This window comes from Anabrus simplex, chromosome 2 (genome assembly GCF_040414725.1).
Source record: "Anabrus simplex isolate iqAnaSimp1 chromosome 2, ASM4041472v1, whole genome shotgun sequence".
Taxonomy (NCBI): Eukaryota; Metazoa; Arthropoda; class Insecta; order Orthoptera; family Tettigoniidae; genus Anabrus; species Anabrus simplex.
The window spans coordinates 363,864,095-364,008,273 of NC_090266.1; the positions used below are offsets into that span (position 1 = coordinate 363,864,095).

Consider the following 144,179-nt stretch of genomic DNA (forward strand, 5'->3'; position numbering starts at 1 on the left):
CCCATCCCAGAGTCTGTTTACATTTTTATTTCTGAATCCATTTGATAAATTGAGATCACCCACTACAATCATGTTCCTTTCCTTATCGTTTCCCACATAGCTGATTATCTTATCAAACTGACTGGCCTGTAATTTTCAGCTTTATATCTATCACCCTTTCCTTCATACACAGGGGCTACTATAGCAACTCTCCATTTATTTGGTATAGTTCCTGCATGCAAACAATAATCAAATAAGTACTTCAGATATGGTACTATATTCAAACCCATTGTCTTTAGTATATCCCCCAAAACCTTATCAATTCCAGCTGTTTTTCTAGTTTTCAACTTTTGTATCTTACTGTAAATGGCATTGATGTCATAGGTAAATTTTAATACTTCTTTAGTATTAGTCACCTCCTTTATCTGGACATTATCCTTGTAACCAACAATCTTTACATACTGCTGACTGAATACTTCTGCTTTTTTGCAGATCCTCGCATACACACTCCCCTTGTTCATTAATGATTCCTGGAATATCCTTCTTGGAACCTGTTTCTGCCTTAAAGTACCTATACATACTCTTTCATTTTTCACTAAAATTTGTACGACCGCCAATTATGCTTGCCATCATGTTATCGTTAGCTGACTTCTTTGCTAGATTCAATTTCCTAGTAAATTCCTTCAATTTCTCCTTACTTCCACAGCCATTTCTATCTCTATTTCTTTCCAACCTGCACCAACTTCTTAGTCTCTTTAATTCTTTGTTATATTATAGTGGATCTTTACCATTCCTTACCACCTTTAATGGTAAAAACCTATTTTCACATTCTTCAACAATTCCTTTAAACCCATACAGAGTCTATTTACATTTTTATTTACCGTTTTCCACCGATCATAGTTACTTATTAAAAACTCCCTCATGCCTGTTTTATCAGCCATATGGTACTGCCTAATACTCCTGATTTTAATATCTTCCTTTCTTTCACATTTATTTTTTACTACCACAAAAACAGCTTCGAGATCACTAATACCATCCATTACTTCGGTTCCTCTATAGAGCTTATCTGGTTTTACCAGCACCACATCCAGAATATTCTTACCTCTAGCTGGTTCCATCACTTTCTGAATCAGATGCCCTTCCGATATTAACTTATTTGCCATTTGTTGGTCGTCATGCTTCCTATCGTTCGCATTACCTTCCCAATTGACATTTGGTAAATTGAGATCACCCGCTACAATCATGTTCCTTTCCTTATCGTTTCCCACATAGCTGATTACCTTATCAAATAATTCTGAATCAGCATCTGCGCTACCCTTTCCTGGTCTGTACACTCCAAAGACATCAAGTTGCCTATTATCTTTAGAGATGAGCCTTACCTCTAGAATTTCCTATTTGTCATCTTTAACATTTTCGTAGCTTACAAATTCTTCTTTCACCAGAATGAATACTCCCCCTCCTACAATGCCTATCCTATCTCTACGATAGACCCTCCAGTTCCGCGAAAAAATGTCTGTATCCATTATATCATTTCTCATCCATGATTCAACTCCTATTACAATATCTGGTAAGTATATATCTATTAAATTACTTAATTATACTCCTTTCTTTACAATTCTTCTACAGTTGAGCAGTAACATTTCTATGTCATTCGTCCTTGATTTCCAGTTCCCTGTTCCCTTAACACCGCTCCCTAAGCCACCCCGTTTACCTGAATGTACCTACCTATAACCCTTCTAAACAAATTTCCTTACTTATATGTACTGAACCCTTGACTTACCATTCCATCGTTGGTCGGCCACAGCTGCTGCAGTAGAGCAATATCGAACTCTTAAATCTTGGGGTCGTAGCGGGAATAATTCGGTCACGATCTTAACCGAACGATGGGGTTCAGAAGAGAGCCTAACTACTTGAAATGAGGATCAAATATTACATTTACATAAAATCCTTGATTAAGAAAAAAAATTAGTTATTTAATGTTTCAAACGCAGTCATAATGCATGGCGTTAGTTTTATTATTTTCAGTTTCGAAGAATTTTCTTCGGAGAGAGTAGAAATATCACAGATTAGTGGACGCGAAAAGTAGAAAAATGAAAAGCAAACCTGAAAATCGGGCACCTATTGATCCAAACGATAACTGAGAATTAATCCACATGATCCGTGGAAAATCTGACCTTCAACAAATAGAGTTCCAGATTTACTCTTAATTAAGGTTATCCAGCAGTCAAATACCCTGTCGGATATGGGAACACCTGCCGAATGGACCCTTAATCGAACCAAATTGACTATCAGTTGCTTTGGATAGGTTGCGAAATACTACTGGAAAGCATGGTGTTCGCTACAAGTTAACAGCAACATTCATAATTGAAAATAAAATTCCACCATGTATTGTCATCTCGTGACACGTATGTTATAGAATAATCCCGATGCTGAAACGTGCATCACCCAAACAGCTGTTCAGAAGGAACCAACAACAACACGATCCGAGAGGATCTTACGTTACGTCGTTCTGAAGGAACAAAACTGCGAAATACAGGAAACACTTATTCATCACGCATTTAGAAGAAATGCCAAACACTGAAGTTAAATAAAAAGTGGTAAATCACTTGAAAAATATTCTTACAAAACCAACTTTCAGCATATAAACGGTTACATTACGCTTAATAAAATTACAAGTCCATATGGTAAAATGAAATCAAAAATTTAGGAATTCCTTCCTTTACAACAACGACTACCATCACAGATCCATCTACTTATTGTCTGTCCCAACAAACTAAGTACAAAGTTATTGATCGACCACAATCAACTACGTATAAATGAAATGACGAAACATTGAAAAATAAAATATATTCCCGACTGAAGAATCGAACCCGCATTCGTAATTCAAGTCTCAGATAAATAAGCTAAGTGACAACACGCGCAGTGGCAAAGCAGTCGGACGTCAGAACGACAAAACAATTAAGTCCGTAAATAAAATAAAATACTGAAGTTCAATGAACGCAAACACGCGTGGCCCACTGCAAGAAATATTCAATCACCGTTAGCTCAGTACCCAATATTGGACAACCCTCACGTTCATGCCACTAGTGGTTCCATAATCTTAGGTAAACACCTTCCAGCTAGTAAGGGCTGTGCCAAGACATGGCCTCAATATTACTTAGCTAACACTCTTCGCATTGCATACACTACTGCAGACACTTCCACCGCTCAAGTCACTTCGCAAAAACACCTAATCTATGACTTGAGTATATGCAACCGACACCCTAAACCTATCGTCGGGCCTACATAATGTCTGCACACCCTAACACTAACCTCTATGTACATACGCACACCTTCCTAAACATATCGTCGAGCGTAAACTAGGACGTCTCATCATCAGTATAGTCCTAGGATAACATGTGACGTCCTAAATCTATTGTCGAGCGGAAATTGGGTTGTCTACACTTCCTCTAGAATATCAGGCGAAATCGTAACTTCAAACACACTGCTAGATATTTTAGGTGGAAACCAATGTCGAACTAATAGCACACAATGAAACAAAACTTGCCACAGAATGAACGCAAGTCAGGAAATGTAACTAAGTCCCTATCTTGTTAATAAAACGTGAAATTGAAAATAAATAACGCGTGGCAAGCAATCCATAACTCAAACACGACCTCGACATACGCAGTGAAGTTTGGAACAATAATAATGACTTTCAGCACACGTCTAACATTACGTAAATATCGCCAAAACAGTAATCATCACCACCGCAAAAATCCACACTGTAATTCTAGGGCGAGTTCCTCAAATCGCCTACCATCTCACTATTCCAAATATCCATTAACTATCCAGTGAAGCGAAATTCAATGTATCTACACAGCCAAACTATCGCTTTAATAACGTCCAACATCTCATCCCACAATGTTTCCGATTTAATGATAAATTATCGTCTCGTAATTTATGAAATTTTCTGATTGGAAATTTGTTATTACAGTCAAATAACCCCAACCGTGCATTCAGAATGCTCTTCTACCCTTGAGGTCGTATACTATAATATTCATTATGCTGACTTTACGCAAACTAGTCACTTAGATTTAACTTCAACAGAAATTGTTTTTCACTGATGATCTTAACTTGAAGTCTTACTGTGCATCACACAATACTCATCTCGAACCAACCTTCACTCGGTCAGCTGTCCCGGATTGTAAGCGGAATATACTACAGCCTGCCTCAGAAATATCACATTTAATATACAGCCTGTCTTAAAAATTCTTCGCCATCAGCAAATACAGGCTGTCACAAAAATTCATCCTCATCGCCTCTTACGGCGGCATTACACATGAAATACAGGCTTCCTCTGCCTTCAACATCTATACAACTCTTATCTCAACATATCATTCCGGCACGATCCTATTCTTCTGTTTCAAGACTTTTCAAACCTAAATCCTCTCGTGACAAACAACTTTTATAAAAATCCTTTTGCCGAGCTCGATGGCTGCAGTCGCTTAAGTGCGGCCAGTATCCAGTATTCGGGAGATAGTAGGTTCGAACCCCACTATCGGCAGCCCTGAAGATGGTTTAGTTTAAGGGATCTATGGGGAAAGAAAACTAAAGGTGTTGAGGATAGTGAGGGCAAAGAGCGCCCCAAAATGTCCAAAAAAAAATGGAGTGGAAGTAGAAGGAGAGAGGGCCATAATAACGAGAATAAAAACAAGGGAGGAAATGGAGATGCAAGGGAGGTCAGGTTATAACTAGACTGGAAGATAGGGTTTGTAAACATTGAAGGATTGTTAAGCAAGTTAGGCAATGAGGAAGTAATAAAATTAGTGGAAAGATTTGACATTGTGGCGCTCCTAGAGACGTGGAAAGGTGACAACGAGGAGGGGATTTGTGGTCTAGTATAAACCTAAGAGAAAAGAGCGCACCAGCGGAGATAGTAGTTTTTATAAAGGAAGAGATTACTAAGCTAATAGAGGACATCGAAAATGAGATAGAAGAGGTGGTCTGGGTCAGGTTTAATATGGGGAGGGAGAAAGGGAGAGGAAAAAAGGTATGCTTGACTTTTATATGCTGTCACCTCAGGAGCTCCTCATACACTAATGAAAAATTCTTTGAGGATTTATTATTGGAAACAAGTGTCATAGGCGGGAAATTTGAAGAAGATGGAATGTTGCTATTTGGTGACTGGAACACAAGGATAGATGAGCTGTGTCCAACATTCAGCGAAGAGGATAAGATGATAATGAAGGGAGGAAGATGTAGTGAAGATAAAGAGAGAAATAGTTATGGGTCAAAACTCCTAGAATTATGTGCCACAGGCAAATTTTATATTCTGAATGGCTGGTGGAAAGGGGATAGGGAAGTGAAGTTGACGTATATTACAGCACAGGGTGGAAGCGTTATTGATTTAGTAATTAGCTCGGAAGATATGTTAGGGAGAATTAAGAGGATTGAAATAGGGGGACTGGGTTAAATCCCACCATGAACCGGTCTGGGTGATGATAGAAAGAAGTGAGGGAGAGGTAAATAATGGAGAGAAAAAGAGGAGTGTTTAGAAGGGTAGAAGTTACATTAAATATAAGTGGTCAGAAAATGTGAAACAGGAGTTAGTTGCCCTTATAGAAAATGAACTGCAATTACTTAGGTGTGGATGGGAGAAGACAATATGGAGAGCGCGTTGGAATTAATTGAATGCCGAATTAAAAGGGTAGCACAGATAGACGGAGGTAAGAGAAGAAATACGAGAGGGGAAGAAGGGTGGTACAACAAGGAGTGTAAGGGAAGAAGGAAAATAGTCATGAAGTCGCTAAAAGAATGTAGAAAGAACGGAGGGAGTGCAGAAAGGGAAGTTTTCTGTAAACTAAGAAAATAATACAAGCTTAAAATTGCTGAGAGGGAAAAATTATGGATGAGGGAACAAGCAAAGTCAATAAATAGGGAGTGCAGGATGAAGCAACCCGAGAGAGTGTGGGACAGAATAAATAAAATTAAAAAGGAGGGAAGAGGGTTGATAAACCGAGTATCGATAACGAGCAATGGGTGGACTACTTCCGAGAATTATTAGGAGGAAACGATAAATGGAATGATACAGGGGGGAAAAGGTCATAGGGAGAGATGTAGAGGTACAGATACATGAGCTTGACAAAGAAATGTCAAAAGAGGAAGTACTAGGGGTGATAGTAGTGATGGGCAACGCTCTCGCTTGAGACTGACGTCACAGATCTCGAGACCGATTCTCCTGTAATGCGACCTGTGCGACGTCCCAGTAACTACGAGTGTAAGCTGATAGTATATCATCAGCATTTATTGCGTGAAATAACGTTCTCATATGGAAACGTGTGAGCCAATAAATTTTGTCAAAAGCCTGGAAAAGTACTGTATGTTCAACTACGATACGAACCCCTTAATACCATTAACGAAAGTGAAAACAGAATGTCAGTATCTTAAACTGTTCACGACTTATTTGGGGTGGACATCTTACCTGACTAACCGTGCATAATTTGTGAATAACTGTAGATAGGATGTACACCTACTTGGATACTAGAGGCGTGCATTATTCGAACCTGAGACGGGGAAAGATATGCGTTGCTACATATGCAACCACCATTACACATGAGTGGAGCGTGTAATCTAAAATGCCCGAGTTTTGTCCAATTCTTTCCACAGGGGTGATAGCAGTTCTCATATGGAAACGTGTGTGACGATACATTTTGTCAAAAGCCTAGGAAAGCGCTGCGTGTTGAACAATGAGTTCCTTAATACCATTAACGAAAGTGAAGACAGAATGTCACTATCATGAAACTGTTCACGAGTTATTTCAGATGGACTTCTTAGCTTAGCTGAATAACCCGCATAATTTGTTAATAACTGTAATTAGGACGTACACCTACCTGGATACCTCACAATCTTTGTCGGCAGGGTAGCTTCTTGTGATTCAGACCGGGCCGGAGGTGTGTTGTGACGATTCCTCTTCACTGATATTGTGTGTTTTTAAGTGCCGGATCATCCCAGAAGTATATCTGCCGGCGTACTTTACTTCAGTGGCGGCTCGTGTCTGTAAAGTATGGTGAAGAGTTGTAACCCGTTCGGTTTCGAGTGATAGATTTAGGAACTACGTGTTGTCTTTGGTTGTTTTGTACTCGTACCTCGTATCTGTGACTGGCGGAGGGTCCAGCACGTGACCAAAAATGTATACAGACCGGAGCGCTGTGTAACGTCACAGCGCAGCAACCATGTGGCTGCCTTTGCTCTGCAGTGCAAAGTAGAGAGAAGATCTGACCGAGAGACTAACAATTATGGAAGCGCGGCACCCTCAGGAAGAGCTGGACATTTTGTCGTGTTTTCATTTACGACGCACAGCTGTTTACTGACGCTAGAAACCGAAAAAGTTATAGTAGTAAGGAAAATATATCTACTTACATTAATTGTTTTCTTAATGATTGAACTCACCTATTTTTTGTACATCAAGTCGATCCTCCGGTCCTCCCTCTCACTACTGGTGTACATGATCATGTACATCAATTTCTACAGCTATTCTATTAGTGAATATGAAGTATTAGATATTTTGACTTATGTTATCTGCAAGAATGCACTTCCGTCTTCACTATTGTCAGGTTGGCAACCTTGGCAATCGACAGCGCTGATGTATACAGTCAGTTGTTTTCAACATGGCAGACAGAGATCCTTCCAAACCAGGTTAGTGCCAAGTTTATTCAAAATTACCTATTTAAATATCTTAAAAGTTTACAAATTCCCAATGTAATTTGAAAATAGAATAGGTGTTTCATATTAGAGCACCAATTTTTGAGATTAATTTCCCAACCTAGATTGTATACCAACAGTCAAACTTCAATGTACATTTTCGTGTACATTTGTACTCAATGGGTGCAATTATTAGAGCTATGTTCAGTGCTCCTTCGTGATGTTTATTTTTATAATTCGCTACCATTATTGACATTTATTGTTGAAAATATGTGAGTTTATCCATTATTGTTTACTTACGCATGTGATATATGTTTATTAGGTCCATCATGGCGATCAGCTTCGGAACGTGTTGGTATACATATAGAGAAATCAGCTATGCATCTACTTGATAAATTGGTGAGTGGTGAATTATCCGATTTGTCTGATTTGTCGGATGATGGAGACGGAGAGGAAGATATAGCAGGCATTCACAATTCAATTGCACATATTCCAGGTGAGTTCATTCATTTATTTTTTCGTTTTATCGTAACAAATGGTAATTTTTGTGAGAAGGTGTTATGTGTAATTATGGTGTAATTATAAGCGCTATGAATAACACGTAATCAGCTGTGACCTGTAGTTGAGGACCAACCCTAGCATTTATCTGAACTGAAAATGGGAAACCACAGAAAACTATCTTCTGGCTTGCCGTTGGGTGAACTGGAACTACCTCGTTCCTGAATTGAATGACATAAGCGGGAATTTGTAAATGTTCCTAAATATAACAGCCAAGAAAGTAAAATAAGAATAGTGATATTATTGTATCTGCTTTGTTTGTCTATTATCAATGATATTTTATTGTTGCAGTGGACGAGTTGCAAGCGGAAGATGACGAGTCGGATACTTCGTCCGTAGACCATATGGTGGCAGGTATGGATGGAGAACAACTACATACTGGAGGAGATGACCAGCTGCCAAGAACCCATGAAAGTGTCGGGAATACAAATTCCACCGTTACACAATCTGAATTTGAAACGCAGTTCGTTGTAACAGCAAAGAAATACATCAGATGGCGTCATAGTACTATTGATCTGCTTCCTGACGATTGGGAACAGTTTGATATGGATTGCAATGTAGTAATGGAACCTGTAGAATATTTCAGAAGATATATCACTGAAACAATTTCAGGAGAAATAGCAGAAAAAACAAATATATATGCCCTTCAAAAAGAAGATAAGAATTTCAAGCCCACTAATAATCGAGAAATTGATGTGTTGATAGGACTTCATATATACATGGGTTCACTTGGATTTCCCCGGATAAGTCTCTATTGGGATAAAAGTTTTGGTATGTCCCTTTTCCAGTCTTCTATGACAAGGAATAGATTTTACAGCCTGCGCACAAACTTGCATGTTGTAAACAATCTTGAACGTAATCCTGAAAACAAGGACAAGTTCTATAAAGTGAGACCAATTTACGATGCTGTTCTAAAACGATGCAATGAACTTGTTCTGGAGAAAAGGCTGTGCGTTGACGAACAGATGGTTCCTTTCAAAGGACACTTTTCTGCAAAGCAATATATGCGTGGAAAGCCAAACCCTTGGGGTATCAAGTTATTTCTTTTGTGTGGGGAAAGTGGATTGGTATACAATTTTTTGATATACCAAGGAAAAACCACAGAATTGAATCAAGGACTGCAAAATAATTTCGGCTTGGGGCCAGGAGTTGTAATACAACTAAGTGAACGCATTCACACTCCACATTCCCATTTTTTTTTTTTTTTTGCTATGGGCTTTACGTCGCACCGACACAGATAGGTCTTATGGCGACGATACATTCCCATTTGTATTTTGACAACTTTTTCAATTCATACCACCTACTCCAAGTCCTGAAACAAAAGGGAATTTTGGCTGCAGGCACCGCACGGGTAAACCGCTTCTCAAGTCCGCCATTTTTACCTGAAAAAGAGTTGAAGAAGAAAGAACGCGGTTTCCAGGAAGAGGTCACCAGTAAAGACAAAGACGTTGTTCTGGTTAGGTGGTTCGACAATAGAGCAGTGACACTAGCTTCAAATTTTGTTGGGATAGGAGTCAGTGACGAAGTGAGGCGATGGGACAAATCTGAGAAGAAATATATTCAAGTAAGGAGACCTGAAGTTGTGAAATTGTATAATGCTTCGATGGGTGGAGTCGACCTCTTAGATTTCCTTATTGGTTTGTACAGAATATTAATTCGATCTCGGAAGTGGACGCTTCGAATGATATTTCACGCTATTGACTTGGCAATTTGTAATAGCTGGTTGGAGTACAGAAGAGATGCAGAGACACTCAAAGTCCCAGTGAAAGACTGCTTGGATTTACTCCATTTTAGACTAGCCATAGCCAACTCCTTGGTGCAAGAAGGCAAGACCTTCCCTGGAAGAAAGAGAGGACGGCCAAGTTTGGATGGTGATAATATGCCTGTACCAGCAGCACCAAAGAGAAAAGTGTCTGAAAGTCGGCCCTCAACTCGAGTTCGACACGATACCGTAGATCATCTTCCAATACACTCTGGTAAAAAAGAAGCAGGAAGGTGTAAAGCCATCGGTTGCAAGTGTAGGTCTCACTTCCCCTGTGCTAAATGTGACGTCCATCTTTGCTTGAACAAAGACCGTAATTGTTTTGTTGATTTCCACACAAAGTGAACAGTTTTGTGTGTTTCACTCAGTTTCCGCATCGTGCATACGCTGTAAATACTTTGTAGTGTTTTATGACTCGAATGTTCCTTAGTTGTAATTCTTTATGTTTGATTATGAATGAATGGTGCATTCACTATTTACTGAATTGAGCTAAATTTAACTTGTAATGTGGTAAATATATAATTTTGTGAAAATTAATAGCATACTGTATTTATTTCCAAGCCTTAATTTTGAACACTGCAGGAAACAAGTACAATCTTAATTTTGGTTGAATTGACTCCTTTGAATACATTTATACATCATCGTGTACAATCTGGATTTTCACTTTCGAAATCGATAAAACCTAATTTTTTGGTATTTTTGCCGTCTTTGGCCTGTTTTATTCACTTTATGTAACACTTTGAATTTTCCTACAATTTTTTCATGTTCTGGTAGTGAAAGGGTTAAAGCTGCAAACTTGTCAGTAATGTCTTCATAGAATGGTTGGTTGTTCATTAACTGCAGAAGTAGTTCTTTCTGAATAGCAATATTCCCCAAATAAGAAAGTCTTCCTTCTGAAATTGCATTTCTAAGGTATACGTTTTATGCAAGAAAAACCTTCTTTCCACTAGCGCAGTAGTAGATGAAATGGACAGAATTAGGGAGAACAATTTATAAGCGTCCGTAAAAATGTCTATCTTCGTGAAGCATTTGGAACATCTTTTCAGTAGAAACATGTCTGTACTTTTCATCGGCATACAAAATAGAGAGTTCGTTTCTTAAGCGATGCATCTTGGGAAACACAGATCCAAAGAAATTTTGTACGTTTTCAAGAGCGCTAGAAGGAAAACACGTGTTGTATTCTTCAATTTTTGTGTTATCGGCTAAGCAAAGAAATTTAATTTTTTCACAGTCGCGAAATCTCTCATCAATTTCCATCAAAATGTTATCCAAAATTTCAAAATGTAAAACTCGATACATCTGAACACATTCGTCCTGAGTAAGGGTGCTATACTCTCGGGTTTGGCGCATATCCGTCATTTTGCTGGCCTTTTCAAATATAATTAGAAAATGCTCATCGGTCTTCTTGTTTCTTGGATCACATGTTGTCCTTATTTTTGATATACAATAGTTCACATCCAATGACTTATTTTGCAAAATATCATAAAGAATATCAGTAAAACAAAAAATGTAATGAAACCCTGCTGCCAGAAAAGTGAATTCAAAACTGTTCATGTCGTGAAGAAAGCCTCTGGCAAGTAGAATATATTTGTCACCGGACTTTTTTTATTTTTTTTGCTAGTTGCTTTACGTCGCACCGACACAGATAGGTCTGTCACCGGACTGTTCACTGGTAACTATATTTTCGAAAACTTCTTTCAGCTTTTCCCAGTCATCCACAATTACACTCAATAATTTTGAGTTCGAGCTCCAGCGGACAGGAGTCACGATTGGAATGCGTGTCCCCGATACAGCAGAAAAGGCTAAGTTCTCTTCGCCGAGTGATGGAAAAAGGATGGTATTCCAGAAATTTATGAAAATATATACGACACTTTCGTATAGTTTCACAACTCTGTTGCAAGACCAAATTTAATCGGTGGGCCAAACAGTGTACAAATACTGCAAGAGGAGCTTTCTCTTTCATCTTTCTCTGGAGTCCATTTAAATGGCCAGACATCACGCTTGCACCATCTTAACACTGTCCTACTAATTTGTGCTCGTAATCGAATGGTCCCAAAATTTTGTCCAGTAAAGCAAACAAAGCATCTGAGGATCTGCCAACACTTACATCATGGAAACCTAAGAAACGTTCCACTATAGCCCCGTCAGCATGAATAAACCTCACAATTACAGAACACTGAGACACCTGTCGTATCGTCCACCTGAACAGGAAAAAATCAGCACTCATCAATTCTGTTTTTACGAAATCATCGATGTATTCTGAAATGCAGTAGCGGCGATTGGGAATTAAAAGTCGGGGAGAGGGGCGAAACAAAAAGTACCCGGGTTATTGGGATATAGCGGGGGTGGGGGTGGGGGAGGGGTTGAAACAAAAAGTACCCGGGTTATTGGGATATAGCGGGCGGCGGGGGACATGTAAACTGGAAGAAAAGCTACAACGTGGTACACTCTCTGGGCGAATTTCCACAGAGAGGTGAAGGTTTTACCAATTTAAGTGAGGTATTAACAGGTTTTGAGATGTTGATTCAATACTAGACTGCAGAAAAAACTTTCACCAAAGGAATAATATGCATATGCATTACAATTAAATAGAAGTGCGGCGTGATTATACAATTAAAAATCATTTAGTATTTGACTACATACAAAGAAACTAACAGACAAGAAAAGAGACTGCCTGCCGGGCTGAGTGGCTCAGACGGTTGAGGCGCTGGCCTTCTGACCCCAATTTGGCAGGTTCGATCCCGGTCAGTCTGGTGGTATTTAAAGGTGCTCAATTACGTCAGCCTCGTGTCGGTAGATTTACTGGCGTGTAAAAAGAAGTCCTGCGGGACAAAATTCCGGCACCTCGGCGTCTCCGGAAACCGTAAAAGTAGTTAGTGGGGCGTAAAGCAAATAACATTATTACTATAAAAGACTGCCAGCCGGATGATTGCGCGCGACAATCGGTGAATCATACCTCAGTGTTCTTGATCTCTGAAAAAAACATACCCCTGCTACCCCCTTTCATAGCACGCTACTTAATGATGCGCTATGCAAATCGGTTAGCAGCGACGAAAGACATTTTGTACGCATTTCCGCTAATAATTAAAGAAAATAGACTAAAGAGCTAGCTGATAAGATAACGGGGCTCGTACAATGTTTTTAACAATTCCAATAATTCATAGTTCAGCCGGCGAAATCGGAATAAAAATGTAATTTTTTCTTCACTCTTTGATTCGCCACTAAACACACATTTTATCTTAGAATACTGGTTTTGTATTTCTGCAGGGCTCCTTGATACCAGCAGTGTTAACAATTTCTTAAAATTACCACAATTTACTGAATTTAATGTTTCGTCATGGCCACGAAAATCTAGTTCTTGTTTACTTAAATAGAGCACTGCATCAATTACCAACTGAAGGAAAAGCCTATTTAAACGTACATTTTCATTGAACTGTACAATATACAGTACCGTCTAGCATTTTCCTTCAGGGTATCAGAGATCGTATTTTGGTTTCCTTCCAGTCTTCAAATCTAGCTGGTATTTTATATGTTCTGCAGAGTCTGAGTGCTTATGTAAAGAACGTGTTATGTTGAAAAGGGCTGAAAATCCTTCTTTATTCCAAACGTTATTTTTACTGCTAAAAAGCAAGCAGGGCCAACAAAACAACATCTGTAGAGCTGGAGAGGAGCACAACCATGGGAATTCCTTAAACAACGATCGTTTGAAACTAAGATTGTAAGATTTACCGGAATGTTTCACTTCTTTTGTAGCATAAATTTGCAGTGATTCAGTAGGGCGACCAAAACGTAGAACTTCATTCCGATCTTCGTGTCTCCAACGTGAAAATGGTGTTTCTAATAAAATACACACTATGACATAAACAGGATACATGTTTAAATAAAACAGCAGAACACTACAAATGAACCACAAATGCGTAAGTACTCGTACTTCACACAGGATGACGCAGGGAAGACGAAACATTCCGATCTTCACGCAACTTCACTTGCACATTCCGCTATGTGGAAAGTACGCGGGTGATGTTACGGTTGTCATGGCAACCGCTAAGGCCAAGCGGTACGAGGAAGCACTTGGGAGGTAGAGGGAGCTGCGGAATCTCTCGTCTTCACTCAATCTCATGCGCTGTACTGTGGGCGACAGCTGGCGCTTTCGTGAGTTCCCCTGGTTCTCATCAAGTGATGCGAGCTCTTGGTGCTCTAAACGCTGTACAAAAAACCATTTTCCTTCCGTAAAACCAACAAATGTCATAAGAAAAATAAATTTTAAAATGTCATTTTCTGGTAAGAATAAATGGTGAAGTGGCACTTCACCCTCTTCACCTGAAAAGCCGCCTCTGCTTTATTTCTCTTGAACAAACAACACAGCGGACTTTGCTATGTGGCATCTCTTCAAAATAACCGACATCCACGACTTACGTTGCATTTCGGACATCGTCTTCAAGTTGTCGCGTACAACTAGACACAATCACACATTGCACCGTCATATACGGTACCGATGTATAACTGTAGATAGGATGTGCACTCATGCGTAATGGTGGTTGCAAATGCAGCAGGGCGTATCTTGCCTCGTCTCGATTTCGAATAATGCACGCTTCTAGTATTCAGGTAAGTATACCTAGTGATGGGCAACGCTCTCGCTCGAGACTCTCGCGAGAATCTCGAGACCGATCGTCCTGTAATGCAAGCTGTGCGACGTACCAGTAACTAAGACTGTAAACTTGATTGTATATCACTGGCAGTTTTTGCGTGAAATAACGTTCTTATATGAAAACGTGTGAGCCAATAAATTTTGTCAAAAGCCAGGAAAAGTACTGCATGTTCAACTATGAACACCTTTAATACCATTAACGAAGGTGAAAGCAGAATATCAGTATCTTAAACTGTTCACGACTTATTTGGAGTGGACATCTTAGCTGAATAACCATGTATAATTTGTGAATAACTGTAGATAGGATGTACACCTACTTGGATACTAAAGGAGTGCATTATTCGAACCTGAGACGGGGACGATGTGCTTTGCTACATATGCAACCCCCATTACACATGAGTGGAACGTGCAATCTAAAATGCCCGACTTTGCTCCAATTCTTTCAGCAGGGGTGATGGGGCAACGCTCTCGAGACCGATTCTCGTGTGCTGCGAGCTGTGCGACGTCCCAGTAACTAAGAGTGTAAGTTGATAGTTATCATCAGCAGTTTTCATATGGAATGACGATAAATTTTGTCAAAAGCCTAGGAAAGCACTGCATGTTGAACATGAGCTCCTTAATACCATTAACGAAAGTGAATACAGAATGCCAGTATCTTAAACTGTTCACGAGTTATGTCAGGTGGACTTCTTAGCTGAATGAAAAAAACCTACAACCTGTTGTCCAGTCATTGACCGGGTCAGGGATGCAATGAATGAAACATATATAGGCTGTTATTACAATGGGGTCGCCACTCTCAAAGTGATTTATTAATGAGTGATAAATGCTATGAAATGATAATGGAGAGTGTTGCTGGAATGAAAGATGACAAGGAAAACCGGAGTACCCGGAGAAAAACCTGTCCCGCCTCAGCTTTGTCCAGCACAAATCTCACATGGAGTGACCGGGATTTGAACCACGGTATCCAGCGATGAGAGGGCGACGCGCTACCGTCTGAGCCACGGAGGCTCCCTTCTTAGCTGAATAACATGTATAATTTGTTAATTGTTATTAGGATGTAAACCTACCTGGATACCTTACAATCGTTGTCGGCAGGGCAGCTTCTTGCGATTCAGACCGGGCCGGAGGTGTTCTGTGACTATTCCTCTTCATTGATAGGCCTATGCGTTTGTGAGTGACGGATCATCCCAGAAGTATTTCCGCCGATGTATTTTACTTCTTTTGAATAAGCAACACACTGGGCTGTGCTATGTGACATCTCTTAAAAATAACCGACATCCACGACTTACGTTGCGTTTCGGACATCGTCTTCAAGTTGCCGCGTACAACTAGACACAATTTCCCATGGCACCGTCATATATCGAAGTACCTAATTATGACGCGAATACTCTATAACATTATAAGGAATTATTTCCTTCGTCACTAAGATATCTGTAAACACAAGCAGTGGTCTTATGTTATTGAATGCGGGGTCTGTTAACGATGTACATCTACCTGTCGAAACAATTGGAGCAAATTGAAGCATTTTAGATTACACATTCCACTCATGCGTAATGGTCGTTGCATATGCAGCAAGGCGCATCTTGCCTCGTCTAGAGTTCGAATAACGCACGCCTGTAGTATCCAGGTACGTGCACCTACAGTAACCGTCAGGTTTTGTACTTAAACCACTCATTCGTGTACCTACCAGTGCATACAATGCCAAAATACGTATCCTTTATAATTATGTTATACTGCGTCAAAATAGACCTCGGTAGAAGTGAACGCCCTAGTCGCTTGTTGACACGTATTTACGAAATTGAGAAGGCCCGTGGTTGGCTATTCGCATACTCGGCACAAACAACATTCAGCTCCGACTACCTGTAGGCCTACGACACGCTGCTCGCCGCACAATGCGGGGCAACGCTCTCGAGATATCTCGAAATTTCTCGCGAGAAATAGTGCCTGCGCTGGTCTCCAGAAATCCCGAGAAATCTCGAGACCTCGTCTCAGACTGCCCATCACTAGGTGTACCTACAGTAGCCGTCAGTTTCTGTACTTAGCGTATTCACGTACTTACCACGACATACAATGTCAGAATACGTAAGAGGCGTCTAGTATCAAAACCGGCCAAATCACAAAATATACGAAAATGAGTTAAGGTTATCAATTTGAAGTAGAAGTATAGCACTATCAGGTGAAACAAGAATATGCTTTAAAATAGTCCATGTCTTCATGTTATAGAGCACTGAATTCTCGGTCGTGCAACAGAATCGGCCAAGTCATGCAGCCAGTGAATTCAAAACCGGCCAAGTCAAGGAACGAGCGACAATCTTTATGATGCAGCATTGTTGTCTGGAATCTTGTGTTGTTACATTAAGCAACAATGTGATAATATCAGTAGGCAAAATCGTTCCTTGTAATGTATATTCTTTGAAGTCATAATATTTTGTTTTTTGTTCGTTTGCAACACTGATTTACGTATGCGCGGGCTTCTTACCGTCATTGGCGCCAAAGCATCCTATTTCCGGTGTGCTCGTATTTTGTCATTATTATGTGCTGTAACGTGGATATTGTTCCGAGTGGTGAACTAAAAGATTTACTTTCATACCTTGTGAAATTGTACAAAATTGCAACAAAAACGGCCAAGTCAAAATTTAAATTAACAAAGAAGATGGGTTAATTATGAGTTAGATTTCTCAAAACAGCGGAACTTAAATATTAAACCATTAAGGATATAACTGTGAAAAAAAATCTTTTCTGACCATCATTGCTTTGTCTCTACAGGTTTTTCGTCCATATTGAAAAATATGCCTTGAGTGACTTGGCCGGTTTTGATACTAGACGCCTCGATCCTTTATAATTGCGTCAAAATAGAGCTCGGTCGAAACGATTAGTCGCGTGTTTTCCTATTCGCATACTCGGCGCGAATATTCAGCTCCGTCTAACTGTAGGCCCACAACACACTGTTCGCCACACAATGCGGGGGCAACGCTCTCGAGATCCCTCGAAATTTATTAACAAATACATCACAAATGGGAAATATCCCGGTGGCAATGGTCACCTACAGTAGTGTACTAATACACAGCATATTGATGTGGGCAAGTTTTCCTTTGTAAACGGGACCATAAGGGATTGGAATAAATTACCTGCAGCAGTCTTTGATAGATACTCTTCCGGTATCAAATCGTTTAAGAAGATGGTTAGTGCTAGTGTAAAGTAAAAGCTGTAAACTACGGACACTGAATTTGTGATTTTCTGCTTTATTTAGAATGTTAAACTAATAGTATTCTAATATTTTCTCTGAATGGAATTGCTTGTTGAACTCTTCTTGTTTGGTTAATTATGTATTTAACTTCATCATCACTTGTAGTGTTCAACCTATAGTATTGTAAGCCGTAGTGTTAAGCACTGGAAATGCTGAATTTGTGTATGATGATGCTGAATTTAGTATGTTAAATTAGCAGTACTTCTTGTAATATTTTCTTTTCATGGAATTGCTTGGTGCGGTCTGATAACAATGTACTTTTTTGGGTAGGTCGGCGGGTAGAAGGAATGGTATCAATAACTTGTTTTGGAAAGAAATAGGTAAATATAGCCAGATGATAGAGGGCATAGTAAAATTTACTTTTGAATTAGCCAGAATTTCTACATAAGCTGTTACAATGTGTATTGTACCTACTCTTTTAAGGCTCTTCTCAAACACATCAAACATCTTATTGTATGGTAGGAAAGAATGCCCTCATTCAGGGAAGTAATGAGAGAAACAGTTTTCAAGGAGGACATTCCAGGAATTATTAATGAACAATGGGAGCATATATGTGAGGGTTTACAGGAGGCAGAAGTATTCAGTCAGCAATATCTAAAGATCATTGGACATAAGGATAATGGCCAGGTGGAGGAGGTGACTAAACACTAACGAAGTACTGAACTGTTCCTATGAAGATATTTACAAGATACAAACGTTGAAAACTAGAAAGGCAGCTGGAATGATAAGATTTTTGGGAATACACTAAAAGAAATGGGTTGGGAAAGAGTATCATATCTGAAGAGCTTATTGGATTACTGTTTGCATGAATGAGCTATACCAAATGAATGGAGAGCTGCTACAGTAGCCCCTTCGTATAGATGGAAAGGTGATAAAGCTAATAATTACAGGCCAGTCAGCTTGAAATATGTTGCATGCAAGCTCTGGGAAACCATTCCTTTTGATTGTATTAGACATGATAGCAAAATTACCAACTGGTTTGATAGAAGCCAGACCAGGTTTTGGAAATGCTGTTCCACTGAGGCTCAACTTGTAGGATTCCAGCAAGATATAATAGATATTTTAGATTCAGGGGGTCGAGTGGAGTGTATCGCTATTGACTTACCCAAAGCTTTTGATAGGGTAGATCATGGGAGACTTCTGGGCAATTGGACCAGCCAAAAGAGTGACTGAATGGGTGGCTAATTCAAGGCAGTATTATTGGACCTTTTTGCATTCTTGTATATATAAATGATCTGAGTGAAGAACTGGAATCAGAGATGAGGCTTTTTGCTGTCATACTGCACAGAGTAATAAAGAATTTGCAGGATTGTGAGCGACAGCAAAAGGACGTCAACAGTGTTGAGAGATGGACAGCGGACTGTGGTATGATGGTGAATGGGGTGAGATGTCAGTTTGAGAGTTCCACCACGAGGAAAAGTCCTCTCAGTTTTAATTACTGTGCTGAAGGGGTAAAAGTACCTCATGGGGATCACTGTAAGTGCCTAGGTGTCAATTAAGGAAAGATGTTAACATTGTTACTTTCACGGCCTGTACCTGTAGACCTGATATAGGCTTTTGGGCTTATATCATGCCTATAAGGAATGCTCTTCATTGGGGTAATTTTGTAAATGGGTTTGTAAATAAAACATGTCTTATGGTTACAAGGGTAATTAAGGATTGTTGTAAAGATGTAAAGGAGAGAGCATATACAAGTCACTGTCCGACTCGTTGGCTGAATTGTCAGCGTACTGGCCTTCGGTTCAGAGGGTCCCGGGTTCGATTCCCGGCCAGGTCGGGAATTTTAACCTTCATTGGTTAATTCCAATGGCCTGGGGGCTGGGTGTTTGTGCTGTCCCCAACATCCCTGCAACTCACACACCACACATAACACTATCCTCCACCACAATAGCACGCAGTTACCTACATATGGCAGATGCCACCCACCGTCATCAGAGGGTCTGCCTAACAAGGGCTGCACTCGGCTAGAAATAGCCACACGAAATAATAATAATAATAATAATAATTATAAGTCACTGATAAGACCACAATTAGAGTACTGGGCCCTCACCAGGATTACTTGATTCAAAAACTAGAAAAAATCCATTGAAAAACAACACAAATTGTTCTGGGCGATTTCCAACAAAAATGTTGCAAATTTTGGACTGGAAATACTTGAGAGTAAAGGGTGCTCAACTAAGTTCCAAGCTGTCAGTGGACGGATGGCGTGGAATGATATTAGGAGATAAATAAGCTTGAATTTAGCTTTCCCCCTGTGGTTGGGGGACGCAGGCAAAGAATACACCCATGGTATCCCCTGGCTGATGTAAGGGGCGACCATGGGACGATCGAATTAGAACCATGAGACTACTTGTAATTAGTACCACCATGCGGGGAACACCATGGGTCACTTTTACTTGTGCGTAGTACCACTATGTTAGGTACATAATAGGTTTGTGATTAATAGCGACAGTTTGTGAATCAGGGCAAGTTTTACAGTATCTGTGATTAGAACCACTCTGTGAGCAACACCATGGGTGAGTGATACCACATGTCTGCCTTGCCTGTGATTAGTACCCACTATGTGAGGAACACCATAGGTTTGCGTTGCTTGTAAACGGCGCCTCAGTGTGAGAAACACCATAGGTCTGGGTTACATGTGCGCATTACATTACCTGTGATTTGTACCATAATGTGTGGAATACCGCGAGTCTATACTACTTTTGATTAGTATCGTAACATGACAAATACCATGGTTCTACTTTCCTAGCGATAAGTACCATTATGAGTGACCAGTGACCTGGATTTTGGACCCCTTTAGACTACAAGCATCATCGATTCAGGATTGTGCTTTAGAAGCAGTCCCATGGTCAGTAATACTATTGTTCAATGCTAGTTTCTGGGAATGTGGGGCATTATGGGTTGGATCCACTGATTGTTTTAAATTCATATCCATCCATTCATTCATCATCATGTTTTGAATTCTGGTCACTGGAGGATTTTGGACTTTTAAATTGTCATTACATTTCGTCTCATTTCATACCATTAGGGGCAGATGACCTAGATGTTAGACCCCTTTAAACAACAAGCATCATCATTATCAAGTTTAGTTTTTAAAAATAGGAAAGATCACAATATGAAGTTAGAATTCAATAGGACAAACTGGGGCAAATGTCCATTTATAGGAAAAAGAGATTGGATTGGAATAATTTACCAAGGGAGATATTTGATATATTTCCACTTTTTTTGAAACTATTTAAGAAAAGACTAGGTAAACAACTGATAGGAAATCTGCCCCCTAGACAACAACCTAAATTCAGGCCAGTGGTGGCTGATTTGATTCGATTCACCTTTCTTCAAAAGTGCTGAATCAGAGCAAGGCCAAGACACATTCTTATTAGTGTGTGGCTTCAGTTCTGACCTGAGCATGCATCAGAAAATAAATGCAGATTTTTCACTTCAGAAGGCAGTGAATTTTCAGTATAGTCAGAGAAGAAAGATGCTGCTTCACCGCTCTCCTTTCTCCCGTCTCCCTCATGATACACACACATAAAACAGTTTACAGTGTTTTTAGATTATACATGCAAAAGCAGTTTACCTAGAGTTTCCATAAATAAAAAAATCTGTTGTACGGTAATGTGTGTTAAAAGCAGATTTTGCCTATAGTCAAACAAAGACACCAGAATCATCTTCCTTTTGGTATTCTTCACCAACAGTTTTCAGCTTCTTGTGAAATTTCTTGTGAACACTGAGCTCTGCTGCAGCAGGCTGCTTTATGGATTTGCAAAGCTGAGGCAATTGCAGTTTAGCTTTAAAATTTTCACATATGCTGTGTGTATCAATTTGTGGGGGGTCCAAAATGATAATTAAAGTTGAACTACAGTAGCCTTCATATACATACCATAAAATGTGAACAACAAACACCATACATCAAAACAAACAAACTTTTTGGGTGTAGAATATTGTTTGTAATGAAATTAAATTGTGAAATTCAGAGCTCATAAATGTTTTGATAAGTAACTTTTCGACAAATAAATCAAAGAAGTGTTAATTTTCTAACCTGGCAACTAACATCTCGTTGCGTAGCTTTTGCTTGTATAATAGCATTGCATGTCACAGGTATGGAAGCAATGAGGGATCTAATTTTGTCTTTAGGGAATTTTGCCCATTCAGATTTCAAACTGTTAAAGAACTCTGCTTTACATGTTTGTTCTTGTTAAAAAGGAAGCCACATTTTCCAGTATCGAGTAAGTTAATGTAAATTTAAAGATTTTCAGTCTGTCAAAAACACTAATTATAACACACATAACACTATAACATACCTGTTAAAATAATACACACTATTAAACAAAAAATGACATGTTTCATTCTACATGAACATCCTTCAATTAATTTAAATCACTTTAAATCGTGCACAAATATGTAAAATATTGTTCACGTTGCATAAACATGTCAGTGATTGAGAGTTGGTGATATTATGAACAAGTATTAATAAATAATGATTGTAGTAGTATTCAACCGTCACCTTATTAACTTATAGAAATGTCTCTGTACTTATCTAAGGTGCTAATGAATAACTAGCCCATTACCTTCAACAACTGCTTCCGGACTGAAATGATCTAGGCAAGTCAGTCAGTAAATCAATCACTACTGATCTGCATTTAGGGCAGTCGCTCAGGTGGCAGATTCCCTATGTGTTGCTTTTCCTAGCATTTTCTTAAATGATTTCAAAGAAATTGGAAATTTATTGAACATCTCCCTTGGTAAGTAGTTCCAATCCCTAACTTCCCTTCCTATGAACAAAAATTTGCCCCAATTTGTCCTCTTGAATCCCAACTTTATCTTCATATTGTGATCTTTCCTACTTTTAAAGACACCGCTCAAACTTATTCGTCTACTAATGTCATTCCACACCATCTCTCCACTGACAGCTCGGAACATACCACTTATAATACAAATATCATGGTCCGTTATTGGACATCATAAATTTTCCAGGTAACTCATTCTTGGTTTCCTGGGTTTTGCCCCTGTGTGCTAAGTTGGGCTCATCAGTTGGTACTTAGCACACCCACCAAGACGCAAGGCTAGTGCATACCGTGGAGGCCACTGCATAGGCTACTTGAAGCCACCAGCAGTGCCAATGCACTATGAGAGACTTTGTCTCATTTCCAAAATTGATGCCTGCCTGGCCATCAGATGATTACCAATATCATGATCCATTATTGGACATTATAAATTTTCCAGCTAACTCATTCTTGGTTGCCTGCGTTTCGCCCCTGTGTGCTAAGTTGGGCTCATCAGTTGGTACTTAGCACACCCACCAAGATGCAAGGCTAGTGCATACTGTGGAGGCCACTGCATAGGCTACTTGAAGCTACCAGCAGTGCCAATGCACTACGAGAGACTTCGTCTCATCATCTGACGTGGCCGTGGCCTTAATTAAGGTACAGCCGCAGCATATGGCTGATGTGAAAATGTGAAAAAAAAAACATGGAAAACTATCTTCAAGACTGCCAACTGTGGGATTCGAACTCACTATCTCCCGAATGCACCATGCTGTCTTGAAGCTAACTGAAGCCGCATTATGTAGGCAATTGAGGTGATCACTTTGGGATCACTATAGGCACTGTTGATATTCACAAATAGGTCAGGATCAAATGAATCTATAACAGACTTTATGGCATCTAGATGTTCACTATAGAAGTTAACAAGGGAGGGAAGAACATGGGTAGAGGCAGTTAACACTGGTTCTCAGGACAATAGTATTCTTGGAAATTTTTGTTTGTAAGATAGCACTCATTATAGGGGTTTTAAAGACACTTTCTTTGTTGCTGAAATTCATCTGTTCACTTGTGTAAGCTTAGCTCTAAAGTCTTCAGCAACATGTTGCAGTCCATGAGTCAATCATGTAAAATTGAGTATACTGGGATAAAACACTTCCAGAAGAGTTGCAGCTTTAAGCATACATGCTGCAGCATTGGAATACAGAACTAATACCTTCTCCTCTTGCATTTCATTATGCTAAAAATCTTTTAAACCATTAGACACAAATCTGGCAATAGCGAGTGATTTTTTTTGGGTCCAACTCTAGGGATGGCTTTGAGGGTCTCTCAGGTTTCTGCTACAAGACTGCATTAAATCGAGCCTTAGTATCCGTTGTTTCATTAAGCAATCTATGAAAACGTGTCCAATCTAATGTACTGTCTTATGTTGCCTCATGTAGTGTTGAATGATCAGGAACATGTTGGTTGCAAAACTTTTCCAGAAAAGATCTGAATTCAGACACTTGAAGCTTGCATCATGGACTATTGGCTGCAATCATCGTACTGCACTAGTCCTTATAAAAAGGAATTACTTGAAGGGGAAGGGTTCTGCATGTGTTAAAATTATTTCTTCTTCTATAGAAGTTTTTGTTTGTTTCTTCTATGCAAAGCACTTTGTACGTTCTATTCAAGCTGGGATATTATAGAACATACAATATGATTGCTGCATACTTGGCAAATCGCTACTTTACCGTCGGTTGTAAAGGACCTATCAACAGCAATCCATAATTTTAAATTTAAAGCCAACGACTGGTGCCATAATCACAATTGCATGTTTGGAAACACCAGCATGCAGGTGACTAATCTCATTAAAAATGCATTAGGTACTGTCTAAATAGGTATGAAAGATGTAAATATAAGCAGACAATATACATGAATCAAAGAAAGGAGTGTGTTTTCTGCAACTAATTGGGAACTTTTAAAGCCTATGTTGGAGGTATGTCTATCTGCAATGGTGATTCTCCAACCTTTCAGACACCTGTCAGTCATCTTAATTCACCCACAAGATCTGTGTCGATGTGACATAAAGTAAATTGCAAAAAAATAATTCACCGACTGTGGCAAGTGGCAATAGCCCGAGCTTGAGGTTCGAACATCAACCTAGCAATTTATATTATGTGTGAATACGAAAACACCAAAATATATAAAATGAAATACAGTTATAATAACCCTAATGTAGCAATTTGACATTTTGTCTTTTTCCAGCATCTAAATAACAAGAAACAGTAGGTATAGCCTATATACAAAGTGAGTAGCATAAAGCGGAACCAGTCCCGTAGCCCAGCAGCGCAGCCTGCACACAGGAGGTGCATGCGTGACAGGAAGTCCGCAGCAAATACATTGTTGCATACGCTATTTCTAACAAACAAATAAATAAACAAACAAACAACACAAAACAACACAAAAAATAGGAAGTACTCATATATATCACGCCAGAGGTTGAAGCTGCCTCCCTTCGTTCTTCAAGCATTTCTGGCACCTGCTTAGGAAACTGTTCATTACCCTTCAGTAACTTTGTACCCGTTCAAACAGAACCGTAGGAAATTTCCATTTCCTGAGCAAGTCGTTGAAGTGATTTTGTAGGAGACCTTTCCAGAGAGTTACCTACAGTTTCTTGTGAAAGTACTGTACGTGGCTTATTACGTTTCTTATCAAGAAGACTTCCCGTCTTCCGTAATTTATTTACTAACCTATGAATCAAAGTTCGACCTGAAACTTGAACATCAGGAAACTTCTCTTGAAATAATCTCCTTACGGTCCTCGCACTTTCTGTATGAACATATGAATCGTAAAGGAATACTCTTTGGCAAACAGACTACCGATACCCGACTTGAGCCACCAGAGCCATTTCACTGAATTCACACAATGTATTAATGTCACCAACGAAACACATGCCACGTTTGCAAACGTTCAACAAAGACTGAAACCTGGCGCGGTACACGGCCTTGAGCACATCCGGCACTGTATTTCGTCACCAGCTGACTCACTCACTCAGCAATTCCCGCGCACAGGACGGACGGGTTCCACTTTATTCTGATCACATGAAAGAAATCCCAGCTTTACAGATCATCCATCTTAATTTCCATTAATGATCACATACACATTTCTACACTACACTTTGTATGGAATTTTTATCAATGAGCTTCTTTCATCAACTGAATATATGGCATTCTTAAATCGGTATCTAAATATCGTTGTTGCGCCTGCAAAAATCGTCAAGTAATGATATTTTTGGAAAAATACTGACCCGCAGCACATATATTATGAAGAGCTATGAAGAGCGAGAATTCCTTGACAATGTTCACACAATATTGAACCTTAGATTACACCACCTGACTGGCCAAATTTCTAAGCTAAAATATTTCACATAAGTTAGTGGTTTTTGCAGGCGCAAGGATGATATATGTTTAAAAATAAAAGCTATTTATTTGGGGCGTCGACCTAGAAAGATCTTTTGACCCTATGATATATGTTACAAAACCCCATAGTACAGTGGGTACTTGCCTGGATAAACAACACTTCTTGGAATACAAGACATAATATTTTGGGTTTATGCTTTGTGAAACAAGACAAGCTCAACGTGAACTCAATCTCTCACAAAGACCTTGTTTGACTTTCTCAGTAGCGAACGAAACGAAAATTCAAGGAAAATTCTCTGAAATGCGCAAAATGTTAGAGATTTGGATAATTTAATTTGAATCAACCATATTATTAACAACAAAAACAATAACTTGGTGCTAAACATAACATGTGCAGTTATGCAATATGGATTCCAACAAAATTTGAAGTATTTTACAGGGCAGCCTGAAGATACCCCACTTCTTAGTCTTTGCTCATAGAGTACACAGTTCTTTTCACTTGCCCTTCATTCTTAAACGTTTGGAAGTTACAGAATTATATGAAAAGTAATTAAACTTCCATCCTATTATTAACAAATTTTAATCCATTAAGATTGTTAATTTAACAAAAATAATTAAACCAATATAAGACATATGTTCTACTTAAATTATAACTCAGTTGATTAACATTGTTTTCAGTATTTACACATGGTAGCTACCACCTTCCAGTCTCTCATCAGATATATACGATATAGCCCAAGCTGACGTCTCCTGTGATAACCACAACCATCCGATAAGAAGTCCTTCCAAGATTCCAAGTAAAACACCACCAAGCACATCTAAAATATGATGTCTACGGAGCAGGAGGCGAGACAGACACACAGCAGTACACCATGCCAGTAGGGGCAAGGTCAGTATAAAGTGAACTGGCCATAACTTTATGAAGAAGAATGCCACAAAACATGCCCTTGAGGCATGTCCAGATGGAAAGGAAAATTTATCTGGCCCTACAGTAACAAACATGTCAGCCTTATTGGCTGCTGGTCGTCGCCGTCTTGTAAAAGCTTTGAGAACAGCTACGAATATTATATCCAAAAGCAGACCTGAAAACAAAAGAAAGCATATTTAAATAAGCGCACCTAATGATTATCATCCAAGAATTATACATACCACAAACGTAAGTTTAAAAAAATTGTTCATAATAATTTGCCATAGGTTGTCTTTGTTGGTACATATTTCTAATTACCTGGGGGATACACACGGGATGGAAGCTGGTGTGATTTGGAATGATGATTAGTACAGCGAAAAGTAAGACTATGATCATGACAAGAGGTAACAGAAAATCCAGAGGACTGATAAAAATAGGAAATGAACCTCTTGAAGTAGTGAAAATTTTAAAATATTTCGGCAGTGTGATATCACAAGATGGAAATTTGGATGGAGAAATAAACTGATTTAAGAATACAGAAGTCTGCAAGTTTCTACCAGTGTGTGAGAGACATCGTATGGAACAAAGATGTGCCAATGAAGTGCAAGAAGGTTTTATACTCCTATTATAAACCTATACTGACCTATGCTTAGCAACCTGGACGTTAACTAAACAGAACCAAAGTAAGATACAAGGAGCTGAAATGAGGTTCTCGAGGAGCATACAGAGAAAGACAAGACGAGGTAGAATATGAAATGAGGAAATAAGAAGCAGCGTGGGAGTGTGTAAACTTCAAGAAGAGATTGGTATAGCAAAGATAAAATGGTTTGGACGCATGATGAAAATGCCAGAAGAGAGAATACCAAAGAGAACATTCATGGATACAGAGACCGGAAAGAGGCCTAGGGGATGTCTTAGAATGAGATGAAGGAGCTCTGTTGGGTGGACTGTACTGCAAATAGAGGAGTCGCTAGCAATAAAGCACTAGAAGAGGAATGGTGGAAAGATCGAGTAAGGTGGAGGGCTTTGGTACACTACCCTACCCAGAGAGAATCTGGAAAAGGGAATGGATGAAGAAGAATAAGAATAATAATAATTTGAATTTGCCATTGAATTGCAATATACAGGTAGACCTCGTTATACGCGATAGTTACGTTCCACGGAATTGCCGCGCATACCAAATTCGCGTAAATCGAGTCTGTCTCTATATGTAAAATATAGGGTTAGGTTTTCGTTTACTCGGATATTGAATTTGAAATAACTGACATTCTTAGTATTTTTACAAAATATAACCATTATCGTGTTTCTGAAACCCATTTTAAAGCAAACTTTATACACTTAAAAATTTACATTGAAACACACAATAATAAACTAAACTCTGCATACAAGCTCTTGGCGTTAGCTTGAATAGGAGCTCCAGAGAGAGGCATGTGTTGTTTGTTGTAATGCTCAATCCACTCCACTCTTTCCATCGCTTTCGACCGAGATTTGGTCACACTAGTCACACTTAAGTTAGAAGAAGATTGAGCCGTTTTTATTTTGAATTGATTCCGCAGTCAAGAATAGTTCTCACAGGGGTTCGTCGAAGTCCAAAAGCACACTGTATGTAAAAAATACGCTCATCTTTCTCATAGCGATCCAAAACTTCTAACTTTGTTTCTAACGAATACAACTTTGGTATCATAGGAAAGAAAAGAAAAGATCCACCTAATCAATACAAATTTTATTGTAACTCTCTGAATTACAGTACCGGGTTTTGACTCTTTACGAAGTCATCCTCAGCTGTACTATACCCTTACATTAGTTACAATTTGGTGTTATGCCTTGTTAAGTGATAATGTGTGACAAACGTTGACATATTACAAAGTGGTTAGCTATATGCTCCTAGCCTTGAGTATGTCTGATGACCTAAAACTCGTGTTGAACACCTTATTAAAATATTAATCATATAACACATTAAAATGCTCACAACACTTGGTAAAAACACTTTAAAATACATATGTCTTGTTACAGTCCAAGATAACGGGTAAAAACACGTTACAATAAAATTTGTATTGATTAGGTGGATCTTATCTTTTCTTTTCTATGATACATGATAGATATCAATACGGAACATAATGAAACTAATAAATCAAGATACAACTTCGGTACACGCTTCTTTCCTTCGACAGGCACACTTCCTTACCTTTTACCCGGCATTTTAAATACGAAACCTGTCAAGTGCACTTCACAACTCTACTGACCGGAACTGACGATTCACGTCTTGACAAACACGACAGAAGGCGCGCGAAGAGATGTGCTAGCCCCGTTTAACCTTGGCGCGCGATGTAGTGTACGTTAAAGAGTTCGACACTTATGTACCCGCCTGAAGGCATTACAGCTTCCACGTACTGTTAACAGAGGGCAGCATTAGACTTTTAAAAAATCGCGTATATGCGAAATCGCTGATAACGAATCCGTGTATAACGGGGTTTACCTGTATATGCCTTCTCAAATTACTTGACAGAATCTACTGTCTGGAGATATTTGTCTAATATGCTATTGATAATGAGATATAAGAGTCTCTGTGGTCCATTGGTAAAAGAAGACTTTTTCGGTTGTTGCCTTTTCATGTTAAAGGACTGGAAATCTTGATCATATCCTCGTGTACTTAAAATGCATGCAAACTTTTGCCTGTAACAAGAGATAATAGGTCGTCTTTATTGGTATGTATTTCTAATTACCTGGGGATACAACTGGGATGTAAGCTGCTGTGATCTGTACGTTAAGTACTATTCTTGGCATTTGACTGGAGTTGAAATGTTGATAATGAGATGTAAGAATCTCCGTGATCCATTGGTAATAGAAAAAACTTGTTTCAGTTGTTGCTGTTTAATCTTAGAGGTTTGGGAAATCTTTATCATTTCCTCTAGTACTTCAACGCATGCAAACATTTGGCTGAAAACAACAGATAATAGGTTGTCTTTGTTGGTACGTATTTCTAATTACCTGGGGGATACAATTGGGATGGAAGCAAGTGTGATTTGTATGCTAGGTACTATTCTTGGCATTTGTCTGCAAATGAATTGAGTAACCACATCTAGGATGGGCAAGAATGGGACGGCTTTACTAAGTTACCAGAAGCTGAGTGCACCCCGTTTTCAGCCCCACAAACCATCTTTAAATTCATGGCAGAGCAGGCAATGAACCTGGACTAGCTGAATAGAAAATTACTTTGCTAACCCTTAGACCAAGGACTTGAAATAATAATAATAATAATAATAATAATAATAATAATAATAATAATAATAATAATAATAATAATAATAATCATTATCATTTCCCCTTTTCCAGCTGACATCAAGTGGGGGCCAACTATGGTTCCTCTCCACTTTGTCCTGTCTTTTCACCATTCCTCATCCAACACTGTGTTCCAGTCCAGGTTCCATCCATAGTAATCTTGGGTTCCCTCGTCCTCTCTTCCCTGTTGTCTATCTTTCCATGAAGTCTAAAAGAGAACTGACAGTAGAGTTCAAGATAAGAACTAAATCAATTTACTACTTTCTTGTTGTGCCAGTCTGAATCTGTATCTCACATCAGACTGGTGATTCATAAAATATGCCTTTTTTTCACAAAGAATATTCTTGAATAATACTAGTAGGAATAAATGTGTGTCAGTGTTAACCACTTGTTCAACATTCCTTTAAGAAATTAAAAAAAACAAAAACAATCTGTATGCAATTAAAGAAATGAACACATTGTATGTGTAAAATGACCTGCATGTGTGCAATAAATTTCCATGCTTGTCCTGTAAATGGGACAATAAAATGATGTAAAGCCCTAAGGTCTGGGAACAACAAATGTAATCAATTCTTCATTAATTGACACATAAGGAGTTCTGCAACTCCTCTTGCATATCAAACTATGAACAATGAACTCGCTTGATATATCTCCTGTTTCCCAGGGCCTTTCATATCTTGTTTCTGCATGCAATACCATATGTTTTTTCAATATCTAAGAAGGCCATCAGTAGACCTTTTCCACATTCATAATGCCATTCCTGTAAATGTCTTATGGCAAAGATGAGATCTACATTGGACCTTCCTGATCTGAAGCCATACTTTTCTTCTCTCAGACCTCTCTTACTTTAGACTTAATCCAGCCATCCAGAACTTTTTGAAAATCTTCACGCAGTGACACATTAGTGAGACTCTTCGATAGGTTTTAGACTCTCTTGTAAGTCCTTTCTTTAACTTAACTTTCTTCAGCTTACCTCAGCTATTTCTGGGGTTGCTTGAGCCACCTAGGTTAATTTGTTTTATTTAGGCTGGGGGTTTAAGGCCAGGTGCCCTTCCGGACACCATGTGATTAATGAGATGAAAATCTCAACCCAGGATCGACCTCAGCTCTCTGGGCGAGAAGCCAGCAGCTAAGCTACTGAGCTAATCATGACCCCTCCTCTCCCTTTCTTAAAGATAGGTACAATTGTTCCCCTCCTCTTCCAGTCTTGAGGTGTGATCTCCTTCCATACAGCTCTCACCAACCGATATAGTAATTGTTTTCCCATCCGTCCAGCTGTTCTCACTATTTCCACATAAACCTTATCCAAAACTGGTGCCTTCCCTCCTTTCATCTTCCTCGGTGTTACTTTTTTGCTGGTGGTTTAACATCACACTGACATACTGAAGGTTATATTTAAAAAAATATTTTTTAATAAATTAAATAATTAAATTAAATTTTCAATAATAACAGTAAATACATGCAATCTGGCATCTATAAGTTAAAATGTGTGCAATGGGAGGCCACCTACATAGGACAAACAGATAGGAATTTTAATATAAGTTACAAGGAACACGTAAATGCTAGTAGGCACAGAAGATTCTCAGCATGAATGAACATATGAATGAATGTAACCATAAGTTTTCCACTATTAGTGAAGCAGTTAATAAGGAAAAAATTTCTTAACATCCTTGAAAGCTTATACATCTCTACAGAGACCAGAGATATAACCTCATTCATAACCTCAATGAAAAAAAAAAAAAAAAAAAAAAAAAAATTAAAGAGTTAATAAAAATCAACACCAGTATACAAATAAATTCCCTACAAATTCCCTTATGTCATTCCCTCCCGCTGCCTCGACTTCCCCTTAAGTGATAGTTTAAGGCAAACACAAGCTTGCATTCATTTAGACAATCACTTTACTTAATGTAGCCTCCGTAGCTCAGGTGGCAGCGCGCCGGCCTCGCACCACTCGGTTCAGTGGTTCAAAATCCGGTCACTCCAGGTGAGATTTGTGCTGGACAAAGCGAAAGCAGGACAGGTTTTTCTCTGGGTACTCTGGATTTCCCTGTCATCTTTTATGCCAGCAACACTCTCCCATATCATTTCATCTGTCCATCATTAATCATTGCCCCAGAGGAGTGCGACATGCTTCGGTGGCCGGCAAAGTTTCTACCCTCGCCGCTATATGGGGCTTCATTCATTCCATTCCTGACCCGGTCAAATGACTGCAAACAGGCTGTGGCTTTTCATTTTCACTTTACTTATTAGTGTCACCACCGAGGGCTGGTTGACAGAACGTGAGTCTTTATTTTTATTTCACATGCTAAATTCAATTAATTTTAGTTTATTCTCTTATCTTCAGTATTCTTTCTTTTTTAAGACCCAATTTCAACAAGAGCTAATTTAAACATAAGGTTCCATACTGACAACAAATATAAGAACAAAAGATCACAGAGATTGCCTCTTTCAGTACCTTTCAACTGCCAATCACCTTAGAATCTGTTAATCACACGTGTTCATCTCTCAATGTCCGCCTCTGTAATGTAATGGTTAGTGTTATTAGCTGTCATTCTCGTGGGTCCGGATTTGATTCCCGGTATTGCCAGAAATTTAAGAACGGCAGGAGGGCTGGTATGTGGTCGAAATGGTACATGTAGTTCACCTCCATTGGGGATGTGCCTGAAAAGAGCTGCACCCCCCTGGGTAGAGGACACAAGTTTACTTTATCTCTCAATGAATTTTTGATGAAATTTTTATCTAAGAAGTTTTTAAACAAACTAACAACTACACAGTTTTTATAGAATGTGTCTATTTTAACTTGCACAAAAATTGTTTTAATCATGTTATTTGCTTTACGTCCTACTAACGATTTTTATGGTTTTCGGAGATGCTGGAGGTGCCAGAATTTTGTTCCGCAGGAATTTTTACATGCCAGTAAATCTAAAGACACGAGCCGACATATTTGAGCACCTTCAAATACCACCGGACTGAGCCAGGATCAAACCTGCCAAGTTGGATTCAGAAGGCCAGTGCCTCAACTGTCTGAGCCACTCAGCCCAACAAAAAAAGTTTTAATGTGTATATCCTATTTTTAATGTGTGTCTGCCATGTGATTAAAAAATTTATATGAATCTGGCTGAACATGGCCACAAGAAGGCTCAAACATGTTCTAACTGAGGCATGACTATTTAATTATTGTATAGTAGATATAATGTACTGAATAGGTAGAACCTTCATAATAAATTCTTTTCAACAATTATTATATAATGTACCAGAAATATCGCTACGAGAAAGCAAGTTCGAAGAACAAGAGTTAAACTTCGCACGAGGTGAAGGATAGGCAAGCACGCCAAACTCGGCTGACGTACACAGCAGTGATGGGGCCGCCTCGGGCCGGCCTCGCTCAGCGAGTATGACCATATATGGTAATGTTCCGATCCATCCGTGAAAAGTCTATTTGGAGTTAAGATACAATTATTTTTGTACCGCGAATGTTGAGGCTATAACAACAGCTGCAAACTACCAAATTCTTGAGCAAATCTACCAAGTATATTAGGATTCATAGAGGTGGTTAATATCCACGTTTTGAGATGATTCATCAGCTCCAGGTATAAAAGCATGGCGATCTAGGCTACAGGGAGACAGTAATACTCCACCATCTCTGCCATACGGGTGATGAGTGGAGCTCTACAAGTGCGGCAGACAGAAGCTATGTATGTCCAGCTGGGATTCGGTATTTCGGCGAGACAACACACTGACTTTCTAGTGCTCGGTTCCGGTGGAACATAGTGTTTTCTTCAACTGTCATATTAGGACTTGTGTTTTATTTACAAAGAGTGGCGTTCCAAAGGAACATAGAATTTTTCCAAGTGTTACAATTTCTCCACGTGTTGTAATTTTTCCCTGTGTCATATTGAACTTGTATCTTAACAGACTGTGGGAACATAGAATATTAATGCCATATTTGAACTTGCATTTTCTTCTCTTGAGGTTCCGAGAGAACACAGAATTTTCAGTGCTGCACTTAGGCTTATAGTTTCTACTTCGTAATAATTATTCACAGAGAGTGTTAAGCATTCTTCAAGTGCAGTTAAACTTTAATAATAATTTAAAGACAATGTTGAACATTCTCCAAGTGCCTTTAAACTTGTTTAATTTTTAACGAACATGCTAATATGTCCTGAACTTGAAAAAACTGTAAATATTATGTTCAGAGTTGTGTTCCAAGCATAAAAATGATGAATCCAGTCAGTTAGGAACAGTGATAATACAAGTTAGCAACCTAACAGAATATTTCAGACTGTCGTGCCAATATCAGCGGACTTACATCACGAACTTGACATTGTAAATTTGTACATAATTTTCTCAAGTATCAATACGGCTGACAAGGAATGTGAGATCAGTTACCCAGTTCAACTGTTTTCTTTTCAAGTGTCAATTTCATTAACATTTGACGTATTCCACTTATAATGAATCAATGCAGTATTCAGGCAAAAATTAATTTATTCGAACGTGATACGAGTTGAATATCATGCAGAGGACTTATGTGCTCATAACGCCTCACCTCTCAGTATTCTCGTGCAATATCGAACCCCGCAACGTGTGTACCTAGAAATTTGAGAACTTCCAGATCCTCCAGAAATTCGAGAAATTCTAGAATTTTACATGTTATGAGTCTCATTATGATAGCCATATTGGAGTACAGAATGTAAAAGTTTCAAACAAATTTATTAAAAAACCAACATTCCAATACTTTACAATCTTCAAGTTTAAGATACAAATATTACATATATGTTAAAATGGGACATGTTTCGCTTAGGCTTTGTAAGCATCTAGAATGGCGAGAACTTTGGGTCAAGGACGGGCATGGTCCCTGTCCAGACCGAGCCCAGTAATCATCCTGGAGTCCGGAGGTTCCAGCCTGTTACAATGCATCAACTCAACTTGTGTAAAAGGTGATATGAATTTGTTTCAAATGAGTACTAATTCAATGAGCTAATAGTAGTAGATTCAATGATACAAGGGGGGCTTAGATGATAGGAAGGAGAGCAATCCAGAGTGGGGTCAGAAATGTCAATCTGTGCAGTGTAATTGCGAGCAGTACCTAAACTGGTTAATCTGGTGATTATGCAGAGAAGTGGGCTGAAAGGTGTTACAAGAATTAATTGTGAATTGGAAAACAGATAGTCTAATTTATTGACAAGAAGGATACGAATGTTAGATTGAAAGTTGAAGAAAATTGAGGAACTTGCATATCAATCCAATGTGTTTGAAAAAATCTAAGCCCAAAATAAGAGAATGAGAAAGATCTGTTATGACCAATAAATTGTATTGCCTGGCCGTTAAATCCAAATGGAACGCTAACCTACGTACTGATTTAAGTAGTGACTGTGAAGCCGTTTGGGTAGAAGTAAAATTTCAGCATTCCAAATATCTACTTGATTGTTTTTATAGACCACCTTGATCAACCCTTAATTATTCTGAAAATTTTCAAGTAAATCGGCCTATGGATTCTCAAGATATTGAGTTGGAAAGAAAACACATTTTCCACGAGGGGCAGGCAGCCAGCCTCGACTTCGGGTATAAAAGAGCGGAGACTGGAGAGGTACAGTTGGTTGCAATCTACAACTTAACCACGACGGGTCATCGTACGATCGCCGTGTGCAGGTGTCAAACCTGAGAACTTTGTCACGTTACGCGAAACTAGTCGTCGTACTTATACAATGTCTAGAGTGCAACGGACTTAGAAAAATCTGGGGTGTGCCAAAATGAACTCTAATATTTCTCAGTAATATCTCCAAACTTGTAAAATTTCAGCGTGTGCTAGAACGAGTGTTTAACATTTGACAGTGATTGATCAGAACTTAGGATATTTCGATAACTTGGAACTTAGTATTTTTTGTAACCGAGAGTGGACAACTTTTCCTAACATTACTTGTTTTGAACAGTGGTATCAAATAACCTAGTGAATCTTAAGAAAAATTTGTGGCAATTCCGTGAAATATTAACACAAGTGAAGGGAAATAACACATAATATCACCTTAGTATTTGTGTTATGAATAATTAGGATCATTTGAATACGTCTTACGTATGTAGTAAATGAACTGAACTGGCACTTGATAACCTGACAAGCTTTAAACTTCAGGTTTAATTTTAAACCAGCTGACCCCGTGGTGTAGGGGTAGCATGCCTGCCTCTCGCCTGGAGGCCCCGGGTTCGATTCCCGGCCAGGGTAGGGATTTTTCTCTCGACCTGATGGCTGGTTCGAGGTCCACTCAGCCTATGTGATTAGAATTGAGGAGCTATCTGACGGTGAGATAGCACCCCTGGTCTCGAAAGTCCAAAATAACGGCCGAGAGGATGCGTCGTGCTGACTACACGGCCCCTCGTAATCTGCAGGCCTTTGGGCTGAGCAACGATTATTGGGCAGGCCAAAGCCCTTTCAAGGGCATTAAGTGCCGTGGGTTTTTCTTGGTTCATTTTAAACCAAGTACAGTATGTTTTTGACTGACAGTAACATTATTCTCATGTGTAAATACATATAGTATGAATTATTTGAACAGTGTTTTGAAACTCTTACTACTTGAACTGTGCTCCGAAATTGTGATTACCTAAAACTGTGCTTCTAAAGGTAGAATCTTTCGAACAGTGTTGGGCGCTTTGAAACCATAATTGTTTCAAACTGTGCTTTACTTTCACTTGAAGCCATAATTATCTAAAAGTGTGATTCTTATTTTGAATTTTACGTGACCGACTGTGATTCAAAGTGCGATTCTAAGTACTGTTTACTAGTAATTTACTAATATTCACTTGATCAGATCATGCTATTTTAACACTCACAATTTATCACCAATTGAACTTTCTCATATCTTCACCATTAATAAGTGACACCAGAAATATTGACCGAGTGTTTAACCCTCATATCAACCTAACACCTGACTCAACGTGGGAGATGGTACGTGGTACAACGTGGGATTGAATGTGGTACAACGTGGTGCTCAAGACATCGAAGAAGTCCAGATGCCGTTCGTAGAACCACATTCCCCAGTTCCAGCGTCATGAACATTCAGGTGATACGAGTGCATTTAAAATCAAACTTTTTGAACTGTTAAAGACAGTGATAACGTTGAAATCATTCACTTATGCTAAATAGTACTAGTCAATAACGAACTTCATGAAAAGTCACTTTATTCTTTTCAAGTGCTAATTTAATTTCAAGTGCTAAGGAAATTTAAAGTAATATTTTAGAAAGACTGTAGGCATTACAAGTGATTATTCAAAAAAACTCTAGAGAATTACAAAGCTATATTCTCTTTACAAAATTAATGAAGGAAAATAGTTTATTTTCATTTTTCATTCATCGCAAGAATTTATCAGGATTCACAATACTTATTGAAACATTCAAGAATAAATCTAACAGAGGAGATTTCCAATTAACTTCTAATTTCCAATGCGAGATAATAATGAAATTATTCATGCGTCAAGCCAGTTGAATAAATTTAGTTTTGCAAAATAACATCTATTATTTCGCTCTGTGAACTCCTTTCTCTGTACCGGCTCCTAAGAACTGAACACTCCCCAAGACCATTCTCATGCTCCTTAACCCTACAACTTTTCCTTGAACGGTATGTCTTTAAGAACACCTGTGGGGATAGACTTCTTGATTACCTGCTCTGCTCCGTTGAGCCTTCAGTTATTTCTGTGGCACGAAATACTTTAAAATCGAACCACAAGTCTGTAGAGGCAACAGTCTCTACTCCCCCCCCGAATGTCATCGACCCTACACCGGGAAATGCCACTGAAACCCCATAACAACTGTACTCCACAGGAGCGGCTACAAAAGGATTCTGTTCTCCACGTTAGGAGCGCCCTACAAGTTTCGCCTGGCAATAGCTCTAAAATGCCTTTGGGAGTGGCAAACCCATCATAATAAAAGCCTATATGATGACAAGTGTACTGAAGCCTCGGAAAATGCTAGGGCGTTCCCCACAAGCGATGTGCCATTCTTGTGATGCTGGGAGAAATGTGAGAAATGGGTGACCAGCAAACAAATACATCAAGATAGCGACCATCAATGTAGTGACACTAACAGGGAATGTGGAAGAAATTGTAGATTTTATGGTTAACAAAGGTATAGCATTGCTGGGAATCAGTGAGACCAAATGGAAAACTGGTGTTTCAGATATAATTCAAAGGTATGCTCCACAAAGAGGAAATACAGATATGGACTAGAGGAATACCTTGAATATCCCATATACAGGAAAAACAAGTTGTGATCATGAATGCCCAAGTAGGTCAGGAAATAAAAGGAGATGAGATTATAGGTCTATTTGGATATGGGAAGGGAAACAAGGCTGGAGATATTTTGGGAGACTTTTGTAGAAGAAATGAGCTGATCATTGGTAACAAATGGTTTTGAAAGAAAAACAGTCAGAAGATAACAAGATATAGTTGGGATAACAAAATACAAACTCTGATAGATTACATTTTGGTCGAGAAAGGTAACAGGAGAATGTTGATAGATGTAACAGCCCTCCCAAGTGAATCTTTCGAAGCAGATCACAGAGTTGTGATAGCTAAGTTAAAGATGGGAAAGATACAAAAGATGACTGATATTAGGCAGAGAAAGCTAAGGGTGTGGAAATTACAGCAGAAGGAAATAAATGAAGAGTTCCAGACACACATTTAAACAAGTATACCTAAGGAAGACATTGGAAGGGTCGAAAAGAATGGGTATACTTTAAAACAGTCATGGTGGAGTCTGCAGAAAAGACCTGTGGAAGAGTATCAGGAAGGAAGAAAGATCAAGAAACGCCCTGGTGGAATGACAGGGTAAAGGATATAGTCAAAAGGAAGAAACAAGCTTGGAACAACAGAATGCAAAACAGAATACCGGCACTGCAAGAAGGAGTGCTCCAAGGTGGTTCAAGAAGAGAAAAAGAAATGCTGGCAAAAATTCACTGAATCTCTGCAAGAAGATACAACCGGAAGCAAAAAGATCTTACTCCAGTGGGTTAAAAAGAAGAAAAACCCAGGTGAAGGTGCTAACTTCCATTAAAAATGAACAGGAGGAAGTGATGACACAGAAGCAGGATATATTGCAGAGGTGGGGAAAATACTTTGAACAGCTTTACAACGTGCAAAATACCTCAGTACAAGGAGAAATCAAAGAACCAGATTTAGTGCAGATGGACGATTAAAAAAAAAAAAAAAGTTGTCCATGGCAGAGATTGAGTGGGCCACTAAAAGAATGAAACGAGGCAAGGCACCTGGAATTGACTAGGTCACCATAGAAATGATAACAGCAGCAGGAGCAGTTGGTCTACAGTGGTTGTATACACTCTTCAGAGTGATGTGGAGAGAAAAGAATGTTCCAAAGAGTGGACGAAAGGGGTCATTATACTGGTTTTCAAGAAAGGAGACAGCAAGCAATGTGAAAATTGCTGTGATCTACCAAAATTGTGTTTTGCAATATTTACATTGTGTCAAATGATGGAAAGGTATTGGGAATATGGAAAGGACATGGTAATAACGTTTCTAGATACTGAAAAGGCATATGACAGTGTCCCAAGGAATTTGGTATGGAAAACATTGAGAGGCACAGATTGGGAATGAAACAATGCAGATGGTAATAGCACAGTATCAAAATTGTGAAAGCTGTGTGAGAACGAAAGTGGGTCAAACTGAATGGTTCAGAGTAGAGACAGGCTTAAGACAGGGAAGTGTATTGTCTCCTTTACTCTTCATTATCATCATGGATATAATTCTACATAATATCAAGGATGGCCTTAATTAGGGTACTGCCCCAGCATTTGGCTGGTGTGAAAATGGGAAACCACGGAAAACTATCTTCAGGACTGCCGACAGTGGGGTTCAAACTCACCATCTTCCGAATACTGGATACTGGCCGCACTTAAGCGACTGCAGCTATTGAGCTCGGTGATGATATTGTAGTTTGGGGAGATAATGAAGAGGAAGTAGACACATCAAGTCTGATCATGACAAGATGTAACAGACAATCCAGGGGAGTGATAAAAATAGGAAATGAACCTCTGGAAATAGTGAAAAATTTTTAATATTTGGGCAGCGTGATGTCACAAGATGGAAATTTGGATGGAGAAATTGATTTAAGAAATACAACAGTCTGCAAGTTTCTACCAGTGTGTGAGACACATTGTATGGAACAAAGATGTGCCAATGAAGTGCAAGAAGGTTTTATACTCGTCCTATTATAAACCTATACTGACCTATGCTTCAGCAGTCTGAACGTTGACTAAGCGGAACTAAAGTAAGATACAAACAGCTGAAATGAGGTTATTGAGGAGCATACAGGGAAAGACAAGACGAGATTGATATAGCAAAGCTAAAATGGTTTGGACACAGGATGAGAATGCCAGGAGAGAGAACACCAAAGAGAACATTCATGGATACAGAGACTGGAAAGAGGCCTAGGGGACAGCCTAGAATGAGATGGAGGAGCCCTGTTGTGGACTGTATTGCAAATAGGGGAGTCAATAGCAATAAAGTACTAGAAGAGGAATGGTGGAAAGATCGAGTAAGATGGAGGGCTTTGGTATACTACCTTACCCAGAGAAAATCTGGAAAAGGGAATGGATGAAGAAGAAGAAGAATATCACGATTGTAATTATATTTTCATGTTTCACAACCAATCATGGCTAATGATACACTATATATTCTATCTCGGTGCGACGTAAAGCCCTTAGCAAAAAAAAAAAAAAAAAAAAAATTCTATCATATGTTAAAGGGCCTCCCCTGTAAACCGTGTGACCTTGCAGTGGAAGGGAGGCTTGCATGTCCCAATGAAGCAGGTAGCCGAGCCGTAACTGCAACCATATCGGATGGATATCTGTCAAGAGACCAGACTAACGAATGGTTCATCGAAAGAGGGGTAGCAGACTTTCAGAAGCTGCAAGGGCGGCAGTCTAGATGACTGATATGGTCTTGTAATATTACTTAACATTGCTTAGGACATGCAGCTCTCTCTGTACGAATGATGGCTTCATCCCAGGTAAAACATTCTGGAGGTAAAACAGTCCCCCATTTGGATACCCAGGTGGGGACTACACAAGAAGGGGCAGTCATCAGGAAGATGGATACTGACGTTCTGAGAGTCGGAGCGTGCAATGTTAGAAGTTTGAATCGTTGTGGTAGGTTAGAGAATCTTCAAAGGGAGATGGATAGACTAAAGATAGATCTAGTTGGTATAAGTGAAGTAAGTTGGCAGAAAAGGCAGGATTTTAGGTCAGGCTACTATAGAATTATCAACACAAAATCAAACAGGGGAAATGCAGGAGTTGGTTTAATAACGAATAAGAAAATAAGGCAGCAGGTAAGCTACTACGCCCAGCATAGTGAAAGGATTATTGTTGTCAAGATAGACACCAAGCCAATGCCCACCACAATAGTGCAGGTCTATATGCCTACTAGTTCAGTGGAGGATAAAGAAATCGAAAGAGTATACAAAGACAAAGAAGATTTAATACAATATGTAAAAGGTGACGAGAATCTAATAGTGATGGGAGACTGGAATACAGTGGCTGGCCAAAGAAGAGAAGGTAACATAGTAGGAGAATTAAGATTGGGACAAATGAATGAAAGAGGAAGCCGGCTGGTTGTATTCTGCACCGATCATAATTTAGTCCTTGCTAACACTTGGTTCAAACACCACAAACAATGGCTGTATACATGCACGAGACCTGGAGACACTGACAACTGTGAAAACTACCACACCATTAGTTTAGTATCTCATGCCTGCAAAATTTTAACACATTATTTACAGAAGAATTGAAAGACAAGTTGAAACTGAGTTGGGAAAAGATCAATTTGGCTTCAGAAGAAATGCGGGAACAGGTGAAGCAATCCTGACTTTACGTCTGATCTTAGAGGACCGAATTAAGAAAGACAAGCCCACAAAAATGGCTTTCGTAGATCTAGAAAAGGCATTCGATAATGTTGGCTGAACCAAGCTGTTTGAGATTCTGAAGGTGATCGGGATCAGATACTGAGAAAGGGGAATTATCTACAATCTATACAAAAATCAGTCTGGAGTGATAAGAATCGAGGGCTTTGAAAAAGAGGCAGCAATCCAGAAAGGAGTGAGGCAAGGCTGCAGTTTGTCCCCTCTCCTTTTTAATGTTTACACAGAACAGGCGATAAAGGAAATCAAGGAGGAATTTGGAAAGGGAATCAAAGTCCAACGAGAGGAAATCAAACCCTGAGATTTGCCGATGATATTGTTATTTTATCTGACTGGAAAATATCTGGAGAAATTGCTGAATGGTATGGACAGAGTCTTGGAGAAGGAATACAAGATGAAAATAAATAAGTACAAAACAAAAGTAATAAAGTGCAGTCTAACAAAGTCAGGTGTTGCAGGAAATATTAGATTAGGAAATGAAGTCTTAAAAGAGGTACATGAATACTGTTACTTGGGTAATAAAATGACTAACAATGGCAGAAGTAAGGAGGACATAAAATGCAGACTAGCACAAGCAAGGGAGGCCTTTCTTAAGAAATTTCTTTGCCTCGAACATTGTGACCAAAAGAAGAGATGGAATGACAGGGCACATCTTAAGACACCCAGGACTTGTACAGTTGGTTTTTGAGGGAAATGTACGGGGTAAGAATGGTAGGGGTAGACCAAGATACGAATATGACAAACAGATCAGAGCAGATGTAGGATGTAGTAGTTATGAAGAAATGAAAAATTTAGCATAGGATAGGGTGGAATGGAGATCTGTATCAAGCCAGTCCATGGACTGATGACTCACACAACATATTAAAGGGACCCACAAACTATGTAACTATGTTAACTTTATCTAAATGTCAAACACCATCCCTAATTGTACACATTACCAATGTATATTTCCACTCCATGTTTCATCCAAATATAACTAATAGTTCACCATTGTGTTTTGTATTATTATATTTCAGATATGCAAGCATGTTCAAAGTTGACCAACACTAAACATCAGAATGTAAATACATCATCTTATTATGTACTTTATGTACTATAACATTTATTTTTTTACAACTTTCTTTACGTTGCACCAACACAGATAGGTCTTACGGTGGCGATGGGATGGAAAAGGCCTAGGAGTAGGAAGGAACCGGCCGAGGCCTTAATTAAAGAACAGGAAAACCATCTTCAGAGCAGCCGACAGTGGGGCTCGAACCCACTATCTCCCGGATGCAAGCTCACAACTGCACGCCCCTAACTGCACGGCCAACTCGCCTGGTTGTGTACTATACCAATTCGATTTCTAGGTTAACTTATAAGGCTGACGATGACCCCAACTCGTGTCAAAACTAGTTCCATAATACATACTAGCTGTCACCCGCGGCTTAGCTCGCGTGGATTTCGTAATTAAATGAAAGTAATTGTTCCTCGGCACTACACCAAGAAATTATCTAAAAAGCCTTAATGTATAAAATATCACCGAAAAATTGAGTTTAATTTACCCCAGAATCTCTCTGTAAACCACGTAGGTAGTATTGCCTTTCAGGGCTAAGATGACCAGCTTAACGGCAGAGCTAACTCCGGAACATGCTACAAAGAACTGTACATGGGAGAAACAGTACTCTCTAAAGTCGAAAACAAACTATGTGTTTTTTTTTTATTTTTAAAGGAGATTCCAAATACCAATTTTCACGTCTGTAACATGTTCAATTTTTGACATATAATTATCGAAATTAAAGGATTCGACCCATTTTTCAATTATTTATGGCTCCTCTTTGTGCATTAAAAAAAAAAAAAAAACCAACCCAAAACACCCACTTGTTTATTTTTAACGGAAATTGCAAATACCAAATTTTACGTCTGTAACATGTTAAGTTTCTTAGATATACTCCTTTTAAAAATTAACCCCATTTTCATTTCTTTTAACCCCCCTTAGGTGAATTGTTGATTTTCTGAAAACAAAAAAATATGTATTTCTTAATTTTTGAATGAGATTCCAAATACCAATATTTTGCAACTTTAAACTGTTATGGTTTTGAGATGTAGATATACTCATTAAAAAAAAAATCCCCCCCCCCAAATGAAGGAATATCCAAAAATCATTCATTAGTGAGCACCTACACTGTAATATAAACGTATCCCCAAAATTTAATTTCTTTATGTCCAGTAATTTTGGCTTGGCAATGATGAATCTGACAGTCAGTCAGGACATGTTTTTATATATACAGATGTAAATACAGTGATATAGTAAACAAATTTGTGTTTAATTAGGTGGATCTAACCCCGTATCACAGTTGATTATGTAGTTCAAGATGTGTTACTGTTAGCTTGCATTTGGGAGTTGGTGGGCTTGTGTCACAGTGAAGATGGTCTTCCATGGTTTTCCATTTTCACACCTGCCAATGCTGGGGCTGTAACTTAATTAAGGCCATGATTTTTTCCATTCCTTGCCATAAAAATTCTCTGAGCTGGTGTAAAAAAGGAATAAAAAAGTGAGTGTGGTGGGTAATATTACCCCTTCATACTATATTATCAATTGGTCAAAAATTATAAGGGGCCGATGACCATCGATGTTAGGCCCCTTAAAACAACAATCATAATCATCATCATCATCATCATCAAAAATTATAAATTCTATCACACTGCATTCAAACATGTTACTATCAAGATATTAATTTATTAGACAACTAGCAAGATACCCGTGCTTCGCTACGGTATTATACTGAAATTTATAATTAAATGCTTAACGTTTTATATAGAATCCGCCGAAATTCGCGATCTGACTCGTTTTCTGAAAGAATCCGCCAAAATTCGCGATCTGACTCGTTTTCTGAGAGATTACGACAAAGTTCCTCACATTTTTCAATCTTTCTTTCCAGCAATCGATTTCGTACTTCCCGAGGTAGGTCCAGGTATTCCACGCGGTCAGTTCGGTCCCTAAATCTTTGCCATCTTTTCCTATAAGCATTTTTAGTATGGATCAAATCCTGAAGGAGATCCGGCGTGGTGTCGTCTTGGGTGCCTTGGCGGTACTGAACCCGCGGCTTGACTGTATTCGTAGTCATTACCAGGCCAGGACCCGTTTCCAGCGCGGTCCGCACGATTTGACGACGGTCCAGAACATTATTTTTATTATTATTATCATTAGATGTTCTGGACCCCACAGCAAGATGCAATACCGCTACATGGCGGTAAATTACATCTGCTACCATTGTCATTGTTGACAATGTGACCAGCACCATTGGCGGGCGTAGGCAAGTGTGCGGGATTTCTGGCGATACGAATGACATACTTCCGTGCATTATTGACCTTATTATAGAGATGAATAATTTGACGGTCAATCTCATTCCTATCGTTTATTTCAAATGTGTTTAAAATTTTATTTATATGCCAGGAGAGTCTACTGTAATCTAAGAATGTTCTCCGAAGGAAAAGATGGCTGTTGAAATCGAACCCAGGAAAGATTAAAAATGATCGGTTTATGATCAGAATAAGTACATCGAAAATCTACAGCCTGTTTCCAGTCATTCGACAGGGTCAGGAATGGAATGAATAAAGCCCCATCTAGCGGCGACAATAGGAATTGTGCCGGCTGCCGAAGCACTCCTCTGGGGCAATGAGCGATGAATGACAAATGGAATTAAATATTGGACAGTGTTGCTGGAATGAATGATGACAGGGAAAACCGGAGTATCCGGAGAAAACCTGTCCCGCCTCCGATTTGTCCAGCAAGAATATCACATGGAGTGATAGACAAGAAAAATGTTCCACCGATCAATACATTTATTGTGAATGAATTATTGCACTAGTACCGGTTTCGACCTATCTCGGCCATCATCAGCTAGCACACAAATTTACAGTCATAAGACAAAATTACAAAGATGTTACGTAAGAGCATCCGGATGTCTAATGAAAAATGGAATTAAAATATATTGCAGTATGTTGTGTTAAAATATCTCTGATTGAAAGTGGTGATGGTTAGAATAAACTAAAACCTATTGAGCATGGACATGAGTACATAAAAGCATTAAAATATACAGGGTGAAGCGTAATTCGCTCACTCGGGCGTCGCAGCGCGACTCCTCACATGCCAGCAATAAAAAAATGTCTCTTACAAAATTTCATCTTGCGAGTATATCCGGCAGAAAAACGACGTTGAAGATTAGCAATCTGGCAACACTGTAACCATATGTAGGGTAACTACCTCTGTCAGCAGAAGTTAGCCGTATTGTACAGTTGGTGCAATGGACAGAGTTTTCGGTTAGCATGCAGGAGTTCGAGTGGTCGATCCTGGGTTGAGGCGTATGTTTTTTATTTCGTAAATGTAGTCCAGGTGGTATGGTATCTGGCATCTTAATCGTCAACAGCGATTGCAGCGGGTCCTCTAGAAACCATTTGCACTTACATACTACGATCCTAGAAATGGACGAACAATCGTTTTCATTGGTGAGCTTTAAAAGGCGCCCTTTCCACGTCGTGGGCGTGAATTTATTCACACCACTTCATCTACTAGATGTGAAACCTGTTTTCTTTGTACCATCCTCCAATGGTCCCATAGATTAGTACCAACTATTATTCTTGCCTCGATCAGGTCCATTACATTTCGTTAGGGCCTTACGTTACCAGTAGGCCTAGCAACGTGCTCTGCGAATAATGTCCAAACTCGGTTACAATTTGTATGTGTTATCACCATGGTCCCAATAATTCTGCCTTTCAACATTGCGTGTTGCGTCTGGTAACCGCATGCTGTTTAGTACGTATCTCAATGTACAGGGTGTTTACAAATGAATATCGGAGTTTTAACGCCTTATAATATTGAATACATTAAACTTACAGTTATAAATTAAATGTCAAATGAAAGAGCAACTCAAACAGTTTTATTACGAACTTTACAAATGTTCAATGTGACTACCATTTGTTACACGGCATACTGATAAGTCTATAGTCGAGTTCTTCCCAAACGTTATTAAGTGTGTCTTCAGTAATCTCAGCAACAGCTGCTTCAATCCGGTTTCTTAATTCAGGAAGGTCAGCTGGTAGCGGAGGCACATACACACGATCCTTGATGAAGCCCCAAAGGAAAAAATCGCATGGCGTTAGGTCGGGAGAACGTGGAGGCCATGCCAAGCAAGTCCTGTCATTGGGGCCCTTGCGGCCTATCCAGTGCTCGGGTACAGTGACGTTCAACCAATCGCGTACGTCTTTATGTCAGTGAGGTGGCGCACCATCTTGATGGAAAATGAAGTTCTCTGGCTCATTTTCTTCCAACTGAGGGAAGAGCCATTGCTCTAGTGTATCGAGGTAAGAAGTACCAGTTACAGTACGTTCACCATAAAAGAAAGGCCCATAAACCTTTCGCCGGGATTCGGCACAAAAACATTCACTTTAGGGGATTTTCTGAGCCCCAGATGCGCACATTATGAGTGTTTACATGTCCACTAAGGTGAAAGACCGATTCATCACTGAAAAAACACGATTCATCAGATTCATAAACTCATAATCATGTAACAACATGTCGTTTGCGAACTTGGCACGTAATGTGTGGTCTGCCGGCTTTAGAGCCTGTAATAACTGTAAACGGTAAGGACGTAGCTGTAAGCGTTTTCTTACAACTTTCCAAACGGTCGACGCAGGAAGTTGTAATTCAAGACTAGCCTTCCGGACTGATTTCTTTGGGCGACGAGTGAATGACTCTCTCACTCGCTCAACAGTCTCTTCACTTAATCTTGGTCGTCCCTTGCTCTTCCCTTTACAAAAGCAACCGGTGTCTTCAAACGTATGATACCATCTGCGAATGTTATTATCACTTGGAGGATCACAACCGAACTTAATGCGGAACGCACGTTGCACAGTAACTACAGATTCTGTCTTTGCAAACTGCAAAACACAAAAAGCTTTCTGTTCACTAGTCGCCATCTTTGCTACTACCGCTGTCTAGCGGATTGCGGCGAAACCATTGCAGGTACATGCGCATTGGTGCCAACAAACAAAACTGAGTTGCTCTTTCATTTGACATATAATGTATAACTGTAAGTTTAACGTATTAAATATTATAAGGCGTTAAAACTCCGATATTCATGTGTAAACACCCTGTATTATTATTTTTATTATTATGTTGTAAATGTAGGATACATGTGACCTCAGAAACGGTGTCTTACTGTATTCCAGTAGGTAATGCGCCTCAACCCAGGATCGAACCATCGACCTCCTGCATGCTAACCAAAAACTCTACCCACTGCACCAACTATACAGCACGACCTGGACGTGCTGACAGCGGTAGTTACCCTACATATGGTTACAGTGTTGCCAGATTGCTACTCTTTAACGTCCTTTTTCTACCGGATATACTCGCAAGACGAAATTTTGTAAGAGACATTTTTTTATTGCTGGCATGTGAGGAGTCGCGCTGCGACGCCCGAGTGCGCGAATTACGCTTCACCTGTATATGCCACATCATAAGACACTAAAAATATACCACATTGAAAACATTAAAACATGGTATATTTTAAAAACGTCTATTAAAATTTGAGTTCATGTTGCGTTGCATTCGTTCTTCAATCCTCTTGTAGTTCTTGTGTTGATTAAGTTGAATATCGAGAATGTTCTATGGCTGATATACTTTGTATTGGTATGTTATAAGAACTCTTGTCATTAAAATTTGAAAATTGAGTACTGTGCAATTCAACTGTTAATGTAGTCAGGTAAGATTTATATATACAGGAAGATAGGGTTTAATTTAAGAGCAGTTGGTGGTGACACTTCTCTCGTCTATGCACGTTATATGGTTGTTATCTGTAAAGAAAAGCTAATATGAGTATAGCGTATGTATGAAGGAATGCCTGGACGTATGTGTGAAATGAAAAAAAGTACTTACTGTTGTTGCTGTGGATATGTTTGGAGATTTGTTGTGTTCTGCTGCGAGTACGTCTGGGGCTCATGTGAGCTGTGTGGAGGGATGTTGGTGGAGGGGATGGAGGAGTGGCTATTGTGAAGGTAGGGGCGGGGTTAGGTTTGTGATTCGTCGGTTTGTTATGACGTGTGTTTACTAATTTGAGATAGTCATTTTTTATTGCAGGAATGACTTTGTCAAAGATGATACTGGTTTTCTCTGTAATGTCGTTAATGTTATGATTGGGGTTAGAGTATTGATCCAAAGAAATATAGAAATCTTCGGTTATGTTCAGCAGGGGGCCCTTAGAGTTTATGTTTAATATCATCATGTCATTATTGATGTCTGTGAAGTTGTGCTTAGATTCTTCTACATGTTGGCCTATTGATGAGAAATGGTTGCGCTTTACTGCATTTATATGTTCATTATAACGGACGGTGAAGTTTCTACCTGTACGTAATGTAGCTTGTGACACAGTTGTTACATTTGATGCGGTAGACACCTGAGTGGTTGTATTTATTATTATTCAACAAAATTATTATTGACTGTTTTTGTGTTGTGTATAGTGTTGGTGCTGTTGTGTGTGGTTTTGAATGCTATTTTCAGGTTGTGCTTCTTAAAGATATTAGTTATAGTATATATATTGGTGTTGTTGAAGGTAAATAGGACATAATCTTTTTTTGGTTTGGCTGTTTTGATTAATTTAGTTTTAGGTTGGGATTTTATTTTGTGGATGATTTTGTTGACCATTTCTTTGCTGTATCCATTGTATTTGGCTATGTCGTGGGTTAATTTTAATTCATTATTTCGATCTTCTATTGTCATTGGGACATTGAAAGCTCTATGTATCATACTATAATAGGCTGCTCTTTTATGTGTGTTAGGATGAACGGAGTCGTTTTTTATGGTATTTAAAGTGTGTGTGGGTTTCCTATAGATCTTTTAAGATAAGTGAGTGTCATGCCTGGTTATTGGTAAGTCCAAGTAATTTAAGGTACGGTTATTTTCTGTTTCTTTAGTGAATTTAATTTGGGGGTCTAAATTGTTAAGTTTGTCTAGTATAGTATCTTTGGATCAATACGCTAGCCCCAATCATAACATTAACGACATTACAGAGAAAACCAGTATCATCTTTGACAAAGTCATTCCTGCAATAAAAAATGACTATCTCAAATTAGTAAACACACGTCATAACAAACCGACGAATCACAAACCTAACCCCGCCCCTACCTTCACAATAGCCACTCCTCCATCCCCTCCACCAACATCCCTCCACACAGCTCACATGAGCCCCAGACGTACTCGCAGCAGAACACAACAAATCTCCAAACATATCCACAGCAACAACAGTAAGTACTTTTTTTCATTTCACACATACGTCCAGGCATTCCTTCATACATACGCTATACTCATATTAGCTTTTCTTTACAGATAACAACCATATAACGTGCATAGACGAGAGAAGTGTCACCACCAACTGCTCTAAAATTAAACCCTATCTTCCTGTATATATAAATCTTACCTGACTACATTAACAGTTGAATTGCACAGTACTCAATTTTCAAATTTTAATGACAAGAGTTCTTATAACATACCAATACAAAGTATATCAGCCATAGAACATTCTCGATATTCAACTTAATCAACACAAGAACTACAAGAGGATTGAAGAACGAATGCAACGCAACATGAACTCAAATTTTAATAGACGTTTTTAAAATATACCACGTTTTAATGTGCTATATTTTTAGTGTCTTATGATGTGGCATATATATTTTAATGTGTTTATGTACTCATGTCCATGCTCAATCAATAGGTTTTAGTTTATTCTAACCATCACCACTTTCAATCAGAGATATTTTAACGCAACATACTGCAATATATTTTAATTCCATTTTTCATTAGACATCCGGATGCTCTTACGTAACATCTTTGTAATTTTGTCTTATGACTGTAAATTTGTGTGCTAGCTGATGATGGCCGAGATAGGTCGAACTTATAAATAATATCACATGGAGTGATCGGGATTTGAACCACGGAACCCAGCTGTGAGAGGCCGGCGCGCTGCCGAGTGAGCAACGGACGCTCCTTATAAGTACATTATGAACAGTAAAATCAATTGGTCTCACCTCCTTTTACACACCACCATCGTTAAGTTTATTAACCCCCTCCCCAAAGAAAACTTAAAAGAAGGCGTGTTTCTTTATGTTTAAAGGAGATTCCAAACACCAATGTTCACGTCTATTACCTTCAGTTTTGAGATATAAGTATCCCCATAAAAATAATTCACCTTTTTTCAATTCCTCACCCCCCCCCCTCCGCAGGTGAATTTTCTGGCAAAATATACATATTTTTTAATAGTAAATGGTCTTCTAAATACCAATTATCACTACTCTTAACTTCTTCAGTTTTTGATTTGTGTGTCCTCATGAAAGGAATTCAACTCCTTTTCACTCCCACCGCCCAAGATGGTTTCCCCTTCAAAACGCGTTTTTCTTTGTTTTTAAAGGAGAGCCAAATGCCAATTTTCACGTCTGTAACAACTTTAGTTTTTATTAGATGTATGTATTCTCATACAATTAAGTCAATTTTTCAATTCTTTCACCCCCCCCCCCTTTATTGGATTTTCCGAAAATACGCGTTTCTTTACTTTTAAAGCAGATTGCAAATATCAAATTTCACGTCTGTAACATCTACATTTTTGAGATATCAGTGGCCTAATTAAAAGAAATAGACACCATTTTCAGTCACTTTTACACACCCCCGCCCTTCCACCCAAGTGGTATTTCCGAAAACTAAAAATACACGTCTCTTTGTTTTTAATAGAGATAAAAATACCATTTTCACTTCTGTAACATGTTAAGTTTTTTGATATATACTGTAGAAATTCTCATTTTAAAATTTCACCCCTTTATTTTCCCTTAAGGGGAGTTTCCAAAAACAAATCACCTATGTTTCTTTACATTTACAGGAAATTACAAATACCCACTTTTTACGTCTGTAACATTTTACCTTCCTCAGATATTCTATAGATAGAGTCTTTCAAAAAATTCACCCCAATTTGTCACTCCAGTGTAACTGCCATTAATTGGATTTTTCAAAAACAAAAAATACCTGTTTCTTTATTTTTAAAGGAGATCCCATATACAAATTTTCAGTTCTGTATTATCTTCAGTTTCTGAGATATACGTATCCTCATAAAGGGATTCAACCCTTTTACACCCCTACTATCGGGATTTACAGAAAACAAAAAATACGTGTTCCTTTATTTTTAAAGGAGATTCTGAATACCCATTTTTACATGTTTAAACTTTTAAAGTTTTAAGATGTACACACACTCATTTTAAAAGTTCACCCCCTTTTTCAACCCCCATTATTTGGATTTTCCAAAAACAAAAAACAAAAAAACGTGTTTCTTTCTTTTTGAAGGAGATCCCAAATACCAATTTTCAGGTCTGTAATATCTTCAGTTTCTGAGATTTAAGTATCCTCATTAAAGGCATTCAACCCCTTTTCCACCCCTCCTATTGGGATTTTCCGAAAATGAAAAATTAATGTTTCTTTGTTTTTAAAGAGGATTCTAAATACCAATTTTTACATCTATAAACTTTGAAAGTTTTGAGATATAGATACACTCATTTTAAAAATTCATCCCTTTTTCACCCCCCTTTCCAAAAACAAAAAATACGTGTTTCTTTATTTTTAAAGGAGATCCCAAACACCAATTTTCAGGTTCTGAAATATAAGTAGCCTCATCAAAGTCATTCAACCCATTTTCACCCTTTTCCACCCTTCCTATTGGAATTTTCTGAAAACAAAAAATAGGTGTTTCTTTATTTTTTCAGGAGATTCTAAATAACAATATTTACATCTTAAACTTGAAACGTTTTGAGATATAGATATACTAATTTTAAGAATTCACCCTCTTTTCACCCCCCATTAATTGGATTTTCCAAAAACAAAAAAATACGTGCTTTTTTATTTTAAAAAGAGATTCCAAACACCAGTTTTCAGGTCTGTAATATCGTCAGTTTCTGAGATATAAGTATCCTCATTAAAGGCATTCAACCCATTTTCACCCCTTTTCACCCATTCTATGGGGATTTTCCGAAAACAAAAAATACATGTTTCTTTATTTTTAATGACGATTCTAAATACCAATTTTTACATCTGTAAACTTTGAAAGTTTTGAGATATAGAAGCACAGTTTTTAAAAATTCACCCCCTTTTTCACCCTCCCATTGATTGGATTTTCCAAAAACAAAAAAATACGTGTTTCTTTATTTTTAAAATAGATCAAAAGTAGCAATTTTCAGGTCTGTAATATCTTCAGTTTCTGAGATATAAGTACCGGTATTCTGATTAAAAGCATTCAACCCCTTTTTCACCGTTTTCACCTCTCCTATTGGGATTTTCTGAAAACAAAAAAATACGTGTTTCCTTATTTTTAAAGGAGATTCCAGATTCCAATTTTTACATCTGTAAACTTTCAAAGTTTTGAGATATAGATACACTCATTTTAAAATTTCAACACCCTTTTCACCCCTTTAGCCAAGGAATATCCAAAAATCCTCTCTTAGCGAGCATCTACATCTTAACATGAATCTATGCCCAAAATTTCATTTCTTTATGTCCAGTAGTTTTGGCTCGGCGATGATGAATCAGTCAGTCAGTCAGGACAACCTATTTTATATATATAGATAACTTGTCCTGACTGACTGACTGATTCATCATCGCCGAGCCAAAACTACTGGACATAATGAAATGAAATTTTGAGGATTCATTCATATTAAGATGTAGGTGCTCGCTAAGAGAGGATATTTGGATATTCCGTTGCTAAGGGGGTGAAAAGCGGGGTGAAATTTTAAAGTGAGTGTATCTATAACTCAAAACTTTAAAAGTTTACAAATGTAAAAATTGGTATTTAGAGTCTTCTTGGAAAATAAGGAAACACGTATTTTTTGGTTTTCAGAAAATCCCAATAGGACGGGTGAAAAAGGGGTTGAATGCCTTTAATCAGGATACCGGTACTTATATCTCAGAAACTGTAGATATTACAGACCTGAAAATTGGTACTTTTGACCTCTTTTAAAAATAAAGAAATACGTATTTTTTGTTTTTGGAAAATCCAATTAATGGGAGGGGAAAAAGAGGGTGATTTTTAAAATGCGTGTTTCTATATCTCAAAACTTTGAAAGTTTACAGATGTAAAAATTGGTATTTAGAATCTTCATTAAGAATAAACAAACACATATTTTTTTGTTTTCGGAAAATCCCAATAGGAGGGGTGGAAAGGGGTGAAAAAGGGGGTTGAATGCATTTAATGAGGATACTTATATCTCAGAAACTGAATATATTATAAACCTGAAAATTGGTGTTTTTTATCTCCTTTAAAAATAAAGAAACACGTATTTTTTGTTTTTGGAAAATCCAATTAATCGGTGGGTAAAAATGGGGTTAATTTTTCAAATGAGTGTATCTATATCTCAAAACTTTGAAAGAAAATTTACAGATGTAAAAATTGGTGTTTAGGATCATCATTAAAAATAAAGAAACACGTATTTTTTTTGTTTTCAGAAATTCCCAATAGGACGGGTTTAAAAGGGTGAAAAAGAGGTTGAATGCCTTTAATCAGGATACCGGTACTTATATCTCAGAAACTGTAGATATTACAGACCTGAAAATTGGTACTTTTGATCTCTTTTAAAAATAAAGAAACATGTATTTTTTTGTTTTTGGAAAATCCAATTAATGGGAGGGGGAAAAGGGGGGTGAATTTTTAAAATGAGTGTTTCTATATCTCAAAACTTTGAAAGTTCACAGATGTAAAAATTGGTATTTAGAATCTTCATTAAAAATTGGTATTTAGAATCTTCATTAAGAATAAACAAACACGTATTTTTTGGTTTTCGGAAAATCCCAATAGGAGGGGTGGAAAAGGGTGAAAAAGGGGTCGATGCATTTAATGAGGATACTTATATCTCAGAAACTGAAGATATTATAAACCTGAAAATTGGTGTTTTGTATCTCCTTTAAAAATAAAGAAAAACGTATTTTTTTTTTGGAAAATCCAATTAATGGCGGTTAAACAGGAGTGACATACGGGGGTGAATTTTTTGAAAGACTATATCTACAGAATATCTGAGAAACGTAAAGTGTTACAGACGTAAATAGTGGTATTTGGAATCTCCTGTAAATGTAAAGAAAGATTTGTTTTTGGAAACTCCACTTAAGGGGAACTAAAAAGGGGTGAAATTTTAAAATGAGAATTTCTACAGTATATCTCAAAAACTTAACATGTTACAGAAGTGAAAAGATGGTATTATTTATCTCTATTAAAAATAAAGAAACGTGTATTTTTAGTTTTCGGAAATACCACTTGTGTGGAAAGGGGGGCGGGTGTAAAAGTGACTTAAATTGGTGTTGAATTATTTTAATTAGGCTACTGATATCTCAAAAATGAAGATATTACAGACGTGAAATTAGACATTTGGAATCAGCTTTAAAAGTAAAGAAACGCGTAATCTCGGAAAATCCAATGAAGGTTGAAAGAATGGAAAAATTAATTGACTTAATTGTATGAGAATACATACATCTAATAAAAATAAAGTTGTTACGGACGTGAAAATTGGTATTTGAATCTCCTTAAACAAAGGAAAACGCGCTTTGGGGGTGGGGGAACAATCTTGGGGGTCGGGAGTGGAAAGGAGCTGAATTCCTTTCACGAGGACACATAAATCAAAAACTGAAGAAGTTAGAGTCGTGATAATTGCTACTTTGAAGATCCTTTACTATTAAAGAAACAAGTATTTTTGCCGGAAAATTCACTTACGGGGGGGGGGGGGGGGGGGGAGGAGTGTGAAAGGAAGTGAAAAAAGTGAATTATTTTTATGGGGATACTTATGTCCCAAAACTGAAGGTAACAGACGTGAACATTGGTGTTTGGAATCTCCTTTAAACATAAAGAAACACGTCTTCTTTTAATTTTTTTTTTGGGGGGGGGTAAATAAACTTAACGGCGGTGGGGTGTAAAAGGAGGTGAGACCAATTGATTTTGCTGTTCATAATGTACTTATAAGGAGCCTCCGTTGCTCAGGCGGCAGCCCCTCACAGCTGGGTTCCGTGGTTCAAATCCCGGTCACTCCATGTGATATTCGTGCTGGACAAAACGGAGGCGGGACATGTTTTTCTCCGAAGACTCTGGTTTTCCCTTTCATCATTCATTCCAGCAACACTGTCCAATATTTCATTTCATTTCATTTGTCCTTCATTGATCATTGCCCCAGATGCGTGCTTCGGCAGGCGGCACAATTCCTATTGTCGCCGCTAGATGGGGCTTTATTCATTCCATTCCTGACCCTGTCGAATGACTGGAAACAGGCTATATAGTTTCGATGTACCTATTCATAAACCGATCATTTTTAATCTTTCCTGGGTTCGTTTTCAACAGCCATCTTTTCATTCGGAGAACGTTCTTAGATTACAGTAGATTCTCCTGGCATATAAATAAAAAATTAAACACATTTGAAATAAACGATAGGAATGAGATGGACCGTCAAATTGTTCACCTCTATAATACGGCCAATAATGCACGGAAGTATGTCATTGGTATCGCCAGAAATCCCGCACACTTGCCTACGCGCGACGATGGTGCTGGTCACATTTTAACAACGACACTGGCAGCAGATGTAATTTACCGCCAAGTAGCGGTCTTGCATCTTGCTGTGGGGTCCAGAACATCTCATAATAATAATAATAATAATGTTCTGGACCGTTGTCAAATGTGCGGACAACCCTGGAAACGGGTCCTGGACGGGTAATGACTAAGAATGCAGTCCGGCCGCGGATTCATTACCGCCAAGGCACCCAAGACGACACCACGCCGGATCTCCTGAAGGATTTCATCCATATTAAAAATGCTTATAGGAAAAGATGGCAAAGATTTAGGGACCTAGCCCGGGAAGTACGAAATCGATTGCTGGAAAGAAAGATTGAAAAATGGGAGGAAACATTCCGTAATCTATTAGAAAACGAGTCAGATCGCGAATTTTGGCGGATTCTCGCAGAAAACGAGTCAGATCGCGAATTTCGGCGGATTATATTTCTAAAACAATAAGCATTCAATTGTAAATTTCAGTAAGTTATAATACCGTAGCGAAGCACGGGTATGTTGCTAGTTTTATATACATAGACAAGTCCTCCTCTGTGAACCAAGTGACTTTGCCATGGTGGAGAGGCTTGCACGTTCCAATGAAGTACATAGCTGAGCCGCATGTGCAACCATATCGGATGGGTATCTGTCGAGAGACCAGACTAATGAATGGCTCATTGAAAGGGGGCAGCAGCCTTTCGGAAGTTGCAAGGGCGGCAGTCTGGATGGTTGACTGATGTGGCCTTGTAATAATACTCAAAATGGATTAGCTGTGTTGATACTGCTACACGGCTGAAAGCAATGGGAAACTACAGCCGTAACTAACTCCCAAGGACATGCAGCTCACTCTGTATGAATGATGTACCGATAATGGCTTCCTTCTGGGTAAAATATTCCGGAGGTAAAATAGTCCCTCATTCAGATCTCTGGGAGGGGAATAGACGAGAGGGGGCAATCATCAGGAAGATGGATACTGACATTCTGAGAGTCGGAGTGTGGAATGTTAGAAGTATGAACGTGGAACGTTAGAGAACCTAAACAGGGAGATGGATAGACTAAAGTTAGATGTAGTTGGTGTAAGTGAACTATGCTGGCAGGAAGAGCAGAATTTTTAGTCAGGCGACTACAGAATTATCAACACACAATCAAACAGGGGAAATGCAGGAGTTGGTTTAGTAATGAGTAAGAAAATAGGGCAGCGGGTAAGCTACTATGACAAGTATAATGAAAGGATTATTGTTGTCAATATATGACACCAAACCAATGCCCACCACAATAGTGCAGGTCTATATGCCTAACAGTTCAGTGGGTGATAAAGAAATCAAAAGAATGTAAGAAGAGATAGAAGATTTAATACAATATGTGAAAGGTGACGAGAATGTAATTTTGATGGGAGACTGGAATGCAGTGGTAGGCCAAGGAAAAGAAGGCAACATAGTAGGAGAATTCAGATTGGGACAAAGGAATGAAAGAGTAAATCGGCTGGTTGAATTCTGCACCAATCAAAATTTAGTCCTTGCCAATACTTGGTTCAAACACCACAAACAATGGCTGTATACGTGGACAAGACCTGGAGGCACTGGAATGTATGAAATAGACTTCATTATGATTAGGCAGAGATTCAAAAACCACGTGTTGAATTGCAAAACTTTCCCAGGAGCAGATGCGAACTCTGACCACAACTTGTTGGTCATGAAATGCACCCTGAAGTTGAAATTGAAGAAAGGAAAGAATGCAATGAAATGAGATCTAAACAATTTGAAAGGAAAGAGTGTGTGAAGGACTGTTTCACGGAACATGTTGCACAAGGACTAAATGGAAAGGCTGAAGGAAACATAGAGGAAGAATGGACAGTCAAGAAGAATGAGGTCTCTAGGGCTGCTAAAGAAATGTTAGGAAGAAAGGAAAGTTCGACTAGTATCAATGGATAACTCAGGAGATACTAGACCTGATTTATGAATGTCCAAAGTACAAGAATGCAAAAAATGAAGAGGGCAGAAAGGAATACAGGTGATTAAAGAATGAAGTGGATAGAACGTTCAGGACACTAAGGAAGAATGGCTGAAGCAGAAGTGCAAGGATGTTGAAGGGTGTATGGTCCTAGAAAGGTAGATGCTGCATATAGGAAAATCAAGGAGATAGGAAAACTGGGTGTATGAATATTAAGAGCTCAGATGGAGAAACACTTCTAGAGAAAAACAACAAGGCAGAAAGATGATAGGAACATATCCAACAGTTGTATCAAGGTAAAGATGTAGATGATATTGTTCTGGAACAAGAAAAGGCTGTTGATGCTGATGAAATGGGAGACCCAATTTTGAGGTCAGAATTTGATAGAGCTTTGACAGACCTAAATAGGAACAAGGCATCTGGAATTGATGACATTCCCTCTGAATTACCACCTTAGGAGAAACCAGCATGGTGAGGTTATTCCATTTAGTTTGTAAGAAATATGAGAAAGGAGAAGTTAGAATGTTGTTATACATATTCCAAAGAAAGCCGGTGCTAACAAGTGTGAAAACTACCGCATCATTAGTATCTCACGCCCGCAGAATTTTAACACGTATTATTTACAGAAGAATGGAAAGACAAGTTGAAACTGAGTTGGGGAAAATCAATTTGGCTTCAGAAGGAATGCAGGAACACGTGAAGCAATCCTGACTTTAGGCTACATCTGATCTTAGAGGATCGAATTAAGGAGGACAAGCCCACATACATGGCGTTCGTAGATCTTGAAAAGGCATTTGATAATGTTGATTGGACCAAGCTACTTGAGATTACGAATGTGATCGGGATCAGATACTGAGAACGAAGAATTATCTACAATCTGTATAAAAATCAGTCTGCAGTAATAAGAATCGAGGGCTTTGAAAAAGCAGCAGCAATCCAGAAAAGAGTGAGGCCAGGTTTCAGTTTGACCCCTCTTCTTTTCAATGTTTATATAGAATAGGCAGTAAAGGAAACCAAAGAGGAGTTTGGGAAGGCAATCACAATACAATAAGAGGAAATCAAAACCCTGAGATTTGCTGATGATATTGTTATTTTATCTGAGACTGCAGAATATCTGGAGAAATAGCTGAATGGTATGGACAGTCTTGGGTAAGGAGTACAAAATGAAAATAAATAAGTCCAAAACAAAAGTAATGGAGTACAGTCGTATGAAGTCAGGTGATGCAGGTAATGTTAGATTACAGTCCCTGGCCGAATTAATATGACCACCTAAGGAAACCTAGGAAAAAAAAAACTTTAAATTGCCTTTATGTATTTCATTCATGTTTTATTTATCTTAATTGTGTGAAATGTGACTAGACTTATACACACAGAATAACACAACTAATCACAAAACTCAGATTTGAACCCCCATTTAATTGTCAATACTAGTATTTTATCAGTCCTTTTGCTGCAATAACGGCCTGCACTCTGCGAGGCATGCTATCTATGCATCGTAAGCTCATATCCTTCAATTGCTGGTTGTGGTTCCAGTGGAATATGATCCGTTCAAGTAAATGTATCCTCGTAGTGACATTGTCTTTTGCCACTTCCCTCTTTAACAGTTCAATTGGGTTGAGGTCGGGAGAATTACCTGGCCAGTCCAACAGAGGAACTTCCTTTTCCTTCAAGAATCTTTTGACAGTCTTTGCCGTATGGCAGGGCGCACCATCTTGCATAAATATTTTCTTTTCATCTCCTTTGAACCAGTCCCGGAGTTGTGGAAGAAGTCGAGTTTGGAGAACATTGATGTACTGTTGTTGTTTCATCGTACCTTCAACGATGTACAGCCTACCCGGACCTCTGCCACTAATCAATGACCATATCATCACCGAAGTTGGATGTTTGATAGTCTTTATCACACAATCTTCACTGAATTTTTCCGATGGCCTTCTCTTAATAAACTGAGCCTTGTTCATTAAAATCTGGAAGGTGCATTCGTCACTAAAGCATACCTGAAACACAAAAGCACTTTGTAAAATTTTTAAAACTATGGATAATTTTCAAATCAAATGAAGAGTTGGAAAACATACTGATCTCCAGTCTTCTACAGTGAAGTGTTTGTGCGCCTTAGCCCATTCCAACCGTTGCTTCATCATCCTTGGATTCTGGGCTTGCGAGCAGGTCTGCAGCTTTTGTAGCCCAAGTCTGCCAGTCTCCGCCGAACTGTTCTGGTAGACACTGGAATTCCTGCATCGTTTAATTTCCTTCTTATGATGCTGTTCGTTGCTGCTCTATCTTCTATTATTATTTTTCTCAACATTCGTTCACCGCAAGGTGACAGCACCTTTTCCTGCCACACTTGCCCTTACGATTCGATGCCAGAGTGTTCTTTTCATGTAACCTACGGCTGATATTAGCCACTGAAACTTTTGAAACTCCAACTTCTTTTACTATGTCTCGCTGTGAAAGATTAGTTTCAGTACAAAGACCTTGAATCATTCCCCTTTTGTTTGGTGACAGGTCCTTTTCTAAGCCCATTTCTGAAAACATAACGATTTGAGGTTAGAATTGGAAAATGTTGTTAATTTTCCCCCAAAGGAGCATAAACTTATCGTGAACGGGCATGAAATATAGGTACATGCAAGCAGAAATGAAAATAATTGATTAGGTTTAACTTACCATTAGAATTTTACCTTTAAAAAGCAACTTGTGTGCAGAGAAAATGAATACAAGAGCGACACGCATTTCCCTCCATAAGTATAAATTGGCGCCAACATGTAAACAGTGTGACCAACATACAATATTTTTCACAATTATCCGACTTAAATGTTTCCTTGATATATAAATGCACTTACAGTCTTCCTACAAACACTTTCCTGTGACAAAAATGGTTAAATGAATCCATAAAGAGAGAAAATACGAGGTGGTCATATTAATTTGGCCAGGGACTGTAGGAGAAGTCTTAGAGGAAGTAGATGAATATTGTTACTTGGGTTGCAAAATAACTAACACCGGCCAAGTTGGCCGTGCGGATAGGGGCGCGCGGCTGTGAGCTTGCATCCGGTAGATAGCGAGTTTGAATCCCACTGTCAGCAGCCCTGAAGATAGTTTTCCGTGGTTTCCCATTTTCACACCAGGCAAATGCTGGGGCTGTAGCTTAAGGCAACGGCCGCTTCCTTCCAACTCCTAGGCCTTTCTTATCCAATCGTCGCCATAACACCTATCTGTGTCTGTGTGGCCACCTACAGCCACTAGCAAAAAAATTAAAAATAAATAATAACTAACGATGGAAGAAGTGAGGAAATAAAATGCAGACTAGCACAAGCAAAGAAGGCCTTTCTTAAGAAAATAAATTTGCTCACTTCGAACATTGATATTGGGATTAGAAAGATGTCTTTGAAGACTTTGGTATGGAGTGTGGTATTGTATGGAAGTGAAACATGGAAGATAACTAGCTTAGAAAGAATGAGAATAGAAGCTTTTGATATGTGGTGTTACAGAAGAATGCTGAAGGTGAGATGGATAGATCAAATCATGAATGAAGAGATACTGAATCGAATTGGTGAGAGGAGATCGACTTTGCTAAATTTGACGAGAAGAAGAGAGAGAATGATAGGACACACATTAAGACTCCCAGGTCTTGTTCAGTTGATTTTTGTGGGAAGTGTGGGCAGTAAGAAAGGTAGTGGTGGACAGGGGTATGAATACGACTAGCAGATTAGAGCAGATGTAGGATGTAGCAGTAACATAGAAATTAAAAGGTTAGGACAGGATAGGGTGGTATGGAAGGCTGCATGAAACCAGTCTATGGACTGATGACTCAAACAACAACAGATAATAAGTGAAGCGTGAGTATAGAAAGCACTCTGTAGCAATTCTGTTGTTTACATTTGGTTTGCACACAATGAAAATGACTTGTTTCTTAGGTGTACATTTATTAATAATAAACATTTTTGTTTACCACTTGTCCAATGTCACCTATTTTAAAAGACTCTAGGCAGTCAGAATTTTATTCCTCAGGAGTTTATTAGTGCAAACCAATGACATGGAAGTACCACTTTTAAACAACTCAAATACAGTAGAGTCTTGCAAATTGAAAGTTAGTTTTCTACAGTATTTCATTCCCTGCTTATTTCTGCCATGTCATCATCATACTGTCCCCTCTACTGAGATCACGCATGTGTGTTTGTTGTCATGCCTGAAACTGAAACATTTTTGAGAAGGAAAGGTATGCCAATTAAAGCAGTTTTATTGCTGGACAACATAGGGTCACATCCAAATGAACAGGAACTAATGTGTGATGAATTCATGCTTTATTTTTGCCCTCTAATGTAATAAGTTTGATACAACCTATGGATCAAGGCAATTTACATTCACTCCTGGAAGCAACAGAATGAGAGGAAAAGATCACAGACTTTCTCAAACAGATAACCATGAGGAATGTAGTGTATGTTAGCAGAATCATGGACAAAATGAAGCCAGAGACACACAATTATGGAAGAAGATTTGAGGAAGTGCTATATCCGCTGACAGTAACTCTGATGACAGCAATGATGATGACTTACCAAATTTGTCAGATCTAATCTCACACATACCTGGATGTAAAGATGCTAATGAAATCGAAGTTACGGAATGGATGAACAGTATGAACTTTCAGATGCATCAATCATTGAAATGTTGAATGAACCAACAGCAGATAGCGAGGAAGAAGTTTTAGTATAGACGGCGCCAAATATGTCTCATGGCGAGGGTCTCTCTGCGTTGGAGGCGGCACTATGCTACGTAGAACAAGAACAACTCCCACAGAAATCCTACTCTGCATTCAATGGCGTGACATTGAAGCACAGAAACTATGCAACATTCAGAAACAGAAGTCAATTAGGGACTTGATTAAAAAACTAACCTTAATCCATGCCATAACACTGTAAGATATGACAATAAGGGCCCTAGCTTCAATCGTTCCAAATTTTTTAAATCCTTCACGATTTTCCCTGTGTTGCTCCGTGTAGTCCATGTTATTCCAAATCTGAGGTACCTTCCTGCAATTGCCTCAAATTATTGAGACATCTATTGTACCACCAATCTCAGCCAGAATCAAACCCACTATTGTGGAAACATAAGGTTAAAATAATAATAATAATAATAATAATAATAATAATAATAATAATAATAATAATAATAATAATAATAATAATAATAATAATAATGATGAAATTGCGTATGGCTTTTAGTGCCGAGAATGTCCGAGGACAAGTTCAGCTCGCCAGATGCCGGTCTTTCGATTAGACGCCAGTAGGCGACCTGCGCATCGTAATGAGGATGAAATGTTGATGAAGACGACACATACACCCAACCCCTGTGCCAGCGAAATTAACCAATTAAGGTTAAAATTCCCGAGGCTGCCGGGTATCGAACCCGGGACCCCTGTGACCAAAGGCCAGCACGCTAACCATTTAGCCATGGAGCCGGGCATAATAATAAAAGTAAATATCTACACTCACCTGATCTCTGAGTTTCACTGGAACTAGTGAGAGGAATATTCTTAAAAAGTCAATTAGTCGTCCTCATTCACGTCAAAGAGTTCAAAGGCGGACTCGTCTGTTGCTGTGCTAGTGCTAGGACGTGGATCGTCCGTGCTGCCCCCCTGCCTGTGAGGCGGCGAGCTAAAACTTCTAAGCGTTTTAGTACCGGGTGCACACTAGGTGAATCCTCTACCTCAAGGCCCACACACAGAACAGGCCAGTTCATTAGACGGTCTTCCTTCATAGCATAAATATAAATAGTTTCATTATCTGTCGTCATTCTTCAACTAAGAGATAAGTGCTCTTTCCCCAAGCATTACAAATTTATTATACCATGATCTCATAACATCAAATCCAAATAACATGTTTTCCTCATGTGACTGCTAGCTCCTGACAAGAAATACAGAATAGCTCCGAGACAGACTGGAACAGGAATTTTTTTAAAACACACACTGGATAAAAGGCTAAATTCCACTATAATAAATCTAGAATTCCGCCAAAAAATCCGCTGTCCGCTAAATTATATATTTCTCCGCCGACGGTCTTCTAATTCCGCCAAATTTAGCGGAAAATCCGCTAAGTTGGAAACACTGATCCTGCGCACTTGCCCATGGGCGACAATGGTGCTGGTCATACTGTCATCAATGACAATGGCAGATGTAATTTACCGCCAAGTAGAGGTATTGCATCTTGCTGTGCGGTCCAGAACATCATCAATAATAATAATAATAATAATAATAATAATAATAATAATAATAATAATAATAATGATGTTCTGGACCGTCGTCAAAATGTGCGGACCATGCTGGGAACGGGTCCTGGACGGGTAAAGACTACGATTGCAGTCCGGCCGCCGGTTCAGTACCGCCAAGGCACCCAAGACGACACCGCGCCAGATCTCCTCAAGGATTTGATCCACATTAAAAATGGTTCTAGGAAAAGATGACAGAATTAGGGACCCAACTGACCGGGTGGAATACCTGGACCTAGCCCGGGAAGTACGAAATCGATTGCTGGAAAAAAGATCGAAAAATGGGAGGAACGTTGCCGTAATCTCGCAGAAAACAAGTCAGATCGCGAATTTTGGCGGAATCTCTCAGAAAACGAGTCAGATCGCGAATATTGGCGGGCTATATATAAAACGATAAGCATTCAATTATAAATTTCAGTATAATACCGTAGCGAAGCACGGGTATCTTGCTAGTTTATACATATGTAATTTCAAGTAGCACCAGTAATAATATTAACACATTCACACCCGTATCCGAGTTATTGCCTATATCGCGTGACCATGCTGTGGACCGTATCCAAGTTAACCCGGATAAGCGCAACCTTGAACTGGTGCCGTTCCTACGCAGCTGGGATCTGTTTTGGTCACAAATATGTGTGAGAGATGAAAGTAATACCCTTATGAAAGCTTCAACTTATCAGAAACCACATGGCCACGGCGATTTTCGCTCCCAATGAACTTTCTTCGTTTTGTTTCTGAAGGTAGCCTAGTGCTGGCACAACTAGCTGCGTAGTTGGTTTGTGATTGCACAAGCGTGTGTATAATCCTTTGGTATAATCGCGTTCTGAAGTGTAACTTGGCGTGTAGGGACAATATAAATGATGCAAGTAATGCGAATTTACAAAGCAGAGTTTTCCAGTTGCTTGAAAATTATCTTGGCCAGGGGTATACAGTCCATACGGACAATTATTACAAATAGCGTTGGACTCGCGAAACAATTACGGGAACAGAACACTGCCATATGTGGAAAAATACGGTCAAATAGGGGTGTACCAAAAGATCTAAAGGAACACCAGCAATTCTCAAATGGGGGGAAAAGTGAACCCGTAATACAAGTACAGTCACTTCTCTCCGAAATCTCAGCTCCATCTACTTCACCAGCTCCAAGTCAACGTCGCGCGATTGTGGCGCCAAAAAGGGCACCGGCCAAGGATCCATCATTTAGGTTAGATGGGAAGAGAAAAGAGCATATTCTCTTGAAGTTTCCTTCATTACGGTATGTGGAAATTTTTGTTTCCATATCTTGTTTAGTTTAGAACTTATTGTGAAAAGAATTCGTTGTTGTTTGCTCTGCCACTAACAGCTGGAATAGCTGGGCCAGCCCTTTAAATAGCTGCTCAGATGATGGGCGTGAATGTGTTAAGAGGCTAAATGAACAATTTGGGAGCCTCCGTGGCTCAGACGGCAGCGCGTCGGCCTCTCACCGCTGGATACCATGGTTCAAATCCCGGTCGCTCCAGGTGAGATTTGTGCTGGACAAAGCAGAGGCGGGACAGGTTTTTCTCCGGGTATTCCGGTTTTCCCTGTCATCTTTCATTCTAGCAACACTCTCCACTCTCATTTCATAGCATCTATCAGTCATTAATAAATCACTTTGGGTGTGGCAACCCCATCGTACTAATAGCCTATATCTGCTTCATTTCATTCCATCCCTGACCCGGTCAATAAGTGGAAAACAGGTTGTAGGTTTTCATTTTCAAATGAGCAATTTAAATATGTATTCTGTCAATCCAATATTGATTTTTACTTTCATGAACAACTGTAATACCATGGAGTCAGCCTAAGCTGTGGGAGTAGATTGCCCAGGATGCCATAACGAGGCATCAATGCATTGGAACCAGAGATGACGCCCGGAGAGACAGTAACCGGCCGCATGGAACACATGTAACATCTGAGAAGAAGGAGGCAGTTTTGGAGGAGTGACGAGATACGAGATAAGTTTCTTGTTTAAAGGTATTTATATCATTAGGTAAAAAATATTTTCTTTCAACAAAATTCTCAGTCATGTTTATTCTATGTGCCAAATCCTGACCAACAGTAGCAGATCTTGGTCATAAAAACCACGAATATTACTTTTAATTGATATGTATACTGACATGGGAAGTGATATGGTTATGGTGATGCTTTTAGTGAGTGTATTGCCTATCGATATTTGATACCAATCTACTAGGAAAGACTATTCAGTTACGATTCAGAAAGTATTAGGGAGAATGCATGTTATGAGATTTATAGAGGAGCTCTAGGAGGCTATTATATTGACAAACATGATCACGCCTATAAGAATTAAAGGAAGAGATGGATCTTACCTGAATTATATGAGTATCACACAAGCAATATCGTTGAGGGAGATTAATATTGTAACAAATGAGAGATTATGAAGAAGATTAATAAAATGAAAAGAATGAGGGCTAAGAAGAGATAGATTCGAAGTGTGTATTAGTGGAAATATTGAGATTTAAATGTTCATGTTTCGAGAAGTTGTATGTAAGAAGAAGATATTATGAAGTTATATGATATATCGATAGAGGATCGTATTGAGTAACTATTATAGGGTTATGGTCATGTAGAGAAGAGTGTATTAGTAAGAGAACAGCTGATTTTATTTTGTTTGTTAAAAATGAAGCCATGTTTTCCAGTGTTGACTTAGTTAAATGTGGCAAAGGCTTTTCAGTCTGTCAAACACATAGCAAATACAATGTGTTTAGTGTTTTAATTTACATTGTATTTGCTATGTGTTTGACAGACTGAAAAGCCTTTGCCACATTTAGCTGATTTTATGTCAATTTGAAACACATCGCGACATATGAGTAGTAGTTAGCCTCCGCATACATACTTGGTGAAGATGTAAGGATACGTATTAAGAAGAGTCAACGTGTTTAGAGTCTTTCTTTCGCATACGATCTGTAGATTGAAGTCACGAGCTAACTCAATGAATGGCACGACTGAATATGTAATGATGTCAGACTATGATTGACTGTGGAATAATACAGATGACAGATTGGCACATATTTGTTTCATTATGCTAGTTGATGATTAATGAAAGGTAGATTTAGCTCGTTTATATTTGCTAACATCACTAACGAATTTTAATATATAGGAGAAATATATAAATATTTCATTTCTAGCAACATTTTGAAGGTATGGCAACAATTTTTGGCCATGTTAAAGAAACTTATCAAATATCTCAAATCTCACAAGTAAAATAAAGTCGTAATAAGAATCCCAGATAGTAATATGTGAAATAATAAAGGTCCATAACATAAAACTGGACATGATAGGGCTCCAATTATGAAAATTCCCATATAATAAAGATGAAGGTTTTGTGTAGGAACGTCAGGAGGATCAAATATGAAGTTAGATGAAAACTAACCAAACTACATGAATTATATTTTCAGTTAGGCATCTTACTCATGTCGTTAAACTTAATTTTTCCCGACAGAGGAGTCGATTTGTGATTTAGATGCTACAAGTTGGTTTTATGTACAGCAGAACCCCGTGTATCTGAAATAAAGGGGGCGGAGCCACTTCAGTTGATGCATTTTATTGGATGGCACATGGTAAATACTTTCGGAAGTTAAATGTCAAAATGAAAATGCATAAACTCTTAAGCAAAGGTGCATACTGTATATTAACATTAAAATGTTTACATACTGTCACTGATTGTATGATGATGACGATGATGATGCTTGTTGTTTTAAGGGGCCTAACATCTAGGTCATCAGCCCCTGATGGTACGAAATGAGACGAAATGCAATGAAAAAATAAAATTCAAAATCCTCCACTGACCAGAATTAAAAGCGTGAGGACAAAAAATGAAGAGATGGATGTGAATTTAAAACAATCAATGGAGCTGACCCACAATGCCTCAGTCTCAGGAACTGACGGAAAACAATAGAAATACTGACCAAGGGACTGCTTCTATAGCTCAATACTGAATCGATGATGCTTGCAAGTTAAAGGGGTCCAAAATATAGGTTATCGGCCTCTCATAATGGTACTTATTGCTTGGAAAGTAGAACCATGGTATTTGTCATGGTGCGGTACTAATCAAAAGTATCGTAGACCCACGGTATTCTGCACATTATGGTACTACTCACAGGTAATGAAATTCGCTCATGTAATACAGACCTATGGTGTTTCGCACATAGCGGCGCCATTTACAGGCAACGCAAACCTATGGTTTTCATCACATAAGTGTACTAACCACAGGGACTCGTACTATCCCGTGGTATTCCTTATATAGTGAGTACTAATCATAGGCAAGCCAGAACCCTGGTGTCGCTCATATAGTGATACTAATCACAGGTATCGTAAAAGCCTGACTGCACGGTGCTCCTGCATGCTACTAATCACAAACCTCTTTGGTACCTAACATAGTGGTACTACGCAAAAGTAATAGCGACCCATGGTGTTCCCCACGTGGTGGTGCTAATTGTCACAGGTGGAGAATGTATTGGAAGTGGAAAGTATGTTTATTGAAGACTTTATTTGTATACCTTCCCTAGTACTTACTGTATGATCTGAAGTGTGGTGACAGAATATTTTATTTGTATTCCTTTCACATACCTAACCTGTACAGTGTAAGAAATATTGTTTTATAGGTCCTGCAACAAGAGCTTGCCGAAACTCAAACGTGCGCAGAGACCAATATCTGTTGGCGAAGTTTAAGCTCGCTGCGGGGCTCCTGTGTGTCGCCCGAATGCTGATTACTGGGCTCATTGTTACTCAACTGCTCCTGAGAGGCACAGTGTACTCTTTATCAAGCGTGTATCGAAAAGAAACAAGAAGCGTGTGCTTGTATTATTAATATTTTATGTATATTTCGTAGCTGAAAGTGAATTTGTTGTAGTATGATATGCAGTGTACGTAGGGATGCCCCCGTTTCGTTCTAAATTAGGGAGTGCTAAAACTTTACACAGTCAGACTAGAGAAGTTATTTATAATGTGTATAAATTAATGAAAAACGAAACCCACCTCACTGGAAACTTATGTGCTATTCAAAAGAAAGTGGCCGAAGCAACGGGTGTGTCAGAGAGGTACATGCGGAATGTAATACGAGACGCAAAGAAGATCAAAAGGGATGAAGTGGATTCATTTTCAACGCCTGGAAAGAGAAGACCGAAATCTGTCAAGAAGTGTGAATTAGATGATTTTGAGAAATGCGCGGTCAGGCGCACGATTCACAATTTTCACAATACCGAAGGCGAGAGACCAACGCTTGAAAAGATCTGTAAGAAACTGGTTGAGGATATACAGTTTAAAGGTTGCGTAAGAACACTAAGCAAGATAGTTCGAGGCCTAGGTTTTCGATGGAGGAAGACAGAAGATATGCATAGAATACTTACTGGGAAGCCTGACATAAGGCTCCTATGTGTGCAGTACATATAAAGCATAAAGCGGTACCGACAACAGGGTAGGCGTATTGTTTACACTGATGAAACATATTTGCATAGTTCGCACACCAAGTCAAGTACTTGGAGTGACAGTACTCTTCATGGATTGAAGTCACCTATCTCGAAAGGGCAACGACTGATAGTGGTACATGCTGGTTCAGATGCAGGTTTCGTTCCAAATGCTTTGATTGGTTTTCAAATCCAACCGAACAACAGGGGATTATCACGATGAGATGAACTATAGAAACTACGAGTAATATCTGACAGAGAAATTACTAATTTGCCACCCAACTCTGTAGTCGTGATTGATAATGCCTCGTACCATAATGTCCAATGTGAGCGTGCACCCACATCATCATCATCCAGAAAAAGAGTTATGCAGGATTGGTTGACTGATAAGGGTATTCCGTTTTCTACAGAGATGATAAAATCCCAACAGTACGCTTTGATTAAATCCCATAAATCACGCTATAAGTCATATCAAATTGACAGACTACTTGCTACATACGGGCATACGATTTTGCGTCTACCGCCATACCATCCAGACTTGAACCCAATCAAAATGATTTGGGCTCAAGTTAAAGATTATGTAGCACAAAAGAATGTTACTTTCAGACTCGAGAATACAAGAACATTGCTGATGGAAGGAATTGCGTCAATTGGGGCAGAAGAATGGTCGAGTCGATGTAGGCACGTAATCGACACTGAGAATAAGTACATTGCGAGCGATCACATAATGGATGAAGTATCAGACAGCATAATCATTAACCCATTAGTGCCTGAATTAATTTTTTTCTGAGATTTGCTTACTTATTGTGTTTTGCTGCATGTTTGAGACCAAAATAAACTAATAAAACAAGTTTCAGAATTTTGGAATCGCTAGGTCATAAGATATTTGACGTTGCCATATGGTAACGCTAGGCGCTTGCACTACCTATTTTTAAACAATGAGTTTTGAAAGTCGAATTTAGGTTGCAAAGTGTTTTTTTTTCGTTTTCGTGCAATAACAATGTTGAAATATCTTAGCATTATTTATTGTAAGAATATGGAATATCAGTTTTTATTCACATCACGGTAAAAAAAAAATAGAATTATTGAACAAAGGAGAAAATATTTGTTTACAGTATATAGACACATATGTACAGTTCATTGCCTGTCAAAATAAAACACTCACTGGAACAATAGAATAGAATCAAAAATAATAATAAGAAGAAGAATCAAAGAACTTCAGATGCAGTTACAAACTATTAGTCTATACTTTCGGAGGCATATAAAAGCCCACCCTCAATACTTGCACGTTAGCCACAGAGATAGAGAATGACAATCTTTCACTGTCTTCAAATCATCCTGCGTGTCCCAATAAGAACGCTTGGAAGGCAACCTATTATATCCAGAAATGAAAAGTATGGCGACAAAGCAACGAATTTCATCAGAAGTTATTTGTGGGTCCGTACAATTTAAAAACACCCCATACATTTTAGACTCTCGAACTAAATGTTCGATCAGCTGGTTATCTGTAAACAATTCAAAAATGTCAACAACAGTGATGGATTTTCACTTGCTATAACTAGGCTCCGGAAATGTCAACAGTCGCCCAATATTGAAATCAGCCCCATCAGTCTATCTTGGTTTTTTATTTCCTCTATCAGTTATCCGCTCTTTCGCAGCATCGGGTATTGAAACAGATCTTGCATCAGTAGACAGAAAAGGCACTCCGTCCTCTGGTAACACACCTTCACCATCGTAACTAATCCCGATTCTTTCATTATTTACAAGCTTCATTTCAGCACTGACACATAACTTTCGAGAGAGAGATTATCAACAAGCCCACCATCATCTTCATCACCAGCAGCCCTCATCTGTAAGTACATTTACATAGGGCGGTTCCATAAAATTATCACCATCGAGATCTTCAGTCAGTAGCATATCCAGTGCTTCTAAAAGGGAAAATCCCTTCCTGAAATGAAGATGTATGAATCAGTATAAAGTATCATGATCTGACAGCTGCAGCTATTTTACTGAGTATAAGCGCCTAGCGTTGCCATATGGCAACGCTAATGATTCAACAAGCACTACTACGGCATTGTGCGCCCGTACTGTTTCAAATGCTTACAACATATATAATGAAGTGTGCACAACCCTACTGTAAACATAATCCAATGAAAGAACTTCACTTACACATTTTATATCCTCCTTACGTGAAGCCGGCAGCCATTTCGCAGGAATCTTAAAATAACCAAGAGTCCACCAGTCTTTATGTCACAACAATAGATTTTAAAACGAAATAAACATGATTACTAGATTCTACAAACCCTTCTCTAACTGTCGGATGACACCACAATCTTCCAGATTATTTCTTGTTGCCTACAGCATTAAAAGAAAAAGGTGCGAAAATCGTTGCCATATGGCAACGCTAGGCGCTAATGGGTTAATCTGGAGGACGATAGTGACAGTGACGGAGAGAGCGTTAGTGATAGCGCACGACAGTGAAGGCGATATGAGCAGCTTTCAACCTCTTTCAGAAGATGCGGACTAGAACAAGCCATTGGGTAAGTTAACTGCTATTTTACAATCACATAATTCTTAATCTCTTTGTTTGTTATTATTGTTATTTCATTCAATGTTTCTGATTCTGCATGTCCAACAATATCATTATGCTATAGGGTAATGTGTCCTGGCTCTGGTTATAACTACAATAAGGCATTACATACACGCGCTGAGATTTCACTCGAACGCTGGTCACAGTTCAGCTGGCCAGACCGCCAGCGCAGACGGTTCATTAACAACTGCTGGCAGTAAGGCGATTTAGCGAAGTGAGGGGAGCGTGCAGTGCTACTACCGAGCCCACCCGAACACTGCCAACGTTCTGCGCAGCTTTCTTTGGCAAGCTCTTCTTGCGGGACCTATACATAGGTTGGTTGTAACTAGTAGATTACATTTCTATATTGACTGGAACAGTCCAGAAAATTTGTGATGCGAATTTTTGAACAGGGTGTGTTGCCTTTTGTTGGTTATGTATTCTAGAAAGTATTTTTTGACTGTTATGGAAATGGGAGATTCGCGATCGTGTGTATTCGAGAAAGTATTTTAAGTTCGCGACTGAAGTAAGAATTGTGATTGGTGAATCTGGGTGGCGATAGGCGGGCTCATGCGTTCTGATTGGCTACTCCTAGGCCAGGGTTTCCCTTATTAAGAGAGCGAGGCAGCATTTCATGATCGGTCTTGGTCTGTCATCAGTCTATCTGGTTGTCCGAAGTTTTGACGTCTCGCTACCGGGATGGGCCACCTTGTGGGTAAGCACTCTTGATTTCCATTCCAGCTTAAATTTCCCGTAATGTTCGCTTGCTTTTTCATATAGGAGTCTGCCCTAACCTCACCTAGATTCGCCACTTAATTATTTATGATGCCTTAGCTTTTCAGCTGGGCTTGCCTGTTTGTTTTCGAGGCATTCCCTGTTCCTTGTTTCGCTAAATATATAAATTGTAGTTTTAATATATTTACCTTGGGGTTTTGCCTCTGGTAGTTCCGTGTCACTTGATGTACGCTAGAGTTTTGAAAAGTACGTTTTACTTCACTGTAAATTGTAATAGCGTATTATGTTTCTTCTTACCTACTAAATTGCATTGTACAACTGGATTTGTAACTAGATGTATAGTTTGGTTGAACCTTTGAACTTATAGGAAGCCATTATCAAAGAACGTTGAATAGTTGTGTGTATCACAGAACATGTAGTTCGTAATTCACAAGCTGTGTGTTGGTACCTTCCGCTTGACTGAAATTGTTCAGAATTCATCCGTAAAGTCCATTTGTAAATAATATTTTTCAAATTAAGGATCACGGTTGATTATTTCTGAAACGGCACCCTAAGCCATGTCCATGCCCTCGGTAGGTTCCAGCCCCTTCCCACCTTCCTGGTTTATTGCCATCTAGTTGCCCCTACTGATATTTACTAAAGTTGTTATCTGCGGAGATCCACGTAGTTCCAACTGATGTTTCACTGAGTGTGTAGTGGTTTTTGGTACTGTGTAATTGCACTTACTTTCCTCCCTTTACTGTGTTTAGTTTTTGTTTAGTGCAACCGCTGTAGTAACGGTTACATTTTGGTAGCAAAAGCAAGCGCTAGGTTGTGGACGAAGAAAAGTGAACCGTGATCATACCTAACCTAAAACACCGTAAAGGTTGTGATTCGTATATCGCTTGAAATCTTATTTTTACCGGTCAGGATGGCTCGCGCTGTTCCTAATCCTTTCCATTTGAGAAAAGCTGAACTCGTTTATGAACTTTGTATCCGAAAAATTAATCCAACAGGCAATGTCAGAGATGACACTAGCCTATTGAAACAGTCTCTTAACTTACCTATAACCATACCTGAGTTAACTACGGACGAGTTGCGTGAATCCTTGGGCCGTGGTTAAAGATAAGTTAGCTGAATTTAACGCCATTCTTGTGTCTTTTTGTGCTTCTAAGCCCTGCATGGCCAATTAGCGCGGGTTAAGGGGCAGTTACTACATTACCTCGACAGAATTAAGGATTTGTTGTCTCTCGAATTGCCGGAAGTTGAGCGGCAAAAATGTCAAGCCTTACTAGTACAGTTTTCGAGAATTTTCGACAGAATCAGTGGTTTGCTTGAAGGCAATAAGTTAAATAACACAGTTTCTGAAATTCAAGTGTCTATCCCATCTGAAATGTGTGACAGTGTTAACTCTGTTGATGCATCTGATGCTGCTCAAGTGTGCAATCTGACACCTAGTGCTGGTGTTATTCAGGAGTCTGAGGTGACTAATGCTGCCCTGAGATCTTCTGTTTCATTGTTTGGAACTATGACACCTGTAAGTCATTCAAATGATCTATCTCCTTTGCATGTTGGTACCCGTACAAGTTTTCCTGTGCTAACTGGTAATTCTGTTGAGGCTCAGTGTTTGCCCTCTGTTGTTAATCAGCCTGTTTCTGATGCAATGGTGCAAAACCACCCCCCCTGTCTTAGCCCCACCGGTATCGAGTGCTGTTTTAGGTTGCATAACCTCTACACAGCCGGTTAATGCCCCGATGGCCTTTCAGATTAGTGAGAACCTTTCACAAGTGAGGTTGTCAGTGCCCATAACGTTGCAGGCTAACGTTAGTCCTAACCTAACCTGTACTCCGTCCTTTCCACAAGGGCACCCGAATCAAAGGTACGATGCCTCAGTAAACCCTCTGGACTATTCTAAGCCTTCCCAAGCACCCCCCTACACCTGTTTTTCCCCAGATCTTCTCTAATCTGCCTCACCCGTTGACCACTGTATTTAAGGGAGTCTCTAAATATTCAGCTAACTCTGCTGATGAGGTTATTTCCTTCCTTCGGTTCCTAACAGAGTTCAAGGATCAGGCAATAGCGTATAATCTCGGTAACGACCACGTATTTCAGATTCTATACCCGCATGTATCTGGAGCTCTTTCTGAGCATATTGTCAGGGCCATTTCTTAAAGATGGTCTGTAGAACAATTTCATGCACATGTGCTTGAATATTTCATTCCTGCTTGTGCCTTGTCTGCATTAGTGCAGAAGCACTATTTCAGAGTACAACATCTCAACGAGTCATTATCTGAATATGTTCAAGATATTAAGCTCCAAGCTAAGATTTTCCGGCTCCACTATTCAGAGGCCCAGATGGTTGCCAACATAATTGAAGGTCTCGCCCCAAACTAGAGATCGTATCTGGCTCTTTCACCGCGACCAGCAACGTTCGCCCAGTTGGAAGCCGTTACAGTGTCTGCTGAAGGCATTCGATATGCCGACCAGTTACGCCTCGCATTATCCCCACCTCCTATGAGCATGCCCTCTCCTCAGGATTCTAAAACCACCCCGTCACCTGCTTCCAACTCACATAATCCTTGTTCATGCTTCAGTTATGGCTCCACGGCTCATCTCAAGCGGGATTGTCCCAAGGCTGGGGCATTAGGCAATGCGAAACCTGCTGTGGGTAGAGGCTCTTCCACCAATTCTTCTTGCCATAACTGTGGATCAACTAGGCACTTCTCTAGGCAGTGCCCACGTAACACTTCTGGCTCTGGACCCCCAGGCCATAGCAGTGCTAGATGACTAACCGCCAGTTCTGATGGTAAACCCCAAAGCATGGCTTCTTGGCTTGTCTATCATGACTGTACCTCGGATGATTTACTTAATTCTGAGGCTAATGATTGCTCCCAGTCTGACTCTGGTGATCATTTCTTGCAATCTTGTAGGATTTCTGCCATACCTTGCATAGAGGTAAATAATGAACCTGTCTGTGCATTACTAGACTCGGGGAGTAGTGTCACCTTGATGAGTGAGACCTGGTACGATTCTATGAAAACTGTTTGCAAGTTACCTACATTACAACCCGTGTCCTTAACCTGCCGTACTGCTAATTCCAATTCATTGAACATTGTAGGATCACTAGTGGTCAAGATTGGAGTCCGTGATTTCACCTGGAAAATACCAGTACTAGTGGTAAAAGATTTATCCTGCCAATTCATATTGGGTGCCAATTTTATTGTTAAAACAGGCATAATTTTGGACCTGCAGTTCAACAGATTCCATTTTAAATTTTGTGCGAGAACCTTTGAGCTGTGTGATCACTCCCCTATTCTGCCTTGTCACGTTAACACTGTTCCTGAAGATTCTGACGAACCCAAGGCTTTTGATTTTAATCACTTACCCGAAGAGCAGGCCAATCAACTTAGGAAACTCTGCGATAACTTCCCTGATGTCTTCCCCGACAGGTTAGGTGTCATCAATGTCTTACAATACAAAATTGAGTTTACGGATAACATACCTGTTCGCTCTCCTCCGTATCGGTTGTCACCTCCCAAAATGAAAGCCCTGAAGGCTATCATTGATCAAATGCTCGCTGACGGAGTGATACACCCCTCCAAGTCAGCCTATTCTTCTCCCATGTTTCTGGGGCCTGTTCCACGAACGAACTTCGCAACTTTTCAACTTTGCACTTTTCAATTCTTGCAAAGTGCAAAGTCTTTCTGTTCCAACATGAACTAGGTTGTACTTTTCAATTTCTTCGCAAAGTGAAAAGTCTTTGCGAATGAGTGATCCGATCGAGTTTATTCCATGAGCAAACTTTATAGGCGTAATACTCTGATTTTAATGCTTTACTTTTCGCGGTGAACTTGGCGGTATAATTGTCATACCATTAAAGTTATTATCATGGGAAAGAAAGGTTATTACAAGAAGCTGGCTGTGCTGGAAGTTGTCAAGGAGAAACGTGACATACTTTTTTGACAACTTTAAACATAACCTCTCAAATGATGACACACATCAATGTCAACGAGAGTACCGTCAACACATCCACACACAGAAGGAAATTCACCCTTCATTAGAAATCCCGTCGCTATATTATGTGGATTATCAGGCCAACGTACTGTTAGGAAATATTTCATTTACTATAACATCTCCGACTTTGGTAACAGTTCGCAAATAATTGATTTTGATGTCCCATGCATTGCTGCTACACCGTGCAGCTGGGCACCATTTACTAACCAATGTAAGCATATACGAATTTGTTCTTTTTCAGAAAGGAATTGACTTCTTTTTGTTGCATGTTTTAATAAATGACCGATCATTTCAATAATATAGTTAGCCTGTGCTGGGTTAATACGAAATCACTCGCGTTATTACGTCGAAGTGAGGTTATGAAAATGAATAATTTTTTTGTACGTTCTATTATTGGATTCTTCATCACTGTTCCTCACTTGATGCTAACAAAAGCTCACGTCTGTAACCGTACAAAAGGGTTACAGATTCCATTCAGTATTTATTATTATCATTATTAACCCGATTCATTAGATTTTATATTCTGTTTCTCATCATTTAGACTGTAATAATTAGGCATCACGCATATTATTGTATTTAATCATAGTTTAAGTGAAATTATTCTGTATTGCTGTAAGTGAGATTTGTTGGTTTCATATAGTCATGCTATGGCTTGTAACTCTGGCTAGATGAGCTGGCATAGTATTTTGCAATCGAGGCTATGTTTAACTGAGAATGTTGTGTGCAAGTAGAATTCCCGGTGACGCATGAAACTTAGTCATCTGCAATCCGCTTGGGCACGCTTAGACAACACTTGACTGATGACATCAGTGCGTGGGCACGTGATTGCGACCAAGTGTCAGTATTCGCCAGCTACTGTATGTTGAAGTGGAAGGGATGAACAGAGAGTAGGGAGATGAGTCGTCATCACGAGGTTATAAAAGTCGATGCAATGGTGGTGAGAGGTATTCAGATCATATCGTTCATATCATATGTAACAGTCAGATGTATCAAATGGAAGAAGTGGTCTTAAGAGTGATGGTCAGAGCTAAGAGTTGTGTTTTCAAGAGGTCTTGTAATAATCGAGGAGGTCTACAAGTGGTGGTTGTATCCGAGCAGAGACGGGTACTATGCTGATAAAGAAACATCATCATCTTGTGAGGATGGACTTCACAAGATGTTTCAATAATATTGTCAATTACTTATAATATATTGAGTGGACGTAATTACATTGGAGCTCCCTACACGCGTACATGGTATGTAGGCCAACTCCTTGTTATATAAGAAGATAACAGCAGACGGCTCCCGACTTCAGCTCATAGGTTTTCCCAAGAATTTCAAGTTCAATAGCGGTGTATGCAGACATCAGGTAATTAAAGCAGCAGACATGTTATGCATTCATAACATGAAGAAGAATGTAATCAGCGGCGATATCACATCTCACTTGAAGTTCATGCCAATAGCTTTTTTTGTTTAGATTAAATTTTCCTTTTATTAGTACCGCAAATCTCACTATATATATTTTTTTTGTTAAATTAAAAGACGTCAATGTTTGTTCATTGTGACGTAAATTATAGTCATAAACTCAGTTTTATTTTAATTATAATAAGTGATTCCAGCTCCATGTACAATCCTCAATTGTGGAAATGCAACAGTAATTTAATATTGTCCTGATCCATATCCCTGTATATTGCCAGATATGTGAGTTTGTCACCTCACGCCTTGAGATAATTGATATAACAGGTATGCTCTACCGAATTTTGTTGTTTTTCTTAAAAAAGCAACTGGTGCTCAAACAAATGTTATTTATATTGTGTGGAAGATATGAAGGTATAAGAGTAGTGGTAGGAGTAGCCACACGTCGTAACGTGTTTATATCACTAAACCAAATTCTCCGCCGAGAAACTAATGTAGATACTTGTTAATTAACATATGAAAAAGGAATCATCTCTTTGCAAGATTTATGAAAACTTTTCACTTTATTTCTTTGCACTTAGCATTTCTGTACCAATGGTGGAACATAACAGGCTTGTAAAGTGAAAAGATTCCTAACTTTTCACTTTGTAAGCTAAATCTGAAAAGTGATGGTGGAACAAAATCTGAACAGAAAAGTGCAAAGTGCAAAGTTGCAAAGTTCGTTCGTGGAATAAGCCCCTGGTCCCTAAACCGCAAGGTGGTTAACGGCCTGTAGTTGACTATCGGATGTTGAACCATAAGGTTGTCCTCCAATCTGTCCCCCTTCCTGATTTGCACTCTTGTTTTTCTTGGTTCGCTCATGCAAAAATTTTCACCACCCTCGATTTAAACCAGGCCTATTACCAGATACCTCTTGCCGAAGAATCCAAGCATCTCACAGCATTTGCAACCGATTGGAACCTATATGAATTTGAGCGTGTCCCATTTGGCTTGGCGACTGGAGCGGCTGTCCTTACACGGTTACTGGATTATGTTTTATCTGACATTAAGTTCAAGTTCGTTTATAATTACCTTGACGATTAGGTAATCTTTAGCGAAACCTTCAAGGAACACCTTGTCCATCTCAACGAAGTGCTTGAAAGACTGCGTAAAGCAGGTCTAACCCTCAAGGCCTTCCTTCGTACAACCCCAGATGTCCTTCTTAGGCCATATTGTGTCGGGGAAGGGTGTCTCAATCGATCAGTGTCGTACTGCCGCCATCCAGATACAACACAGGACACCATTCTTAAGAATGTAGGGCTTAACATGCTCACCGGATTTAATCCTGTCGATAATACCTTTTAACTCAGCATTGTCCTCTTGATGTTTGGTTATATCCTTGGAAAGGAAGGGAGAGTCAGTGAGAACTACATTGACAAAAGCTGATACTTGTTTGGGAGAGGGGTCTGCCGGCTCTGATTGAGGGTCAGAGCTGCCTGGATAGAACATCCTACTGAGGCCATCAGGCACAATGCTTTCCGTGCCACGAATGTGGCGGGCTTCAAATTGGAAGGCTGAGATGCGCACTGCCCAACGTGCTAGACGACCGGTCCTTCGCGGCTTGGCCAGTACCCAACTCAACGCCTGATTATTAGTTTCCAGATCGAAAGGAAGATGTTCCAGGTACATTCTGAAGCGTTTTAAAGAGAAGACAACAGCTAAGGCTTCCAACTCATAAATGGAATAATTTTGCTCAGCAGGATTCAGGGCACGAGAAGCATAAGAAATAGGACGACACCATTCTTGAAATTCCTGAAGAAGAACACCAGATATGCCTGAGGAAGAGGTGTCAGTCTGAAGCGTTTAGAAAAGTCTGGCATAGCCAGTACAGGAGCGTTACATAAGGCAGATTTCAAGTCCATGAAGGCTTCGCATTGGGCATCACCCCACACAAATTTGGCATCCTTTCTTTTCAAGGCATGTAATGGGGCGGCACGTTCAGCAAAATTGGGAATGAATTTTCGAAAAAAATTAACCATGCCAATGAATCTGGCTACAGATTTCATTCAGATTTAAATTTGGATTGTTTCTTTGATCTAAATGTATGTGAATATTTTCATAAATGTTAAGCAAGAGACCTTTCTGTATTATATGTAAAATATTTAAATCTTGATCTATGAAGGTATATTTATGGTTGTGGACATCCATGTTTTAACTCGTAGCAGAAAATCTATTGTATTTTTAGCATTTACATGCTCCCAGTTTGGGAAATATAGCTGGCTGGTACTGCACTGAGTGCATTTCAACCTTAAACATCCGAATTCAGAATCTACAATTTTTTTTAATAACATGTATCTATATATAATAAAATAAGAGTTTTGTCTGTACATTGCTCAGAATTTGAAAAGAATGGTATTACTGTATCGATCATGTCCACAGTAACAAGAAAATGCATTTTATACTTTTCCGTAATTTCTGTCTGTCTGTATGTATGTACACGCATCACGAGAAAACAGCTGAAGAGAATTTAATGAAAACGGTATGTAAAGTCGGGTGATGAACCACTACAATCTAGGCTATACATTATTTTATTCACGTGAGTGAAATGGTAGTTTAGGGGAAGGCCTGAAATTTAATTCTCAAATATTTATGTTATTAGTGGTCGTGTCTAACTGAAAATCGGTATGCAAAGTCGGTGCTTTAAGTCGATATAATCCAGGCCATAAATAATTGTATTCAAGCTGAGTGAAATGGCAGTTTAGGGGAATGCCTAAAATTCAATTTCTCCTGGCTCAGTCCAGTGGTATTTAAAGGTGCTCAAATACGACAGCCTCGTGTCAGTAGATTTACTGGCACGTAAAAGAACTCCTGCGGGACTAAATTCCGGCACCTCGGCGTCTCCGAAGACCGTAAAAGTAGTTAGTGGGACGTAAAGCAAATAACATTATTATTATTATTAAAATTTAATTTTCAAATATTTATGTTATTAGTGATCGTATCTTAATGGAAATCGGTAGCCAAAGATGAGAAATAAGTCGCTACAATATAGGCTATACATAATTGTATTCATGCTGAGAAAAATGGTAGTTTAGGGGAAGGCCTGAAATTTAATTCTCAAGAAGTTATTTATGTTATCAATGGCCGTATCGATAAATACCACATAACTAGCATAACTTAAGTTATGTCGTAAGTTAGTAGTAGTTATTAAATTTCCGATCACTTATGTCGTATACATTGTTACTGTACCGCATATAATCACAGAGATATTCATGAATTTGGATTTTTGTTACCAAGTCCATATCAACGCCTAGTCACGAGAAAATGGCTAAACAGAATTGAGTGAAAACTGGTATGTAAAGTGTGAGAATAAGGAACTACAGTCTACGATATAAATAATTTTGTAAGACGCCCTAATATCACAGAGTCGAAAGAAAACTAATGTGAAGGCCTGCAATATAGAAAGCTCATAAACTTTATCAACAGTAACATTACATTGGCCATTGTTTGTAGTGATGTGCTTTTTGTCTTCTGTTTCCACTCATCCCCGATAGATAGGATTACTGCAGGGTACCGAGGTTTTTAATTTTCTTTACGTCGCACCGACACAGGTAGGTCTTATGGCGACGATGGGATAGGAAAGGAATAGGGGTGTGAAGGAAGCAGCCTTGGCTTTTATTAAGGTACAGCCAGGAGTGACTGGTGTGAAAATGGGAAACCACGGAATACCATCTTCAGGGATGCCGGCAGTGGGGTTCGAATCCACTATCTCCCGGATGCAAGCTCACAGCTGCGCACCCCTAACCAGACAGCCAACTCGCCTGGTCGTCCCAAGTGTAACAGCCTGCCTGCATATTGGCGGGAAGTAGCTGGGGAGTTTGATAACTTTCTTCTTTAACATGCAATTCCTCTGTTTCATACATTTTCTGATTTACGTAACACACTGGTTCATCATAGCATTCGAGCTATTCAATCTCTACTCTGAGCCACTGATTGGAATGAGTAGTGTGCATATTTAACGGAATAATGACAGAGGAGTGTTCACGGCAGTCTGCGACCTGGTTATTCCAGCTCTGGAACTTTGGACTGTTAGATCGGCACCGTAGTACTGTTCGTTGAAAGTGAGAAAGTGTGCGGTTTGTCATTTGATCGAGTATTTTATACGATAACATTGCTTTCAATCGCTACTTTCCTACTGATGTTTTTGTATTGACTTATGTTGAATTCAGTTAGGAAAACCACCAAGTCAGTCTTTCTGAGAATCCCGTAGTGAAGCACGGGTACATCAGCTAGTTATAGAATAACTTAGAATTTGAGTTGTTAGGTCTGAAAGACATATTAAAATTATGCTTTTTAAAGATTTAGCGATTTGAAATATTTTGTTGTTATAAGTGAAAGTAATGTATTTATTATTTTTCTTCATTAGTAAGTATCTTTTGTTAATGTTGTAACAAGTTTATAATAGTCTTGAGTAGGTTTCCTAAAAATGTCAAGCGTTACAGTTATTATTTCTAATAACATTAAGGTCAACAAAATATAAAGAGTTATTAACTTCAGAATCTATGTTAAACTTGCTATAATGATCTATAGAATTAAGATGTTCTAATACAGTTTTTCCATCTGTCGTCTGCTGATCTAAATTCTCTCTCTCTAAATTTTCTAAATTCTCTATGCAAATCTCTGCCGAAATTCCCAAGGCTGGTGAACCCATTGGAAGACTATTTTGATAAGTAATATTATTAAAAGTAAAATAATTATTGTCCAAAACAAAACTCAAATTATTTAAAAACTATTTGTATTTTACTTAATTTCCTGAACTATTAAGGTTATTCTTAATCAATTTAATGGTCTCAATTATAGGAATCTTTGAATACATATTAACGATATCAAAACAATGGATAGTATGATAAGACTGTAACTTTAAAATTTTAGTATTAAAAAATTTATTTTTTTAAACAGATGCTTTTGCTGTAAACTGATAATTCTTTTTAAAATTTTTCTTAATAAATTGAGAAAATTCATAGGCAGGGCTATTTCTAAAATTAATTATAGGTCTAATGGAAGTACCAATCTTATGGATCTTGGATAGAGCTCTGGGTGAAGGATGTCTTGGATTCATTTTAATTACCGTATTTACTCATGTATTAGATACCCCCCTGGCTTTTCGAGACAAAGAAAAAGAAAAAAAAATCTCGCATATAAGACCCCCCCAACGTAATTCGTCAGAGAACAACGACGATTCCGCTTCAAAGCGGGTACAAGTCTTATTGCAGCTCTGAAAACATTGCACAGATTTGTGAATAGTTTCGTCCGTATGACCTACGACAATGAAATGAATCCACGTGGTACATCTGTGTTTCGTAGTTAAGAAATGTCCGCCTCCGTAGCGTAGGTCTACTGCAGCTGTGATGACGTCACACAAATAGGTGAATAGGCCTAGCTTCGTGTCCGACCTGTGCACTGCAAGCATGCATCAGTCATGCTATATGTCTGTTTTGTAGTTAATAATGTCCGCCAGCGTAATGATTAGCACAATTAGTTGCTGTTCTCGGGAGTCTGACTTCGATTCCCGGTACCGTACTGCCAGAGATTTACGAATGGCAGGAAGGTTGATATGTGGTAAAAGCGGTACATGTAACTCCCCTCCACTGGGGGTGTGTCTAAAAAGAGCTGTACCACCTCGGGATGAGGGAACGAGTTTACTTTAGTTGAGAAATATTCACGGTTGTTGCTATTTATACAGCAGGCGAGGTCATTAACAAAGTGGTCGTTTAATATCTCTTAACTCGGGCCAATATAGGTATATGTTTGGAGAGAAGTAAGTTTAAAATGTGATAAAAGCTATCCAATTAAAACGATTGTTTTACTCGCCAACGTACCTAATAATAATAATAATAATAATAATAATAATAATAATAATAATAATAATAATAATAATTGTATGTCCCCACGTACTTTAAACGATTTTCGGAGATGCCAAACACATACTAGGGTAGTTAATGTAAGAAATTTCATTTTTCCGTATTGAACTAAGAATTACATACTAGGGTATGCGTTAATAAAGAAAGAGACAACGAACGTATGAAATTAGCCATTATGATAATAAAATGCATTACTGCCACACCTGTAGATATCCATAAATGTGGTATATTTTCCTGTTATTTATTTTTATTATTTCCGTCGAGGAACTTTTGGCACTATCAGGGCAATAATATACCTAACCTAAACAATGTGGTCTGTCTTATCTCATGGACAGCTGTTTACGTAAATCCTGATGTGATAAATGTAGAGAACAAGCATGAAATGTACTTAAAAATAAGGGTCTGTGTTTCAGCAGCCGCAGTTGTCAAAAGAATGTTTCCAGTGACTACGTATTACATTCGGAAATACAACTCGTAACATACACTAGTTATCAGCTGATGATTTGGCATGCCTTCTACAGCACAGCTTTATTCGGAAAGAGTGGCTTCTGCTACATATACACCAACTGGCAATATCAGAGACCATCTCCAGAAACCATTTGGGAATATATTCACATTTATAGACTCTATAGACGGGAACGAAATTATTTTTAAAAGGTTAAAAAAGACGGGACTTTGTATGCTATCGATTGCAGTGCATGGCTCAAAGAGAATGAAGCATGGTTGACGCGACTGACGAGATGGCAGTAAAGATGACATCACGTGGAATGCCGATACGCCGAAACAGGGCAGGGAAGTTGGCGGCGCAAGGCGATAATTCAAATGAAAGCAGTGATCAAGTTTAATGTGTGTTAGGCCTACGGCTGAACTGACAGAGACAAATGACTGGCCATTAAGTTCTTTTGTATCAATATTAATTACTGTATATGATAACACGATACCCTTATCCCTTTTTTTCTACGGGGTCGAGTATGAAGTGAAACAAATCTTCGTAGCGAGTTTTTACGGCCATATACCCCTCTTGACATCAACCTCACCAGATGAATTAATGAGATGTAACGAATGACGTGATACGAGTAACTAAAATGGACTTTTATATGTACCGTACGCCTAAAAGTCGTGTTCACCATTTATTGTCATTTTACGTTTAGAAATACTGCCTTACGACGAAAATAGCCAGTATAACTTAAATACATTCTAAGTTTGTTAAATAATAGTACAGAATGTTTACACCCCCCTCGTGTGTGCTTCTACAATTGAAGGGGGTTAACCTCGGTTACCCTCTTCAATTGAAGATCCTGTACGTGGTGAGGGGTACTAATAGCTCATTTCTTGCGATGCCGAATGGAGCCCTATTGGGTAACCATTCGATATACAAGGAGGAGGAACCTAAAGCACCACCCAACCCTAAGGTGTAACACGACCCATGCCGATGGGGTGCATGGCACATGGGAGATGTGTCTTGAACGGGGCCTTCGAGATACTTGGCGCCCTCTCGAAGTAAGTAGCCTTACCCGGGTATGCGGGGCTCTGCTTGGGCGGACATTATATTTCCCAAGCTACTCGTGGGACCTACATGAGTACCGTAGCCACACACAAGCTGGAGAGCTCCTCTGGGGCCTCCGAGAGAAACACCGGCTTGACAACAACCGATGGGGACTCTTCGGAGATACCCTCGGATAGTACGACCTCGACAGTAAGAGAGCTCACTCTAGAGGTGGGCAATCTTGTAGTCCGGAAGAAAGAGAAGAAGAAGAAGAAACAGCGCTCCAGCGCTGAGAAGAGGAGGTACAAGAAAGCTTTAAAGGCCCGGGAGCAGGCCAAAGAGGGCCTAACTCCTGGAGCTGAGACACCTTCTACTGCCATTGCAGCAACGACTGCGGGGGGATCCAATGGGCACAAGATGTGGGACCCTGAAAAGGGCTCTGCTTCGTGGGCACAGAAGACTCTACCCACCAAGACGCCAGTGGGAAAACGATTCCTGTCGAGGGCAACCCCAGAAGAAGATCGGCAAGCCCACAAAAGACCCAAGGTGGAGTATGCCAGGATAGCTAAAGCTGGGATCAGGATGGCCATAGTGCCTGTAGGATATCCTGACCAGCACCACCTGAAAAACAGGTGGAGTCTGTGGAGGAGGCTATCACCAATCTGATAGATGAGCTTCTGGAGCAGGGGCCCATTAAGCCTCAGTTCCTGCACTGCTATCTGTCGAGAGGTGCAGCCATCATTATCGCACAGAATGACGAGACTGTAGCATGGCTTTCTAGCCTTGTTATAGATATGCAACTGTGGAAGGAGCCAGGCTCACAATTGTGGGCATGTATAAACTCCTTTCCTATAAGAGAGTCATGGTCTGGATACCAGGACAACCAAAGGACAACAACTTCCTTTTGGGAAGAATGGCACGCCAGAACCATGGCCTAAATCCCAACAGCTGGAGAATCTACGACCGCAAGGAGGAGAAGAGAGGTGTCCGCCTTGTGGTCAGCATGGACTCCCGAGATGTGGAAAAAGTGGTGGTAAAGATGATCTTCTGTGGGGTGCATGTTGCTACCTTCACCCTGGTGGAGGCCAAACGCGACAAGCAGAGGACCAACCCAACCACAGACAACACCGAGACTAGCAGGAGCGAAGAGCGGGAGCCTGAACAGGAGCCGGGGCCAGCCAAGCCTCAGGATTCATCGCGGGAGACGGAGCTGCACGTTCCAGAGACCGCATAAGGTAAAATATTGCATGAAGGTAAAGAATGATTACTTTCATACAAGCAAACATACAACATTATATAGCGGCCTCTAGGGTACTTATAAGAAGTATCCAGAAAGGTAGGTTTTCGGTCGCCCTGATACAAGAACCTTGGCTTAGACAGGGGCATATCATGGGACTAAAATGTGCAGGCTTCACTCTATTCAGTGGAGTAGCGGAGGAGAAGCCTAGAGCATGTATACTAGTTAAGGATCATAACGCTTGGGCTATACCAGGCTTCATTACTACAGACCTTGGAGCAGTTCTAGTGAGATATGAAGACGGCAGACAGCCAAGAGACCTGGTTGTCTGTTCTACATATTTCCCAGGAGACTCTGAATCTCCACCCCTGCCGGAGGAGTTCAAGAGACTGGTGATATATTGTAGGGAACAAGGACTTAACCTCATAGTAGGATGTGATGCCAATGCTCATCACAGCATTTGGGGAAGTAAATATACAAACCGAAGGGGAGAGAATTTCATAGAATTTCTATGTACAACTGAACTTGAGATCATGAATATAGGTGATACCCCTACCTTCATCAATAATAGGAGTGAGGGGATCATAGATCTTACCCTGGGTTCCATGGGAATCATACAGGAATTTAAAGACTAGAAAGTTTTTTTGGAGCCTTCCTTGTCAGATCATAGACACATTGTGTTTCATATAGAGGGCTCCTTCGAGATCCCATCTTACAGAAACCCTAGACGAACCAATTGGACGTCTTTTAGGGAGGACGTGAGGAGGGGACTGGAAGGAGGACCCTCAAATATAATTAAGAACAAGGAGGACCTGGAGCTCAGTGTAAGCTTTCTCACACAGACACTAGTTACCTCTTATGAATTAAACTGCCCAGTTGTTAAGGCAAAAAGAGCAACAGGAAGCTTCAAGTGGAACAGTTATCTTGAACACCTGAGGAGAAACACATGAAGGCTCTGGAATAAATACAGGGAACTCCAAGATCAAGAAAGTCTAGATTCTTATAAAGAATCACAAAGAAAGCACAAGTCAGAAGTCAAAAAGGCTTCTAAGAAATTTTGGAGACAGTTTTGTGACTTCATCGAAAGTCAACATGAAGCAGCAAGGCTTCATAAAATTCTAACCTTGGATGGAAGGGCAAGGCTGGGCTCATTGGAGTCACCTTCGGGTGGATATACTTCCACAGAGGGGGAGACCCTAAGCTTACTGCTTGATGCCCACTTTCCATGTTCAGCAGTCACGAATAGTGAAGTAGAATCGAGCGGATCCTTCAGACCCGATAGAAGTGGTTGGAAGGAAGCCGCAGAGATTGTTACCCCAAGAAGGGTCAAGTGGGCATTAGAATCTTTTGCCCCTTATAAAAGCCCAGGAATGGATGGGATCTTCCCAGCACTTCTTCAGGAAGCAGGCGCGGTCCTTATACCATACCTGGTCAGAATTTTTAGAGCCTGTCTCACTAAGGGGTACGTGTACTCCTTGTGGCATCAGGCGAAGGTAGTATGTGTACCTAAACCCGGAAGGTCTTCATATACTAGACCTAAGGATTATAGACCCATTAGTCTAACATCTTTTCTTCTGAAGACTTTGTAAAGACTGGTGGATAGACATATCAGGGAGAAAGTATTAAGAGACTGTCCCCTGCATCCTCATCAACATGCATACCAACCGGGGAAGTCGGGTGAGACGGCACAACACCAGCTTGTTTCCAGGCTGGAGAGCGCCTTGGATCAGCAACAACTTGTTATGGTGGTATTCCTAGATATAGAAGGGGCCTTTAACTACACATCTTTGGGCTCCATAGAACTTAGTCTACAGAGAAGAGGAGTGAGCAGGATTCTAATAAAATGGATTATGGCCTCACTGCAGGGCCGTCAAGTTCTGTTTACCCTCAATGCAGTAATGTTGAGAGCTATTTGGGTGTCCACAGGGAGGAGTATTATCACCAACATTATGGTGTCTGGTAGTGGATGAACTACTTAGCAGGTTAAATGTTGGAGGAATTTACGCCCAAGGCTATGCAGATGACATTAGCCTGATGGCGGTGGGAAATTTCCCCAGTACGGTTTCAGAGCTCGTACAGAGCTCTCTACGTAGGGTGGAAAGATGGTGCCACGACACGGACTTGTCGGTTAATTTCTGTAAAAATATTTTTACAGAAATTTGAATATAAGTCAATACGGACCAACATGGTGAAAATAATCAATTTTGTCGGTTAATCTCAACAAGACGGAGCTCGTGGTATTTACCAGGAGAAGGAGGAGGCTAGACGGACTGTCAGAGCCTTTCCTATTTGGGAAAAAATTAGTTACGACAAACTCGGTTAAGTACCTAGGGGTAATCCTTGAGGCAAGACTGAGTTGGAAGAAACATATACACCATAAGGTGGATAAGGCTCGCAAGATTATGTGGGCCTGTCGCAGGGCCGTTGGAAAGACTTGGGGCCTAGGACCTAAGGTGGTCCAGTGGCTCTATATTTCTATTGTACGGCCCATGATCACCTTTGCATCTTTAGTCTGGTGGCCAGGTTCGGAGAGTAAAACTGTGACCACCAAGTTAAACAGTGTCCAAAGACTTGCGTGTCTAGGAATAACAGGGGCACTGGATACTACACCATTATGTGCAATGGAGGCCATCCCAGGTCTTCCCCCCTTACATTTATATGTTAAGGACATAGCGGCAATGAGTACTTACCGCCTCTGGTCACTCGGAGGACGGTCCTTCAAGAATCCGAATAGAGGTCATGCTTCTATCCTTACAAGGCTTCACCAGACCTGCCCTACGATAATGATGATCGGGGACCTGATGAAGCCTAGTTTTAATCTGAATTATAAGTTCACAGTGGTTGATACCCACAAGGGAGGAGTGGGCCGCAGATGCTGGGGCCCGTCTTAGGTCTGGAGGCTGTACGTGGTACACAGATGGCTCGCGGACGGAGACGAGCACAGGCTCCGGGGTCTGGGGGCCTAAGACAAGGCTCTCCCTTCCCATGGGTAAATATGCTACTGTTTTCCAGGCCGAAGTATATGCAATACTGGCCTGTGCTGTATATATATATATGGAACATGCCTAGACATAGAAGATGCATCACCATTTGCAGTGATAGCCAGGCAGCGTTAAAAGCACTATGCGCAGTTAGAACAACATCAAAAATGGTATGGGAGTGCCAAAGGATGTTAGATCAACTGTGTGAACTTAGCTCAGTTACCCTATTATGGGTCCCTGGGCACACAGGAATCAGTGGAAATGAAGAAGCTGACAAACTAGCGAAACAAGGCTCAAAAGGTCCTTTCATAGCCCTTCCTAGGAGTGTCACTCCGAAGTGTGAAACTGGTAATATCCCAGTGGACGAACCAGTCTCACTTAGACATTTGGAAGAGGTTAACCATAACAAGGCAGGCATGTGAACTTATCAAAGGGCCTAGCCAATGTTATAAAAAGGTCCTGATAAATTTGAATAGGACCAGAATGCGAATGGTAGTTTGACTGTTGACAGGCCACAATACCTTACAGAGACGCCTACACATCATGAAAATAAGTCAGGATCCGATGTGTAGAAGATGCGGTAGGGAGGAAGAGACCTCCGCGCATGTGTTGTGTCAGTGCGAGGCTCTTGCAAGCACTAGACATCGATATCTTGGCTCACATTTTGTGAGCCTGGAAGACATCAGGAATGCCAACATCCGGACACTGGTATCCTTTATAGGAGCACTAGGGCTGGACTAGGCAAACCCGTTTAAGGGACACAAAGATTCTTCACAGACCTACGTGTGGAGCCCTGCGAAGGCAGGGTTCACCCATTCCTTATCTATCTAGAATGTTTACACATACAAATTATAGCTCTTTCGCTGCACAAAATGTTGAGGTTATCGCATATTGGACCCCCCCCCCCAATTACTATTTTTGGCTGTAAAAGTGGGAAAAAAAGGGGTCTAATACGCTAGTAAATACGGTAATTTGGATTTCCTGTTCATTAAGAAGCAAATTACTAGTTTTAAGGATTTGTTTCAAATTCTTTTGTATTTCATTGGCAGAATCTTCTTTAATTTTGGAGAAATTGTTCTCTGAGAAAAGCTGTTCAGTCATACTTGTATAGTCATTTTTGTCAGTATAACAGTGATATTTCCTTTATCTGCTTTTGCAACTTTCAAGCTATCACCTTTAATTTTCTGCTTTAAAGTCAAATTAAATTTTTAGGAACAGGAAAGTGGATTTGAACTTTATAATCATATTTTTAAATTCCGAAATACTGTTTTTAACCCTCCAGTACTAACATCCAGTCTCTGAGACTGACCGCCCAATCATTCTCCTGTAACAATAGTACACATGCTTCGCTTACGCTTTGCTCATTGGTACCTTCAAATCGGTCAGTTTACTCATTGTTGCGTGAATGTTAAGTGCCTGGCTCAAGTTCTTAGCAAGAATTCCTTTATCTGGTCTCTCGGACCGAAGTTAGTACTTGTGCAACTTTCTGGTGGAAATGAAACAAAATGAATTACGAACGTGAACAAGAATGTGTGCTGAAATTACTTCTGGAATCTGAAGAGAATGATGTGGCTGCAGATAAGTTTGAAGATTTTGTGGAAGATCACCTTGAATGTCGTGAAGAAGATTCGGAGATGGAACAGGACGTGGAGGAGATACAGGATGGGCAAGATATACTTCTACACAACAAAAACGACAATGTAATGTTCTGCACTTCACTAGAGAAGACTGTCACGAAATGGAAAATGCATATTCCTCCTAAAAATGTGAGAAGTCGCTCAGTGAATCTCGTAACCCATTTGCCTGGGGTGAAATTACCTGCAAGAAATTTGACTTCTATTGTAGATATATGGAACTGCTTGTTTCTGATGCTAGAATTCTAAACATTCTAGTCGATTGTACATATCTTTCTATAAACCGTGAACCTTATGACCAAGAATATCGAACTGCAAGACCTACTGGCTTAGTGGAAATGAAGGCTTTGATAGGTCTCTTGTATGTTTCTGGTGTATGTAACAAAAACCATTTGAGCGCAACGGACTTGTGGAAAACTAATGGTACATCAATTGAGATGTTTCGGCTCACTACGTCGCTGGGGAGGTTTAGGTTTCTGTTTAGACATACAGTATTAGATTTGACAACAAAGAAATAAGATTGCACCGACAAGTAACAGATAAATTGGCTGCAATTCCGGATGTACTTGACGTTCTTGTGGCAAATTGTCAAGCTAACTACACCCCATCTAAATATACAATGGTTGACGAAAAACTTGAGGCTTTCAGGGGAAGATGTGGCTTCCGCCAGTACAACCGAAGCAAACGCAATAAATATGGGATTAAAATCTATGCATTAGTATGTGCTGAAATGCTTTATATGTCAAACCTTGAGGTATATGTTGGTAAACAGCCTGATGGCCCATATTCTCTTAATAACAGGGCAAAAGCAGTAGTTGAAAGATTAGTGAAACCTATTGCCAATACAGGTAGGAATGTGACCATGGACAATTGGTTCACCAGCATAAAATTATCTGAAAGTTTGTTGAAAAACCATAAACTGAGTTTATTGGTACTATAAGAAAAAACAAAAGGCAGTTACCTCGTAAATTTCTGTAAGACAAAAATAGACCTGTAGGCTCCAGCATATTTGGGTTCGAGGAAAATTCCATCCTAGTATCATACATTCCCGGAAAGGCAAAATGTGCTGCTTTTATCCACAATACATCCTCCTCTGCGAACCATGTGAACTTGCCGCGGTGGGGAGGCTTGCATGTTCCAATGATGCAGATAGCTGAGCCGCAGGTGCAACCATATCGGATGGGTATCTGTTGAGAGACCAGACTAACGAATGGTTCATCGAAATGGGGGTAGCAGCCTAGATGATTGACTGTTACGGCCTTGTAATAATACTCAACATGGCTTAGCTGTGTTGATACTGCTATACGGCTGAAAGCAATGGGAAACTACAGCCGTAACTACCTCCCGAGGACGTGCAGCTCTCTCTGTACGAATGATGTACTGATGATGGCTTCCTCCCGGGTAAAATATTCCGGAGGTAAACTAGTCCCCCATTCGGATCTCCGGGTGGGGACTACACGAGAGGGGGCAACCATCAGGAAGATGGATACTGACATTCTGCGAGTCGGAGCGTGGAATGTTAGAAGTTTGAATCGTTGTGGTAGATTAGAGAATCTGAAAAGGGAGATGGATAGGCTAAAGTTAGATGTAGTTGGTATAAGTGAAGTAGGTTGGCAGGAAGAACAAGATTTTTGGTCAGGCGACTACCGAATTATCAACACAAAATCAAACAGGGGAAATGCAGGAGTTGGTTTAATAATGAATAAGAAAATAGGGCAGCGGGTAAGCTACTACGACCAGCATAGTGAAATAATTATTGTCGTCAAGATAGACACCAAACCAATGCCCATCACAATAGTGCAGGTCTATATGCCTACTAGTTCAGCGGATGATGAAGAAATTGAAAGAATATATGAGGAGATAGAAGATTTAATACAGTATGTAAAAGGTGACGAGAATCTAATTGTGATGGGAGACTGTAATGCAGTGGTAGGCCAAGGAAGAGAAGGTAGTACAGTAGGAGAATTTGGATTGGGACAAAGGAACGAAAGAGGAAGTCGGCTGGTTGAATTCTGCACTGATCATAATTTAGTCCTTGCCAATACTTGGTTCAAACACCACAAACGACGTCTGTATACGTGGACGAGACCTGGAGACACTGGAAGGTATCAAATAGACTTCATTATGATTAGGCAGAGATTCAGAAACCAGGTGTTGGATTGCAAAACTTTCCCAGGAGCAGACGTGGACTCTGACCACAACTTGTTGGTCATGAAATGCCATCTGAAGTTGAAGAAATTAAAGAAAGGAAAGAATGCAAAATGATGGGATCTAGACAAGTTGAAAGAAAAGAGTGTGAGGGATTGCTTCAAGGAACATGTTGCAAAAGGACTAAATGAAAAGGCTGAAGGAAACACTATAGAGGAAGAGTGGAGAGTCATGAAAAATGAAGTCAGTAGGGCTGCTAAAGAATGTTAGGAAGGAAGAATAGATCAACTAAGAATCAGTGGATAACTCAGGAGATACTAGACCTGATTGATGAACGACGAAAATACAAGAATGCGAGAAATGAAGAGGGCAGAAAAGAATACAGGCGATTAAAGAATCAAGTGGATAGAAAGTACAAGGTAGCTAAGGAAAAATGGCTGAAGGAGAAGTGCAAGGATGTCGAAGGCTGTATGGTCCTGGGTAAGGTAGATGATGCATACAGGAAAATCAAGGAAACCTTTGGAGAAAGGTTGATGCTTGTTGTTTTAAGGGGCCTAACATCGACGGTCATCGGCCCTTTGGAGAAAGGAAATCTAGGTGTATGAATATTAAGAGCTCAGATGGAAAGCCACTTCTAGGAAAAGAAGACAAAGCAGAAAGATGGCAGGAGCATATCCAACAGTTGTATCAAGGTAAAGATGTAGATAATTTGGTTCTGGAACATGAAGAGGCTGTTGATGCTGATGAAATGGGAGACCCAATTTTGAGGTCAGAGTTTGACAGAGCTGTGAGTGACCTAACTAGGAACAAGGCACCTGGAATTGATGACATTCCCTCTGAATTACTGACTGCCTTAGGAGAAACCAGCATGGCAAGGTTATTTCATTTAGTGTGCAAGATGTATGAGACAGGAGAAGTTCCATCTGATTTTCGGCAGAATGTTGTTATAACTATTCCCAAGAAAGCCGGTGCTGACAGGTGTGAAAACTACTGCACCATTAGTTTAGTATCTCATGCCTGCAAAATTTTAACACGTATTATTTACAGAAGAAGGGAAAAACAAGTTGAAGCTGAGTTGGGAGAAGATCAATTTGGCTTCAGAAGAAATGTAGGAACACGTGAAGCAATCCTGACTTTACGTCTGATCTTAAGAGGATCAAATCAAGAAGGACAAGCCCACATTCATGGCATTCGTAGATCTAGAAAAGGCATTCGATAATGTTGATTGGACCAAGCTATTTATGATTCTGAAGATGATAGGGATCAGATACCGAGAACGAAGAATTATCTACAATCTGTATAAAAATCAGTCTGCAGTGATAAGAATTGAGGGCTTTGAAAAAGAAGCAGCAATCCAGAAAGGAGTGAGGCAAGGCTGCAGTTTGTCCCCTCTCCTTTTCAATGTTTACATAGAACAGACAGTAAAGGAAATCAAAGAGAAATTTGGAAAGGGAATCAGAGTCCAAGGAGAGGAAATCAAAACCTTGAGATTTGCCGATGATATTGTTATTTTATCTGAGTCTGCAGAAAATCGAGAAGTTGCTGAATAGTATGGATAAAGTAAAGTAAACTCGTGTCCTCATCCCGAGGTAGTGCAGCGCTTTTCAGGCACACCCCCATTGGAGGTGAGCTGCATGTACCATTTCAACCACATACCAGCCCTCCTGCCATTCTTAAATTTCTGGCAGTACCGGGAATCGAACCCGGGCCACCGAGGACGGCAGCTAATAACACTAACCGTTACGCTACGGAGGCGGACTAATAGTATGGATGAAGTCTTGGGTAAGGAGTAGAGAAGTAAGGATGCAATAGTATGGATGAAGTCTTGGGTAAGGAGTACAAGATGAAAATAAATAAGGCCAAAACAAAAGTAATGGAGTGCAGTCGAATGAAGGCAGGTGATGTAGGAAATATTAGATTAGGAAATGAAGTCTTAAAGGAAGTAGATGAATATTGTTACTTGGGTAGTAAAATAACTAACGATGGCAGAAGTAAGGAAGACATAAAATGCAGATTAGCACAAGCAAGGAAAAGAAATTTGCTCACTTCAAACATTGATATCGGAATTAGAAAGATGTTTTTGAAGACTTTCGTGCGGAGCGTGGCATTGAATGGAAGTGAAACATGGACGATAACTAGCTCAGAAAGAAAGGTAATAGAAGCTTTTGAAATGTGGTGTTACAGAAAAATGCTGAAGGTGAGATGGATAGATCGAATCACGAATGATGAGATACTGAAATGAATTGGTGAGAGGAGATCGATTTGGCTAAATTTGAAGAGAAGAAGAGATAGAATGATAGGACACATCTTAAGACACCCAGGACTTGTTCAGTTGGTTTTTGAAGGAAGTGTAGGTGGTCAGAACGGTAGGGGTAGACCAAGGTATGAATATGACAAGCAGATTAGAGCAGATGTAGGATGCAATAGTTACGTAGAAATGAAAAGGTTAGCACAGGATAGGGTGGCATGGACAGATGCATCAAACCAGTCTATGGAGTGATGACTCAAACAACAGCACATCGTGATAACAAAGTTGACCCCAACACTGATAAACCTGAAATGATCATGTTGTATAATGACACGAAATGGGATGTTGATGTGGTTGATAAGCTTAGTGCAGGGTATAACTGTGCCAGGCAAACTTGCCAGTGGCCTATGGTAATCTTTTACAGTTTGATGAACATTGCTGCTATAAATACTTTTGTGATAATTACCAGCAACAATCCTCAAGCTACTATGATGCAAAGAATTTTCTTAGAAATACTGGCATTCGATTTAATTGGAGATCATCTAAAAAGAAGATGCACAGTTAAGCAAGTTCAAAGACCGACTGGAATGAGTATTCAAGAGATCTGTAAAATTCCAGCTGAGAACATGCCGATGCCTGCAGAGGAGGAAAAAGCGCATGGTTGGTGTGCATACTGTGACACAAAATCGTAAAACAAAATACAAGTGCTATTTGTGTGGGAAGTTCATGTGCTTGGAGCACATTGTGGTTGTTTGTCCAACTTATTCTGAAAAGAAGGAATGACATGGTGATCGACTGTGACTGTGAATTGTTCATTGCATCTTTGTAAGAATGGTTACCATCCAAGTTTTCTAGTTAATCATTAGGAGTGTTTATTTCTCTGTTTGTTTTCTAGTTAACCATAAGAGTGTTTATTTCTGTGTTTGTTTCTGCTGACAGTGGTGAATTTACTTCTTTTTCCTCTTTATTGCTAACAGTAACAATGCAAGGTTTAGTAATCAATTTCTGTAGCGTAGTTTCTCTTTAATAAATGATTTACTTGCTTTAAAACAAGAAATATGCATGTTTGTAACTTCGAACTCACAGACCGATCTTAGCACTCACGCTAGGATTTGTCATGTTAGTACTGGAGGGTCAAGTGCTTAATTGTTTACTAAAAACGTTCTGCATACTTTATTATTAATCAACTATATAACTAAAGATGATCCAAGTGGACTGAAACATGTCGTACAGTAAATACGTTTTGAGAACGTTCAGTTTTAGTTAAATTGGACTATTGTATTAGTACTGACTTGGTGGACCTACATAATAAAGAAAAAATAACAGTATGATTTTGTAGGTCAGTATGGAACCAACATGAAATTTATAACTTGCAAAGCATAAACCCAAGTCCTCATCATTACAACTGATAACAGAGGCTGAGTTGTAAAATTATAAGTCCCTGATCATGTAATAAGCTTCACACACATACCGGTGAAAAGGTTGACTTGCATTTGATATAAGGAGGGCTGATCCCAAATCCAGATGAATGCCAACCATCCACAAAGCCATGGGATACCATGACAAGATACCTGTAGAGAAATAAAACGAAGGCATTAAATTACAAAGAACATTATTTCAATCATGAGAATCATCAGTTTAAAGAAAGCAAATAGGAAAGACATTACATATGTAACAAAATGCAATTTAATAAGAAAAAAATGAAACGGCGTATGGCTTTTAGTGCCGGGAGTGTCCGAGGACATATTCGGCTCGCCAGATGCAGGTCTTTTGATTTGACTCTCGTAGGCGACCTGTGCATCGTGATGAGGGTGAAATGATGAAGACGACACATACACCCCAGCCCCCGTGTCAGTGAAATTAACCAATTATGGTTAAAATTCCCGACCTTGCCGAGAATCGAACATGGGACTCCTGTGACCAAAGGCCAGTACGCTAACCATTTAGCCATGGAGCTGGACATTTAATAAGAAATTTGGTATTAAAAAAGCAAAGCAAAAACATGGATGGTGCATAGGGGACCTACTCAAATTGTTCTTGATAAAAGGGTAAATGCTAAAAAATAATACCTGAGTAGAATTTTAGGATAGTAAGGAGAGGATTTTTCTTCTTTTGTTAGTAATTTAATGTTGCACTAACATACTGAAGATTTTCGGTGATGCAAGGATAAGAAAGGGCTAGGATTGAGAAGGAAGTAGCCATTCATTTTATTAAGGTACAGCCCCAACTTTTGCCTGGTGTGAATATGGAAAACCATCTTCAGGGCTACCAACGCAGGGATTTGAACCCACTATATCCCGAATGCAAGCTCACAGCTGCGCGACCCTAGGAGAGGATAAATCTGTCATTTTAACACAGAGGACCAACTTGTCAAAACATATTGACACTTTCTTAAACATGAAATCTGGGACAATATTTCAACAGACATCCTGCTTGACAAGCGAAAGGTACATATTGCCAACATTGGTATTTTGTAACTTCATATGGGGCTTGGGTATTTGCAGAGTGCCGTGAGCTATTTTTTGAGTTATGGTGTTGTTTCAAAGGTACTGTAATATGACATACCCCTGATGTAATACATCTGAATAAAACCAATGTGATGAATTTTTATGGTTTGGAAAATAACGGATTATCAGCCTACTTACAGCTATATGCTGAGCAAAGTGAGGGGTAATGGGTTATGCTCCATTTAGGTACATTTATCAACATTGGTCAGTTATATTTAAGTTCTGGCAGGTGCCAGATTACTGACCAACTTAAGGTATACTGTATATGTTGCAAGGCATAAGGGGCTACGCTTCATTTAGGCGTGGGCATATTTGAGGTGGTCCGTTCCAAAACTCGTCTCATACACCATAAGTGATTTTTCAGGAAAAGTGAAAACCTGTAATTTTTGTAATATAAGTCTCACTTGCTCAAGCGTATTATCATGCGATCAAGTCCAATGTCATAGAGTCATCTTACTGAAAAATTATAAATGTAATTAGTAGAAGGTCAATAAATTAAATTTTCATTTAGGATAAAACGAGTTTTGGAGCAACCAAAAAAATCAAAATAGATTACCTCGCACAACATATTTTGAAAACAAGAAAAGTGAAAGAAATGAGAATATAATGTTGTAATAAAACTCACTAGTATATTAATATACCTTTTTTCTATCAGTATAATGATATTCAATAATAAATTAAACACTGCAATATGACTTATCACATTTACATCCTATCGATCAACACTCAGTATATGGAGAGAATTCTTCCTTTATAGGCTACACTGCACTCACAATAGAAGTAACTTGAACAATAAAACAACACTTTGTTGTTAATCATGCTAATAATGCACCGAATCTGTTCCCTCCTCTTGATATACATCACCAAGAACTTCTGTTTCTTCACAAGATTGTTTTTGTCTATAGAGATTGTGAACATATTCTTATAAAAAGAAAACAACTCATTCCTTTCCCAATCCATTTCAAAAGGCTTTTCAAGCAAACCTCTTACGTCCTTTACTTTGGCAGGTTTCAAGTTTACTCCAAATTCAGGGGGCATTAGCACATCCCGAAGGCATTTTCCCTTTTTCATTACTGATTTTCCTAAACCGATGTCTGAGTTGTAATGAGATTCTCCCCAAGGGTCACATTGAAACACGTCCTACATTTCCATAACAAATTGCTTCACTGAAGAGAATTTAAAGTGCCAAGATGCAGGTTTTTCATCATACTTTCAGCAACCATTTTCCAATTGTTTATCGAACAGTCTCTGCCTAACTTTAAGACTTCAGCATGTTTGCTAAAGATGTCTTCATATTCTGCTGGATTACAGATGATATGGCATTTCCGTACCTCACTCTTAACTTGAGGAAATATAATGTCAGAGGGCAGCAATTAGTGGTCTGTCACACAAGGTCTAGTCACACTCCCGGAATTCTTTGCAGCAGTGGCCATATTGGGACCAAAGGCCTCCACTGTGTGTTATACAGTGCAGTGAGATTTAGTTGTTGTGGGTTATTGTGTCAATCCAAATTGTAGAAGTCATTCATGTAAAGGGACTAGGTTATTTAGATTCCCAAAAGATAAGAGCAGAGGGCAAAATGGGTTCAAAATTGCCGACGTTGTAAGTGACAGCCCACAGAACATTCGCACCTGTGTGAGGTTAGTATAACCTTTGCTAGATAAAAATAATCACCCAGTTTAATTATATTTAATTTTGTGGTGTAATGGTTAGTGTGACTAGCTACCACCTCTGAAGGCCCGGGATCGACTCCCGGCTCTGCCATAAAATTTGAAAAGTGGTACGAGGACTGGAACGGAGTCCATTCAGCGCCGGGAGGTCAACCGAGTAAAAAGGGTGTTCGATTCCTGCCTCAGCCATTCTTCAAGTGGTTTTCCACTTCTCCTCCAGGCAAATGCCGGGTTGGTACCTAACTTAACACTACAGCCGCTTCTTTCCTCTTCCCTGTCTACCCCTTCCAATCTTCCCATCCCCCGACAAGGCCCCTGTTCAGCATAGCAGGTGATGCCACCTTGGCAAGGTACTGGTCCTCCTTCCCAGTTTTATCCCCCGACCCAAAGTCTCACGCTTGAGGATACTAACTTTGAGGCGGTAGAGGTGGGATCCCTCGCTGAGTCCGAAGGGAAAACCAACCCCAGACGGCAAACGGATTAAAAAAGAAAGAAATAAGGTAAAATCTGCATAACTTATTCAACTATTATTATTATTGTATAAAATGTATATCACTGAGCAAGTGGCTGCGGGTCTTAGGTCAAGTAATTATCAGTATGCATTCAGGAGATAGTGGGTTCGAACCACACTGTCGGCAGCCCCGAGGATGTTTTTCCGTGGATTCCCTTTTTCACACCAGGCAAAAGCTGGGATGTACCTTAATGAAGGCCACGGTTGTTTCCTTCCCTCTGCCATTGTCACCATAAGACCTCTCTGTGTCGGTGTGACGTAAAGCGAATTGTAATAAAATGTATTACATTATAACAGTAAACTTGTGTCGTCATCCCGTGGCGTGCAGCTCTTTCTTTTTACAGGCACATCCGCAATAGATGTGAGCTGCAAGTACCATTTCGACCACGTACCATTCTTAAATTTCCCGCAGTACCAGGAATCGAACCCAGACTCCAAGGACGGCAGTTAATTACATAAAGTGTTACACTACAAAAGCAGTTCTCTAATATATGCATTTATTCCTGTTACTAGAAATGTAGCCTAAATTGCTGGCTTTAATATTCATTATAATAGGCTTAATGGTGTGTTAGGCCTTAGCCTATTTGTAATTATTTAATTTCAACCGTTCACACTTCTTTGATCATTATATTACTTTGTTCATGCTTAGGTACCCTAAATTAGGCCAACAGGCTGAAAAACTGATGATAATTTTGTCATAGTCTGTCCTTAATGCCACTGCAACTGCTCACAATAAATGTAAACCGAGTGCTTATAGATGACAAAATATATAAATTAGCATTATTTCACAATTTGCAGGTTATGGTAAAGCTATTACTTACATGTAATCAAAGGCGAAAACTAATTTTAACAGCTTTTTTGTTCTTAAATCCATTTTTAAACCCGAAACTCGCCTGTATCCAACACGGAAATACTGTGGGGGAACGCCCAGATTTAGTCCCAATATGGCAGCTACTTGCGAGTGTCCTGACCTGTGTATAAAGACCTTGCTGTCACAGGAGCGACCAAGTCAACACTTTCTATATTAGGCAGAGCTGTGTGTGTCAAGAAATTTGAGCACACTGCAATCATTGTACAATTGCAGTTCTGCAGTTCTGTCCTCTGCAGCCATCTGCACAAAGTCATATAGTTGTTAAGTTTGACAAATCAGTTTGTAATAACTGGTGGTACACTGCAGATGGCGTTTCATTAGACCACTTCTCGACTTCATGCACCACCCACGTGTATGTGAAAACATTCTCTTTTGTCAACCTGGCATGTGAGGTACCCCTCACAATTGTAAAATTATAGGTGTACAATTGGTGACTGTAATAGGCAATTTGGTCTGGAACTTTTGGATTCACATGATTCTTTTGGCAGTCAAATGAAAATATTGCCATGCTGTCTTTTCCTTCTTGGAGCTCTTCTGAAAAAAGCTGCAGCCCTTAGTTTGTGTACTCTTGAGTTCCAAGATTAAATCATTCTTCAGTGATACATTCAGAACTTTCAAGCTGGATTTTTTCCTTGAGCTCGATGCACTTGAGCAAGCATCGGTAACGGGTGTTCCGAATCCTATGTTGTAGCAATGCATACAAATCTCATGGAAGAACCACTGCTTCAACCTGAGTTCTTCAGGCAATTTATTGCTCTAAATTTTGTAAAGCTTAGTGATGCTTGAATTTCCGGGTAGATACGAAGTGACTTTCCGCAACAATAGTGACTTTCACAACACTGTAAACTTTCAGTGAAATTTTTCAGAGTGCCTCTTTTCAGTGTACTCTGGTTTGATCTTAGCTCCTCCCCTCTTTTCTGTAGAAAGTTTCCTTGTCGTGAAGTGAATGCTGGCAATTCTCTGAACCCGATCTTTGCTGACATGCAATACATTCAGGAATGTTTTTGGCAGACCTGAATGTGAAACTTCTCTGTATTAGCAAATTTTATATAGTACTGAACACCAACACCTTTTCTTGAACTTCCTCCTTGACAGTTCTTTCCCTTTTGGGCTTCTCTACACTTAGATACTTTAAATTAAATGTATCTTGTTGATTGTTGTTGTTGGATTGATGAAAGTTTCCATGAAACTACTGAATGTCAATCATCTGCAATTTATGACATTTGAAGGTTGGACCATTGTGACTACATCGTGGGTAGTCTGGAGGACTAGTAGGCCCATGCCTGTAATGAAAATGAAAGATTTCTCATCAAGGTGCTGTATATCGCAAAAATTGCTCGTGTTTAAGATTTCATAATATAACAATAAGCTACTTCTCATTACAGTGAAACCTCATTCCTTCCTCATATTTTTATTGCTTAGTATGATCATATTTTACGCGACCCTGAAAGAATTTTTTGTCCATCCCTTGAGGAATGTGAACTTCCCTCAAATTTGCAAGATAACAAGTATAGTCCTTTTAGCGATATTTCTTTGTACGGGGTTGAAAAGTAAGGAGGGAGCTCTTCTGGTTCCGGTAATACTGCCAACTGAATGGAAATGTAATCTCGATGGAATCGATAATATGATCGATCGATATGAATTTTCTAAACCTTTATTTTCTTAAGCCAACATCTGTGTCATACACACATTATACAACATTTCTCGATGCAAATCTTGTTCCTAGCATGAATTCTATAGTTTGGCTATGCTGTGTAAACAACAGTACTAGTACGTAAAGTGTACGAAGATGTCGCACAGCGAGGCATAAGCGATTCATAGTTTGTGTTTCAAAGGTTGCCAATACGAATCTAGAAGATACCCGAGGTCAACCGATTCAGGACTAGGATATCCATGTATTGCTAAAAGGTGCGCGTACTATAACTTGACCTTGAAGCTCGTTGAGTTTGAGAATAGTGTAACCCTTTGTGCCTATGGGTTTGTGTATTCAGTATTCTGACAAGAAAGTTGAGATGTAGAAGAGAAACTGTTAAATCGTTAACTAATGAAGATAAAATTAAAATACTTCCAGTAGACATGATAATGAGGTTTCACTGTATTTTAAAAATGACAACTCTCAACTAAAATATTATGATGTAACATTCATAGCATACTAACATTCATAGTGTACTTCTCTTTTTTTTTTCTTCCTTAGTTTTTCTCCATGAATCAGGATTGTCTGCATGAAAGACTAACAAAGTTCACGAACAATTCAAACAGTGGAAAGACCGACATAAACCACAGGTAAATTATCACATGAAGACATGTGGTGAAATTATCCCTTCCTATTGGTTGATTGTATAAGGCGGGTTTTGGAATGACAAGTGCCATGGATAAGGCGAGTTATGGAACAAGAGCCTAACTTTGGTGACAGGTTTCTATGGGAAGAGACAAGCTTTGGGTGCCTACTTTCATGATGGAACTATCACAAACCTAACCAAGAAGGCAACGCTACCTCTAACTCACTTTTTTAAAATGGATAAGACGAGTTTTGGAATGGACAGCCTCCTTTATCATCATTGGTTCATCATGGTTAGGCCTGGTGAGCAACAGATAGTCAATGAACTCAGCACTGTATCAACAGGAATGACAAAAAAAGGCTAGACACGCTGCACACATGGTCATATTTTCTTGGCAAGTTTCCACCGATTAAAACTGACTCACATTGTAAAGATCATTACAGAATCCTAAGAAGCAGCTGAAAGTAGCAACGATTTCTAAATGGATGTCCTCCATTGTGTGACTAATCTTTAGAAAGTAATTATACAACATAAAAATAAAGCTATGTCACCACATAGAAAGGAAAGAGAGAAGAGGATCAATTCTGGACAATGTAATACTATTTTAACATAGATCTCCAATTAAAGTATCATTTAATGCCTTCCAGAGTCACCACAGTCAGCTCTGCATCGTAGTTGGTCAGCAAGGAAAGAGGTGGGGAGTGGTTAGTACACGAGACCCATTTCAGTAGATTTAATGGCACTATAAACATTTGTTGAGATGGAAGCCATTATTTTTCAATGTTGACTTGGTTAAATAACTTAAGTTTTTCAGTTTGTCAAAACACAAAATATAACACTTATAATACTATAACATACCTGTAAAAATACACTTATTAATAAATGAAGGAAACTTTTTGTTCTACAAGAACATACTCAGATTCTATTAAATCAGTAAAGGTTGACAGGAAGTTGATTTAAGATAAGTATAGCAACCTTTCTCAGAGTTACTAAAGTATCAGTAATGTGAACTTTTACATTCACAATGTGTCACTTCTTCATAGTATTACCAATTCAAAATCAACGACAAGTTTATGCAATAAACAATACTGTTCATATACATGCATGGTGATTTGACGTAATGTGAGGATGCTTTTGTAATTAATTTATTTATAAGTGCATTTTTACAGGTATGTTCTAGTATTTAAGTTATATTTCGTGTTTTGACCGAAAAACTTTGAAAAGTCACACGAGGCATTACGAAAGTAAAATCTTAGCCTCCTGGTGTCTCATAGGGTTATTCGTAGTTAAAAGAATGCTAGATGTGTTGTATAATAAATGAATGAGCTGGAGCTGAAAGGTATTAGATCAGTTTACACTACTTTTCATGAGAGAGAGAGAGAGAATGTCACTTTTGAGAGAAAAAAATGTTGTTACCTGAAGAGAACATAACAAAACCACTATATTAAGTGGAAGGTCATTTTTAATTCGATAAACAATTTTCAACAGCAATTTTGAAGAAGTGACTTAATGTCTTTCAGGTCCGTGGTCAGTTTGATATGGCATCAACCCATCCATAATGAATATTTCACATGAAAGTTCGCCCAACTTGTACTTGTAATTTAAAAACCACATAAATCCTGTACAAATATACACTGCCTGACAAAAAAGTTGAAGCAACCGGAAGAGGAGGAAGAAACAAAATAAAATTTCACTTGTTGAGAGGGTATGTGATGTTATTTAAGTGATTACAAAATCGAGTCAAATTTACGAAGAACTTGACAGTACAATCTCACTTACCAGTATGAGGTGGACCACCTTTGGCCTGGATACATGCACTGATTCGGTTGGGAAGGGTGTCAAACTTTACAATAGAAAAGCTTTTATTACTTCCCTCTTTTCAATACATATAACCAGGGCAATTTATTCTACTGCAAAGTGTAAACCGTCAATACGAAATGAAACTAATATATTGTAATAATAAAGGGTGTCAAAACTGTTGTATCCTCTAGTGAGGCAAGCTGGCCCCCAACTTTTGTAACTGGTCCTTGACATACTGGATACTGCCACTGCGATGAAGTTGACGTCTGAGCTGGTCCCACACGTTCTATCAGGGACAGATCTGGGGATCTTGCTGGCCACGGAAATACCTCAACATCACGCGGACAGTTCATAGACACATGTGTCGTGTGTGGACAAGCATTGTCCTGTTGAAAAATGGCACCACCATATAGTTGCATACCAGGTAACACATGAGGGCGCAGGATGATGTGCCATCAGAGTTCCCTCAATCACTACCAGCTGTGACCTGAAGTCATACCCGATGGCTCCCCACACTATGATGCCAGGAGTAACATCACTGTCCCTCTCCAAAACATTGGAAGAATGGGGACCTCTCCCCAGGTCACCACCATACTCGCAGACAATGGTCATCCGGAGTAGTGGAGAAACATGATTCGTCGCTAAACACAATGAGACACCATTCAACAGCAGTCCATGCTTCCTGGCCACAGCACCACTCCAAACGCAGCAGTTTGTTTTGTGCTGTGGTATTAATGGTGGCCTACACATACGACGATAATTCCCTAGTCCGACTGCTGCAAGTCTTTGACCAATGATGCGGGATGACACAGAATATTGCAGGGAGTCCATTACTGGTTCTCGGATGGCAGGCGCAGATATGAAGGGGTTACGATGTGCTAGGTGCACAATATGGCGATCCTTCTTTGTGGTGGTCAGACATGCTCGACCAGAACCTTGGTGACGAGTATGCCTGCCCTCACATTCCCATGCAGTCCAACAATAGGCCACTGTCACATCTGAATGCCCCACAAATCTAGAGATTGTGCAATTTGACCAGCCAGCCAAATGGAGATCCACAGATGAACCTTTCAAATTCTGTCAGGTGCTGAAAACGCTGTCTCACATGAGTACACATCATCTCCGTATCCTTCACAAATATCACTCAACATCTGATGCTTTTCATGCCCCTTATATTCCCTACAAGGCCTGGTAACAACACTATAAACACGAACAACATTAATGTATTCTGGTGGCCGTTCTACCTGTCATAAAGAATTTAAACTCTATCATTTACATACCTGCCGATGGTGTGTATGTGTACTAAAGTTACATTGTCATCTGACCATTTCTTCTGGGTGCTTCAGTCAGCCAGTATAATTTACTATACCACTCATGTCGTGGAACGTTACAGGGACTCCGTCTCATTTGTCGTATTTGGCCAGTTATGTTGTTACAACAAATGAATATCATTTTATTGTTTGTTTTGAGTTGACTTACAATTTTAAGACAAAAAAATTTCTACTAAAGAAATTTTCTTAAAACACATCCACCTATTCAACACCCTTGTCAAATATTCAGTTACAATAAATAGTTTAATTGATATTTGTACATGTTTCAATCCTTACGGGATCGTCCTCAGCTAATATTTAAAAAAAAATCAACTAGGCCTAGTGTAATATGTGAATTATTACTATTCCAGAAGGTCTTCCTTTAAAACAATAACCCCCATCTAACATTATTGTAGCCTAAGGTGTGTATGATGATGATATAATAATGGACATTTGTAAATGAGTTATCTTAGAAAGTTCGCTAAAATAGAAGTAGGGCCTATCTTTGACATACATAGCGATAAAGCTCCACCAATGTCATTTTTCTTGCTGTCATGGACTGGATAACCAACCTAATTTCACACACAGCAGACAGTTTGATCTTACACATTTCATTCACACAGTACAAAGCAGCTACAAATGGTGTCTGTATGCAAATAATGTAGGAGTCAGTGCGCATGTGCAAAATTATGAACATGCAGGCATTCAAAAGATAATGGCAAACAGTCCTAACTTTAAAATATTCTTTGTAACACAGGCAATAGACACTTCAACATCCTACATACATACATACATACATACATCATCATTATAGACTGTTATGCCTTTCAGCGTTCAGTCTGCAAGCCTCTGAGAATTTACTAAACGTTGCCACAATCCTCGATTTGCAACTAGTGTTGTGGCCTCATTTAGTTCTATACCTCTTATCTTTAAATCGTTAGAAACCAAGTCTAACCATCGTCGTCTTGGTCTCCCTCTACTTCTCTTACCCTCCATAGCAGAGTCCATTATTCTCCTAGGTAACACCACCGTGATGATTTCGTTTTACATTGAGAAGATGTTCAAAATATTCCCTCCACCTCTCCAGTGATTCCCTGGGATCTATTATGAGTTCACCTGAATTACTCAAAACACTGTTCATTTCCTTTTTCCCTCCCTTCCCAAGATTCTTTATTACTGTCCAGAAAGGTTTCCCTGCTGCTTGACCTAGCCTTTCCAGGTTGTTACCAACATCTTCTCATGACTTCTTTTTGGATTCGTTATCCTCGTTATCTCCCCTTACCCGAATATCACTTACTCCTAGCACATCCAGATGCATCCTCTTTGCTGACTCAGCCAGTTCTACCTTCTTTCTTCCATAAGCCCCATTAATATTGATAGCTCCCCATCGAATTCCATTTCGTTCGCCAAGTTGTTTCCAAGGAGTCCCTCGCCTGTCAAATGGGAGTGGGACTCCATTACTCCCATACGCCCGAGGCTTGCTTAAAGTGTTCTGAGCTTGGTAAATTCATGAAGCAGGATGCTGCCCTACTTGCACATAGTCCAAGTGAGGATCTCTCCTCTAACGGGTTATGGACCACCGGTGAATTGTATAGTCCTAGCCGCCTGAGCACAAGGAGGGCCACGACTCAGAATATGTCCGAGGTGCCCACTCCCATTCCATAGCAACTGGTATCCCGACTATCAGGACCACTTACTAGGCCACTCAGCCATTGCCCATGGTTCACGAACTAGGACGTGACTACAGTAACCCACAAACATGAACCATTTCAACATCCTATGAATAAAAAAAATGAATATTGTTGTTCCTGGAAAAATTTTGCAGACCAAAAGCCCTCAACTGAAATGCTTAAGGAAACTTTAAAATGGAAAAGTAATTGGCCTGAGAGTACGTTCTATGAACATCTAATCGATTGAACATGATGTGCAAGCACGGTACTGGGTCATACGCTTTAGCAACAGTTTCTGTTTGCTGGGAACAAATGTACAAGAACTGATCCAAACTCACGTAGGAATGATTCTAGAATCAGATTGGTTCCATTCATTTGTTCTCTCACTTCTCACATTGTCCAGTTTTATAAAAGCATGTGTAAACTTCCACAGGAACTGTACATAACAGAACAAACAAGAACCATGAATTCTCTGGAAACAAAACTTTGACATGAATATTTCAACCGAGTGATCTTGGGACATGGAAACACCGAGTCAGTGAAAAGGGAAGCAGTAGTTTGTGCATACAGGAGTGCACAAGGCAAGAGATCAACATGGTGAGGCAGCAGCTATGAAGGCAAGCTTTGAGGATAGCAGTGGAAGAAGCAATTCATTCACAGACGGAGCTGTTGATGGAGTGTGTGGTAATAAGTTCAGAGCATCAGTGAGCCGAATACCATTGGAGAATTTAAATACAAAATATTCTGATATGTTCTCAAATGGCTTTGTTGATGATGATGTTTGTTGTTTAAAGGCGCCTAACAGCTAGGTCATAGGCTCCTAATGGCACAAGGTGGATCGAAATGAAAATTAGAACTTCAAAATATATCTGCCGACTAGAATCTAAAACTAATGATAATGGAAAAAAAAAAAAATCTTTGTGAGAGAGAAACAATCAGTGGATCAAATTCACAATGCCTTAATTACTGGGATGATGCTTATTATATAAAGGTGTCCAAAATCCAGGTCACCGGTCCTTCACAATGGTAGTAATCACTAGTAAAGCAGAACCCTAGTGTTCCTCCTGCAGTGGTACTAATCAAAGGTAACGTAGACACCTCGATAGCTGCAGTCGCTTAAGTGCGGCCAGTGTCCAGTAATCGGAAGATCGTGGGTTCGAGCCCCACTGTCGGCAGCCCTGAAGATGGTTTTCCGTGGTTTCCCATTTTCACACCAGGCAAATGCTGGTTCTGTACCTTAATTACGGCCACGGCCGCTTCCTTCCACTTCCTAAGCCTTTCCTATCCCATCGTCGCCATAAGACATATATGTGTCGGTGCAACGTAAAGCAAATAGCAGGTAACATAGACTCATGGTGTTTCTTGCATGGCGGTGCTAATCCGAAGTACCGGTAAGCCCAATGTAGACCCATGGTATGTCACACACAATGGCACCACTCACAGCTAACGCGAACACATGGTGTTTCACACATAAGGGTGCTACTCACAAGCAATGCAAAACCATGGTGTTCCACACATAGTGGGAATAATCACGGGCGCTGGTATTCCCGCGATGTTCCTCACTTAGTGGAACTAATCACAGGCCACATGTGTTGCTTGCATAGTGGTACTAATCATAGGCAATGTAGACCCACGGTGTATCACACGTTATGGCATCACCTACAGGCAACACCAACCCATGGTGTACTTCATATAATGGTACTACACCCATAGTAATCCTTCCCCGTTGATACTAATCACAGACCAGCCGGAGGCCGTAGTGGTTCTCGTTCCGTAGTTAGTAGTGATTATTGCTCTAAAAGGAAGCACAACCAGGCACATGTAGTAGTACTAATCGCAAGTCAACACATGGTGTTTATCATGTAATGGTGGTACTATTACATGTTATAAATCTCATTTTTGGTCCATATAGAAAATTTACAGTTAAAAAATAATAAAGGTGTTCTTTAATCCACCTATTCAATACATTAATTTCCACTTAGAAATAGTGGTTACATAAACAGACTAACGGTTAAATGGGACATGTTTCGCCCTCAATTTAGGGCATCTTCAGCCTAAAAACAATCAAGAGTACACCTTATATTAATATGGAAGCTAAAAGTTTAGCCAGTTACTAAAATACAGTACATAAAAATGTGAAAAATGATACATTATACAAATATGTTAATGGAAATTAAAGGTTTTTTTTTTTTTTTTTGCTAGGGGCTTTACGTCGCACCGACATAGATAGGTCTTATGGTGACGAAGGGATAGGAAAGGCCTAGGAGTTGGAAGGAAGCGGCCGTGGCCTTAGCCTTAATTAAGGTACAGCCCCAGCATTAAAGTATTGAATAGGTAGATTAAAGAACACCTTTATTATTTTTGAAATGGTGGTACTAGTCGCAAGTAACATCGACCCATGGTGTTCCGCATGTAATGGTACTAATCACAAGTAGTCTCATGGTTCTAATGTTTTCGTCCCTTGGTCGCCCCTTTTAGTCTCCTCTTACGACAGGCAGGGGATGCCATGGGTGTACTCATCTGCATCCCCCACCCACAGGGGATAATGGCTTTGTTAGTGTAATTTAAGATGGCACTGACAAGATATTCAGGTCAGCCAAGAAAACTACATTTCTGGATAAGATTAAATGTCAGCCATTCAATAACAGTAATCAGTTGTCTGGAAAGAGGAGAGTGCCCAAAACAAACTTTTGCAGATGACAAAGAAAGAAAATTGGTTGCTTGCCTTCAGTTACAACTTAAGGAAAGATTGGGCTCACACACACACACACACACCCCCCTCCAGTTCTACATGGAAACCAAACCACTGGAGGATAAAGCGATAAAAATATCACAGAGCCCTTCAGCAAAGATCATTGAAGTTCTGTAGGGAAATATCTATAGATAGGTGCAAAATGTATTTTGCACCCATACTGAACTCAGAAGGCCAGTGCTCTACTGAGCCCCTTCTGTCCGTATAAAATGTAAAGAAAATAAAAATAGTAAAGAAAATAGACAGTGACATTGTACTAGAAACAAACTTACAATGATAGCTGTTTATTTCCAACCAGCATTTAAATATTAATAATGTTATACCATACCATGACGTGTTTATCAGACCACGGGTTCCACTACAAACTATGCCATAGAAAGACCTTTCATGACCCAGATGTCCTGGTTTAACATCAATCGCAATATGCATGCCGTTATATAATAGTTTAATGAAACATTACATTGCAATGTGCTGTGAAATCCAAATCCAAATATGGCCTTTCAGACAAATTGAAGAAGTTTCACTGAAATCATGAGGAAAAGTTGCTGCAGCAGTTGCAGCTATGAATGAAATATAATTCTTCTGCTGGTTGTCTATAGATATGGCAGTAGCCCTGTTTCACATTAAGGTTTCTCCTACCATGACATATGCCACTTTATGGGAGCATTTCCTCAAAAGACCTAGTTATGATTGAGTAAAAGCCATGTACCTCAAGATAGTTTTGCATCTGGCAAAGAACACTCCATCAGTAAAAAACTTTACTAACTAGTTTGCAAAATTGAGGTTAGGATCCACATAGTGCAGCTCACATGACATCACATTGCACTACACAAGGCTGCTGGTCATCCTGTCATCTTTCATTCCAGCAACACTCTACAATGTCTTTCATTTCAAGTCAGTCATTAATCATTGTCCCAGAGGAGTGCAAGAGGCTTCGGCAGCCAGCACAGTTCCTATCCTTGCCGCTAGGTAGGGTTTCATTCATTCCATTCCTGACCTGGTCGAATGACTGGAAATAGGTTGTAGATTTTCATTTTAGTGGTAATAACACTGACAAGATCACTGGGCTTGGGGAAAGAAAAGGGAGATCTGGGGCCCCAGATAGTTATGTCACAATACAGGAACTATATCCAGCATATGCCATGACAGGTCACTTTCAAACTCTGCGCTGTGATGGAATGTGCAAAGGAATGTGATAGCAGTGGGCCACACATCATGGGAGTTCTACCGGACACAATAATAAGAACACAGGTATCGGCTGCATTCGAGAGACTTGACATATTGTTGGTTCTAATTTTTTTATATAAGTAAGAATACTTTTAGGGGCAGGTCAGTGGAAGGCTTTCATCTACTTAAGGTATTGATTCACAACATTTTTTGCAAGATTTTCACCTTCCTAAAAATGTGAATGAGCTAGTAAAGTGCAACCCTCCATCAAGATTAACCTATGAACTCTCTGATCAGCCTTTCTACACTGAGGAACTGCGATTGAGAATGTCATCTACACTGTACCAAGCTCCACTTTAGGAATTACAGTATACCTTATGTAAAACTGATTTCTGGATATTTTTCTAACGAACAGACACCACAATGACTTCAGAATGGATAAACCCAGGATAAGACCCATGCAATACTCTCTAGCAATACATTACAATTTTCTTTTCTGGCTCAGTCAATAAGTGCATCTTGTGGTGACCTGCTGTGTTATATTTGATACATCCCACACTTTATGTCTGCAATCCTTTTTCCTTTTCTTCTGTTTTTCATTCAAATGTATAGGTGGGAGAACCATACGAATGTCAAAAAGTCGATATAGTTCCAAAGCATCCGATACGTCGCAGAAAAGAAGCCCACGGAAACACCCCTCCTCCACCGTAATCCAAAATACTGGTTTTTCTTATATCGCCCCTTAACATCAAACTAAACACAAAACAAAGATAATGTCTACATCGTCTCCTGGCCAAACCTTTGCTCTCCCACCCCTAATTGTTTTTTATTTATTCTTCTTTCAAATTTATCATATTTTGATTCCCAAAATCCCATTGAACTGAAAAAGGTTTGCAACATGTCTAAATTTGGTTTTGGGTCCCTAGAGGATACCATGATGTCATTTGTAGATCATTGGTTCTGCTATAAGCTATGCCACTGATAGACCTTCCACGATACAGGCGCAAGCTGTGTATCTGAATTATGTGGGAAACAGATAATGCTATTAGACAGAAGTATGTATCAAGAGAACAATGGCATTAAAATGAGCTATATTCATAAATGTTTTGCATATGAATATGATGCAATATTGTGTTATAATAAATAATATCCCAAATGCCTGCTCTTATTACATAGTAACAGGCTGTCCTGAGCCTGAAGACTACTTGTCAAGTCACTCTGCTGTAGCCCATGGTTCACAAGATTATACAGCACGAACTATATCATTTGGTACATTACCTCGAATATAGTTATGCCCGTTAATAAGTTTAGTTGACGAAAGTACTGAATAAACAATGGAAAGGTTTAAAGTTTCAAGACAATAAAACTTCTGATACCCAAAATCCTAAAGATCTGCAAATAAAATAAATTACACTAATATGACAATTTTCAGCATGCTTTAAACAATATCATTAAAGCAGCAATATTAGTAAAACACAATCTTCATTTCTAGGGCACACACAGAGCAATCAAATGAACTAATACTATAAGATCTTGACCGAGATCAAACTTAAGCACAAGCAAGCACACTTGTAGTTTTATGGGACGGCTGACATCGTGATTACAGCCATGGGACTTCCAGTTATATGTGGAATCCGAATCCCGGAGATACAACTTTTCGTTTAACTAACCACATATGCATAGGCCGTGTACTGCACCATAAACACCTTAGTGAGAAGCCAGTGACAATGTTATTCGGCTAATACGGCCAGTGAACTTGAATCACATTATACAAATGGTTATATCATGCTTGAATGAAAAATTTCATTGGAACATGCTGTGAAATACACATTAAGAGAAAAATCCACATCTCCAAATAACGAATTTCAGAACAAGTATCCAAACATAATAATCACCTCTAAAATTTTATAATGTGTGCGTAAGGATCGGAAAGCCAGAAATCTGTTGGTCCAGTTGCAAAAGGCATCAGTCAAATATGCATCTACAGCCAGAACTTTCTGCAGTCCAGCCGGCTTTTTTCGTTTCTCTGTCATTGCCACAGCCTGTTTTATTATAATATTTTGATACAAGACCAAATTTGTTACATGCAATCACAAAGTGACATCAACACGTCTTCCATTGATAACGTATCAGATAACATATCATTAAACACAGGTGATTCATAGATTTTCGCATCTGGTGTCTTGATGGATCAACATGAACGTGGGACGAATATACATGAGTACCAAGAGAGACCTGGAATAGAACTTCTCGTGTCCTCTCTTAACGAATGCTAACAAGGAAGCTATATATTAAAATGATGTAATTCAGCCCGACACTTTGAAAATTACCAATACATATTTCGATAAGCATAAACCGTAAAATTGCCAATATATATTTAGATCCCTAACAAGAAACTGAAATAAAAGACAAAAATGGATGCGAGGAAGAAATAAGTAACATAAAATGTCAAATCGCCTGGAAGAGAAAGATGCATAATGAAGGGGAAGAAATTTTGCCTATTTGCCTATTTTATTGCTGTGAACGGAAAAGTAGGCTCTTAAGATGTGTCAGTTTTAAACTACTTTCAGCAAGAATTTTTTTGGTTTTATTGTGCCTATAAAGGCATATTTCAAAGGCCTGTGCTTATTTGCCCTTTGACAGTCATTTAAATAAACCAATTTCCTTCCAGTGCATTGTATTTTAGCTGGTGTAGTCATCAGAATCATTTTCTTGTTTCTCAACATCTGTTTACCCCACTATCAAAAAGGAGAATTCTCAGAAGTACTTGGGGAATTCGATTCAGGACAAACAAGTTCGAAGAATTCCACCCCTGCCACCTCCAAAGATGATATACCGGTACGAGAACCAATCAACGTCGAACTATGTTGTATACATCGATACCCCTATCGCCCTTTCGGTGCAAATTGTTGGACACTTTGTCTTGTGATCGTGTTGATATCTATTTTGAAGAAGTGTGTTTGGCAATGCTTAATAAAAATCTTCCAAGCACTGATAGATGAAGCAGTGGATCACTAGAGATCCCAACTTAAACTTCACTGCCGAGAGAAGAGTAGTCTTCTGACAAGCGTTAAGTAAGAAGGCCCCTTTTGTCCTTTTGCAAATGAGGACTACGATCGCATTTCGGTGTAGCAACAAAATCGCTCACTGCCCATCGGTTCGATCAGATTTGGCATTCCTGAGGCAACTTCAGCAAGCTGCGCGAGCCATCGCAGAGTTGAGGAGAGTGGCATGCCGCTTGTAGAGTATATTAGGATTGTGAAAGAAGTTAGGAGGACTCTTGAGAAAACATCTGGGAAGGTAGCCGCTATCAGGGAAAAGTTTGATATGGTCATGTAACGAAATCCAGCGTGGAAAGAGATAGTAAAAGTAGGCGATGTATTACGAGGTGGGTAGGTGAAGCAGTAGAAAGATCTAAAGCCAGATGAACTGTTCCGTTACTTCATGTGATGTTGAGAGATCCTTCTCACAATACAGAAATATACTTCATGACAACAGAACACAATTGTTACATGAAAATTTGTTAGCTGTAAATTCCATAGGAATTGACCGTACTATTAATTAAACTATTTTTCATGCTTGTTTGGTTGTCTATTTTACGCAACGGTACGTATTTACATGCCTATTTAGGCTATTTTTTGCTTATATGCCTGCCTATTTTAACTGCTTTCACCGCCTGTAAATACTGACCCTAATAATGTATAATATACAGTTTCATCTTAATTAATGGTTGAAGGCGTTGAATTAACTCTATCCCTAAGTCCGTGGAAAACGAACGAAACTTGATACACTGTGATCTATATCAAATACTCTCGACTAGGGTGCGACGTAATCTATATATATAAAATAAGAGTTTTGTCTGTACATTGCTCAGAATTTAAAAAAGGATGGTATTTCTGTATCAGTCATGCCCACATTAACAAGGAAATGCACTTTTTACTTTTCCGTAATTTCTGTCTGTCTATCTGTCTGTATGTATGTACACTCATCACGTGAAAATGGCCGAAGAGAATTTACTAAAAATCGGTATAAAAAGTCGGGTAATAAGTCGATACAATCTAGGTCATAAATAATTTTATTCACGCTGACTGAAATGGTAGTTTAGGAGAAGGCCTAAAATTTAATTCTCAAATATTTATGTTATTAGTGGTCATATCTTAATGAAAATCGGTATACAAAGTCGGGGAATAAGTCGCTATAATCTAGGCCATATATAATTTTACTCACGCTGAGGGAAATGGTAGTTTAGGCGAAGGCCTAAAATCTAATTCCCAAATAATTGTTATTAGTGGTCGTATCGATAAATACTAAATACTATTATTTCCGGTTATTTATGTCTTATACATTGTTTCCATACCGGCTATGATCAGAGATATTAATGAATTTGGATTTTAGTTACTAAGTCCTTATCAGCACCGAGTCACGAGAAAATGGGTAAACAGAATTTAATGAAAATCAGTACCTAAAGTCGGAGAACAAGGAACTACTTTCTACGCTATAAATAATTTTATACGATGCCCTAATATCACTGAGTCGAAAGGAAACTAAGGGTAAAGAACTACAATATAGAAAGCTCAACATTACATTGACCATTGTTGTGATGTGCTTTGTCTTATGTTGCCACTCATCTCCGATAGATAGGATTACTGCTGCGAACCGAGTATTTTCTTTTAAATTTGCCTTCAGTCGCACCGACACAGTTAGGTCTTATAGCGACGATGGGATGGGAAAGGGCTATGAGTGTGAAGGAAGCGGCCTTGGCCTTAATTAACGTACAGCCCCAGCATTTGCCTGGTGTTTAAATGGGAATCCACGGAATAACATCTTCAGGGCTGCCGATGGTGGGGTTTGAATTCACTATATCCCGCATGCAAGCTCACAGCTGCGCGCCCCTAACCACACGGCCAACTCGCCCAGTCGTACAAGTGCAACAATCTGCCTAAATATTGGCTGGAAGGAGCTGGGGAGTTAAGTAATTTTCTTTTTTAGCATGCTATTCATCTGTTTCATAAATTTTCCGATACTACTGGTACGTAACACACTGGGCCATCATAGTATTCGAAGGCACTGATTGGAATGAGAAGTGTGCATATTTAACGAAATAATGGCAGAGAAGTGTTCACGGCTGTCTGTGGCCTGGTCATTCCAGCTCTGAAAGATTGGACCGTTAGATCGGCACCGTAGTACTGTTCGTTAAAAGTGAGAAAATGTGTAGTTTTTCATTTGATCGAGTTTTTTTATATGATAACATTGCTTTTAATCGCTACATTCCTACTGACGTTTTTGTAATGGCATATATTGACTTCAGTTAGGAAAACCAAAAAGTCAGTCTTTCTGAGAATCCCTTAGCGAAGCACGGGCACATCAGCTAGTAGAAATTAAAAGCAGTCCTTTGCCAGTCAGGAAACGAAAATCGGCGATTGCCAAAGTACTATAATTTAAAAAAAGTGAAATATGCAGAAGAGTATGATACTTATTCCTCGGCGTTGCAATTTCTGAAGGTTCTTGGCCCTCTTGAAAAATTCTGCTTGGGCTTGTATATCCCTTGCTTCAGTCCACCATATTTTACCTCAAATGGCCATTTATTAGATGAGAAGGTTGTCAAATCAAAGTCCTCCTGTATACTGTTAAGGTCCAAGGAGATCATACGTCATAGATTTCATAGGAAATTCCATATTAGAGTGAGCTCGGTATTTGCTTCCACTTAAGCTGCGTATGACCCTCGTCTTTTTAATTTCTAGCGTTATGGTCATATCCGCTGAACATGGTTTCTCCAACTCCGTTTTAATAAAAAGTATTGATTTAATAGTGCTCTCTCTAATAGGGTTGCCAGCTTTTTGGAAAAAAACGGAAAATTAGGGACTCGACAAAATTTCACTAGAAAACACTACTTTTTGTGTTGTGAACAGCACGTAAATCATTCGGCATGCACTCAGTACAGATATACAAAGCTCTTATCTTACCAAAGTGGAAATTGATAGCATGAAAGGTGCTTATGTTATTGACACACTTAGAAAAATAATTCTAAAATTTAAATTCTAGAAAGAGTTTACTTATTATAATCATGTTTCAGTACTTATTTTGCCTCCCTTTAATAATTTGTAACGAACTGAACGAAATCCCTGCATGAGTAAACAACATTTGTTACAATTTGCAGTTCTGATTTGATCAAATGTGTTGTGCTTCTATTTCGAACATCTGTCCACTTCTTGTTCATTAGAGAAAATACTGTCTCCGTATGATAATTACAGCTGAGAAAAAAACTCATATGATTTTCCAAATGTTTAACATTAACACTGTTCTGTTTTAGAGAACACTGAAACCCACTTCTGGCAAATGTTACCTTCTAGAGAGATACACATTTCAAAGCAGCTCTGGAACAACAAAATTCTTCATACAATTCATCTTTACACTCTAAATTAAGACATTGAACAGCTTTTAGTGAATCGCTAAATTCTACTTCCTCTTTCAGACACGTTGGTAACAAACACTTATATTTCTCATATGTCTCAAAACTGTTACTAACTAAAGGTGAATACAAATAATCACAGGATTTATTTAAATTATTTTCTTTAGTACATTTAAGGTAGAACTTAAAGATTACATAATGTATGATGAGTGGAGCTACCAAAACATCATTCTTCCTTTCTCTGGTTAACTTACTAATTAATGACTGCACATATTCCTCGGATTCCATACAAATGAGATCTGAATTCTTCAAGTATTTTGAGGAAACAAGGAGAATATTGACAATATGCACAGAAAATCTTCTGTAAGCTTCAACAACAGTTTCAATTTCTGGGTATTCATCATCGTCATCATCATCATCTTCATCATCATCATAATCATCACTGAAATATATTTTAAATGCTTTAGGACAGTCATCCCTTCATTTAAAGTCACTTTTACGGGCTCTCAGTTTCAGATGGAACATGTCGAAAGATTTTCGAACACTCGACATTCACAATTTCAAAAAATGATGCTGATGCATGTACGGTATTCGTTTGGCCGCACAGGAATAGTGACTGTTTTCAGCAATAACACTTCAGCATCTACTTATAAACTATGTGTTGCGTGTTTCATGGCATTATGTACCACATGATTGGAACAGTTAATTTTAAGTTCTTTTTCATTGTCATCTAGCACTAATTCCATAAATGAACATTGCTTACCATAGTTGACATTAGCACCATCGGAAAAATATGAAGATGCATTGTCCAGACTCAAATTGCGTGATTTGTGGTCAGTAAATTGTGGATATCAGCAGCAGTATCAATCGACTGGTAAATGAAGTCCAATAGCTCGTTTTGAATTCCTTCAAAGGGGTCAAAATATTCAATTACCGATACCACAGGAAATATTTTCGTGTTAAGATAATTCAGAGCATCAGTTGCTAACGCAAAAACACGTCACTTTTCTGAGGATCCCTCAATACTTGAAAAAAAAAAAATCACTCACGTTCCTATGCTCTAAATCGTTTTTCACAATCAATTCGGCCTTGGTTCGACCACGTTTTTTTTAGATATCCAAGTCAATAAATACGTCCTTAGAAAGTCTGATACTGCTGTTATAGCTCAGGTTGCGTTTAACGGCATGGTAGAGTAATGAAAGTTCACCAGCAACAACTTTACTCTCGGTGCTTTTTGTGTTTAACTTTGGATTTGGAGAGTCGAAGGAACTGCTTATCTTACACGAGTTTTAGCGTCTTTCTTTTTACTGCTGTGGCCTACAAAATAGAAAGAGCTTAGTTTTATAACTAACGAATTTTGCCAGAATGAAGGCTTCGATATCAAGTGGTTAAACATCATGATGAGTTCGTTCGTAGACCTCTTATATTTAGTAACTAGACTTAACTGTTGTTTCCATATCCTACACACAACCACTACTTCCGTCATGTATAATACTAAATTCACGTTTGCAGATTGAACAACTTGTTTTGTATGAATTAGATTAGAGTGGTTGAATCAAAGAATAAGTATCTTCCACTTAGATTTTACGTACACAAATATTTTCGTTTTTGTCGTCTGAAATCCTCCGTCGCTACTCAATTTCAATTGCGTGTTCAGTGTTTGGAAGTTGAAAACAAATGAACGAGTAAACGGAAGCAATATCGCAACAAAGCTTTGTTCACGCTTTTCCCCCCTACAAAATTGCGATTGTGCGGCAAATGTAAATGTTTAAAATATTGTCTTACACAATGAAAAATAAGGGAGATAAAGGGTCCGAATTGGTCAAAATACGGGTAGACTATTGAAAATTGGGGCCAAATGCGGGAGCTCCCTGGAAATACGAGCGGGTAGGAAACCCTAACCCCCTTATTACCCTCATCAACTGGGTATTCAATGAAGGGTCTTTTCCAGTCTGTCTGAAAATTGAAATCATAGTTCCAGCGTATAAGAAAGGATTAAAGATAGTCCAGACAGCTATCGACCGGTAGCGCTTATTCCAATCTTATAAAAAATTGTGTAAAAATGCATCTTTCAACATTATTTGAGAACCACTTAATGGAGTGTTTCCAGTTTGGTTTCAGGACAGGAAACACAACCACTAACGTTGTGGAATGTGTGATCTCTGAAATAATAAACAATTTTGAGACCCACGTAATTACATATGCCACACTTATTGATCTTATCAAAGCTTTTGATACAGTATCACACGATATACTAATTTCTAATTTTAAGAACTATGTTGTTAAGGTACTTGAACTACTATTAATTAAATATTTCCTCACAAATAGAAGCTGGTGCGGCTTTTGTGTTGGCAATTCGCCCCGCCCCATTTCATTTTGTTATTTTCACAGTTGGCAACGCCCTGCCGCGTCTTTTATTATGTTCAGCCTTCAGTAGCCCTCCTGACGTGGTTTCCATTTGGTATTTCCATGACTGAGTTCACAACCATGAGTTTACCCCTAGGTTGGGTTCGCCCCTTTCCCAACCCGCGGCTCATCCTGGCTACGTAGAGCAAAGTGATGTGTTGGTTCCAGCACCACGCAGTGAGCCTTCACCTCAGTCACCAGCACCACTTCACCTGAATCACCGTATCACCCCTGTGGAAGAACCATGGATACCTCTCCAGCATGTGTGGGTGAGGCTTCCATGTCCAAGCCTTTCTTGGGCTATTAACTATAATAATGCCTCAAGATGTTTTCTGGCAATGCCTGTTCTTGGTGCGAGAGATATTTTATTTCCCTCAGACCCTCCAGACAAGTTCGGCGAGCCCCCCCTATCCGCAATATGGATCGTGCTCTATAGGGGAACAGGTAAAGAAAAACCCCCACGGGTCTTTGGTCTAATACTTCAAAGTGACAGTTGTAGCTACCATCCAGATTAGAGAGATAAATATTGTGCACACTGCAACAGCCAAAAGACACTCAAGGCACTCATGGTCCAAACAACCAAGTACAAGAACAAGAAACAAATGCTACTTACCTTGGGTGCAGTACGTTACATACATAAAGTGTGGAACAATGGAAGGGACCCGTAAATTACTTAAAGGTAAAAGGATCAAAGGATTAAAAACAAAATTAACTCTTGACAAATCACTAATGGCGCTAAGTATATGAAATGATAAGAGAAGACCTTATTAAGATGAAAACAAAATATTTATTTAATAAATCAATTTAACTTACAATGAATTAAAACTGGAAGAAGATTGAATTTTTCATTGAGTTTATCAAAATTCAAAGAAAATAATAATTGATGGATGGCAGAAAACAATTCTCAAATAAATCTAGATTACTGGCCAGTAACTACAGTTTCCTTAGATAATTAAATTTAAGTTAATTGGATCAAATAATTCTACTCAGTGAAGTTGAAAATTGTTTCAACGTAATTGACCTACACATTAAAATTAAAATGTTTATACAATAATCATGGTAACACGTTCACATTAATCCTGCAACTCAAAAAGCGTCCAGAATTGAAATTAATGTCATACCAATTAAATAAGTAAATTTATAATCATAGTAAAATATACCCCAATACAAATCACAACATTTTAAGGGAAAATATGAATGTTCCACCCAACTACAGAACAAAATCACACGCGAACAGTAATGCTGCTTCCCAAGTCAAGCTACTCTTAGCAACAGGCAAGGCCTGCATAAATAAAGCGTACACAAAAAGACAAATTACGCATGTAATAATTGAAAGGAGGAAAACAAAGCACGGATGAGGGCAATTCCGGTGACCCTTTATAAAAGAAAATTTAAGAATTAGGAAAATAAAATTTCAGCTCTCTACTAACTGATGCTGATAATAAAAAATAATTACATTAGATTGTATGATTGAAATTTCATTGCACATGAACATTAAATTTAACAGAGGGAGAAATCGTGGTTATTGAATTTAATGTGAGGTGGCCTTGGAAGCGGCATATCTGAGGTAGAATTAAACATCCAACACAAGAAGAAGGAGAAAAAGAAGAATAATCCCATTTCGAGGAATCAACCAACACAGGCTAAACAGACTGCAATAAAATAATGCTATAAATAGAGATCACATTACAAGCATAGGAAAATGGTGATAGGATGAAATACACCATAATAAGAATAAGAAGGAATACCCCCAAAATCAGGAGTAAATGTTAAACACAAGCAAGAAACCGAAATAAATAAAAAAATTATAGGATAACCTTGTCATTGAAATCATTTAGTCATTGAAATCATTTAGGAAAAGGTTAGGAAAACAACAGACAGGGAATCTGCCACCTGGGCGACTGCCCTAAATGCAGATCAGTAGTGATTGATTGATCGATTGATTGATTGATCGATCGATTGATTGATTGATTGATTGATTGATTGATTGATTGATTGATTGATTGATTGACACTCATAGGCCCATATATCACGATTCCAAATTACCTCAGTTACCCCATTAATAATATAATTACATTCACATAACATGGTTTCAGAATTTTTAACAACCAGAAGTCACGAATTAATGCATATTAAATAATGTTTCGGTCGGCGAAGAATATTCAAACATGATCAAGTGAAGAAAATCGTTGCCGAAAAGTCCTTTTTAGGTAGGTACATATTAACAATGTCATTATTAACTTGAATAGACACCATAACAGTTTTTTGTTAAGTCAGTTTAAGGTAATATCTTCTTTAATAAAACAATGGTTAGTAAAGTTGCAGTTCCAAATATATAACAAGTTGAGGCTACTTACATCAGCCGAAACGAAAATTAGAAAAGTTAATCCAAACCTTCACATAGCACTCACTTGAAGATCGGAACACAGCCGGTGTGCACATTTTAACCCATATCGCTACTATCCACACATAAGGAAAACAAATAAAATAAAATAAAATAAAATAAAATAAAATAAAATAAAATAAAATAAAATAAAATAAAATAAAATAAAATAAACTTAATGCGTATCAAAACAACAACAACAAAGAGGCTATATTTCGTTTGGTTTACTACACTTTTTTAGTTTAAATGTTAAATTAAGTTGTACAGAACATATAACATCAAAATCAACTTATATATATAATTTTTACTGTCCACCTCGTGCCTTTTTAAGGGCCTGAACACGTTGTGTCATTGGCTCAACAAGTTTTTCACATGTACCAGGTGGAATTTCATGGTACCAGACTTGAACAATTTTCTCAATTAACTCCATTCTACTTGCACAACAATATTTACTTAGTTTTAGGGACATAATTGCCCACAAGTTCTCAATAGGGTTCATGTTGGGAGAATTTGGGACCCACCATAACAGCTCAATCTGCGCGACACTCCTGAACAACCCTGGCAAGGTAACAGCTAGCATTATCATCTTGGAAAATGAAAGGCCCAAGATTTTCTCCACTGAAATGATCCCTTGCTGTATTTTATACCTCATTTTAAGGATATCACAGTATTTTAACCCTGTAATTGAACCTGCGCAAACCTTAATTCTTCCAACTCCTGTAACAGTAATTGCTCCCCACAGCATTACACTTTCACTGAACTTCTTCGTTTCCACTACATAATCTTTCTTTAATTCCTCTCTTGGCTCCATCCACAGTTTCAAACCACTGTCATTGCCATACACATTAAATTTCTTCTCATCCGAAAAAATCACTCTCTTCCAGTCCTCGGATGTCCAGTGTTGATGCAGATCGACAACACTTTTTCTTTCTTCAAGATGCTTTTGTGTTAGAAGGGCTTTCTTTGTAGGTTTTTTCATCTTCAGGTTTACTTCAGAAAGGCGTCTTACCACTCTTTGATGGGAAGTTTAGGTCCCAAACTCCTGCTCAATCTTAAAAACAATCTGCCTTGAACTCAGTTTACTGTCTTGCTTTGCCATCATTTTCATTGCCCTGCGCAATCTGGGACTGGAGATTTTCTCTCGACCACAATTGTACCTCGAACTTGACTTTCCAGTTTCAAATTGTTTCTTCAATATATTTCCCACAGTTTTGTGGTCAATTGACAATTTCCTTTAAACTTCCCTATTCGAGAATCCTTCTGCTTTGAGTTCCAAACCCATCCCTTGCTTCGTTGGAGAAAGGTATTTTCTCTTTCCCATAACCTGTGAAAACAATTATTTGTATGAATAACCATGGAAAACAAAATCATTGTTATTTATGCTTTAAATAGCAAAATAGGTAAATATAAAAACTGTATGGATACTTATGGAATTATTTTTTCACACAATTCTTCATGAAATGCACACAATTCAGCTTAACAAACAACAGCTGACGGAAAATTGGAGGGAAGACAAACTAGAGACAACTGGTGGAGTGAAATGAAATTTCCAAGTATGTAAGTGCCATTCAGTATCAATTTTTGAAACTAACTGATGTACATTTCATTTCAAAAAAATTGTCGAGTCAATGACCCATCGAGTTCAAGCACTGAAAAAGGCACGAGGTGGACACACAAAATATTAATGCAAGCTGATTTTGTTTCAATGTGTTCTGTACAATTTGAATTCACTTTTAAACAAAAAGTTTAGTAAACCAATAAAATTTAGCATTCTGTTGTTGTTTTGGCATGCATTAGGTAAAAGTTGTAGGTGGGGATATTATTTTGGATCGAACTGTATTAGTTAGTTTATCCTGGAGTATCACACTCCATTCCGCCGACTACAGAACGTGTCCACTTGTACACAAGCGTGTACACATCTATCTTGGATCCCTGACAACAACGAGTACGGGAAGGAAGGTACACTCAATGAAGAAGACAGGTTCAGCGCATGCGCGCTAGTATTGATTTTCCAAGGGGGCAATAGCCTTCATCTCAGCCACGACGCAATAATTACGTATCACACATTTAAATATCACTGAACTGCGAATTCAAACTTACCGAACATTTACATAGTGATCTTTTATATACTGACTGACAGAGCAAATGCAACACCAAGAAGGAGTGGTCAGAACTTTATGCCAATTGCAGGGTAGACTGACGTCACTGAGGTATGCTCATGATGTGAAATGCGCCGCTGTGCTGCGCACGTAGCGAACGATAAATGGGACACGGCGTTGGCGAATGGCCCACTTCGTACCGTGATTTCTCAGCCGACAGTCATTGTAGAACGTGTTGTCGTGTGCCACAGGACACGTGTATAGCTAAGAATGCCAGGCCACCATCAACGGAGGCATTTCCAGCAGACAGACGACTTTACGAGGGGTATGGTGATCGGGCTGAGAAGGGCAGGTTGGTCGCTTCGTCAAATCGCAGCCGATACCCATAGGGATGTGTCCACGGTGCAGCGCCTGTGGCGAAGATGGTTGACGCAGGGACATGTGGCACGTGCGAGGGGTCCAGGCGCAGCCCGAGTGACGTCAGCACGCGAGGATCGGCGCATCCGCCGCCAAGCGGTGGCAGCCCCGCACGCCACGTCAACCGCCATTCTTCAGCATGTGCAAGACACCCTGGCTGTTCCAATATCGACCAGAACAATTTCCCGTCGATTGGTTGAAGGAGGCCTGCACTCCCGGCGTCCGCTCAGAAGACTACCATTGACTCCACAGCATAGACGTGCACGCCTGGCATGGTGCCGGGCTAGAGCGACTTGGATGAGGGAATGGCGGAACGTCGTGTTCTCCGATGAGTCACGCTTCTGTTCTGTCAGTGATAGTCACCGCAGACGAGTGTGGCGTCGGCGTGGAGAAAGGTCAAATCCAGCAGTAACTGTGGAGCGCCCTACCGCTAGACAACGCGGCATCATGGTTTGGGGCGCTATTGCGTATGATTCCACGTCACCTCTAGTGCGTATTCAAGGCACGTTAAATGCCCACCGCTTACGTGCAGCATGTGCTGCGGCCGGTGGCACTCCCGTACCTTCAGGGGCTGCCCAATGCTCTGTTTCAGCAGGATAATGCCCGCCCACACACTGCTCGCAGCTCCCAACAGGCTCTATGAGGTGTACAGATGCTTCCGTGGCCAGCGTACTCTCCGGATCTCTCACCAATCGAACACGTGTGGGATCTCATTGGACGCCGTTTGCAAACTCTGCCCCAGCCTCGTACGGATGACCAACTGTGGCAAATGGTTGACAGAGAATGGAGAACCATCCCTCAGGACACCATCCGCACTCTTATTGACTCTGTACCTCGACGTGTTTCTGGTGCATCGCCGCTCGCGGTGGTCCTACATCCTACTGAGTCGATGCCGTGCGCATTGTGTAACCTGCATATCGGTTTGAAATAAACATCAATTATTCGTCCGTGCCGTCTCTGTTTTTTCCCCAACTTTCATCCCTTTCGAACCACTCCTTCTTGGTGTTGCATTTGCTCTGTCAGTCAGTGTATTTCGGGCATGCTGATTCTGGGACTGAAGTCAGTTTTCGCCCATCACATCAGATTTTTGTGCAAATAAAAATGAACGTTTGATGAATATGCAGCGCGTGTACATGCAAGATTACTATTATCACATGTAAAGAACGCTTCTTTCTTATTATTTTCACCCATATGAACACTCCTATCTTACACTGGTATACTTATGAAGATAATATAATGATATGTAGTGTATTGTGTTAACAGATCTTTACAAAAACACAGCCAAATGGACAAAAATTTACGACGCATTAAGCCACATAACGCACGGAGAATGGTAAATCTAGAGTTTCAATTTTATAATGTCCTACCTTAGTATAAGAAACGTCTTCGCCTTGTCAAACTTGCGGAAGCTTCACATTTCTGGACTTCCGATGTAAAAACTATTTTGTCTCCTGTTAAGTTTTGTATCTCTGCGGTTAAGTCTACCTGTGTTCGTCGCAACTGATCACATATCACCTTCATATGTCCTCAACCACAAATGTTGCACCTAGACCTATTTCTACATTTCTTTGTTGGATTTACGACCTTGATACAGAGAAACATTATATTTTAGTCTCGAGTGTAAGGCAACTTTCTTTCAATGTCATCTTCTGTGCCTTAATACAGTTTTCAGACTTACGACTAGACGAGCAAAATACACACGTGACGTTACTCGCAGTCCCCGCTCCTTTACCCACGAGCGATGTAAATTCTGTGATGTAGTCCTATATACCTTCTCTTGATCTTCTAAGGTGGCTTCAGACTTCGCGATTGGTGGAAGTGATACGTCGTTTTTAAGGCGACTTGGGCGGTGTCCGACTCCGGAGGAGGGGCCAAAATTCGTAGTAGTGGGATTAAAATTCAAAGTTTTCTCAGTTCGTTTCAAACATTGGTAGCGTGCGGTTTTAAGTTTTGATTGAGTCGTGTGCGACAGGTGAAGTGAAAAGTAGTGAACACCTTACTTTAGTAGTATGTCTCTCTTTGGTAGTAGGAGTGGTGGTACTAACCACTTACCAGACAGACGTTTCCAGTAACAACGATCATGAAGAAACAGTGCAGTCGGCAAATACTGGTGAAGTTTTCAACCCAGCTCTTAGTGGTGACAATCATTCATCCAGTATTCAAACTGATCAGAACTTTATTCAAAATCCGTTATTCTTCTATCGTGATCGTCGAGGTCCGTATGTAGTCTGTGTGGAATCGGAAGATGATAAGAATATTGGAAATATACATCCAAAACCGTTTGGTAGGTTTTTCTATGATAATCACATTGCAGGAATAACATCTATTACAAAACAGGGTGCTAAGAGAATTCAACTTCTCTTTAGCTTCGCTTCCAATGCCAACAATTTTCTTTTACACCCACTTTTGGAATCTCGCCACCTTAAAGCATTCATACCGGAGTCCAGCCTTTTTCGCATTGGCTTAATTCGGGAATCCGATAAGAATTTAACGGAGGATGATTTTATCAAATACATTCAATGCCCCGTTCATATAGTCTAGGCCCAGCGGTTCAAACAGACATGTGACAGTTGATGGACAAACTGCCTACGTTCCCACTGGAACGGTAAAGTTAACGTGCAAATGCCAAACTCTATCAGAATTTGTCGCCATTTTCCATGGAATGTTAGAGGTTCAGACTTTTATTTTTCGTCCCAATTATTTGTGGCAAGTGTCAACGGTATGGATATACAGCAGAGAACTGTAGAACACGACTTCTGCGATGTGGTCACTGTTCTATGCCTCATGAAACTGACAAATTCTCTGATGAATTGCGTAAATGCCTACATTCTGGACTTAATCACAGTATAGGTTCAGATCGCTGTGAAGTTCGTCAGAAACAAATAGCGATTAAACGCATTACCTTTGTGGACAATATATCTTTTAAAATGCCCAGGAAAAACTACACCCAATTTTATTTTCGCCTCTTAGAGTACCACATCTATTTCCACAGCTTCGTGAACGCAACTTGATGTCTCCACACGAGGCTCCCAGAAAACCGCAAATACACTGAAGTGGTTCACAAACCCATACGACTAGCCCCGATGCCAGGTTTCGACAAGGCAAGTTATCACGCGCAATCCTAGTTTGGAGCATGTTCCAAGAGTATTGATCTCAGAGCCTCTATTGAAAAAAGTGCAAGTGGAACCGTCAACTAGCACAGCTTCCACTTCATCAAGTCATCAGATTCCTTCAGATTTCAATAAACTCCCTATCTCCAAATGTGTGTTCAAGTAGATATACAGAAAGATTTCCAATGCTTAGCCGAGGTTTTGGGGCAACAAACTCAGTGGGCTCATTTACTAAAAATCCTCTTTGATAAAGTTAGTCAGTTTTTCGTAGAGGAGGATGTGAATAATGCAAGGGAATAGTAGGAGCAGTACTCCAAAAACATGAATTAATATTATTAATTCAAGACTATAATTTCAACATCATTTTATTGCAACAATCGTGACTGAAACCTCAGTCCAACTTTTATGTGCCAGGTTACAATGTTGAACGCATGGATGATTGTGGGTATGGAGGTGTGATTACTTTAATTACAACTATTATACCATATAAAACAATAGTCCTAAATTATATTCTTCCTAACACATACTCTTTAGCAGTGACGGTAAAAAATTGCATTATTGTGAACATATATTGTCCACCTGTAATCCAGGGAAACGCCATTCAATGGAATCAGTATTTTGCTCAATTTTCATCCCAAGCAAGTTTTATTATAGTAGGCGATCTAAAGGGACATCACATTGACTGGGGATGATGTTTATACAATAACCAAGTGTCGTAATATTTTAAATGGAGATTTAGATAACCAGATGTTTATTTGAAACGACGGCTCACCTACGCGGCTATCACCACCAGGACACCCTAATAGTGCGGTCGATTTACAAACTTGTTCCCGGAATCTCGCATATAAATCAATATGGTATACGCATAAAGACACTCATCTCAGCGATCATTTTCCAATATTCATAGACATTGGTACACAACTTCATTCGCAGAAAACATATTTATCAACTCAGCCTCGAACAAGAAATCTCCGCGATTTTGATTCTGGATTATTCCATTACTATATTTTAAACATTAAATTCCTGTCACAGTCCTCGTAAGCATAATAATATTCAGAACTATCTTTATATATATATCACCCTCTTCAATTCTGAAACTATAGGAACACTCAATAGCCCAATTCCTGGGGTTTGCAAAATACTGGATCACCCTCATTCCAAGGGTCATGAATATGGAGGGCACTTGCTCTGGGTTATGGGTGAAGTCCTCAACGGCATCTACGGCGGAGAAGATGAACGTCGATACGGTGGAGATGGCGGAAGGGACAAACCCGTAGCGTCTGTACTCCAGAGGAGTGGCTACGAAAGGCGTCTGTCTCCATGTTAGAGGCGGCCTAATTTCGAACCTGGCAGTAGTTATAAAATGCCTTTGGGTGTAGCGAGCCCGTCGTAAAAGTAGCCCATATGGATAAAGCAGATATTGTGCCTCGGAAAAAGTTTGGGCGTCCCCTGCTAAAAGCGACACGCAGCTCTTTGGGTGCTGGGGGAACTGTGAGAAATCGGCAACCAGCACCAAACTACATCAGCTTTGCGATAGTAAATGTCCTGACACTGACGGGAAAGACAGAACAACTGGTTGAATTCATGAAAGAAAAAGATATAGGCATGTTTGGACTGTGTGAGACCAAGAAGAGGGGTAGAGGCGAGATTTCTCTGAAAGTAGGATACAGGCTGTATTACAGCGGTGGAACTGAAGCAAAAAATGGAGTGGCCATCATACTTAGAAAAGAAATCCAAGAATATGTGGAATTCGTCAGCGATGGGATGATGATGAGCAGACTCCAGTTTGAAAATGGCATGAAAGATCTATTTTAGTTGTATGCCCCACAAACGGCTTGCATAGATGATCATATAGAGGACTTTTTAGAGGAAGTGGAGAGACATATAGAAGGAATGGAAGTGCTATTGATGGGGGGTCTAAATGCACAAGTTGGAACGGAAAGACAAGGAGAGGAAGATGTTGTAGGTCCTTTTGGATATGGGAATGTAAATCCAGAAGCGAGTTGTTGGTGGATTTTTGCATGAGGAACCAAATGATTGTTGGAAACACCTGGTTTAAGAAGAAGAACAGTAAGAAGATTACAAGGTATGGTTTGGAAGATAGACGAACGAGGACCATGATTGATAGCTCGATAGCTGCAGTCGCTTAAGTGCGGCCAGTATCCAGTAATCGGGAGATAGTGAGTTCGAGCCCCACTGTTGGCAGCACTGAAGATGGTTTTCCGTGGTTACCCATTTACACACCAGCCAAATGCCGGGGCTTACCTTAATTAAGGCCACGGCCGCTTCCTTCCAACTCCTAGCTCTTTCCTATCCCATCGTCGCCGTAAGACAAATCTGTGTCGGTGCGACGCAAAGCCACCAACAAAAAATATATAATCATAGAGAAAGAACAACTGAAGAACCTTTTAGATTTTTCAGCCATGCCTGAAGAAGCTTTTGGTGGAGATCATAGAGTTGTGATAAGAAAATTGAGAGTAAGAAAGATTGAAAAACACCCATTAAGAAGAGTGAAAATAATTAAAGTATGGAAGTTGAAGGGGAAAAGCATACAGGAAGAATTTCAAAGGGAAATAACACCCTTGGTATCCAGGACGGAGATGGGCAATGTTGAAGATGAATGAAGAGATTCAAGGAAGCACTGGTAGGATGTGCAGAAAAGGTATGTGGTAGAGCATCAAGAAATGTGAAAGACAAAGGGACACATTGGTGGAATGATAGGGTAAAGATTAAAGTGAAGGAAAAGAAAATAGCATGGAAAGCATGGAAAACATCTAAGAATGGAGAAAGGGGAAGAAAATATGTGGAGGCAAATAATTTGGCCAAGAAAGTAGTGGAGGAAGAAATGATGGGCCTTATTCACACAAAAATTGAGAGATGGTATGCAGGGAAGCAAGAAATTATTGTATGGTACCTTAGGAAACAAAAGCAGAGATCAAGTAAACACCAGATTTGTGAAGTATGAAGGCGGTATAATATTAACAAACCCAGAAGAAATAAGAAATAGATGGAGAGAATATTTTAAGAAGTTGCCGAACTTGAGAACTAATGACAGTCATTCAACGGACCACCAGGAAAGGCAATTAGTTGATGGTGAAATGGATAAAGAAATTATAAAGTATGAAATTGAAATGGCAGTAAGAAATATGAAGAACGGAAAAAGTGCTGGAATATACGAATTTTCAGTGGAGATGATAAAGGCAGCTGGGGCTTTAGGCCTGCAGTGGAAATATCGAGTTCTCAGGATTGTCTGGGAGAATAAGGAGGTCCCTGAGAATTGGCAAAGAGGAATAACCATCCCAATTTTTAAGAAATGTGATAAGAATGTATTGAAGAACTACAGGAGAATTACTCTGGTATACCATTTCGCTAAGATAATGGAGAGGATACTGGAAAGTAGGATAAGGTTGAGGGTTGAAATTCAGATACAGGAAAATCAGTTTGGTTTCAGAAGTGGAAGTTCAACAATAGAGCCCATTTCATTATGAGACAGGTAATGGAAAAGCAATGGGAGTACGGGAATGACATGGTGATGACAATCATTGACATTGAAAAGGCATATGGCAGTGTCCCCAGGATTAAATTTTGGGACAGTCTGGTGCAGAAAGGAATTGGGCAGGGATTAATAAAAATGATCATGCCTTTGTACAAGGAATATTGTAGTCGCGTGCAAACACAAGTTGACAGGACAAGTTGGTTCAAAATCACTAGTAGGCTGAGACAGGGAAGTGTTCTATCGCCAATCCTCTTTACAATAGTAAGGGATGACATCATGAGAACAGCAACGACAGCGTATGGAGGAAAAGAATGTAATATGCTGTTATTTGCAGATGATATTGTGATTTGGGGAGAAGAGGACATGAATGTTCAAGAACATTTGGATGTGGTGAATAGGAAGATCGAAAAATGTGAATTGAAAATAAGTGCAGAAAAGAGTAAAACTCTTGTTATGTCTAGAGGGGAAAAAGAAGGGAAAGGTCAGATTAGACTTACAGACAAGCCCCTAGAAATAGTAGAGACGTTCAAATACCTGGGGAGTGAATTAATGGAGAATGCTCGACTGGATGCTGAAATTAGTAAGAGGATTCAACCTGGAAGCGGTTCCTATCATAGTGTAAGAAACATGTTATGGGACAAAGATCTGCCAATGGAAGCTAAGGAAACTATGTACAAGATGTATTACGTACCCATAACAACTTACGGAGCAGAAACTTGGACAATGACAAAGAAGGATGAGAGTCGAATATAGGCAGCCGAAATGTTCTTGAGGAGTATGATACAGAAGTGTAGAAGAGACAAAATAAGGAATGAGAAAATCAGGGAAGAAATTGGAGTGGAAGAAATGAATGATAGAATAGAATAGAGAAGAGCCGTCTAAGATGGTTTGGGCACATAAAGCGAATGAGTGATGAAAGGATGCCAAAAAAGGTGATGGAAATGCAAATGCAAGGAAGGAGAGGCCGCGGAGATCATGATTGAGATGGAAGGACACAATCCAACGCAGTATTAGAGAAAGATACCTGGACTGAGACCCACTGTTGGAGGACGAGTGGCGGAAAGACCGAAGAAAGTGGAGAGGAGCCATATTTGCCCTTACACGGCACAGCTGGATAATGGGAAATAATGATGATGGTGATGATGATGGGGAAAGCTCGAAGACATATTATCATTCAATGGTGGAATAAACAATGTATTGCAATGGTGAATTGATGAATAAGCCGGCTAGAAAATTTAAATAAAAAATTTACACCTAACAATTATGTTCGATACAAAATGTACACTGCACACCTACGGAATTTTTTCAACCATAGAAGACGAGAAGCTTGGAAGTATTTCATCAACAGCTTCAACAGAAGCATCAATATAAAAATTTTATGGGACGCTATCAAAAAACTAGCTCATAGGGGAAACCACAAACTAGAACATACGGCAAGCAGTTAGAAAGCATCAACACATTCTATCGTACTTTAACACGGGATTTTGTTATCCCAGATTATAGGCAGTATTATACAAAGACTATTTCTGATAAATTTGTCACACATTCTCAACCTATTACTTATTTAGTATTCTTCAATATTCTCTAAAAGGAAAATATCTCTGCTCAATGCCCAGACTAGGTCACCAATCAAATGATCACCCATCTTCCTTACCATGCACACAAGATAATAATAGCATATTAAATCAAATAATAAACTCAACTATCACTCCTTCTGAATGGAATACATTTACGCTTGTACGAATACGGAAACAAAAACTAGCGCCCACAAATTTAATGGAATATAGAGGAAACTGTTTAGTATCCTGTTTGTAGAAGATGTTCCTCAGCATTCTGTTAGAAAGAATTTTATAGTGCCTATCTTATTACGGTACAGTTTACTGCCCAAATATCAATACGCCTTTATTAAAGGGAGGAGGGCAGCGGACTACATCAATATATTATTCAGGGGTCTGTTACTCGCAAAACAAAGTAAACAAGGAACGATTGCTGCAAGTCTCGATATAAAAGCTGCATACGACAATGTGGCCATACCTATCTTATTGGCACAACTCTATAAGTTGAACCCCCCCCCCCCCGATATCTTTATCAACATGCTACAAAATCTTTAGGCGTATGGAAATCACAACACAGACCTCTCATACTAATGTCCGGTATGCATGAAATTGATTGCCTCAAGGCGATATTTTAAGTGGTCTATTATTTGCTTTATACTTAAAAGACTTAAAAGACATAGTCACACTAGACGCTAGAATATTAATTTATGCAAATGACATAATATTTTGCTCTTCTAATGCATGTTCGGAAGAGTGCAGACGTAATATTGATTGAGCTTTAAGTAATGCTAAGGCATGGTTAAACGACCACGTCTTGGATTTAACCTCTACCAAGAACGTGGCCATGATTTTCACGCATAAAGTTAACTACAATCAAGGCTCTTTCAGAATCAATAATATTACAATTCCGATTGTAGGGGTACACAAATATTTAGACATATATTTAGATAACAAACAGTACTGGCGACCCCAGTTTGAACACTGATCGAAAAAGCGCAAAAATTTACCACTGTATTAAAAATGGCAATTAGACGTAAATGGGGTGCTGATCCGGTAACAGCTTTGCTTCTCTATAGGCATACCATATTGTACCGTATCCTGTCTCAAATTCGGTCTAGCTCAGGATAAAAGCGCGTGGAACGTCCGGATGTGGGCAATAAAATATCTACTTAATAAATTATACTAAAAGTGTATGGACAGGATGTACGTACATATAAAACTAGTGAATGAGAAGGCAGGTATTCGGGTAAGATAGATTTATTAAGCTAAAACATGAATTGAATCCATACTAATCCAATAAAAAATCAAATAAACGAAAAATCGACCGTAGAATTGGTCAGATAGAAGTGACACGCTCATTTACACGGTTTGACATTTAACATTAATTTACACATTATAGACACGGGTAATGGCACTTCCAAGTTACATGGAATGCAAATGTGTTACATTGTTTCATTTGGTTGACTGCTTCGATAAGTCCCGAACTCCTTTGGCCGTAGGATCGATACAAAACCGGCCATTATATGCGAAAATAATATTCGATACACTAGTAGTTGGCCTAATTTACGTTTGTATATTCCGATCACTCGGACACAAATATGTAAAAAAACACTTGTTCAAGACTGCCTCTAGGAATCAAAAAGGAAAAGGAATCCAAATTCTTACAATGGTGGGAGAAGGGGGTGCACACTATTTAACAGATACTGAGAAAGCAAATCTATTTAGTATCGAATTCAGAGATTCAGCAGAAGATTATCAGGAGTTGGAAACCGTAACAGAAGATAAAGAGGGAGATACATATGGGGAAACAAGACGCTTCTCATTCACAAATGAAGATATTTTCAGAGAAATCCAACTGCTTCAGCAAGGAAAAGCAGCAGGAAGTGATCAAATTACTGGGGAGGTATTAAAGACAAAGGGGTGGTACATAGTGCCTTATTTAAAATTTCTCTTTGACTATGTCATAAATAATAGTGTAATACCAAAGGAAAGGAAGGAATCTATAATAATACCAATTTATAAAGGTAAGGGCCATAAAAGGAAACCAGAGAACTACAGACCAATCAGCCTGACCAGTATAGTTTGTAAAATACTGGAAAGTTTACTAGCAAAGTACATCAGAGGGATATGTGATGATAAAAATTGGTTCATTAAGGAGTCAGTATGGATTTAGAAAGAAATTTTCTTGTGAGGCACAACTGGTGGGATTTCAGCAGGACATATCAGATCAGTTGGATTCAGGAGGCCAGTTAGATTGCATAGCCATAGATCTTTCCAAAGCATTTGATAGAGTCGAACATGGAATATTATTAAAGTAATTGGAGGGAATAGGATTGGACGTAATGATTACACGTTGGATAAGAACATTTCTAAATTCAAGGGTTCAGAAAGTCAAAGTTGGAAATCATATATCACAGGAAGAGAAAGTTTGGAAGGGAATTGCACAGGGTAGTATAATCGGTCCGTTACTTTTCTTAATATACGCAAATGATTTAGGGAACAATATAACATCAAAAATAAGATTGTATGCAGATGACATAATTGTTTATAGGGAAATAAATAACATTGAGGATTGTTCAGAATTACAAAGGGACCTTGAGAGTATCCAACAATTGGTTGAAGAAAATAATATGAAGGTTAATGGAGGCAAATCGACTGTTACAACATTTACAAACAGGAGCTTTAAAACTGAATTTGAATATACTTTGGATGATGTAGTTATCCCAAAAGATGGCAAGTGCAAATACTTAGGTGTGAGATTTGAAAGTAATTTGCACTGGAAGGGTCATGTTGATGACATTGTTGGGAAAGCATACAGATCGTTACATGTCATAATGAGAATGCAACAAAGAATTAAAAGAAAAAAGTTACTTAAGTATGGTTCATCCATTATTGGAATGTGTAAACAGTGTTTGGGATCCTCACCAAGAATACCTAATAAAAGAATTAGATAGTGTGCAGGGGAAAGCAGCAATATTTGTAACAGGGGATTTCAGGAGAAAAAGTAGTGTATCTGAAATGTTAGAGGAACTTGGGTGGGACACATTAAGTAAGAGAAGGGAGAAAACTAGACTATTACGACTGTATACAGCCTATACAGGAGAAGAAGCTTGGAGAGAAATCCGTGAGAGGCTTCAGATGGAAAATAATTATGTCGGAAGAACTGGCCACAAGTATAAAATGAGAAGGAATTTTAGCAGAAGCGATTGGGGTAAATTTTCATTCATTGGGAAGGGCGTGAAGGAGTGGAACAGTTTACCAGTGGTAGTGTTTGATCCTTTTCCAAAATATGTACAGATATTCAAGAAGAGAATAAACAGCAACAGAGAAAATAAATGAAATATTAGAGGGCATTCGACCAGTGCAGGATATTGTAAATAAAAAGTGTGTGTGATTAAACTCCATTCCCTGGTCTGTGGAGTTGGGACAGCCCAGGTAGGGGACTGCCTGTAGGGATGAAGTACAGTGGGGACTTCAAGGGCCCTGGTACCGCTAAGTAGCTGTGAAGGCCCTTCAGGAACTCTGAAAATTAGTGGCAAAAGGGCTCTGGTTAAGACGCAGCAGGTCGTTATGCTACTTTGGTTCCAAAATGGGTAAAAATAAATAAGTAAATAAATGCAATGTTAATTTTAATGTTATACCAGTTGTATAGTATTAGTAGAAGTAATTTCACATACTGTAAATGAGTTGACGATGTTTGTAAGTACAGGATATATTATAAGTAGAATTTTATAAACAATATTCATTTATTAAGGATGGTGTGTGTGTTTAATAGAAAAAATTGTTAGCGTAAATTGTATAATATTGTATTCTAGGAAAAGTTTCTTCTTCTCTTGTTAATTTAAAATTTAGTGCTTAACAATGGTGTATTTTAGTGTACCATTTGCCACCGAGGTGGACACCTCATTTGCAAATAAAGATATGTTGATTTGATCAAATGACCCCTCCAACATCACAGAGACTCTAATCATGTGGGTCCGCACCCATAAACAACGGATAAAGGCAGAACCCTGCTTCCCTGAAATTAGCCAGCCGGCGAAGGTATCCCCGTTACTCAAAAAAGAACAACATCACAAGACAAAAACAATAAATGTACTGAACAACAATAAACAGCACAAGGTACATATACATAAATCACACCTGCAAATAAAACACACGCAAATATGCACTGAAGTTGATAGAGGCGCCGGGATTCGATTCCGACATACTTCGGCTCCGAAGATTGCATGTCGCAACAAGACACTATCTTATATCTCGGCACGGCAAGGGACATCAGCTGGTAAGCAACAAACATTTAAATAACTGGGGCTAGCGGTCGGCAATTCATGGAAATAACGGCATCTATTGTAATACTCATACTCATAGTAAAGCTCGGCACATCGCCTAGGGCTGACTCGGGGATTCTCTACATGGGAGATAATAATGGGTCGGGGTCTCGCCGACTTCCTTGTTTCTGCACAAAGGCAAAAAATTCTCTCCGACAAAAAATAACACACAGCTCACACATTCGCGTGCATAATAACAGGCTGACTGGTATTCTGTTAAAATGGTACATGCAGTTCACCTCCATTGGGGGTGTGCCTGAAAAGAGTTGCATCACCTCGGTATGAGGACACGAGTTTGCATTTACAGGCTGACTTATCAATACACATATGAATCAGGACTCACAGTAAAACACCATATCTTCAGAGCTTTTCTCATATCATTTCAGCCCCATCAACATCTCACGGCAATTCTAGCCTCACACACAAAATATCCTTGTTTCTATAACCGTTACATTCATGAAGTTGCCTGCCACCGAAGTTGAAGACCCTGTTCTGTATTCAACGGTGGATATAACTCTACCGTATAACTCCTTGCAGCTGAAAAATTCGTGCTTCATGCATAGAAAGCATCCTGATCTTATGCTTTCTCTAATCTACTCCGTATAATATCGCAACGCTGACAGCGCGCAGCCCATTTGGCATTACGAACAATCTGCCCAACATCTCTATCAAAACCAACTCACACAGGAATAAAACACTATTAACAAAACGCACACACCTATATCTAAACTATTCTATCCTTATTCCCATCAAATTGAAATATAAACTTTTAGGTCGGGGCTTAAAAATGCATGTAGACCTGAACGTATTTAATTTTACTGAAACTGAGCAAAACAAATGCCGCACTGGCTTACATTTAACAATTAATTAACTGATCTTAGAAAAGCCTATACTAGTGTATGAATATTACTTCACATGCTTATAGAACTTACGGACTTAACTTACCAGCCAACTCTCCATCGCCTACGAATCACATGACCACTATGTCTTGCGTGCCTAGTCCATGGTAACAGCACTCATCACGGGGTTGATGGTCCTCGCTTCGAGTCCTGGATACACCATGGTTTTCGTCTGCTTGATCGTGACATCATCTGGAATGGTGATTTGCTTCAGAACATTCTACTTCACCGCTTATCGTGATCGTACACAAGATTTCCACCTTAATGTTAGACTACCATTGACTATCGCCTCCGCGCAAATTTTAGTACCGGTCTGTGCGTCACTAATTATGAGATCTAGCCCGGTTGGAATCAGTCCTTGACAGAGGTTGTATTTACATGGTTCGCACACGTTATAACCGCGGTCCGCGTACGCGTTATAAATGTTTATGCTACTTAATATCGTTACTAGCTCCTGTGAGGCAACTCCCGGCGATTAAATAGTAGTCTTACAACAGTTTTACTAGTAACAGTATCCAATAAGTTCACGAATTACGCCACGCCACACTTGGCGTTTCAGAACAGCGAATAAGAATCAAGTGAGAACTGATTATCACTGGCGACTGAGAATCACAGAATGCTGAGAATCAATGAGTTTCTGTAACACGAATGAGTGTCAATTGAAGAATAAGATAGCTTCTTTCCCTAAGCAACCTTTCATAGCCTTAAGAGGACGCCGGGCTCGAGGTAATTCCCAGCCTATACTCCGCACGGCCGTACTTCTAAATTGAAGTTTCTCTAAACAAATGAGTAACGCCTTTCCTCTGTCGCAGTCGCGCTACACCCGCGAGAACAGCTGATGCAATACGACTGCGGTAAACATCACTTGTCAAATATAATACAGTACTCAGAAAAATGAATGAATATGGATTGAAAACAAATTCACAAAAACTAAACTTACTAACAACTTTTGACATTAAAAGAGAATATTTTATTAAGAATAAATGAGAATGAGGAAAAACGCATCACTCGCCGCTAATGGCTGGCACAGAAAGGAGGTGATGGCCTACAAAGGGAGCACTCTACTGATCTCAGAGTCACTGGAACCCTCCAACAATATGAAAAAACACACTAATTACTGAAGGAAAATGCAAAAGGTATCGAACCGTACCGAATACCATACACGCTGAGCGAGATAGGTTAACCACGTGGTGAATGCAAATATTAGAGTTGACAATTAGGTTTCGAGATCGTGCTCTGCCGATATAAGTCGATATGACTGGCAGCTTGGGATTGGCTGGATATCTATGCTTCAACGCATAACCACCAGACAGAGCCAAAATCTGCCAAAATTTCAGTATAGAAGTAGAGCCGTACGGAGTATAACAGAGTGTTCTCCTTTGTGACAGCTTACCAGTTGTCAACGGCCCTTCGTGCAAATACGCACTTCTCTCAGTTGAGCACAAGTAAATAATATTATTGACTCCTGTCATTCGATAATTCTGTTATTAATTATGTGTAGAATTAGATCATTGGAATTTAGCTTAGTGGCAGATTTATTGATTTAAATTCTGATGATTCCAGCCCTGGGAAAGAGAGATTTGTCAACCTGTGACAATTGTTCTGTAGATCCCTATATTCAAATCGTATCCCCTCCAGGTTCCAGCGGTTGGTCTTGGTAATATAGTAGGGGTCTGCATGAATGAAATCACGGCTTGCGGCTCAATTCCAACACCAGGAATTCGTTCCTTCCGGACCAATACGGGGTTCTCATGGCCTATGGCACGGCCATCCAGGTTTTCTGCCTTCACTGCCTGCGATTATATGATGCGCTAAATAAAATTTTGCCACAGTGTTCTAATAAATAAATGAGGCATATTACGAAATGGCTCAATATGATCGCATTTAGATTACGGATCCTTTTACTTCGATATGGGATCGTCCACTCTTATTCCAAAGCTAAACGTAATTCAACATAAAGCACTCCGGTTATGTACTGGGGTCTTAAACTCTACCCCAACTAACGCACTCCTTGTTGAGAAATGTGAAATGCCTCTAAGCTGTCGAAGATTGTATTTAGCTTCCAAATAATTACTGCAAATGATTGCCCTAGCCAGGTATCCTGTACTACCTAAAATGCAACTATTTGCGGATTATAGGCAACGTACCCAACAGCAGTCGCTAAACCCTGCCCTGTTAGAAGCCTTTCAGTTGACACGAAAATATCAAAATAGTATTCAACAAAGTTTTTCGCTTCCATATAATACAATGCCATGTATTTTTATGCATTACCAACCTAATATTGTAATGACTCATCACATTTCCTTTAATAACAGTACAATGAACATTTCCGATAAGCCTAACCCAGCAGTTGAAATGGCAATACATAGTCTAAACCCTAATCTCACTATATATACCGATGGATCCAAACATAATGAAGGCACAGGTGCCGCATATTATATACCGCATCGTAAAGTTTGTGAGGAATATATCCTTCCTAAAATGCCTCAATATCTACTGACAAGGCTTTTGCTATCAGACAAGCTATACTCTACATAAAACATCACCAAATCCCAAAGGCCATAATTTATACAGTTTCCTTAAGTGTTCTTCATAGCTTAACGTCACACAAATCCTATAAAAATTGGTATACGTGCAACATAAGAAGACTCGTATTTGAATTAGAAAAAACGGCTATGATATAAATTTAACATGTATAAAGGGACACTCAAACAACACTTGTAATGCTCATGCTAATAAAATGTCAAAAAGCTGCATATGGAACAGGTATCAGTGCTTTAATATCACCCTTTTTACAGATTACACCCTGTTAATTGAACTTGCTATTAAACAAAACTGGCAGCACAACTGGACACAATCGGCGAAATTAAAGGGAAAGTATTACTATCAAATTCAACCGAACATTCCTACTCTCCCATGGTTTTCTAAAACGAAATATTCACAAAGACATATTACTACCATTATCAGATTTCGATTTAATCACGCTCTTACCCCGGCTTATAAATTAAAATTTAAACTGACGAATTCACTCAAGTGCTCATGTAATAATAGCATTGCCGACGCTAAACATATTTTTTTAATGTTCTAATTTCCCACTACATAGAAAGAGGTTTTTTACATACATCTGATATTGCAAAAACCACAAGTTCCAACAGCTGCAGCTAATCTGGTTAAAAAGTCTACATCGTCACTTGCTGCTGCCATTCGAGTATTTTTGGGTAATTGTAATATTAATATATAACTTCGTTTGACTAGTGAGTATTATGTACTAAATCAAATCGCATCCTCCTCTACATAACCTGCCAAATAAGACTTCGTAACGTTCTCATCCATCAACCCTAGTGTTTCTAAAGATGACGATCAATTCTAGAAATCGCGAGTAAGAAATTAAGTCTGTTTCCTTAAAGAAAAGCGCTAATAAGTGTAGTGACTGGGTAATGGTTATTCAGCAGAGTTCAAGACCTTTCCATGAAGAGAATAAGAATAAGAATATTTTTCACCCCGTGACGCTTCATCTGGATAAAGTTCTATATGAACGAAGGCAATCATCCTCTTTGCGAAGGCCTGGTTTTAATTGTGAAAACATTCAGTGAATATGTGGTTGTAAGTAGTTTTGCATTTTATGTTCTGCCCATCCCAATATGCATTTTTTGTTTTTGGGGTAAAATTCGTACTAACGAGTGTTTTTATTTTGTGGAAATAGCGTTACACAGCACTCCACGTGCTCTGAGCGTCGCTCTTTTAACCGATTTCTATATTTTGAAGTGAAATTCAGATAATGAAATACCTCCTCGTGTTAGCTGCCAATTACGTAATTTAACGTTTAGTGATGCTTCTTGTGTTGCAG

The 144,179-nt window shown here is 39.3% G+C and overlaps 1 protein-coding gene across 1 annotated transcript; it reads right to left on the bottom strand.

Moving 5' to 3' along the window:
• Positions 1 to 26,602: 26,602 nt before the first annotated feature.
• LOC136862835 (polyisoprenoid diphosphate/phosphate phosphohydrolase PLPP6) lies at positions 26,603 to 115,435 on the bottom strand. The gene is made up of 3 exons (XM_067139105.2): positions 115,128 to 115,435; positions 98,167 to 98,266; positions 26,603 to 27,120 (listed from the first exon to the last, which is right to left on the bottom strand). Exons 1-3 carry the CDS (start codon positions 115,263 to 115,265, stop codon positions 26,720 to 26,722), a joined length of 639 nt encoding a protein of 212 aa, XP_066995206.2. The 5' UTR covers positions 115,266 to 115,435; the 3' UTR covers positions 26,603 to 26,719.
• Between the last annotated feature and the right edge of the window lie 28,744 nt (positions 115,436 to 144,179).

Excerpts from the sequence above, each read along its gene's own strand:
- LOC136862835 (XM_067139105.2), bottom strand. The coding sequence starts at position 115,265 with ATGACAGAGAAACGAAAAAAGCCGGCTGGACTGCAGAAAGTTCTGGCT. Across the intron at positions 98,267-115,127 it reads CACATTATAAAATTTTAGAG|GTATCTTGTCATGGTATCCC; the intron begins GTGATTATTATG and ends ATTTCTCTACAG. Across the intron at positions 27,121-98,166 it reads GCAAGTCAACCTTTTCACCG|GTCTGCTTTTGGATATAATA; the intron begins GTATGTGTGTGA and ends TTTTGTTTTCAG.